General features: G+C 42.6%; 6 protein-coding genes, 1 long non-coding RNA gene, 1 other non-coding gene and 2 pseudogenes across 12 annotated transcripts; 8 read left to right on the forward strand and 2 right to left on the reverse strand.

Annotated features, from left to right (window-relative positions):
• Nucleotides 1–7715, forward strand: part of LOC121551274 — a 17679-nt pseudogene extending 9964 nt beyond the window's left edge.
• Nucleotides 7716–24323: 16608 nt separating this feature from the next.
• Nucleotides 24324–35971, forward strand: LOC123486545. The gene is made up of 2 exons (XR_006659409.1): nucleotides 24324–24631; nucleotides 35889–35971. It is a non-coding gene; the product is annotated as an uncharacterized LOC123486545 (long non-coding RNA).
• Nucleotides 35972–36841: 870 nt separating this feature from the next.
• LOC123486546 (transcription factor 20-like) lies at nucleotides 36842–38830 on the forward strand. The gene has a single exon (XM_045217869.1). The coding sequence runs from the start codon at nucleotides 37019–37021 to the stop codon at nucleotides 38828–38830; it is 1812 nt and encodes a 603-aa protein (XP_045073804.1). The 5' UTR covers nucleotides 36842–37018.
• Nucleotides 38831–40742: 1912 nt separating this feature from the next.
• LOC123486543 (transcription factor 20-like) lies at nucleotides 40743–42389 on the forward strand. Its single transcript, XM_045217866.1, has one exon. The coding sequence runs from the start codon at nucleotides 40743–40745 to the stop codon at nucleotides 42387–42389; it is 1647 nt and encodes a 548-aa protein (XP_045073801.1).
• A 294-nt stretch (nucleotides 42390–42683) lies between these two features.
• LOC123486544 lies at nucleotides 42684–46037 on the forward strand (annotated as a pseudogene).
• Nucleotides 46038–51680: 5643 nt separating this feature from the next.
• LOC121551760 (germ cell-specific gene 1-like protein) lies at nucleotides 51681–56178 on the forward strand. The gene is made up of 4 exons (XM_045217868.1): nucleotides 51681–51978; nucleotides 54629–54790; nucleotides 55208–55319; nucleotides 55698–56178. Exons 1-4 carry the CDS (start codon nucleotides 51681–51683, stop codon nucleotides 56176–56178), a joined length of 1053 nt encoding a protein of 350 aa, XP_045073803.1.
• A 598-nt stretch (nucleotides 56179–56776) lies between these two features.
• LOC121550999 (epithelial membrane protein 2) lies at nucleotides 56777–62542 on the reverse strand. Its single transcript, XM_041863493.2, has 5 exons — nucleotides 62273–62542; nucleotides 59676–59758; nucleotides 59040–59142; nucleotides 58065–58205; nucleotides 56777–57972 (listed from the first exon to the last, which is right to left on the reverse strand). Exons 2-5 carry the CDS (start codon nucleotides 59751–59753, stop codon nucleotides 57809–57811), a joined length of 486 nt encoding a protein of 161 aa, XP_041719427.1. The 5' UTR covers nucleotides 59754–59758; nucleotides 62273–62542; the 3' UTR covers nucleotides 56777–57808.
• An 8255-nt stretch (nucleotides 62543–70797) lies between these two features.
• LOC121552002 lies at nucleotides 70798–70853 on the forward strand. The gene has a single exon (XR_005997137.1). It is a non-coding gene; the product is annotated as a U7 small nuclear RNA (small nuclear RNA).
• A 718-nt stretch (nucleotides 70854–71571) lies between these two features.
• Nucleotides 71572–79539, forward strand: LOC121550962. Of its 2 annotated transcripts, XM_041863430.2 has the most exons (14): nucleotides 71572–72190; nucleotides 72315–72458; nucleotides 73548–73669; nucleotides 73856–74021; nucleotides 74215–74333; nucleotides 75031–77125; nucleotides 77374–77466; nucleotides 77736–77896; nucleotides 78028–78122; nucleotides 78291–78418; nucleotides 78559–78745; nucleotides 78990–79119; nucleotides 79221–79290; nucleotides 79490–79539. In XM_041863430.2, exons 1-14 carry the CDS (start codon nucleotides 71575–71577, stop codon nucleotides 79507–79509), a joined length of 4146 nt encoding a protein of 1381 aa, XP_041719364.2. In that variant the 5' UTR covers nucleotides 71572–71574; the 3' UTR covers nucleotides 79510–79539. The 2 variants fall into 2 exon arrangements, with proteins under 2 accessions (XP_041719364.2, XP_041719365.2); XM_041863431.2 differs by lacking the exons at nucleotides 78559–78745; nucleotides 78990–79119; nucleotides 79221–79290; nucleotides 79490–79539 and having other exon boundaries at nucleotides 77707–77896; nucleotides 78291–78378.
• On the reverse strand, nucleotides 79447–89199 carry LOC121550963 (CD9 antigen-like). Of its 4 annotated transcripts, XM_045217863.1 has the most exons (10): nucleotides 89071–89199; nucleotides 88709–88830; nucleotides 86422–86524; nucleotides 86043–86140; nucleotides 84954–85028; nucleotides 84703–84804; nucleotides 84444–84533; nucleotides 81601–81684; nucleotides 81103–81269; nucleotides 79447–80754 (listed from the first exon to the last, which is right to left on the reverse strand). In XM_045217863.1, the coding sequence occupies exons 2-10, from the start codon at nucleotides 88772–88774 to the stop codon at nucleotides 80721–80723; spliced, it is 819 nt and encodes a 272-aa protein (XP_045073798.1). In that variant the 5' UTR covers nucleotides 88775–88830; nucleotides 89071–89199; the 3' UTR covers nucleotides 79447–80720. The 4 variants fall into 4 exon arrangements, with proteins under 4 accessions (XP_045073798.1, XP_045073800.1, XP_041719367.1 ...); XM_045217865.1 differs by lacking the exon at nucleotides 81601–81684; XM_041863433.2 differs by lacking the exon at nucleotides 81103–81269.
• Between the last annotated feature and the right edge of the window lie 54980 nt (nucleotides 89200–144179).

Consider the following 144179-nt stretch of genomic DNA (forward strand, 5'->3'; position numbering starts at 1 on the left):
CTCTTCCTGTCCCCACTCTTCCTTGACTCCTCCCTCCATCCTGTCCCTCTCTCCAGGTGACATGGAGGAGCTAGAGGCCATGTGGCTAACGGGGATCTGCCACCATGAGAAGAACGAGGTGATGAGCAGCCAGCTGGATGTGGACAACATGGCCGGCGTCTTCTACATGCTGGGGGCGGCCATGGCTCTGTCGCTCATCACCTTCATCGCCGAGCATGCCTTCTACTGGCAACTGCGCTTCTGCTTCATGGGCTACTGCACGGGCAAGCCAGGCTTCGTCTTCTCCATCAGCAGGGTGAGCCAGGCCACCTCAGACACCCATAGTAACTGTCTACACACACTCATACATGGCTGTTCTTCACTAAGGCTTTCTTCCTGTGGTGATGTGATCTGCATCAGCACCCTTTGGCATCATTTTAGAGTTATGACCTTCACCATCAACCTCACATCATCAACTTTACTGTCTCTAATACCCAGTAAATGAGAGCGCTTTATTCCTGGAAAAGGTAGTCCATAAGGAAACCTGGTCAAGTAGAAGGCTTATAGGCACTGTTGGCAGAAATACGTGTGTAGTTTATGTCCCCAGTGGCCAACCAATGCCAAACTCTGAGTTTAGTTTGAACACAGACAGCTTTCTTATTTTGTTTTGATGCTAATGCCTGTTTCACATCCGGGGTAAATATATACAAAATGTTGAGCCAAAATCAATTGTTCACTCGGCCCAGAGAAATGAGGGTAGATTACTGGTTCTATTTGGGAGCAAAGTCACCCCGAGGTATTTGATTTGCGTTCCAATTGTTTTGACATGGCTCCAGTGTAATTCACCAAGGTGAAACGCTTGGGGCTAACCACTTGGCTCATTTACTACAGTGCCACACACACCATTGCTCTTTTCATTTGAAAACCAGGACAGAGGAAAAGAGTAGTCTTTGTTCTAATATTCTGCCTCAGTTGATAGTTTTTTGTTTAGTGTTATAGTGTCAATGTTAGTCTGTGTTTGTTTGTGTGTTGTTTGGGTGTGTGTCCATGACAGTTGGTTAGTAATTGTTGATGATTATACCATTAGCATTTGTATGAGGACGAGAGTGAGGAAAATGACTGTATGCATTTGTGTGAGGTTCCATTATGACATGTATTCATGATATTATTTCCTAGTTGTTGTGACTGTAAATATCTGGATGTGACCCTTGAATACAGTTCACTCTTAGAAAGAACTGTTCCAGAAAGGTTATTTGGCCATCCCCATAGGAGAACCCTTTTTAGTTCCAGGTAGAACTCTCTTGGGTTCTATGTAGAACTCTCTATGGAAATGGTTCTACATGGAACTCAAAAAGGTTCTAGCTGGAACCAAGAAGGGTTCTTCAAAGGGTTATCCTATGGGGACAGCCGAAGAATCCTTTTAGGTTCTATATAGCACCTTTTTTTCTAAGAGTGTAGAAAGGATTCAGTGCTCCAAAATATTCAGAGGAAACAACCTACAATATGTTTGTTTAGTAGTATTCATCGCCACACACCAGATTTTCAAGGGATAATTAAACAACAATGAGGGAAATTATAGTTTATTATCTTTTCACAATCCTGGAGTATGGCTTCACATTGGTTCATTCTCATTTAGTTTTATATTTTCCATTGACGCCCCTTTCCCTGTGCCACTGGATTGATTCTGTTTTTTAATTTCACAGCATAATCCAATAAACTTTATTATTATTACCGCAATTAACATTAAGCTCAGCGCTGTAAGAATGAGAAATCTGTCACGCCTGATCGGAGTCACGTGTCCAAGCCCTTGTTGGTTACAGTTTCCCCCTTTGCGCTGGGAAAAAACAGTAAGCAGGGCTTCATTAGCAAAGGTATTCCTCTTACACCTGCAACACTATAACTAATTCACTAACTAATTAATTACATTGATTTAAGAAACCGTCTAATGACTTTAGCTAGGAGTTTAGATGAGTACTGTACATGTATTAAGCTTAATCGCTGTGTCTTCAAATGATCACATTGTAGTATTATTTGCATAAATACACATATAGGCTACTCAAGGACAGGGCAGCTAGCGAATCTTTTTGAAACCACATGTACACTGTAATCAGTTATAGATTTTAGGTGCCTCCATGACTTTACATTTCTAACCCTCAGGCCAGAGCTATTACCATTCACACATCCCTGCCCAAATAATCCCAGAGACAGTCTGTGAATGTTTACTTTACGTGGGCATGTGGAGTATCTCAGTTGAATATGAAGCACCATAAAACGATGCTAAGGCATTCTGTTGTTTTGTTTATTCTTCTCTGCAAACAGCTCAAATGGAGCACACATGATATGTCATCTAACATTGCCAAGGGTTGAGGGTTGAGTAAACACAAGGACAGCATGTCACAGAGAATATGGGAGAATCAGTAGGGGTGCGTGGGTAAAATCACTGTGGAAGCCAAGCCAGGAAAAGAAAGCCATATTACAACCTATGTGTTGTGATAATTGCATTGTTTGCTCTATAACCTGTTAGTTCATATGCCTTGACACCTTGATATATAGGCCTATGGCAGAGACAATAAGAAGACACAGTGGCAGCATAAATTCAACCACACCTTTGTTTCATCACAAAACCGGAGAGCAACCTCTGTCCGGTAAAGTCCACAAAGCATATTGCATGTAACAAACAGTTACATGACCTACAGCATGGTCAAGCAAGTTAATATTTCCGACATTTTTGGACTACTAAACAACTGTTGATTTAGAACCACGTAGAGTTACCACAAGTCACAATGAAAACAGGAGCTGCCTCCACTATTACAGCACCATTTCAACTTCAACATTTCAACATCATCAAATCACCTATGCTTAGTCTAATACAGTGACAACTAAAATATAACAAAAACAATTTAGTCAATGGTTCTGATGTGTGTGTGCGTGCGTTTGTTCGTGCAAGTAGAAAAAACATGTTGACTCGCCCTACTTGTAGAAAAACCCCAATGCCATCCTCCTCTCTTTCATGTTGACGAAACAGTCTATGACTTGTCATACAGTACACGCTTTTATGCTTGCTCGCTAGCCTAACTTCCTTTCATGGGCAACGTTAGCTAGTTAACATTAGCCTTCTACATCTAGCTACATATTGAACTTCCATCCTCTCATTTCAGGGGCACAATGTATGAATGTATGATTGGATCAGAATCGCTGTTATAATCATTGGCCAGTACGGAGAATTAAGTAAAACCACAAGTCCAAATTCCTATCTCCATCCATAGCTAATTTAGGAAAGGGACAATTTTAGCTAGCTAGCTGGCTTCCCTTGACACTTTTTTTTTGGTGCGCCAGGACCATTCACAGTTGAGCTCACTCAGTTTAGCTCAACGCTGATTGGCTATTATTCTATACGTTTTTTTTTATCAAGGGAGGCAAAATGCTCGCTGGCTTCCCTTGCATTCAGTGCTAAGGGCGGCAACAATGTCATACTCTTTATGACCAGACAGCATCAAATGCTGTAGATGGCCTACACATACAGAGACAGAGGGGTGCTGTTTCGCTTGCTCAGATGCTCTGATGAGATATATTCAGCCTCTTGCGAATTGAAGGACAATTATGAAAACACAGAGAGACAAAAAAGTAATTATTTTATCTTTTTTTCTTGGTAAATTATTTGGGGAAGCCTGGCTTCCCTTGGCATCAATGATTACACGCCACTGGGGAGAATAGTGGTATGGCAGGCTCATGGCCTCATCAAGATGGAGCAATGGAGGGCACATTGATGAAACAAAGAGGCAGAAGGAGGAGTAAGAGAGATACAGTACCACAGAGACAACCAATGAATAACAGTTAAAAGGGGGAGATGTCAAACGTGATGAAAGAGTTGACAAGGAACAAGGTTGGCATCATGGTTGTTATGGCATCAAGGCTGAGAGAGAGGACAGATTACATGAAAATTACCCTGTTAAGGAATCTGACCCCAGCAGTAGCCATTGACCAGGACACCTTTGACCTTTAATGGTGGCCAAAGGGTCCTATTACCTCTGCTGTCATTTCCCAGACAAAAAAAAAATAAAAAATCATTGGGTCAGATTGATTTGATCCCACTCATCCATCTGTCACACCGTGTTTAGCCAACTCTCCATCCATTTGTATTTGAATATCGTATTATACATCACAGGATGCAAATAGCACGGTTTGTCTTTCTGTCATCGTTATGCCAGTGTTTCCTGGCCTCATCCTCTCTCTGGAGTTTTATGTTATTGCTTGGCGGTCCACAGTCAATGCCGGGGGTATTTATTAACTGCCAGGGTATTGTTCAGCTGAATTCTAATCACATTGATTGAAGGTATTGACCGCTGAGACCCACAGGGCTTTACTGCATCTCTGTCATTATCAATCATCTCCCCATCCTCTCCTCTCTCCTACTTTCTCATGCTCTCCTGTCTCATATACCCACATACATAATAAATATGTTAGATATATTACATTCAGTCCATGTGAATCTATATTTATCATTTTATCACTTAATGGAGAAACAACAAACAAGGAGTCAAATCCAGAGGTACTAGAAGTGAACACTTCTTTACTTATTTCTGTTTAGTTATTATGTGTAGTGTATGTTCAACAGTTGCATAGGCTATGTACATGGCTTTTGTTATTTAACAATCTCTGTTTACCTCTCATTCTCCTCAGTCTACTCTTAGCAGCCCTATTTTTTGTTCTCCTTTATTCTGCCTCTGACTCTCCCTTACCCTCTCTAATGCTGCTTAACGACCCTCTTCACTCACAGGGCATCTACAGCTGCATCCACGGGGTTCAGATCGAGGAGAAGAGCGGCTCAGCTCTCGACTCTCCATCGGTCACCATGAACAACACCCAATCCAACATCCTGCGTCTGCTCCGAACCGCTAAGAACATGGCCTCCCTGTCCGGGGTCAACGGCTCGCCTCACAGCGCCCTGGACTTTATCCGTCGTGAGTCGTCCGTCTACGACATCTCTGAGCACCGCCGCAGCCTGGCAGGTCACTCGGACTGCAAGCCTCCGTACATGCCGGAGGATAACATGTTCAGCGACTACATCAACGAGGTGGAGAGGACTTTCGGGAACCTCCACCTGAAGGACAGCAACCTGTACCAGGACCACTACCTGCACCACCACGGAGGCTCTGCCCTGGGGCTCAGCGGCCCGCCCCTTAACAGACCCCACAGCCTGGGAAGCAACAGCTCTCTGGAAGGGGGCATGTTTGACTGTGACAGTCTAGGGGGAGGAGTGGCACCCATCTTCACCACCCAGCCACGCTCTGCCCTGACCCACAGGAACATGAGTAAGTTTGACCTGATTGCCAGTCAGAGCCCGCCCTCCGGGCCAGGTTTCAAATCAGGACTGTCAGACCTGTACGGAAAGTTCTCCTTCAAGGGAGGGGCCTCCAGCTCAGGTTACATCCCCGGGCATGACAGGTACTGTGGGGGAGGGGGCAGAGAAGATGACGGAAACATCCGTTCAGACGTTTCAGACATCTCCACTCACACTGTCACCTACGGGAATCTGGAGGGCAATGCTAAGAAGCGTAAGCAGTATCGAGACAGCCTGAAAAAGAGGCCCGCCTCGGCCAAGTCGAGACGAGAGCTGGATGAGATTGAGCTGGGCTACCGGAGAAAGCCTTACCACACAGGCTACCACCACTACCACGGCCATCGCTCCTCCTCCCCGCCCCTACTGCCCTCCGAACGCAAGAGAGGAGGAGGGGGAAACGCAGGGAGCACATCCTACCTGTTCCGTGACAAAGAGAGTGTGAGGGATTTCTATTTGGACCAGTTTCGCCCCAAAGATGGTGTCCCCCAATGGGAACATGTGGATCTGACAGATGGTCCTGGAGGGGGGGGTGGAGGGGGCGGGGGGAACTGCACCAGTTTGGTGTCAGTGGATGACTTCCTGAAACAAAGTAAACCCAAGAAATCAGAGTCTAAGAGTGGGGGAGGCACATCTGGGGTGGGGTTGGCAGGCGGCGACTGGGAGTGTCGGAACTGCCGTGCCAGCGGAGGAGGGGGCAAGCAGATGTCGATGCATGGCAGCGGGGCAGGGGAGAGGGTAGGCGGGTACGGTGGAGGGGTTAGTTGTGGATCCTCAGGGGGTGGAGGGAACAGCCGTCCAAGCTCTGCCACCTGCATGCGCTGCGAGGGCTGCAAAAAGACAGGCAACCTGTACGACATCAGCGAGGACAACAACCACCTCTTGGAACAGATGGGGGGTGGGAAAGGCGGAGGCATGGGGGCTGTGGGGTTAGGTGGAGGCGCCCAGCCTCAAACTCAAGCCCAGCGTAGGAAGTCTGCCGGCTTTGGCAAGCCCCTCCGACGGCAACACTCGTACGATACCTTCGTAGACCTACAGAAAGAGGAGGCAGTCGGAGTCAGTGGGATCATGGGGGATCTAGGAGGGGGCGACGGGGGCATGGGTGGTGCAGGAATGGGCGGGATGTTGCCTCCTCCCAGAAGTGTTAGTTTAAAAGAGAAGGAGCGCTACGTGGAGGGTGCTAGCCCTTTTGCCCACATATTTGAGAGGCATGGAGGCTCGGAGAGGGAGCGAGACAGAGACCCCCTGTGCTACGGTGGTGAGAGGGCCAAAGAAGCAGGGTCGCCGTTCGGCTTGTTCCGAGGTGGCGAGGGCCTTCACCGTCGCTCAGTGGGGGAGAGGGACATGAGGGACAGAGAAAGAGCCATGATGGAGGGCGGTGGAGGAGGAACCTACTCCTTATCCAAATCTCTCTACCCAGATAGGGTCAACCAAAACCCCTTTATCCCAACCTTCGGAGATGACCAGTGTCTATTGCATGGCGCCAAACAATACTACATCAAAAAGCAACAGCAGCAGCAGCAGATGCCCCCCAAAAACAGCCGAAGTGACTTCCGGGGCTCCATGGGCGTGACGTCCTTCTTGCCAGCGACTGCCACTGCTGGGGTCATGTCCAATGTGGACCCCAGGTTCCCTATGGAGCTGTGTCTGGGAGGGAACCTCCACGGCTCCACGCTGGGTGTGGGGCCAACACACCGCGCGTTCAATGGCAGCAACGGGCACGTGTACGAGAAACTCTCCAGTATAGAGTCAGACGTGTGAGAGAGGAGACTGGGTGGGGAGGCAGGAGGGAGGGAGGCATGGCATGGCATTAGTGCTGGGAAGTCAGGGATGATGAGGCTCCACTGTCCACATTGCAACCGCAACACTTTTAACAAGGAAGGAGAACAGTCAGGGAAGAGAAGATGAATGACAGAATGGTGAAAAGGTTAAATGGAAAAGAGCAGGGTGAGTTAGAAGGAAAGATGGGGACATTCATGCCCTGTTATTTTGTTACAAAACAATAAATTCAAGAGGTGACACGTGGGTAGGGTTATGTTAACCCTAGTACTTATTTGGCTGTTGCCATCAACACACTCTCAAAAAGAACACAAAAGTGACACCTCTGAATGTGATATTGCAAGTTTGAGCCAAATGGCTTACAGAGTCACACCTACAGAGTGATTATGAAAAGGGAATGTGAGTGAGTAGTGAAGTGTCCATCTGGTCAAGTGTTATTAGAGAAAGGAGATGTTGTCATGACTCATATTTATGATAGCTCTGACACCGAAAATGAGTTTGGTGGAAGACGATGGCCGTGTTTAACCCTGCACTAACTCTCCCGCTCTTTGCCTCTACACTTAGAAAAAAAGTTTCCAAAAGGGTTATTTGGCTGTTCCCATAGGAGAACCCTTTTTGCTTCCAGGTAGAACCCTTTTTGGTTCCAGGTAGAACCCTTTTGGGTTCCATTTAGAACCCTCTGTAGAAAGGGTTCTACATGGAACCCCAAAGGGTTCTACCTGGAACCAAAAGGGTTCTACCTGCAACCAAAAATGATTCTTCAAAGGGTTATTTTATGGGGACAGCCGAAGAACCCTTTAAGGTTATAGATAGCACCTTTTTTTCTAAGTTAATTCTTCTGCTCCCTTACACCCAAACAACCATCTTTGACTCTTGTTTGCTATGATAATTAAATCATAAATGAAAATACGATATTCTTACTGAAATAACAGGGTAAAACAACAATAATGTTATTAACATTGTGATTAACAAAAGTGATATTAGTATTAAGTATAATAATACTGCTTATGACATTAAGTTTGTTTTATGTTCCTTTGATATTTCAATACTGTTTAATATTTGTTGTTATTTCTTTGTCTGCCCCACGGTGGCAGGAAGCTTGTTATCTAATTCAACTAACAAGCCTGAAGGACTGAGTGAAAAGTCATTAGGTCTCTTGTTTTTGTTTTAATGATATACAGTTCATGCTAATTCATTAATTTGCTGTTTTTAAAATTGTTACGGAAGGATCTGGAAGACATAATTTGCACAGTACTGAAAGGTTCTTCTTGAGTTTCAAGAGATTTCACACCCTGTTTCTGAACTTTTGTTGGTCAACAACTGTGAAAGACATGTCTTGTCATAAAGCAGATGGCTGAAGATACTGACTGAAGGACGTGCCTTAAAGGACTCCAAATGATGTGTACCCCAGAGAGCTGAGCAAGGTGTGGTGTAACGGCATGATACATAATGAACAAGGTGTTAAGATGTGTACAAATCCGCTTGTCTTGAAGGGAAAACCTTCTACTCTGAAACCAAGTCATTATTTACAGATGTGAGACTGAGATACTGTGGTGTGTTTCAAGACAATAACATGTTTGATAACTTACACTTAATTAATGTGGACATTATTACACAGACATTACAATACCATCAGAAGTGCTTCATAAACCTGTCACACATCCATACTAAAGAACACCACACATACTGTCAAACTGCTGTGCCTCATCTAACAAGCATTTGATCACCCTTTTGGATTCAGGTTCTTAGAAAACAGCCAGCAGCCTCCAAGGCTCACTTTTTACCACACCCCTTATCTAGTAAAACCCGTTGCGTTCACTCTCTGAAGTTAGGAAGGTCTATACAGGCTTATGAGACACATTGAAGAAGCATTGTGAATGCAGTTTGACTTCACGTCAGTCAGAGTGTTTAATGCGTATTAAAGGCGTATGCTCTGTATTTCTAAATTTAACTCAAATCCTCTTAAAAGATGTTGTTGCCCAATGAAGATGGTAATGGTATTGATTAAAGCCTGAACGTAAGTCGTGAGGATGTCTCTAAAAGGGACATTCCTCCTCAGACTGAGGCAGTTAGATGGAGGATATCTTGAGAATGCTCACGCTGTATGCTTTGACAGATGTTGACAGTACTTTTAGCCCAAGTCCTCTATATTGCACCCCTCCCGGGTTCAGACTTTAGAAATACATGCCTTATCATATGAAACTGACTGATGATACAAGCTATTGTACAGCATACGAGCCTATCAGTTATTTAAAGGTTTGTCTTCAATTAGTATGAAGTGTCATGAGTTCAAGGGCTGCAGGAAATTGTGTTTCAGTGTTGAATGGAGATTGAAGGTGCTGAGGGAGTAGATTGCACAGAGTCATTCCTACTTCCAATATGATCAAACTGCACCTCTGTAATATGGAGGTGGAAGATGGAAGGGAAATGATTGAGTGATAACAGCTGTTTTCCCTAGACCTGCTGATAATCTATTCATTTATTCAGGACACACTTCTCTCTCCATAACATTAAGATGAAACCCATCAAGTTAGCCTTAAATCAAACTGATTCAACACCCCCCATGAATTACTTCATAAATGGATGGGTATCTTTGGACTTTTAAATGCACATGTTTTGGATGGTCGGCCAATATCAGAACGTTTGAAGAAGCAATGGAAAAGAGGAGGAAGAAATAAGAGAGCGAGAGTGAGAAAGAAAGAAAATTGAGTTATTATCAATCAATGTCAGCATTAGTATGTTATCTTTTTTCCCCTGTAAATATATTTAAAAACTATTTTCCCTTTGTACAGTAGGCAGACAGTCAGGATGTAACTTTCAATATGTTTTACAACAATTTAAGAAATAAACAAAATGGTAATAAAAACATAAAAATACAAAATACAAAACAAAAATATGCAAAATATAGTTAAGACATATATTACTAATAATGATAAATGATATGATTGAACCTTTTATTTGCTTTAAATCTCATGTTTACTTAATTATGATAGTTCACCAATAAATATTATTATTATTTTAAGGATATGCTTTTGCTTATTTTCACTAAAGTGTTGGAAATTGAGGATAATTTACTCTAGGTGTAGACGTTTGGTGATAAGGGGGAAAGTTTAGTTTACGAGTCTTTGCTAAGTTTCCCTTGAATTGTGTTAGATTCTCTTTTAAGATAGTCTACTCTTCATGCTTTACGGGAAACCCACAATTATCTCTACATTTATGTAATACAGTATTACATGTATACATACCAGTAGATGGCTTTTGCATATAGAGACAGTATATTGTGATCCTTCATTTAAGCAATCCTCATTAATTAAGTAATTGACTACAAGATAATTTGTGTTATGTTGCCCTTTATTCAACTGGGATCTGATGCCGATTGCACTGGTGTTGATGGAGAATACACCACGCAGGACTGGCTCCTCCTCCTCATTCTGTGTATCTCTAATAAGGATAATACTGATATCTTCAGTGATACGTGTCAGTAGCACTGGGCACAACACAATGGACATTTCCCAGTGTTGCTCTCATAACAGAGGATGTGGGTGCAGATGTGGGCAAAATGAAGTGGTTAGCTTCATCACATTAAAGAATCCATCTGAAATGGAAATGCATTTTTGCAACCTCTTATAGAAATGTTTCTAATCCATGTCACCTAAACATCATGTGCAGATGGTTAGAAATTAAGGGTGAATCAAGTAATTCAAGGCAATGAGTTGATATCATTATGTTAATTTGGGTTCTTGTCAGATAAAAAATGATATACTTTGTGATTTATTTATCCTTGATCAAATCTCCACTGTGTGTCAAACTTTTTGGTATGCATGTGTGAGAAGATATATATGTTGTCTATGCCATTTTTGATTTATCTGCTATTTTTTGTCCAAGCATTATTGCTTTCAATAACTTTCAATCAGTTTATTTTCCAACTTTTGGGGAGAAATCATTTTAGCTTGAAATGTATCATTCAAATGCATTAATGTCTAGAGGGTTTTTTCTGAAAATTGAAATCATGAAAAATGTTTTCACTGCACTCTGTTTGGGTCTGCATATTTTTTATGGAACTCTTCATATTGATTTTACTCATCGCAATAAACTGCATGATCCTTGGAGTACTTGTGTTGGAATCTACTGATGTGTGTTGATTAGTCTTGAATGGAAGAATCCCTTTAAATGTAGACCTACATTGTGATAAGGATGGCCAGGAACTCTTCTTGAAAATGGCACACTGGTCTTAACTGGTTTTAGCACTGATTGGACAGGAGAGAACACATTGATACTGCTTTAAACAGGCTGTCATACCCTTTACCACAGCTACTCTATGGCCAGCAAGTGCAGTAAGTGAGAAACAGCAAGCAGTGTTTATTTTCCCAAGGCCTTTTGGTCCCAGTCACACTCTGTGCACAAGCATGTCAGTACACATACACATTTGTTTAAATGCAATGACACATCAGCCAAAGCAAGGAAATGCTCTGCCATGGTTGTGGACTGTAAAACAGCCCAATACTGTTTGGTGGATACTTCAGCTTGAACACGTTGTTCTAATATGATAACATCGCTACATCTACAGCCATGGTTTATTCCTGCATTTCAAAGTGGAATAAACAACACTGGTTTTATTGTGTTTTTACCATTATATTTTACCTATTGATGAAAAGGACTTACAGTTTTTTAACTATTTAATTTGTATAACAATATAAACTTTGATAGTAATAGTATTGCAATTATTACATTGATAACACATTGATTGGTTACAGACCTATTCTCACTTGTGTGTTTTGGACAAATTAAAGAAAAAGTATACCTTATGAATATTGATGGTTTTTTTGCGAGGATTAACATTGCAACTTTATGCATTGTTTGTTGTGCTCTCATTTATTGTAGATCGAATGAAAGTGGTGCACTGATTGTGCTTTTGATGCACTGAGTATGCTTGAATGGTTGATCGGTTGTGGGCACGTGTTTATTTGAGCATTAACATGTTCAACGGTTAGATTTTCTTTTGTCTTCATGATTAAGATACATAACATGAGAAATGTTATAGTAATGTGGGTAACATTGGTTAAGGGGTTATTGCAAAATGTATTTTATAAAAAATATTCATTGCTCACTATTGAGAGTGTGTACAGACAGCCTGCGTTTTAGGGCAAGGTTTGTGATCTTTCTTTACCTAAACTGCATATCCTGATTGAATTGAAATGTAACATGAATAGTATCAACTGTATACATATTATTGTAGGCCATTATTTTCTTATTTTGTGGCCCTTTCTTTAAAATGTTACACCACTTTTACACCATTATACAAACAGAAAATTATATAAAAATAAAGAATTGTACAGATTGTGTAAATATGAATATTGGAGAAAACATTTAAACTCATTCCTTCATTTTTTTAAAAATGGAAATGATTAAATTAACCACAATAAAGTCATTGGAAATTTGCACAAAAAAATCATCATGGTACCTCTAATAAGGATAATACTGATATCTTCAATGATAAGTGCTAAAATATGACTTATTTCTCTTTGTACATGATGAACAAAAATTACGTGTTGAGTATTAATTAAAAAAATGCCAAGTCTCACAAATTTGGGGATGAGTCTTCCTTTCTCTGTCCTTGTGTGCTCTGTATCCCTCACGCTCTTTCTTTCTCTCCCTCCTGTCATTTTGAAGATTTGTCATCTCCCCTGAACCCCTCAATCTTTCGTTTTCCATTTCCCTGATATATTTATGTTCCAGTAAAGTTCCCCCTTGCTTCCTGCTTGTGTATGTCTCTCACGTTCAATCGCTTTTACTGGCAAGACATACTGAGTCTGTCTGCCCACTCTACTGGACAGGGCAGCAGTCTCCCTGTCTCCCTTACACTCCATCTCTCACTGTCTCCTCCTCCTCCCTCTCCTCTTCTTCTCCCTCTCTCTCTCTGTCTGGGAGCTCAGCTTGGCAGGGGTGGAGGGAGCTAGGACCGTGGGTGAGAGGTGGCGGCCCAGGAAGCAGGGCCATATGGTACCTTGAGTGGCAGGGCGGCTGGGTTTCCACAGAGGCCCACTGCTGGCCCTCCACAGCACCTTACAGACCACATCACCACAGTCCAGGTCCAGGGCTCCGGTCACTCCTGTGCTCCCCCAGATCTAGTAGTCTGTGACCGGGTCTGGTACCCTGCGCTCCTCCATTTGAATACATTTAAATACCACATGGTGCCCTTACTTTCTGCAAGAGTCAAACAGTCCTCCATGGTGTGAGCCCAGAGAATCTATAGCTAGGTTACCGTGCTCAATTCACATGAGGGAGATTGTCTCCCATGCTTTAACCTCAAGATGTCATTTTGCCCGGGCCCAGTAGGACCAATGGAGTAAACCTAAACAGTCTGTCAGGGACATTATTCTATTATACTATGGTTAGGAAATAGTTGTGGGAATGAACATGGGAGACCTACACTCTTAGAAAAAAAGGTGCTGTCTAGAACCTAAAAGGTTTCTTCGACTGTCCCCATAGGAGAACCCTTTGAAGAACCCTTTTGGTTCCAGGTAGAACCATTTTAGTTCCAGGTAGAACCTTTTTGAGTTCCATGTAGAACCCTTTCTACATAGAACCCAAAAGAGTTCTAGCTGGAACCAAAAAAGGTTATCTTATGGGGACAGCCGAATAACTCTTGGAACCCTTTTTTCTAAGAGTGTAGCATACTGGCAAAGCAAAAGCAAAAGCACATGCCTGTGAATGTACACCTTACTCATGGTTCTCAGCATCTCTGTCCCTCTGTCTGTCAGTTTACACATCCCTCCATATTTGATCAGACCTCCAACCACCATGACACTCATCTTCCCATGTATCATCTTCCTCTAGCATGTCTCTCTCTCCCCTCTTAGAAATCTTTCAGTCAAGTTGGAAAGCAAGACTTATAAAATGATTGATAGCGGGGGCGAGGCATGAGAAAAAAAGGCGCAAGAGAATAGCAGGACTTTGAAGCACGCAGATGTCTGGGAAGCAGAGGTGACGGGAGAAAGGTAGAGGGGAGGAGAGTGAGGGGGAGAGTTTAGAGAGAGAGGTTAATATAGGAGAGGGAACACAGAGGTAGACAGGCTGGGAGGCCAGGGCAGATGCCAATGATCCAGTCAGAGCAAATCCCCATTCAGGGCTTGTTTGAAGGCCAAGCTTTCAGGGACTCTAATTTAACCCCATTTAACTGGCAAAGCTCTCTCTTCCCCTCTCTCTTTTTCTTTATCGCTCTTTCCCTCTCTCTCTCTCGCTCCTTATCGCTCTTTCCCTCTCTCTCTCTCTCTCTCTCTCTCTCTCTCTCTCTCCAAGGCCCCCATATATTGTGTGTCATCTTGAGTTATTAGGATGGAGAGAGAGGGGGGGGGGGAGGTAATACAATGGAGGGAGACCTGTGAGTGATGGATGAGAGTCCACTGGATATGGAGAATGAGAGGAGCGCGAGAAAGGGTAAGAGAAAAAAGAAATGGGAAGAGAGGTCAGGAGGACAGATGACAGCAACTCCATAATGCAGGCTGCTTTTTCAATGTCAACTCTTAGCTTATCCTGTAAACACATGTCGGTCTCAGACTCTCTTTATTAATATAGAATATGCCTTTTTTTCTTCCTCCCCCAATACGTGTTGCCCTATTTTCTCTGTCTCTCAATGCCTGTCCTCGCTTCCGCTACATCTCACCCCCACAATCCCAGAATGCACTACAATACAAGTACCTACTTTTTAACAATTAACTGTTACCTAGCAACAGTGTGAGTGAAAGAGGTACAGGGAGGAAGGTTTTAGGCAGTGAAGAGAAGTAATGCTTTATATTACTGTTAAAACCATTTTCTCATACAGTAAAATATAAAACATACATGTATTATATGAATTAAGAGAACGTGAATTTGCTCAATTTAGTACATGAGCATTGGGCAAAATGGCAGATGTTTTGAGGTTGCTTACATCACACATACTGTATACTATATACACCCACACAAGCACTTAACACTGGATAGGAACTGGGAGAGAATTTGGCTGGATGATGCTCCAGGACAGGTGATGCAGTGTCTATACATAGTGTGTACCTCCTAAGATAGTGAAGACTGCGGACTAGGCATTGAGGAGCTGTCCCCAGCGCTGTGAGGGCCAAAAGGCATCCAGACACAACTGCAGAGACAGCAGCACACAGCTGATACACAGCAGCCCAACATACATGAGCTCCATCGACACTGACAACCACAACATTCCTGCAGGGAGAGAGAGGATCGATACACACACACATACACACCACTAAATGCAGACACACATACATAGAGAAAGGAGTCAGACAAAGATAACAGTTGGGTGTGTAAAATACTGTTACAGACGTCTGTTTTACTGGTAATAAAGAGAGAAGAATGAAACAAATTCACGCCTAAGAAGTTATGGCTGTTGCTATGACAGTTAATCCTTTACAACATATTTGTTGATATTTGCAAAACAGTTGTCTGCTCAGAGCAGAGGGCGAGTCAAGGTGGGATATACAGTAGATAGCAGTAGATGCATGTAGACGTAATAGATTTGATGATAGATTAGGTATAGGCTGTCATAACAGTTTATGGTTATGATAACATGAGTAAATAGGGTTGAAGATTTAGTATTGTGGTGAGAGAGCGGGATGGGATGTGGAGAGCGCGTAACAGATGGAGTGAAAGGACATTAACAAGTGATAGAACACTGGGAGGGTGAAAGACAGAAGGTGAAAGGAAGCGCTTGGGAAAAAGGGTTAAGGAGGAGAGGGGAATTAAATGGTTGCCGCGGCAACGAGCCAGCGTTTCCATTGCTGACCTTAAAGGTTTTGATGGTGGAGATGATAGAGTGCCATCGTGTGTCACAAGGGGTTAAAAGGTACATGCTCTACGTCAGGTTTGGGAAGCACACTATAACGACTACTGTATCTTAACTAATCAAATAAATCAGGAGTGTTTCAATTAAATACATGCTCCGGAACATTGGCAACTGGTAAGTATTTTTTAAACCTCTTCCTTTGGGCTGGATGTGTCAATGTGTAGTTCATACATGCATAATCTATGAGCAGAATTAACGTCTGACCTCAATTAGCCACGAAATCCCTAGTTTCAAAGCGACTGTTTACTGGAAACAGATTGTTTCCTGTTTCATCTTTACTGGCACCCTTTTCCCTACATTTTCTCTCACGTGGGCCAACCCCCTAGCAATTTGAGCTAGCGAGAGAGCAATGACGTGGTGCACATATCTGCACGTATGTTACGTTGTACGCAATTTTCGGGAATTACTGGTTTACAAAAGTATACAAAAGAACCGGAGAATCTCTTTAACTTGATGATTAAATTGAATAGAATTGATATGGATTGACCTCCTAGCCCTGGTAGATGTGTTATCATTACAGAGCATGTCCTTTCTTAATAAGAACCACTGACAACATCTCACATCTACATGATTAACATTACATAACCTTAATGAAGAGAAACCTGCATTACATCATCATGAGATTATTTCATAAAACCCTAATTAGTGCAGAGGCGGTACATAATCCTTTGTTTGGTTTTATACAATACTGCAGTAAATATAGTCTCACCTTCCTCTCTTTCTAAATAGCCTCTGCACCCACCAAGGTAATACAAGCAGGGTGGTATGGAACCAAACGCTGTCAACCTTGTGGCTTAGTGACACTTCCCTGACAACCACAGGAGGGATGTATGATAGGGTGTAAGGTCACGGTGATGTCACAGCAGGGGATCGAAGGTAGAAACCATACATCATGAGAAAGGATGCCTCAGACCCCCCGGAAGAGAGAAGTAATAAAGCAGTCACAGGGACAGCACCGAGATGATGGCACCATCAAATGTAATGGCTGCTGAGTGGGGGAGGGGTGCGGGATCTAGCGAGGGTAACCAAAGGGTACCCATAAGACAAACCTGCTTAATTGGGGTAATCACTCTCCTCATTTCTCATTCTGTAGTATCACTGATTTTGAAATATGTCCTTCAGACTTCTCTGGTCCCCTTAGCCCCTGTTCCCTGGCCCGTGTAAACCCTCACCAAAACACATTAACCAGCACCCAGCCTTTCACTGCTGCTGGAGCATACCATTCCTTCCTCTAAGTATGGAGGTACAGGCCTTGCTGGGATGCCGATGCCTGCCTGCCTGGCCCCTCCTCCCCTTCCCCCTCCTCCTTCCCTCCCGGTAGCCGTAGTGATTGAGGCAGGGTTCTGCGGTTGCTAGGAAATATGGAGAGTGTGGCAGTCGGCCTCAGCGAGAGAGAGAACCTGCCATGAGGATGTTGTGTGGGACTTTAGGAGAGGATGCACCCTGCTGGATACACATAGTCACTCTCTCTATTAGTCATGATGCAGTTATCTTACAACATCTCTATTATTCTGCTCTGATAAAGGACATCTCCTTAGGGTAAAGCGTTTAATATGCTAAGGATTCTCTGAATTAAATGACAGATATTTGCAGTGAAATTAAATTGTCTAGGATACATCTTTAGACTGCCAATGGACGCGCTGTGTTTGCTGCCTCCATTAATCTAAAGTGCCTCCTCTCTTTTGTCAAGGACAGGAGGAAAGGAAAGATGGAGGGACGAACGCAGCCAAAGCTACTCAAGATGCTGTGCTAGACTATGACATTTGTTTTCCATAGAAAGGTATCAGATATATCCATTCTATTGATTCAATGTCTATTATGATTGCACCAATTGTAATATTGTAGGACATAGATGCTACACCAGTAAAGAGCAAAGGCATGTAAACTGTAGATATATGTAGAACTGTAGATGCATGGCATACAAGCACACACGTCAAAGGCCTTGTTGGATTAGTATTAAAAAGTGTTAAGACTTTTGCAAATTACTCATATTTTGCATGCTGCTGTGATGATCTAATGTGTTTTGATTAGCATGTTAAATTTTTCTGGTATAACTCTGACTCTATGTGGTCATCATAGAAATTGCACATGTTCACTGCCATGCATGCTGTGCACTGGTCGTTGGTTGCCACATCATTTGGATGTCATCAGACAAGATGTAAGGTGGTGTCTTACATGTCTCTTTTGATGCATTCCTTTAAACTACTTCATTTTGAAGATAAACATCTGCAAGGTTAGATGTAAAGAAACCAAAGTATGTCTTAGGGAAGCAGAGAGGTGGTACTGTGAACCACCGGATGTTGGTGTCACCTTAATTGGGGAGGACAGGCACGTGGTAATGGCTGGAACAGAATAGGTGGAATGGTATCAACAACATCAAACACATGGTTTCCATGGTTTCCATGTGTTTGATGCCATTCCATTTCCTCCATTCCATTATTATGAGCCGTCCTCCTCTCAGCAGCCTCCACTGCTGTGAACTGCACCCACATGCCTACAGCATTTCTATAAAGAGAGATAATTCTACTGGACAGTGACAACCTTTGACCAGACTACAATATGCTTACAGATAAAGTACAAAAAGCAGAAGTCAATAGTGAAAAGTTTGGAGCCCTACAGGTATAAAAAAAATTATCCTGTGTTTTACCTTAATGAAGGCTCTATGCTGAAACACATAGGTGTTTTCTATATGCCATATGCCCAGTATAGAAAGGCTTTCGTAACTTTTACATTTGCCTGAGTGCCTGGACCTTTCACTCTTTTGTGGGATTTGAGTTTTCAGTTTTTCTTATCAAAAGTAAGTAGTGCTTTATAGTTGATGATGTAATTATACATTTGAATACATTTGGAAATGTGATGGTTAAAAGAGGTCTATTGGAATTTGTAGGCTACAGTAAAAAGAAAGGCATCCAGTACAGGTACTTAGCCAGTGTTCCTCCCTGCATGTGTGCAGGGTTAAGAACTGTGCTCCAACTGGGTTGTTAATTGCTCATTCAGTGATTTGATTGGCATCCCGAACACTTGCTTTTCATATATTAGACCTTTTCTACAAAACCATCACAGGTCGGTCCAGTGCATGCCGTGTCTTTGCTGTTACTAGAGCAATTAAAGTGTTACTACACAGGTATAGGAGCAACTTAATGTATTAAAGTGCTATCTTAGTTTTTCTTGAGATTATGCATATTGTTGACCCCTCCTCACTTTGATAATCTGAAGATTAGCTAAATCTAAAGACTATGTTTAGATCACTGTTTTGTTAAAAGGGGCAATCTGCAGTTGCTACATACATTTTTGGACTTACAAATCAATGATATGTACCCATTGATTCTTGAAGAATATAACTTATAAATGCCTCATGACCTTAGTTCAACTGTCGTGCCCCATCACAACCCAAAATATAAGGTTGTTTTAATCCAATGTTTGTAAACAATGTAAATGTAAACAAACACTGTATAGCCTCAAAACATGGCTAAAACTATCATTTTAATATCATGGATGGTCAGTCCTTACATCCATAGCTCTGTCTATGAATTTGAGAGTGGTTAGATTTCTCCAGCCCCATCCCTCAGCTTTTTACCCGAAACAGTGGTGGGGACTTAACTTTGTTATTGTTTCAACTGCGGATTGCCCCTTTAAGGTGGATATTGAGTTCCTTCTCCAAGCAACATTGTCAGCTTTGTGCTCACTAAGGTATATGACATATCAGGTGAGGGTTAATTCACTCAGACTGAAGGGGTAAATCATTACAATTCAAATTATTTTATGACCTCGCCTGGTATAATGTCCCTATAAAGATAATATATTTCTTTATAGATAATGGAATACTTTATTGACAACAAAATATTCATATTTTTGCCATGGCCTAGGCAGAGAACTCCTCTAAATGTGTAAATATTTTAATGATTTAATGTTTTTTTATTGTATTTTTTATAAACTTTTTATTTTGTTAACTTATCAATTCAACATTGTCTTAAGACCGACAAGTCAGTTCGTTTTTGTCAAGATAACCCAGAGGCTTTTGTTTTATCTGAAACTGGAGATGGCACAAACTAGGACATCACACAGAGGCTTGTAGTTCTCTCACTCCAAGGTGGACTATCCCAATAGTTTATCTGTAGATCCGGACCTGTCTTACTGACTTGAATCTGGGTTTGGCGGATGCCAGGATGCCAGGAGAACGCTACCTGCCCGAATGCATAGAGCCAACTGTAAAGTTTGGTGGAGGAGGAATAATGGTCTGGGGCTGGTTTCATGGTTCGGGCTAGGCCCCTTAGTTCCAGTAAAGGAAAATCTTAACGCTACAGCATACAGTGACATTCTAGACGATTCTGTGCTTCCAACTTTGTGGCAACAGTTTGGGGAAGGCCCTTTCCTGTTTCAGCATGACAATGCCCACGTGCACAAAGCGAGGTTCATACAGAAATGGTTTGTCAAGATCGGTGTGGAAGAACTTGACTGGCCTGCACAGAGTCCTGACATCAACTCCATCAAACACCTTTGGGATGAATTGGAACGTCGACTGCGAGGCAGGCCTAATCACCCAACTACAGTACCCGACCTCACTAATGCTCTTGTGGCTGAATGGAAGCAAGTCCCTGCAGCAATGTTCCAACATCTAGTGGAAAGCCTTCCCAGAAGAGTGGAGGCTGTTATAGCAGCAAAGAGGGGACCAACTCCATATTAATGCCCATGATTTTGGAATGAGATGTTCGACGAGCAGGTGTCCACATACCTTTGGCCATGTAGCTACAGTCGTGGTCAAAAGTTTTGAGAATGACACAAATATGAATTTTCACAAAGTCTGCTGCCTCAGTTTTTATGATGGCAATTTGCATATACTCCAGAATGTTATGAAGAGTGATCAGATGAATTGCAATTAATTGCAAAGTCCCTCTTTGCCATGAAAATGAACTTAATCTAACCCTGCCACAAAAGGACCAGCTGACATCATGTCAGTGATTCTCTCGTTAACACAGGTGAGAGTGTTGACGAGGACAAGGCTGGAGATCACTCTGTCATGCTGATTGAGTTAGAATAACAGACTGGAAGCTTTAAAAGGAGGGTGGTGCTTGAAATCATTGTTCTTCCTCTGTTAACCATGGTTACCTGCAAGGAAACATGTGCCGTCATCATTGCTTTGCACAAAAAGGGCTTCACAGGCAAGGATATTGCTGCTAGGAAGATTGCACCTAAATCAACCATTTATCGGATCATCAAGAACTTCAAGGAGAGAGGTTCAATTGTTGTGAAGAAGGCTTCAGGGCGTCCAAGAAAGTCCAATAAGCGCCAGGACCGTCTCCTAAAGTTGATTCAGCTGCGGGATCGGGGCACCACCAGTGCAGAGCTTGCTCAGGAATGGCAGCAGGCAGGTGTGAGTGTATCTGCATGCACAGTGAGGCGAAGACTTTTGGAGGATGGCCTGGTGTCAAGAAGGGCAGCGAGGAAGCCACTTCTCTCCAGGAAAAACATCAGGGACAGACTGATATTCTGCAAAGGGTACAGGGATTGGACTGCTGAGGACTGGGGTAAAGTCATTTTCTCTGATGAATCCCCTTTCCGATTGTTTGGGGCATCCGGAAAAAAGCTTGTCCGGAGAAGACAAGGTGAGCGCTACCATCAGTCCTGTGTCATGCCAACAGTAAAGCATCCTGAGACCATTCATGTGTGGGGTTGCTTCTCAGCCAAGGGAGTGGGCTCACTCACAATTTTGCCTAAGAACACAGCCATGAATAAAGAATGGTACCAACACATCCTCCGAGAGCAAGTTCTCCCAACCATCCAAATAGTTTGGTGACGAACAATGCCTTTTCCAGCATGGTGGAGCACCTTGCCATAAGGAAAAAGTAATAACTAAGTGGCTCGGGGAACAAAACATCGACATTTTGGGTCCATGGCCAGGAAACTCCCCAGACCTTAATCCCATTGAGAATTTGTGGTCAATCCTCAAGAGGCGGGTGGACAAACAAAAACCGACAAATTCTGAGAAACTCCAAGCATTGATTATGCAAGAATGGGCTGCCATCAGTCAGGATGTGGCCCAGAAGTTAATTGACAGCATGCCAGGGCAGATTGCAGAGGTCTTGAAAAAGAAGGTCAACACCGCAAATATTGACTCTTTGCATAAACTTAATGTAATTGTCAATAAAAGCCTCTGACAAAAATATCTAAAAACACTGAAGCAGCAAACTTTGTGAAGACCAATACTTGTGTCATTCTCAAAACTTTTGACCACGACTGTATATATATATATATATATATATATATATATATTTAGAATTCAAGGCACACTTAACCAGCATGGCTACCACAGCATTCTGCAGCGATACGCCATCCCATCTGGTTTGTGCTTAGTGGGACTATCATTTGTTTTTCAACAGGGCAATGACCCAAAATACACCTCCAGGCTGTGTAATGGCTATTTGACCAAGAAGGAGAGTGATGGAGTGCTGCATCAGATGACCTGGCCTCCACAATTAACCCACCTCAACCCAATTAAGATGGTTTGGGATGAGTTGGACCGCAGAGTGAAGGAAAAGCAGCACACAAGTGCTCAGCATATGTGGGAACTCCTTCAAGACTGTTGGAAAACATTCCAGGGGAAGCTGGTTGAGAGAATGCCAAGAGTGTGCAAAGCTGTCATCAAGGCAAAGGGTGGCTACTTTGAAGAATCTAAAATCTATTTTGAATTCTTTAACACTTTTTTGGTTACTACATGATTCTATATGTGTTCTTTCGTAGTTTTGATGTCTTCACTATTATTCTACAATGTGGAAAATAGTAAAAATAAAGAAAAACCCTTGAATGAGTAGGTGTGCTCAAAACTTTTGACTGGTACTGTATTACTGTATATCAGCAATGGATTAATAGTAATTTGTTTTAGAGTCAACAATGTTACAGAGAATGGACAAAGACAGCACAGTCGAACAGGGACACAACAGTAACATTGCCTGTGATACATTATCTTACACTTATATCAGTGCCTATGTTTCTTGTATCTATATTGTATGGATATCTGTCCTTGTTGATGCCCCTCTTTTTACCTCTAAATTCTTTCAATGTGACTAAGCATAGAACATGTTTGACTACTACGCTGCTTGTATGCATGTCAGGCCTACTGCTACTGTATTTGTGAGTGTGTGCATGTTCATACTGTGTAGTGTAGGTATGTATAGGCCTACATTTACTGGTAAGTGTGTGCATGCGCACATGTGTAACCGTCATAGACAAATTATCCACAGTTAGGGTTCTGTGATGCAGTTGCTATGGTAACCATGATAGAAATAGACTGGTATCTGTATGGGAACGAAATAATTGAACTGTGTTGTTAAGAAATAGAGACAGAAAATAAAAGATTGGTGAATGAGTGTGTGCACACTGCAGTACATTAAAAGTGCAGCAGAGTGGATGGGGGCCATAGGCCAGGCCATTATGAGCAGGAGAGAGTGAGTGAGTCTGCACTGCATTCACTGCCTGTGCTTGAGAGGAGATTAGCACTCAGTGACAACACAAATTAAATAGGGAAACGATATTGTTTAAAACCTCTATTATTGTACATGATAACATGGTTTCCTAATCACAATGTAATACATCTGCTTTAATTTCAGTGCATTGTAGTCCTTGCAGTAGGGTTTTTTAATGAGACATTTCGTAAGTCAGGAGTCAATTGAGAAGGGCTCTATGTTTTGTGTTGGGTTTCAGTGTGCTGTAGCTAAGGTAAGCTACAGTTACTGAATGACAGGCTTTTATCCCTAAACATCAGTGATTTTAAAGACCAGGCAAATAACCACATCAACCAGTATACTGTCTGTATCTTTATTAAACCCATTTTCTTAACACCATTCAACCACTGTCACGTCTCTTTATGGGTTCCTTTGTAGTGAATTCAGGAATCATGCACTTGGATGAAATAAGAACAAAGAGACTGATTGAAAGACTCAATCCCAGAGCAAAGATAGAAAAATGCAGTGATTTAAAACAAATATTTTGCTCTTTAATGTTTTAAAATATATATATATATATATATATATATATATATATATATATATATATATACGTATATAAATACAAAAATCATTAAGTAGAAAAGATTGGGAAAGGGAGGGGAGATGGAGGGATGTGATGGGAAGAGATGAGGGAGGGGGTGCAGGAATATGAGTGTATGCATTTTCAAGGCGGTCTTTCAGTAGCAAAAAAAAACAGTAACAGGAAAACGAATAGGTCTACGGATAGATGCATGCTTTTATACGATATACGTATCATGGAAATAGGCATTTGAGATTTATAGATATTAGTTGTATAGTTAGTGCGGTGGCGGTGGCACTGCGTTTAATTTGAGCTCGATCTAGGTGGCTTCGCACCTAAACAGTGTGTGAAAGAGGGAAAGGAGAGGGAACAAGAGGGGAGGGGGTGTATGGACCTCACTGGTTACGGGACCTACAGGCACCCCAATTGTGCTCTCATAATTTCTGGAGGTGAGGACAAAAGAAAAGGAACATTGGAGGAAAGGCCCGGGATTTGATTGTGAAGGGGCCCCCGACTCGCCGCCGCTGGTCGGGGTTGTCAAGACTACAGAGGGTGAGGGAAAAGCGGCGGAGCAGTCGACTCAAGACCGGGGTTTCCTGCCAGAGCAGCGGGATTGTCACAAAACAACCCTTTACTCTTCGATGGGCCTTAAGCGTTCCCAGGTAACGTATGCATTGAAAAAGTGTATCTGTCTTGTTTTTCTCTGCGTTTAATAAGGTAAAATTACATGTTGGGGGGAAGATTGTCTGCAGCAGCATCTGCTTTATTCAGCGTTATATATGCTTACCCACTTACAACAGCTGTATTTCTAACATCTGCACCTAATCACCCTCTTTTTGTAAACTGCTTGCCTCCCTGTCCTAGTATGATTATTGGACAGACCCGGTAGCTGACATTGCTAGTTAGCTAGCTAATTGTGTTCGTCGTGCACAAATCGATTTCAACAGGGTAGCTAAATTGCAGCAAAATAACTCAAACACAATTTGCAATGACACAGATGGGTTTCTATAGCACAGCCTAGTTAGTCAAGCAGCACCCACTAATTGTGATGCATGAAGCTAACGTTAAACGTGCTAGCTAGCTAATATTAGCTACAACGAACGTCAACATGAAAGTACTATCTAGAAGCTGCTCGCGCATAGTTTGGTCTGCAACTAACTAACTAACTAAATACAATACAGCGCGTGCTCAAATGGCTGTCTTTGCGTAGCTAGCTGATATTAAACATTTAGCGTCCTATTCAATTATTCACCATCCACTGTTTTTTGTAGCTAGCTAGTTCATCATATCTAGCTATGTGCCATGGAATTGGTTTAGTAGAGGAGATGGTTCATCAACCTACTTCTGTCCTGACCTATAACTCTACAGACAACTTGTTTACAGTGCGTGAGGCCAGTGGTTACGTTTAACACCTGGTGTGACCCTTACTGTGGACGTGTGACAGCACTGTGGTGTCAATAAAAGCTTTAATTGTGTCTAAACGAATAGGCTGTTGTTTCTTCATAAACTGTCATGTTGTAGCTAGCATTCAATTAATGACAACATTTTATACCATAATGTATTTATGATCACGTCAACACCATCAACATTTGAATTACAGTCAGTAAAACAGAGTAACATTGGTCCAAAAGTATTCAACCCCAAACTATTAGGCTACTGGATGTAGTAAACTGAATGACTGACTTGGAAAACGAAACTGACACAATTTCTAACTGATATCTCTTGTTTCACTATCAAGATTGAAACCTGCCAATTATTGGTCAAGGAAACAGATTTGCAGACGGGGTGGCAGGTAGCTTAGTGGTTAAGAGCGTTCTGCCAGTAATCGAAAGGTCGCTGGTTCTAATCCCCGAGCCGACTAGGTGAAAAAATCTGTCGATGTGCCCCTTGAGCAAGGCACTTAACCATAATTTGCTCCTATAAATCGCTCTGGATAAGAGCGTCTGCTAAATGACTCAACTGTAAAAATGTTATTGCAGGTGCAGAGAAATCCAACAGTGCAGTAAAAATAAAATAAAAATACACACAATCCAGAAAAACACAACAAATTAAGAAATATCAGAAGGAGCAATGTCAGCGAATGGAATATAAATATACACTACCAGTCAAAAGTTTGGACATACCTACTCATTCAAGGGATATTTCTTTTATTTTTACTATTTTCTACATTGTAGAATAATAGTGAAGACATCAAAACTATGAAATAACACATATGGAATCATGTAGTGAACAAAAAAGTGTTAAACAAATCAAAATATATGTTATATTTGAGATTCTTCCAAATAGCCACCCTTTGCCTCGATGACAGCTTTGCACACTCTTGGCATTCTCTCAACCAGCTTCACCTGGAATGCTTTTCCAACAGTCTTGAAGGAGTTCCCACATATGCTGAGCACTTGTTGGCTGCTTTTCCTTCACTCCGTGGTCCGACTCATCCCAAAACATCTCAATTGGGTTGAGGTCGGGTCATCTGATGCAGCACTCCATCACTCCTTCTTGGTAAAATAGCCCTTACACAGCCTGGCGGTGTGTTGGGTCATTGTCCTGTTGAAAAACAAATGATAGTCCCCACAAAAGCCCAAACCAGATGGGATGGCGTATCGCTGCAGAATGCTGTGGTAGCCATGCTGGTTAAGTGTGCCTTGAATTCTAAATAAATCACAGACAGTGTCACCAGCAAAGCACCCCCACACCATAACACCACCCCCTCCATGCTTTACGGTGGGAAATACACATGCGTAGATAATCCATTCACCCACACTGCGTCTCACAAAGCCATGGCAGTTGGAACCAAAAATCTCAAATTTGGACTCAAAAGACACATTTCCACCGGTCCAATGTCCATTGCTCGTGTTTCTTGGCCGAAGCAGGTCTCTTCTTATTATTGGTGTCCTTTAGTAGTGGTTTCTTTGCAGCAATTGACCAGGAAGGCCTGATTCACACAGTCCCCCTCTGAACAGTTGATGTTGAGATGTGTCTGTTACTTGAACTCTGTGAAGCATTTATTTGGACTGCAATTTCTGAGGCTGGTAACTCTAATGAACTTATCCTCTGCAGCAGAGGTAAGAGTCTTCCATTCCTGTGGCGGTCCTCATGAGAACAGTTTCATCATAGTGCTTTATGGTTTTTTGTGACTGCACTTGAAGAAACTTTCAAAGTTCTTGAAATTTTCGATTGACTGACCTTCATGTCTTAAAGTAATGATGGACTGTCGTTTCTCTTTACTTATTTGAGCTATTCTTGCCATAATATGGACTTGGTCTTTACCAAATAGGGATATCTTCTGTAAAACCCCCCTTCCTAAGCTATTTGCTGCTCTGGCACCCCAATGGTGGAACAAGCTCCTCACGACGCCAGGACAGCGGAGTCACTGACCACCTTCCAGAGACACTTGAAACCCTACCCCTCTTTAAGGAATACCTGGAATAGTATAAAGTAATCATTCTACCCCCCCTCCCCCCATAAAAAAGAAGAAAAAAGTGGCTGACCGACTGGCCTATCATAAGTTGAATGCACCAATTTGTAAGTGCCGCTCTGGATAAGAGCGTCTGCTAAATGATGTAAATGTAAATGTAAATACCTTGTCACAACACTACTGATTGGCTCAAACGCATTAAGAAGGAAAGAAATTCCACAAATTAACTTTTTAAGAAGGCACACCTGTTAATTGAAATGCATTCCAGGTGTGACTACCTCATAAAGCTGGTTGAGAGTATGCCAAGAGTGTGCAAAGCAGTCATCAATGCAAAGGGTGCCTATTTGAAGTATCTCAAAGAAAAAATATATTTTGATTTGTTTAACACTTTTTTGGTTACTATATGATTCCATATGTGTTATTTCATAGTTTTGATGTCTTCACTATTATTCTACAATGTAGAAAATAGTAAAAATTAAAGAAAACCCTGGAATGAGTAGGTGTGTCAACTTTTGACTGATACTGTTTATACATATAATGTACACTACCATTCAAAAGTTTGGGGTCACTTAGAAATGTCCTTTTTTTCGAAAGAAAAGCAATTTTTTTTGTCCATTAAAATAACATCAAATTGATCAGAAATACAGTGTAGACATTGTTAATGTTGTAAATGACAATTGTAGCTGGAAACGGCTGATTTTAATGGAATATCTACATAGGCCCATATATCAGCAACCATCAGTCCTGTGTTCCAATGGCATGTTGTGTTTGCTAATCCAAGTTTATCATTTTAAAAGGCTAATTGATCATTAGAAAATCATTTGCAATTATGTTAGCACAGCTGAAAACTGTTGTGCTGATTAAAGAAGCAATAAAACTGGCCTTGAGACTAGTTGAGTATCTGGAGCATCAGCAATTGTTGGGTTCGATTACAGGATCAAAATGGCCAGAAACAAATAACTTTCTTCTGAAACTTCGTCAGGCTATACTTGTTCTGAGAAATGAAGGCTATTCCATGCGAGAAATTGCCAAGAAACTGAAGATCTTGTACAACGCTGTGTACTACTCCCTCCTCACAGAACAGCGCAAACTGGCTCTAACCAGAATAGAAAGAGGAGTGGGGAGGCCCCGTGAACAGAACTGAGCAAGAGGACCAAAACATTAGTGTCTAGTTTGAGAAACAGACGCCTCACAGGTCCTCAACTGGCAGCTTCATTAAATAGTACAAAACACCAGTCTCAACGTCAACAGTGAAGAGGCGACTACGGGATGCTGACCTTCTAGGCAGAGTTGCAAGGAAAAGCCATATCTCAGAGTGGCCAATAAAAAGAAAAAGATTAAGATGGGCAAAAGAACACACACTGGACTTTTTCTTTGCAACTCTGCCTAGGTCAGCATCCCGGCATCGCCTCTGCACTGTTGACGTTGAGATACAATAGCCATTTATAACATTAACAATGTCTACACTGTATTTCTGATCAATTTGATGTTATTTTAATGGACAAAAATAACAACAAAAAAATCCAGAAAAACGCATGTCAAAAATGTTATAAATTGATTTGCATTTTAATGAGGGAAATAAGTATTTGACCCCTCTGCAAAACATGACTTAGTACTTGGTGACAAAACCCTTGTTGGCAATCAGAGGTCAGACGTTTCTTGTAGTTGGCCACCAGGTTTGCACACATCTCAGGAGGGATTTTGTCCCACTCCTCTTTGCAGATCTTCTCCAAGTCATTAAGGTTTCGAGGCTGACGTTTGGCAACTCAAACCTTCAGCTCCCCCTCCACAGATTTTCCATGGGATTAAGGTCTGGAGACTGGCTAGGCCACTCCAGGACCTTAATGTGTTTCTTCTTGAGCCACTCCTATGTTGCCTTGGCCGTGTGTTTTGGGTCATTGTCATGCTGGAATACCCATCCACGACCCCATTTTCAATGCCCTGGCTGAGGGAAGGAGGATCTCACCCAATATTTGACGGTACATGGCCGCGTCCATCGTCCCTTTGATGCAGTGAAGTTGTCCTGTCCCCTTAGCAGAAAAAACACTCCAAAATGTTTCCACCTCCATGTTTGACGGTAGGGATGGTGTTCTTGGGGTCATAGGCAGCATTCCTCCTCCTCCAAACACGGCGAAGTTGAGTTGATACCAAAGAGCTCCATTTTGGTCTCATCTGACCACAACACTTTCACCCAGTTCTCCGCTGAATCATTCAGATGTTCATTGGCAAACTTCAGACGGGCATGTATATGTGTTTTCTTGAGCAGGGGGGACATTGCGGGCGCTGCAGGATTTCAGTCCTTCACGGCGTAGTGTGTTACCAATTGTTTTCTTGGTGACTATGGTCCCAGCTGCCTTGAGATCATTGACAATATCCTCCCGTGTAGTTATGGGCTGATTCCTCACCATTCTCATGAACATTGCAATCCACGAGGTGAGATCTTTAATGGAGCCCCAGGCCGAGGGAGATTGACAGTTATTTTGTGTTTCTTCCATTTTGCGAATAATCACACCAACTGTTGTCACATTCTCACCAAGCTGCTTGGCGATGGTCTTGTAGCCCATTCCAGCCTTGTGTAGGTCTACAATCTTGTCCCTGACATCCTTGGAGAGCTCTTTGGTCTTGGCCATGGTGGAGAGTTTGGAATCTGATTGATTGATTGCTTCTGTGGACAGGTTTCTTTTATACAGCCTAACAAACTGAGATTAGGAGCACTCCTTTAAGAGTGTGCTCCTAATCTCAGCTCGTTACCTGTATAAAAGACACCTGGGAGCCAGAAATCTTTCTGATTGAGAGGGGGTGAAATACTTATTTCCCTCATTAAAATGCTAATCAATTTATAACATTTTTGATATGTGTTTTTCTGGAATTTTTTGTTGTTATTCTGTCTCTCACTGTTCAAATAAACCTACCATTAAAATTATAGACTGATCATGTCTTTGTCAGTGGGCAAACATACAAAATCAGCAGGGGATCAAATACTTTTTTCCCTCACTGTATATATATATATATACAGTGGGGAAAAAAAGGATTTAGTCAGCCACCAATTGTGCAAGTTCTCCCACTTAAAAAGATGTGAGAGGCCTGTAATTTTCATCATAGGTACACGTCAACTATGACAGACAAATTGAGAATTTTTTTCCAGAAAATCACATTGAATTTATTTGCAAATTATGGTGGAAAATAAGTATTCGGTCACCTACAAACAAGCAAGATTTCTGGCTCTCACAGAACCTGTAACTTCTTATTTAAGAGGCTCCTCTGTCCTCCACTCGTTACCTGTATTAATGGCACCTGTTTGAACTTGTTATCAGTATAAAAGACACCTGTCCACAACCTCAAACAGTCACACTCCAAACTCCACTATGGCCAAGACCAAAGAGCTGTCAAAGGACACCAGAAACAAAATTGTAGACCTGCACCAGGCTGGGAAGACTGAATCTGCAATAGGTAAGCAGCTTGGTTTGAAGAAATCAACTGTGGGAGCAATTATTAGGAAATGGAAGACATACAAGACCACTGATAATCTCCCTCGATCTGGGGCTCCACGTTAAGATCTCACCCCGTGGGGTCAAAATGATCACAAGAACGGTGAGCAAAAATCCCAGAACCACACGGGGGGACCTAGTGAATGACCTGCAGAGAGCTGGGACCAAAGTAACAAAGCCTACCATCAGTAACACACTACGCCGCCAGGGACTCAAATCCTGCAGTGCCAGACGTGTCCCCGTACTTAAGCCAGTACATGTCCAGGCCCGTCTGGAGTTTGCTAGAGTGCATTTGGATGATCCAGAAGAGGATTGGGAGAATGTCAGATGAAACCAAAATATAACTTTTTGGTAAAAACTCAACTCGTCGTGTTTGGAGGACAAAGAATGCTGAGTTGCATCCAAAGAACACCATACCTACTGTGAAGCATGGGGGGGTGGAAACATCATGCTTTTGGGGCAGTTTTTCTGCAAAGGGACCAGGACGACTGATCCGTGTAAAGGAAAGAATGAATGGGGCCATGTATCGTGAGATTTTGAGTGAAAACCTCCTTCCATCAGCAAGGGCATTGAAGATTAAACGTGGCTGGGTCTTTCCAGCATGACAATGATCCCAAACACACCGCCCGGGCAACGAAGGAGTGGCTTCGTAAGAAGCATTTCAAGGTCCTGGAGTGGCCTAGCCAGTCTCCAGATCTCAACCCCATAGAATATCTTTGGAGGGAGTTGAAAGTCCGTGTTGCCTAGCGACAGCCCCCAAAACATCACTGCTCTAGAGGAGATCTGCATGGAGGAATGGGCCAAAATACCAGCAACAGTGTGTGAAAACTCTTGCGAAGACTTACAGAAAACGTTTGACCTGTGTCATTGCCAACAAAAGGGTATATAACAAAGTATTGAGAAACTTTTGTTATTGACCAAATACTTATTTTCCACCATAATTTGCAAATAAATTCATAAAAAAATCCTACAATGTGATTTTTCCTGGATTTTTTTTTCTCATTTTGTCTGTCATAGTTGACGTGTACCTATGATGAAAATTACATGCCTCTCTCATATTTTTAAGTGGGAGAACTTGCACAATTGGTGGCTGACTAAATTCTTTTTTTCCCCACTGTACATATTTGCCCATTGTAGAAGTGCTCAGAAAGTGACTTTTTTGACCTGAATCCCAAAACATTCAAGAGATAAAGGTGGTCAAAGTTGACCTATTTTGCATTCACTGGAAACAATAAACCTTTGAGATTTATATTTAAAAGCTTGCAAACAGGGTTGTCAAACTGTTTTATAATTTTATTTTTTTTCTTAAAATGCCAATTATCTCAAATTATTCTATAAAAACTCTTATCTAATTATCATCTGAGGTTTTGGTGTTGTGCCACCATCGGTTGAGACACAACATGTTCTTGAATACAGGGTGGATGTTTTGGCTGATAAATGTACTAAAATGGGAACAAAATAGACATTTCGACTTTCAAATGGTCCACACATCAGAGAATGTTGACTTGAATGGTAATATCAGATGGTTTAAATAACACTGTCAATCCTCCGTAGGAAACCTATTGAAATCATAGAAATATAGATAATAGAATAGACATGACCATTTAAGTTGACACTTGACGGTGGGTGGACCGGCGGCCATCTTTGTGGTAGTAATTAGAAGTACAAATTTCATTTCAATTTCAATGGTGTACCAGTTAAATTGCAGTGGTCTGAATTCAATTTCTATTATTTAAATGACGCCCACCCTGTATTCAAGAGCATGTTGTGTCTCAACCGATGGCGGGCACAACACAAAAAACTCAGATTATGTAAAGTAGGGTCTAAGCAACAACAAATAATAATTTATTTAGATTATTTTTCTCAAGAAATTATAAAATAGACAACCCTGCTTTTAAGTGATATCAACCTCAACCGTTTATCATTTCCAGTGATAAAGACATGGATGTCTCATAGGGCAGGGACGAAACCAATATCGCAAAACTCTTTGGTCCTTTAAAAACCTGTTGTATGTAACATATTGTGTGCTAAAGCTTGGAAAATAAATACATGTGAATCTGGATGACAACATAATGATGTTTGTTTCCAACATTAGGGCTGTTTTCCTAAATAAGTTAAATCCTCTTTGTGTTTCCCTTTGCTTGATACTAACAAGTATCGCGATACTGGTATCGTCCCTAACCTAATGTCTCTTGTTGTGGTGGGGTATGCGGAATGGATCAACTTTGAGCACCTCTGTCTCCTGAATGTTTTGGCATTCAGGTCCAAAAAGTCACTTTTTGACCACTTATTCCAGGGGCAAAATGTATGGAAAGTTTTGTTTTTAATCAAAAGGGATGCCTGTCAAAAAGTAATTGAATTCATATGGATTTACCCTTTACTCTCTAGTGCCTTTCGTTTTTGTGCAATTCCATGGATGTTTGAGTTACATGCATTATCAGGAATTGAACATACACAGCAGTGGCAGTTGACACATTACAAATACGGTATATTGTCGCCGTTTGGACAAATGTTGCCCTTCAAAATCATATACCGTATTTTCCACACTATAAGGCGCACTTAAAAGCCTTTAATTTTCTCAAAACGACAGTGCGCCTTATAATCCGGAGCGCCTTATATATGGATCAATTGGTTAATTGGTTGATCCATACTGGTTGTACACGCTCAAGGCGCTCTGTCAAAATGTTTCAGTATGAAAAACCAATAAAAACAATTTAATAATAATGAAATGTTTCAGTACGACTGGTAAACCACAAAGCCGCACCGCTTGCAGCATTACGGCTACCGTGAGTCAGTAAACACCGGTACTGTGCTTACTCACAGTCCCACACCACTTGTGTGTGTTAATAAAGACCCCAAAATGGCACCTTTCAAGAGACACGCTTACGACGCAGAGTTCAGCTCAAGGCTGTCGGTCACGCAGTAGAATATGGGAATAGAGCAGCAGCGAGAGAATTCAACATGAATGAATCAATGGTACGGAAGTGGAGGAAGCAAGAAGATGACCTGCGCCAAGTAAAGAAGACTAAACAGAGTTTCCGAGGGAACAAAGCGAGATGGCCACAGTTAGAGGACAAACTCGAACAGTGGGTTGTTGAACAGAGAGCAGCAAGTAGAAGCGTCTCTACATTCACTATTCGAATGAAGGCAACAGGCTAGCACGGGACATGATCATCGATGAATTTCGAGAGCGGTCCTTCTTGGTGCTTTCGTTTTATGAAAAGACATAATCTCTCTCCATCCGCACACGAACTACCGTCTCGCAGCAACTGCCAAAAGATTACCAAGAAAGAAGCTGGTCACTTTCCGGCATACTGCAAAAAGAAGATCACTGAAAAGAAGATCCGGCCAGAGCACATCACCAACATGGACGAGGTTCCACTCACCTTTGATATTCCCCGTGAACCGCACTGTGGAGAAAACGGGGACCAGTACGGTGTCTGTACGCACCACAGGGAATGAGAAGTCATCCTTCACTGTAGTTCTCGCCTGCCAGGCTAATGGCCAGAAACTTCCACCCATGGTTATTTTCAAGAGGAAGACCTTGCCAAAAGAAGAACGTTCAAAGTGGGCGTCGTCATCAAAGCTAGCCCGAAGGGATGGATGGATGAGGAAAAGATGAGAGTGAGTGGCTGAGAGAAATTTACGTCAAGAGACCGGGTGGATTTTTCCACACAGCTCCGTCCCTATTGATCTACGACTCAATGCGCGCCCATATCACCGATGCTGTCAAAAAACAAGTGAAGCAAACTAATTCGGAGCTTGCCGTCATTCCGGGTGGATTAACTAAAGAACTCCAGCCGCTAGATATTGGTGTCAACAGGCCGTTCAAAGTTAGACTGCGAGCTGCGTGGGAGCAGTGGATGACAGAAGGCGAACACACGTTCACCAAGACGGGGAGACAGCGCCAGGCGACTTACGCCACTATCTGCCAATGGATCGTGGATGCCTGGGCTGATATATCCGTCTCAACTGTGGTCAAAGCTTTCACGAAGGCAGGAATAATCTCTGAACTGCCAGGCAACAGCAGCGACACTGACTCGGATAATGACGAGAGGGAGCCGGGCAGGTTGGATGCCGTAGTCGCCCAACTGTTCAATTCGGACACTGAAGAAGAAGAATTCGAGGGATTCGTGGACGGGGAATGAACTGAAAAAGTGAGCTTTACGTGTTATACGTAACTGAACAATGTTGAGTTATGCACTAACGTTTGATTTAGTGGTATCAGACTGTTTCTTTTGCTACGTGTTTACTGAATCAGGGAAAAGTTCCCTCCACGTTTGGGAGAAGAGTGAGCAAGGCTGGGAGATATTGTTAATATGCACATTAACGGTTTGAACAACGTTACCATGGGAGTGAACGGAGTTGTCAGAACGCTTAATAAAGTTTGACTTTATCTGACTGTTTTGTTGACATTCCCTTTAGCACAGCTCCATCTAGTGGATGCATAACGCAACCCCAGTCAAACGTTTGACTGCAGTATCTTCTATTCTATCGCGCCTTATAATCCGGTGCGCCCTATATATGAAAACAGTTCTAAAATAGGCCATTCATTGAAGGTGCGCCTTATAATCCGGTGTGCCTTATAGTGCGGAAAATACGGTAGTTGTGATTTTGAACATTTTAGTTTGATACCACTTTACAACAAGTGCCCTAATACCTGTGTATTTATTTATATAGTAATTACATGGGCAGGTGGGCCTATAGTGTAATTACAGTATGATGTTATAAAGTTGGACACGTTGACACCTGATTCATTGTATTGCAGATGATATGTGACTATTTCTACAGTAAGAGCTACAGTTAGTACAATACTTTAGGAAAATAGACCATGTGGCATATGTTAAGGAACACAGTGAGAAAGAGTCATGGGTTGTGCAATGGATAACAACAAACCCACTGTAGTTACTTTGTCTACAAAAACCCACACAGCATTTTTGGATGTAAAAGCGTATAGGCTATGTGGTCATTGTGGCACACAGACAGTTATTTTTGTTTCTTCTTCTGTTCTTTCAGATTTCCACAGGGCTCCTATAAACAACTGAAGAGAGATGGACTCACATGGATGGAAATACTGGAGAGAAACTGCAAAAGAAAAACAAGAACAAGCTGATTAAATGGACATTGGTATGGGAGATGGTCAATTTGAATAATGATTGAAAGAAAAAGAAAATAAGGTAAGACAGAAAAGTGTGGGAGATATAAAAGTGCAGCAAGATAAACACTGAACAAATATAAGGTGAAGAAGAACTACAGTTGGGGGAAACTGGGGACCAAAGACTTTTCTACAATCCAACTACATATGTCAAAAAATCTAAAGGAATTACAAAAAAATGAGACAATTTCAGAAAGTATTCATTTCAACAAGAACACACGAATGTCAGTGTATTTTTTTTCCTTTTGGACATTTATTGGATAAAAGTATTGGCTAGCATTTCTGAGGATGTTTCTACACAGGTGCTAGCCAAATACATGCAAACCTACGTGAGGGAAGCGTTATTGTTTCACATAGGCTACTCCTGCCAGAGCTGAAGAATTTCTGTAATGACAGTCCAGCAGTCTAAAAGGCAGTGACTCAGTTACTCTTGACAAGTTTTTGCACATGGGACACCATTGAATCCCACTGCAATTTTAACTTAACTGTTTTTGCCTGTGCTCTTATTACAGTGGAAAGGACTTTAAGGCCTATTATTTCAGGTGCTGTTGTCTCTCCTGCACTTGATATTTTCACATTTAGTGCCAAACTGCAACATCTGTATCATATCCTTTTAACATTGAAATCGCTTACTACATTTGCTACACCAAAACTGATATTTTGTTGTAATTTGGACTCAGTTCTCCAACTATTACAACTATAAAGGAGTTACTCTACATCATCAGCAGATTTCAGAAGTTCTTTGGAGTTGCATCTAATAGAAAATTACTGCTCATTTTCTGCTCAAGCTTCAGTATTTGCTTCTCATCTTCAATTGCTGCTACAAGTGTGATAAAACATTTGTGATAAAGTCACTTGCTTCAACTCTGCTGGACTTTGTTGGACTCTCCACCATCATTTAACTGCAAGCCTACGAAGTCAACTGACACAGTAACTGCCATTACAGAACAAAAAACATTCCCTCAAAGAATTCATAAAAATCCATCAAAACATGCAGAATTTCCCCAACAGTCCAGCACCTCCAGCTCTTCCTCCTGGATTTACTAGTAGGGGTGGAGGTGGCTCCGCTTACCCACCACAGTCAACAGACCCCCAGATATCCCCAAGGATGACAGATGACTACACTGGGATGCAACAGCAAACACCCCTAAACCCACAAAGTCACAGTCGACACCTACTCCATCGAGGGCACCACCACCCTAGTCAGGCTGGTCATATGCTTGCTTATGATGCAAGAAACAGAGCTGGGGAATCATCACACAGTAATATTCACAGTGGCAGTAGTAGCAACCCTTACCGAAAGGAAACAATGGATTATTATTTTGCAATGGGTGGAAAGGACAGACATAGAAGAGGAGGTATGGCATATGGGGCAGGTTTTGGGTACTCAAATATGGATGGACATATACCTCAGCAGTACAGACAAGCTGGAACTAGCTCCGGATCGTCCTCCGGGATAATGTCTCCCTATCCTTCGGACTATGGTTCTACAGCTGGCTCAGGTGGTGGTAGTAGCAGTGGCAGCAGTGGTGCTGGAGCATTTTCCCCCTCCCATCAGTACAAAATGGGTCAGAACCCTGCAATGAAGCCAGCATCAGGGCCTCAGATGCAGCACCGCCAACATGGGCAGAATTACCCCGCCCATCAAGCTCTGCAACATGGACAGCAGCATAGGACTTATCCCATCTCTGGACACAGAATGCCTCCACAGTTCTCACACTACTCCCCACAGGGTAGTGCATCCACAGGGTCATCAGGAATGTACAGCTCCCCACCACAGGGATATCATGATGGGGCCAGCAGTGGTGGTGGATTTGAACCTAAAGTCAACAACTCTCCTAATATGAACTCTAATTCAAACTCAATTTCAAGTTCAGCTAAAACAAACAGTGTTGGATCACTGGAGAATGTTGCACAGAGTTACCACTCTTCAAGTTATCCCTCATACTCCCCACAAACTCATTCACTCCACAAACAAGCCACCCTCCATCACCGCAATTCTCAGCACAATTTAGGAATAGGTTACGACAACTCTCTCAAAATGCAGCATCATGCCCCTCCACCAGGTTCTGTATACTCTAAACATCACCAATCCGCCAATCCCGGAATGCCTCATCAAGCGTGTCAAGAAGTCGCCAAATCACCAATGCGCTCTCAACCCCAACAGGGCCAGATTAACCAAAACTTCAGCCCTATATCTAACCCCTCTCCAGCTGCCTCTGCAGTGCAGTCTCCCAGTTGTAGCTCCTCACCTTCCCCGTTGATGGGTGTCTCAGAAGGTCATGGAAACCCTTCATGTCCCCTATCACATGTTCCATCACATCCTCCTCCCCCAAACCCTCGTAGCAGCCATAGTCGGTTACTGCAGGCTATGCCTCAGTTGAGTCCCACACCCAACTCTAACAGCAGCATCAGTAGTTGTGGCAGCAGTGGCAGTAACAAAGCTGCTGGTCTGAATACAAGTGCTGGAGGTGGTCACTCAGTCTCAAACCGAAGCAGAATGGGTGCAGGTACAGGAAAAGGATCACGTGAAGAAGGGTCATCCTCGTCTGTCTATTCATCTTCTCCTCTTGACAAACTCATGCAAGACCCTGGCCTGAACAGTCTAAATGCGTTGACATCACAGGTAGCAAATTTACCCAACACAGTGCAACATATGCTTCTCACTGACACATTGATGTCACATAGAAGGGGGGAAAGATGGACAAAGTCAAATGCAGCAGGCATTACAAGCCATGCCCTCTACTCAACCAAGGAGTCGAAGTGTCAGTGCTGCCTCAAGCAGTGGGATAGGTGGTGGTGAAGGTGCTAGCTCTGAGGCTGGAGGTGATGAAGATTCCTTTCTGGTGTCTGAAAGAGTATCATCAAGGGCCAAAGAGGAACGAGATGAGCAGTTTTCTGAGGGGGAACAATCTAGAATGCGGCAGATGAGTGGAGCAAGCAGTGGATCGGAACCAACTGGCTACTATCCTCCCTCTATCTCAGAGTCAAATGTCCATGGGTTCAAGTCAAAATCAATCCCATACTGGAAAGAGTGATCAGGGTTCACAAGGGAAGATGATGTTCACGGAATCTTCTACAAAACAATCTCTGAATCGATCAGATGTTTCTGAAAGAAAGACAGCTGAAACATGGACACCTTCATCGTCATCTCCCTCTACTCCTCAATCTGCTGAGCCTGGTCCAAGTGTACATTCTCGCCCTCCTGTTTCCTCTACTCCCTCATGCCCCATTCCCTATCCTGCTCCTCAGTTCCACTCAAACTGTGTTTCTGAGCCTGGTGCCACTGATGTTAATACAAAAATGGCCTTAGGAAAACAAGGGAAATGAAATATGAAGGAATTAAAGATGAAAGTGAAGGGGTGATTGAAAAAAATGAAAAAAGCACCCATGGAGAGGGAGGTAGAGAGCAGACCCGAGAGGGACACATAAGACAAGATGGGCAGGACAAAGAAAATAAATTGGATCCGCTCTTCCTTGCGCAACAAAAAGGGTGATGAGAAGGATGGAAAACGATGTAAGACACGAGATTTGGACAACTCCAATCAAGATCTAAATATTGAGGAACAGCAAAATGCTGGTGGAGTGGGTGTTATTGTGTCAACTCGTTGTGAGGTAAAAAATCCAGAAAAAGCTACACATACACAAGCCAACTGCTTAGAGGAGAAACATTCAGACAGCTTCTTTAGAGAGTCTAGTAGTCATAATGGGGAGGAAGGAATGGATTTGAGTGTATATTCCTCTCATCATGAAGTTCCCCAGAAATCTAACTTTGGGACGTCTGTCCCTCAAAATCATCCCCCCTCAGGTCCTCAGAAATATGGTTACCAAGAGTCACCACATGGTACTGCCATGGGTTTGAAGAACAGCAGGAGACCTAGTCCAGGGAGTGTAATGGGATCAAATTCAAGGTATCAAGGCTTCCATCAGCCAAAGCCCAATTATGGCCCTGAACACACCAAGGATGTCGCGGGTACTACGGTTGAGGGATCAGTGAGTAGAGGGGAAGGATCAGGAGCAAGAGGACATGATGATAATTCTCAACTCCAACAGCCAATTCCAAGCCTCTTGCAGGAGGTTCTACAGGGTTATCACTTAGACCGGCGCTATGGGCGATCTGAACAGGCACCAACTGCCCATCTCCAGGCTCAAAATATGACTCGGCAAGAGTACCAAACCAGGCATCCGTATGGCATGGCTGAAAGTATGAGAGCCCAAACTGGAGTTGGAGAGATCACTTCCCACCCCTCCCGAATGACCAGCCCTGGAAAGCCTCTTCAACTAAATCAGCGCCAGGGCCTGGATCTAATTTAGTACCAGAATCACCTCATTCCTCTTTGAGGTCTGAAGTAGTAAAGTACTAAGGGATCTCACAGTGCTTCTTCAGAGAAAATAAAATGGCAACACCTCAGCGTCACCCCACCCATATGCCACAGTCTACAGAGTTTCTGTCTGGACCTCCACCAAAGCACATCAATTTAGCCGACTACTCGTTACCTCACAGGAAACCCCTTCAGGTCTGCCCAGCTCATCATCAGCTGTGCAAGAACTCCCTATTGCAGGAAACAGAGCCGCTAGCGGGCAGTGTTGGAACCATAGGTCAAATTGAGTCTCAAATGTCGACGGCCTCCCTTTTACCTCCATCTAAGAGCGCCGCTCTGTTATATGTGATGTTTGTCCAAATCGCCGCAGTACACCAGAAAGGGATAGGGAACATGAAAGAGAGCGGGAAAAAGTCAATTGGTGCCTCTGTGATCCAACAGCCATCAACAAATGATATAGGGAACAGCAAGGAGATGGGAGATAAAAGAGCAGTTGGAATGAAGGTAGCATCAACGGAGACTGCAGAGGCTGTCCATCATAGTGGTCTTACAACCAAGGAAACTGATATTGAGCATCATAACAAGGCTCTACACCCATCTGTGGTTATGAATTCCGAGCCTTTTAGAAGAGGTAAGATTGATTTGACCACCACCATGCCCTCTCGACATCCGCAGCAAGCCTCTCACTATCCCTCTTCCACCAACCCTCTGTCTTCACCATCAAGACGTCAGTCATACCCACATGGGGTAGATTTATCTACAGGGCATGCCAGTGGCTTTCCTGGTTATAGGTTTGGTGATACAAGAGAGGGCAATATGATGCCACGTAACCCTCATTTTCACTCCCACAATCCCTACCACTCACCCCAAACTCAACTACAAAACCCACAATCCACAAACAAATTACAAATGTATACTCACCCCCATGCTCATGACTTGGATGACAGACTTGATTGGGCAGCTACCATTAATAGACCCACCAAGGATATGATGCAGTCCAGTACTTCTCCAGGTAGACATAAACTCAGTCATTCAGAGCAGAGACAAAGGATGCAGTCTCCAACTGACATTTTGCACAATCGCCAACCGTTCACTAACCAGCAAGTTCCTCATCAGAACACTTACTATGACATGAAAATGTGGGAGTTAACACACTCTGGTAGAGAGAGTGTAGGGATGTTGGAGGGGGACCCTTACCAGAGAAGTCAACAGCCACCTCCTGCTTCCCCCCAATTGGTTCCAACAGCTCCACCAGTCTCCAACATTCTTGAATCAGCTGTCTCCCGAGTGGTTACAGAAGAAATCTTTAAATCACTCCATCCAACACCTACACCCAATTCCATGAAAACAGCTGGTCACAGTATTGGTGGCAATGTCAATTCAGTGATGCCACAGAGCCATCGACCAAATAAAACTGGTGGTTCTGGGGACACTAATCCGTTAATGTTGAGGAGGAGAGTTCGATCTTTCATTTCCCCTATCCCTGCCAAGAGGCAGCATCAGGATGTATCCCAGCAAAGGAGTGCCCCTAGTTCATATCACTCACCTTTGGCCTACTCTGAATCCAGCCTCCAAAATGAAGATGACTCATCCAGTTCAGATATAACTACACTTGGTTCACCTAATACTCCTTGTCCCACACCTGGACAAAACACTTATTCACAATCCTCCTCACCTGTTCAGGGTAAAAAGAGTCTGCCTCCAAGAAAAGGGAGAGGTTTGAAACTGGAGGCTATTGTTCAGAAAATTACACCAAATGTGAAGAAATCTACTAACAGCAGCCATGCCGATGTTGACTCAAATTATTTTGCTGGATTTTCTCACACTGAAATGTCACAGTTTACTGACACACAGGACGAAGAGGAATGCTTACCTTATCTAGATGAAAGTATCTCATTAAGTGACATTATGCCCTACAGAGGGGTTGATGAGACTGGACCGTTACCTCCCACCGCATACCCCTGTGATCCTCACCAGACATCACAAGTTCTTAAACGTGGACAACAGGAGCTGTTACAAAATCTTTGCAGCAGACTTTGACTTTGGGTTAGGGACTGCAGCATCTAGTACTGGTGATAGAGATAAAGAGATACCCGCTGACTTCACCTTGTTAGGCCCCTTAACCCCCACCTCCACCACTACCTTGTCCAGTACAGGGCTCCCCCCACCTTCTTCATCTGCCTTGTCTGATATTCAACATTTCACTAATACTTACCAGCAACTTGAGACTAAGAGGTGAACAATCTGCTGCTAACCTTCTGAGACAGAAACTTGAAGAAACTGGGATGGGATTTGATGATTACAGTAGCAGTGACTATTATGGAACCACCCACCACACCACAGTCAGGCTCAAGGGCACTTGCTAAGACAGCCACATCAAACTTCTCCAAGGGCATGTTTGGCAATGACAGGGTCACCACAAGATTCCAAACAATCAGACAATTCTGTACCTAAAGGCTATTTCCCATCAGGCAAGAAGAAGGGAAGGCCTGTTGGAAGTGTGAATAAGCAGAAACGTGCTCAAGCCACACAGGCACAGAATGCGAGCCCAAGTGCTCTGTCTGGCCCACCCACCCAATCTCCTGCAACTGTTACCCCACAGGTAGCCCCAAGCCCCAGCACTACAGCCTCTGCCCCATCAGTCACTCCTCAGACTGATCAGAAAATGACTCTTCCTGAGATTCCACCAGTCTTGACCCAAGCAGTTAAAGTGGATGCTGAAAGTGAGGACACTCAGCCAGAAACGGAGGTGAAATCAGTCCGCCAGAAACAAAGGGGGGTGAAAGACGAGAGTGAGGGAGTGGGATCAAGAGGTAGGCAGAGGAGGAGGAGAAGAGGAGTAGCAGCAGCGGCGGCCAAAGATGACCTGGAAGCGGCTACAAGAGGAGGAGAACATTTTGATAACAGCAGAGTTTTTCCTGATAATAGCAAGTGTGCCTTTGCTCCGTACATACATGTGGAGAGGAAAGTAGCTGAGATAGGAGCCGTGTGCACAATTGTGAATGGTGAAGAGGAAAAGATGAAGGGAGAGCGTAGTGCAGTTGGAGGGAAAGCAACCAGTAGTGGTATTGAAGCTCTTTTGACCTCAGCTCTTTTGTCTCAACTGCCTAGGAGAGACCGAGAAATTGAGAGGGTCAAAGAGAAGAGGGAGCTGGAGGAAGTAGACTCTGCCCTCCAGACAGGAAAGGCTCTACCTTCATCTGAGTACCTTCTACCAGGCCCTGTGATTACTGAATCAGTTCATTCTGGCCGTCTTCTCTGCTGCCTGTGCCAGAAATGGGCCAATTACAAAAACCTTGGGGATCTCTATGGACCTTACTACCCTCCTGAATATGCTACAAGGCTTCCCAAGAATCAACCCCAGATTCGACAGAGTCTTGTAACTACTGGAATGAGTAGAAATGTGCTAAATCTAGACACCATTTCAACCCAGGGCCCTCAACTGCAAGATGTGCCAACTATCAAGTCCTCAACTTATAGTGATTGCATGTTCAGCCAGCGACAAATACAACTTCCCCTGCCACTGCTGTTGGCACTGCCTCTCCAGCAGGTGGAGGGGAGATGCTTTATCTGGCCAACAAACTTGCTAAAACCACCACCAACAAGACAACAATTCTTAATTGGGACAGCTGCCTCCAGAGTTAAAACCAATTACTGAGCTAAGGAAACAACCTGAACCTCAGAATGAGCCCACTTACAGTCAGCAAAACCAACCATGCCAGCAACAGCAGACAGAAGACGCTCAACAAAGGCCACAACACAGAAAGCTGACATCGCACCCGAGATTTAAAAGGAGACAGAAATCCAGTGAGGATTCCCCAAGAATGGTGCCATCCAACAGCAAAGCCTCATTGCCATTCCAGCCTCCTCCCCAACCTTAGACTCCCTTGGGCCTTTGGCACAGCTGGCCCAACTTTCCTCAGATGCCTATGGACCCAGAGGAGCTGTGGGTGCATGAGGCATGCATGGTCTGGGCCAGTGGGGTTTACCTGGTCAATGGAAGACTGTATGGCCTACAGGAGGCACTAGATGGTGCCAGAGACACAGTGAGTAATCTTTTTTCTCAGTATACAATGTAATGATATTGGTTACTATATATAGATTTTTTTTTTCAGCTCAATATGCCTAAAGCGGTTCTCAGAAGTCCCCCAGTTTTAAGTAAAATCAATTTAACTTAAAACTTGATTTAACTTTTTGCACTCTCTCTTCTGTTATTCTCTATGTTATGTCTGTCTGTCTTCAGGTCTGCTCATATTGTGAAATGGTTGGCTCAACCCTCGGCTGTTACAGCAAAGGCTGCACATTGAGATATCACTACCCGTGTGCCATGGATGCAGGTAAGAGCAGCAAAACATTTCCTTAATACCGAATATGTTATATCTCATTGACTCGTATGCTGTGCCTAAACCTTACCTCCCACTGCCTACGGTAACTATAACAATAGTACCCAATTATGAAAGTTTGAGTGTTTATAATTTTATGAGTTGATAGTTATGTTACGTCATTTGTATCACTTTTCCTTCTCCTCTCCTCAGACTGCTCTCTGAATGAAGATAACTTTTCACTACGATGTCCGAAGCACAAGGTAAAGAGGAGAGGTTGGTTATTATATAATTCCTAGGGAAACCAAATATTTGTGACTCTTCATTGTGTTAATATATTTTAAAGTCCTTTATCTCATGTGCCACTATAGTTATTAAGGAAACTAAATTCTGCTACTATAGTTATTACCACTTTAATGATCTTCTCTCCTTTGCCCCCCCTCTTATATTCTGCAGTTTCCCCAGAGCAGTCAGCCAGCTAAGTCTGTGTACCTTGAGCAGTCTGAGAGAGGCTGAGAGAGACACTGAGGAGGAAGAGACGCAGGAGTATAGGATCGGGTCGTTTAAAAGGCAGTGGTGCGACTGTGCGAGAGGGCACCGAAATTAATGTTACAACGCCTTAAGGATTTGAAAATACTAATATTTGATTGGTATACGACTGAGCACCCTGTTCTATTTTTTTTGTGTTCATATCCCCCAAATTATCCTCAAATTAGCAAATTGTTAAACCCAAAAATTGTCTGTCAAAGATAAAGCCAAATATTTATTAGCCCAGGGCTGATTATTATTTTGTTTATATCGTAACGCTTCAAGGTAACATCAAGTTACAAAAATTTATTCTGCTCATCATAGATTTGGAAATGCCCACTGTTTCGACCACACACAGGGTTGTGTAATCCCTGGTGTCAATACACACTTGCTTTTTGTATCCTTTCCTAGGTATGCTTGGACGATGAGGATTGTCAGTGAAACAAACAGCCCTAAACAGGATGGGACATGCATCTATTGACAGATGGACTATGATGACAGAGAAAAAAGAGGATTGTAACATTTCTGAACAGGAATTAACTTTAAAACATTTTAAGAAAAATAAAAACTCCTTACTTTAAAAAGAAAAACCGATCAAAGCAACGCTGAGGAAGACTAAAAAGGAAGACCAAGGTGGGACAGAATGAGACATTGCGAGTGACAGAACAGAAAGGAACTTCCTCTTAAAAGAAGACAAGAAACAAGCAGCCTCTCTAGGCAAACTTAGAATTTCTGGAAATACCCTCAAACTCTTCTTTCCATCATGGCTCTGCGTCATTTTATCTATCATGTTTTTTTGTCCAAATGTTATGAATCAGAGTATTGGGAGCAATCCCTCCAGAGGACTGTAAGAAGCGTTGGGGGTGAAAAGTTGACATTATAGTTGGAAGGAAAGGAGCGGCAATGTATGTAGTATTTTATCATAACCTTCATAATCATTATTTTAGTTATCATTATTATTTTGTATCTGCATCAGTATTTACTGAAATGGATTTATCTCCATTTATATTTTGTCAACATATCATTTATCAAACATTTGATATTTTATCATTCCTGGAGAGGGAGGTGCCAGAATGACATTATTGCCTTGGAGAATGGACATTTGTTGCCTTTCAAAGTGTGTATGTATAAGAGTGAATGTGTGTGAAAATGTGGATTTGATTGTCCATTTTTGGTCCTTTGAAAAGTGTTCTTATTTTTCATCCTTGGGGTTTTTACGGTACAGATAGTATTCATGAAAATTTAATGGACATTATCTTATTTTTCAAACAAAATATTCATAATGTGCTGAGAGAACAATTGAACCCTGACAGGAGGAGATCACAATATTCACTAATGCATGCCTGCCATGTTTGACCATGTTGATTGGGAGAAGATGTCAAGTGACAGGTGAACCAAGTGTTGACGTTGTGGTGGACCTTGTTCAGTATATGGGTGGAGTTTTATGTGAAAAGAAAGTCACATTTGGCTGACAAAAAGCTAGCAAAGCATTACCAAAACCTTTTGGAATCTAGAGGGTTTTTGGAATGACTGGGACTGGGAGTCCTCACCTTTACTTCATTTCTCAATGACACTTAAGATATGGATGAAGAGATGCTAAATGCATCCAAAAGAAGCGTTGCCATAAACTAAACAAGTGAGTTGTACGTGGTGTTGTCTTATCATTTTTTATTATTGTTCTTGTATGATATTGAAAACATGCTGTATTAGAAACCTGTCAATATGTATATGAACTATGAATACACTTACTAAATGCTTCAAAGAATGCTGTCCTTTTGAATATTTCACATTGTGCTGTTTAAGCCATTCATTTTTTATTTCCAATTTAATTTAGGTTTTTATTGTATGTAAATGGATTCTTTCAGCCCAATAGTCTCTCCTTTCATTCTAGCACTCCTTTTCTTCTCAGTCTCTCTCAAACACACACACCCTTCTCGCTCCTGCTGTGTCTTAAATTGTCTACTGCTGACAGTGAGGCTCAGGTTCACTGCATATATTTACATTTTAGTCATTTAGCAGACACTCTTATCCAGAGTGACTTACAGTTAGTGAATGCATGTTTATATATATTTTTTTCATACTGGCCCCCCGTGGGAAACGAACCCACATCCCTGCCGGCCAAACCCTACCTTGGACCAATTGTGCGCCGCCGATGGGTCTCCCGGTCGCGGCCAGCTGCAACAGAGCCTGGACTCGAACCAGGATCTCTAGTGGCACAGCTAGCACTGCAATGCAGTGCCTTAGACCACTGCGCCACTCGGGAGTGGATTAAATCTGGTCCCACATATCAGAGCAACAGTTATAAGACCCAAGTGAGAGCGATGCGTTCAGTCACAAATGCGCTGAAGATCCGCGCTACAGCGTGATTGAAATTTAAAGGCAATGTTCCCGTGTTCACAGAGACTGCATTCACGGTAAACGCTGCATGTGTCAGTTCAAACAGAAATTACCTTTTTAAAGGCCCAATGCAGCAGTTTTTATATCAATATCAAATCATTTCTTGGTAACAATTAAAGTACCTTTACTGTAATAGAGTTCCATTAAAATGGGCAAAAGTACCTTTCTAGCAGAAAAACTATTTCTCAAGCAAGAATTTTGCTAGGATTGGGGAGGGGAAAACTAAAAACTAGTTGTTATTGGCAGAGAGGTTTGTAACTTTGTTATTGGACTATTAACCAATTTACAGCATGGTGATGTCGCCATGGAAAGCCGAAACTCTCGCCCATGCAAACCTGCTGATTAGAAGTTCCTTAGTAGATTGTATACTGAACAAAAATATAAACACAACATGTAAAGTGTTGGTCCCATGTTTCATGAGCTGAAATAAGAGGCCAGAAAATTTCCATACACACAAAAAGCTTATTTCTCTAAAATGTTTGGCACAAATGTGTTTACATCCCTGTTAGTTAGCATTTCTCCTTTGCCAAGATATTCCATCCACCTGACAGGTGTGGCATATCAAGAAGCTGATTAAACAGCATGATCATTACACAGGTGCACCTTGTGCTGGGGACAATAAAAGGCTACTCTAAAATGTGCAGTTTTGTCACACAACACAATGCCACAGATGTTTTGAGGGAGCGTGCAATTGGTATGCTGACTGCAGGAATGTCCACCAGAGCTGTTGCCATATAATTTAGTGTTCATTTCTCTACCATAAGCTGCCTCCAAAGTCATTTTAGAGAATTTGGCAGTACGCCCAACTGGCCTCACAACCACAGACCACGTGTAACCACGCCAGCCCAGGACCTCCACATCTTGCTTCACCTGTGGGATCGTCTGAGACCAGCCACCCAGACAGCTGATGAAACTGTGGGCTTGCACAACCAAGGAATTTCTGCCCAAATTGTCAGAAACCGTCCCAGGGAAGCTCATCTGCGTGCTCGTCGTCCTCACCAAGGTCTTGACTGCAGTTCTGCATCGTAACTGACTTCAGTGGGCAAATGCTCACCTTCGATGGCCACTGGCACACTGGAGAAGTGTGCTCTTCACGAATGAATCCCGGTTTCAACTCTACCGGGCAGATGGCGTGTATGGCGTCATGTGGGCGAGCAGTTTTCTGATGTCAACGTTGTGAACAGAGTGCCCCATGGTGGCGGTGGGGTTATGGTAAGGGCAGGCATAAGCTACGGACAACGAACACAATTGCATTTTATCGATGGCAATTTGAATGCACAGAGATACCGTGACGAGATACTGAGGCCCATTGTCGTGCCATTCATCCGCTGCCATCACCTCATGTTTCAGCATGATAATGCACGGCCCCATGTCGCAAGGATCTGTACACAATTCCTAGAAGCTGAAAATGTCCCAGTTCTTCCATGGCCTGCATACTCACCAGACATGTCACCCATTGAACATGTTTGGGATGCACAGGATTGACATGTATGACAGTTCCAGTTCCCACCAATATCCTGCAACTTCGCACAGCCATTGAAGAGGAGTGGGACAACATTCCACAGGCCACAATCAACAGCCTGATCAACTCTATGTGAAGGAGATGTCGCGTTGCATAAGGCAAATGGTGGTCACACCAGACACTGACTGGTTTTCTGATCCATATTCCAGCCATGTGAAAGCCATAGATTAGGGCATAATTTATTTATTTCAATTGACTGATTTCCTTATATGAACTGTAACTCAGCAAAATCTTTGAAATTGTTGCATGTTGTGTTTATATTTTTGTTCAGTGTTATTTTCAACCAGCAACTATCAGGATGTATCACAGATCACATTTTTTAAAATTTTTACAGCTGTTGTACAGTATGATATAAGACACAGGAAAAACAGCATTTTGACTGCACTGGGCCTTTACATTTCAATTGTGCTACAGCGCGGATCTTCAGCACTACAGATTGAATCAAGAAATAACATTGTAAATAGATGCTATTTATTCAGGATGTTCTGAGGAAAAACAGATGGGAGATTTACCATTCTGGTAAAGTTCTATGGAAAGTCTCTCAGAGACTAACTACCAGAAATGTGTCTTTGTGGGAATAGAATTTGTCCAGGAGTTTCTTATTTGTAATATTAAATACACCATACTGTGTAATCAATGTTAAATTCAAGTGACATGAAGTCATACATTTTACTTTGAAAGTCGCTAGATTGGAGTTCAGGCTGTGGTGCTAGTACACTATATCTGGTGCACTATATTCAAACTGGTAGTGTTAGGGTAGTGAGGCCAGTTAGAGAGAAAGTGGGAAGACAGAAGGGGTAAAATAGTAGATGAAAATGAGAACAGATTGAATGGATTTGTCCACTGTGGATTTAGAGTTGTATCAATAGATTAAAGAAGAGGGGAGCTTAAGACTTGGTTGAGCATACTGACTTACTGACCAAGCGGTATCATGAAGAGTGACAACCACACACTCCACAGAGGTTACTGTGAGGGTCAACACCCTGAATCACTGACATGCTATCTGATGGAGAGGAAGAGAAGAAAGAGAGGAGATGGGTAGAAGAATAGGAGTACATTAAATACTACCACAATCCACACTCACTCCATGAAGAACTAAAGAGGAAATAAGACGGTTGAAGGTGGGTCCTTTTTTCTCTTTCAAATTATCCTTGCTGTCTGAGCGTCAATGCTTCTGAACATTTTAGCCATTATTTGTTCTAAAGGATTCACAGATAAGCTATTTTCTCCTGTAATTGCTGCCATTTTCTACTCCTGCTGGTCTTCCTACCATTTCCATTTTGTGTTCTCCCATTCTTTGTCATTCAGCTATATAATTAGGGATATAATCACTCCGTCTTAAACCACACCTGCCCTCTAGCACAGGGGTATTTAACCAGGGGTCCTAGGGTCCGTGAAAATATAAATAAATAAAAAGTGGAACATTGTTTTTCTGAATATCGCTAGCAACAACATAATAAACACATTTTGAATTACATCCCTACAGTAGAAAAGAGGAGAATATCTTCTTTCTAATGATGTAAACTTTATTTCTCAACTCGTAATATTGAGCAAATTACACAGTTTCTACTGTCTTTGGTATTACACTTATTGAAGTGTGTGACAGGCTTTGAAAAGCACCTGCGAATAGGCTAACAGTGCGGAAAGTGCCGCTGGCTGCTGGTAAGCTTTCTTGAATTGGACATAAATGTTTGCCAACACAGGGCTAACCTTTGTTTAACCAGCTAAACAGCTGCTCTTAGCGAAAATGTGTTTGGAGTTACCTTTCTAGCTAATAGACTATGTTAGAGTTTACACTTCCCATTCCAATTATAAGATGGAGAGGTCAAAATAATGAAAAACGATTTACCAAATCTATTAATTTTAAAATGTGTATTACTTCTCCTTGCCATGATCATTCACCTTATGATAAGACAAGACGTGATTTTTTTTTTTTGCTAACGTAAAATGCGGGTCGCCGGTTTGCCCTGGGCCCTGGGAAAGAAAATGTTGAAGACCCCTGCTCGTGCAGATTGGATCCCCTCTGCTCACAATACTGAGCCTGGTTTCATTGTGGTTGAGTGCAACCTGCGAGTACTTTTCAGAGTGCAAGGTTAGATTGTGTGCACCCATGCAAAGTCACAAACTTCTTAGTGTGTGTCCAAGAAAGGAAAGACGTTGGGGGATTAGATTGTTTTCTTTCAGTTGGGTTGTCAATTCCTCTGAATACTTTATCTTTCCTTTTCCATATGCTCTCTTTCAACCCTCTCTCAACTCTCTCTCAACCCTCTCTCAACTCTCTCTCAACTCTCTCAACTCTCTTAATACTGTTTAAAAGAGAGCTGGAGCCGAGCTTCACAGTGCAGCCTTTGTCAACGTCCAAATCTGATTCCTGTCACTCATGTTTAGCCCTGTGACAGAGTCTCTGTGTCTGAAGTGGCTCCGTCTCCCTTTATCATTATATAGTATAGACAGAGGAAGTGTTTGACCAGCTATTAAAAATACAACTTCTCTCTTTCTTCCTCTCTCCTCCCCCTTTCCAACACCTCCCCCCACCCCAGGTTCCCTCTCTCTCCCTTCATCATGTCGTTTCTGTCCAGAGTGCGGTCCCCCAAGCTCACCTTCTTCCAGACACTGGTGTCTCTGGTCCTGGGGGCAATGGCCCTTTTGTCCTCCTACTGGTGTGAGGGCAGTCAGAAAGTCCCCAAGCCCCTCTGCTCGGCCAACAAACTGACCAAATGCATCCCTGTGCCCGGGGTCTCGCATAACTCCACCTCCATCCAGTTCTCCTGGGAGACGGGGGACGACCGCTTCGCCTTCCCTGCCTTCCATGCAGGCATGTGGATGAGCTGTGAGGAGAACATCTACACCGACGCCTGGGGTGAGACTTTGGGGGGTGAAAATGGATGGTTGGAACTTTAATACCTGTAGGTTTGTGCACAAGAGTGGCATATAGTAGGTTCAAAGTGGGGGAGTTACAGTCACACAGTAATGTAACTATGAGAAGCGAGGAGCAAAATGGGTAAGAAAGGGGAAAATCACTGGTGAGATGAAACGCAATTAGAGTCTAGGTACGGTGGAGTGTGTGTGTGTGTGAGCTCTTGCACTCTCTAAAGAGGATTATTATCGGTGCTCTGTTCAGGGAGATTTAGATTCTAACAACATGACTCAATTATGGATTATGACCAGATAGAGAGAAAGGTTCATATTATTCCAACCCCCGGCTTGACTGGACTCAACACCCTAAAGCTGTGGCTGGAGAAGACTTGATAGAGCTGTGGGATTTCTACTGACAATTAAGGATTTGTGGATATCTTGTCTGGTGGGTGAGAAGTATTAAAAGGACATACTGTTCTCATACATTACTACCCACTGGGCACAAACTGGTTGAATCCATGTCATTTGTCAACATATTGTGATGTGGAATCTATGTGGAAAATACATTGGATTGTAAAAAAGTCATCAAAGTTAACTGTTGTTTTGAGGGTGAAATTTAAACCACAGGATTATGTCATCATGGTAACCAAATTTCAACATCGACAAACCTTGTATAAAATATGTTGAATTTGTACCTTTGAAACAACGTCAGACATTCAACGTTATATCCACTATCAGAAAAAAAACAGCACCTCCTACTGGAGAATTGACCTAGCTACAGCAACCTCTGGTCTCCCATACAGGGTGTTAACCAAGCCCAGCCCTGCTTAGCTACGATATTTGTCACAGACTATTACCAAGGTGCTATTGTGAGAGTGATTGTTGAGAAATCTCCACTTAGAACCTAAAAAGATTCACTGTTGCTATCGAAGCCATTCCAAAGGGAAGCAAATAAAACATGACCATACTTTAACACTCATATATCATCAATGATGCTATTTAAAGCTGCAATATGTTACTTTTTGGGCGACCAGACAAAATTCACATAGATATGTGTGTTATAGCTATGTCATTCTTATTGAAAGCAAGTCTAAGAAGCGGTGGATCTGTTCTATGTGCGCTATTTCTATGCTTCCCGTTCTTAAGTTTCGTTTTTTGCGTCTTTTACTTTCGGTTTTGTACACCATCTTCAAACAGCTGAAATTACTATATTTTTGTTTATGGAAAATATATTTCACTGCAGTTTAGATGGTACAATGATTCTCTACACTATACCTGCTTGTTTTGTCACATAAACTGAAATTAGGCGAACTATTAGAATTTTAGCAACCAGGAAATGGCGGAGCGATTTCTGCATTGTGCATCTTTAAGGCCTATATAATATTTGCAAAGTCATCAACAGCTATTGTTTAAATTCAACCTAGAATTCAACTAAAAATAGACAATACACTAGGCCTAGGATTTCAAATGTAATGATATTTAGTGATATTGAATGCGTTTGGATTTCAATCAAATCAAACTTTATTTAAAGTGCATTTCAAGTTTTAGTTGATTTAGTCCTATTCTTTAACGTTGTTGTTTTTGGTTGCGCTGGAGACGTGAATCCAACATATCAATTATTAATCTGTAGACAAACTGGAAGTAAAGCCAGACTAAGTCAGTGGCACAGATGGAACTGTCAAGCATAAGACACATCTCCTTCAAATGTAGATATTTGCTTGCGTTGACAACCAAACACAATTCACTATCCAATTTGTCTCCAAATTAATAAATTATATGTTGGATTCAAGTCTCCATCTAAACCAAAAATCAAATAAAAAAAGAGGACTAAATCTAATTGAATCAAACTTTAAATGCACTTATTTAGTAATATTCTTTAACTTAGATTTTTGGTTTAGATGGAGACATGAATACAACATGTTAATGATTAACTTGAAGATTACATTTCAAATCAACCAAAGCTTGAAGCCCTAGGCCTCTACTGTATGTATTGTCAATTTTTTTGTTGAACCCTGGGTTGCAAATGCTATACAGGCCTAAATAGTATCATTGATGATATATGACTTATAAAGTATGGTTACATTTATTTTTCTCTGTTAAACCTACCTTTTAATGTAATCGTAACTGCAGTCCAGGTCATTTGGTTCTGCTGTCAGATGAAACACAGTGATAACACAATAATCTGTTGTATAAATAAACCAAAAATCAGATATTGTTTTTCCATTGGAATTTGGTTGTGCTTTTAGATGGTTGAAAGCATAGTGATAACACATTGGAAAAACCCTTGGCTGTCTTTTTGAGTTGGTGAATATAGGTTGTAATCTCATTGATTAACGTCTCAACCAAATATGACCCAATTATCCACTTTGAAATGACATGATGTGCCCAGTGGGTAGAAAGGTTTCCTCAAGGACAGCTATTCCTGATACTATGTATTTAATCTGTCCCACACAGAAATTAACCTTATCTGATATAAAATAATTATCATCGTAATATCTGTCTTTTGTTTTTTAGAGGAACAGTGTCGCAGTTTTCTTTCTTTAACTCCAGGAGGTGAAAAAGGTAAATTATTCTGCAGTGTCAAGAGTGTATGTTGGTACACATTGCACAGTCATGACATAGTTGTACTGTAATCGTCCTCTCTCTCCCTGCAGGAATGTTGTGGTTGTCAGTGTCGATGGAGCTCATGTATGTTGGGCTGCTGTGTATCAGCTGTGTGCTGCTGTCTCTGCAGTTGTGTCTGGATGCCTTTTGGCCCTCACAGCGCTGGGGACAGCTCCTCAATGCCTACTCCGCAGTCTTCACTATATTAGGAGGTACACATTTTACATTAGATTATCTTTTTTTGATCATTTAGCTCATAGTTTCCCAAACTCAGTTCTGGGACCCCCCTGGGTGCACATTTTGTTTTTTGCCCTAGCACTACACAGCTGATTCAAATAACCAATTCATCATCAAGCTTTAATTATTTGAGTCCACTGTGTAGTGCTAGGGCAAAGTTTGGGAAACCCTGGTTTAGCAGACGCTATTATGCAGAGCAACTTACAGTCAGTGCGTAGGTAAGACAACCACACATCACAGTCATTGCAAGTAAAACTTTCCTCAATAAAGCTATTAGCGAAATCAGTGCTGTATGAATCATTGATTGTATGAAAAAAACGAATAGTCTCTCTGATCGAATCCACATAAATGCTTTCAATGTCTGCCATTGAATCTCTGTTTTATTCTCTTAGGGTTACTGGGAATGGTGGCTCACATGATGTTCATGCAGGTGTTTCAGACTACTGCCTCTATGGGTCCAGAGGACTTCAAACCACACAGCTACAGCTACTCCTGGGCCTTTTAGTGAGTCTGCACGCACACACACACACACACACTGTTTACTAAAGTACCACTACTCATTCTCTGATCTTCAGTGTGCTCTGCTCCCTTATTCTTTTGTCTCCAAGAGCAAGTGTGCTTAAGTGCTTACATTTTCCCCCTTTAAATAAGAGAGACACCCAATAATTTACCTCAAGGACTCTCAGGAGACCTGGGCTCCTGTTAAAGACCTCTGTCCAACTCAAATAGATTATTGCAATATCGCATATGCCTTGTAGCAATTGTGTTTTAGTAAGATAAGGGTATGAAATATGTTTGCAACAGTAGGCTTGCACACATGGATTCAGATGAACACTATCCACCTTGCTGCTCCTTTCTCTCTACTCTGTTTCTCTCTCTCAGTGTGGCATGGCTGGCCTTTACCTGCTGCATGTTGTCAGGAGTCTCCACCCTCAACAACTACACCAAGAAGGCTGTAATGGAGCGGAGGCGTAAAGCCCGCCTGTACCCCCCTCGATTCCCTGACATAAAGCCCCTGCTACCCCCGGCCTCCTGCTACTGCCCTCTGCCACCACACCCCTGCATGTCCCCACCATCCCCAGAACTCTCACCCCTGTCGCCCTACTATGACCCCCCTTCGCCACCCCCACCCTCATCAACCCATCCACTCACCCACTCCCTATCCCTCCCCTACCCTGAATACTTACCACCTCCCCCGTCCCACCCTGCTCCCCTGTCCCCCTATCACCGCCACTCCCTCCCCTCTATCTCTCTGCCCCTCTCCGTCCACAGTTACACACCCCAGTACTACTCAGAGGACAGGGGCAGAGATATGGAGGAAGAGGGGAGGGAGTACTCAGATGAGGAGTACAGCCCACTTTGACTGTAGGTGTGTGATACTTACCTATGAGCCAACATGCATTTTGATTTTGACAGAGCAAAACTGTGTGAAGTAGTCTGTTGAAGCTCTCTGTCCAAACTTGTATGCATGCTGTCAATAAAGCTTAGTGAAAATGTGCAAAATGCTTTCATGCAGAAATTAGTATGCCTTCTGTCAGTTTCACTGTGGTGCCCCTCTACCAGTGACTACATTTATGTCATTTAGCAGACGCTCTTATCCAGAGCGACTTACAGTTAGTGAATACATATATATATTATTTTTTTATACTGGCCCCCCGTGGGAATCAAACCCACAACCCTGGTGTTGCAAACGCCATGCTCTATCAACTGAGCTACATCCCTGCCGGCCATTCCCTCCCCTACCCTGGACGACGCTGGGCCAATTGTGCGCCGCCCATGAGTCTCCCGGTCGCGGCCGGCTGCGACAGAGCCTGGATTCGAACCAGGATCTCTAATGGCACAGTTAGCACTGCGATGCAGTGCCTTAGACCACTGCACCACTCAGGACTAGGTATTCATTCAATCTGTCCTCCTTCACCGATTATGATTCATATAAAATAGTCTAGCAATGACAGGAGAAATTTGATTTAAATCAGGTTTTAATACAAATTATTATCATTATCATACTGATAAGAAATAGTAACAAAAATAACATTGCATTAGACATACAAAGCATAATGTGCAACCAAACATGTTCATATTTACACATATATCTCAATGTGCAGCGAGCAAACGTGCTCTGTTAGATTTCAAGGTACTCTATCTATCTGTTGGTTTGTCTGGGGGATAGGTTGATTCAGACAAACGGAAGTTAACCTACACAATAAGACTAATGGTACACAGCATAAAATAATTACATACTAAAAAGGGGAGTGGTCTAGTTAGCAGTGAGGTTAGTACTAATGTTCCATTCCATGTATGGACATTGGCAAATACATGATATTCTTTGTCTTATTCTGCACACTGTAAGTCAAACGGGGTAATGATCGCTGACAGTTTCCGAAATTGGACTCTGTTTGCTGCACTCTAGTGAGGCGTCAATTCCTTCTTCTATTTGGTTTTGAGTGTTTTGGCCTTGTTTTATTCTGAGCCTAATTGAGAAATAAATTAAAATGTAAGCAAGAATATTTCAGGACTATGATTCTGAAATAATAAGATTCTGCAGGGCTATACTCTTTCACTCTCTGACTCCCCTATACATTCTCCAACGAATATATGAGCGCTGTACAATTTGGTCCCACTTTATATTAAAAAAACTAAACATGGACTTGGTAATATGTGGACAGGTAAGTTATTACTATGTGGGCAGGACAGGTAAGTTATTACTATGTGGGCAGGACAGGTAAGTTATTACTATGTGGGCAGGACAGGTAAGTTATTACTATGTGGGCAGGACAGGTAAGTTATTACTATGTAAATCCATATATTTATACACACTTCATATAAGGTGGGAACCAAAAGAGATACATGAATCAAAATTCAAGCCAGAAAATTTGTGGATAACAACTCTCCCCTTTGGTATCACACACTCATATCCATACCTAATTGTACAAAAAACGATCAGATCGTAAGATATTGAGCCTGTCTCTTGGGTTTGGGATAGTCTTCTGCTTCTAGTTTGCTGTCTTCTTTCGCAGGACAAAGTAGATGATACTGGAGATGAAGGTGAACGCAAAGGAGATCCAGGCCAGAATGAAGGAGTGGCCATACCAACCATCCGATTCACCCTTGTGAAAGATATCTGTGTAGATGGAGGCAGCGATCATGATGCACAGGCCTGGAGGGAGGGAGGGACAGACAAAGGTCAAGCAAAGACAGAACTAATTGTTTAACAGGTTGAAGATTTAAAGTGTTTAGGGCAATACTTACAGGCTAGGAGCTGGAAGATGCCAGAGAAGGTGAATCTCTGTCCCTTTGACAGAGTGAAGAGCTGTCCCACAAACACAAACAGGCCAAGGGAGGAGAATATGCAGGCCAGAATGGAGCTAGCCTGCACTGCATGGAGGTAGTCTGTAGAGGGAGACAGAGACAGACACAGAGTAAGGACTATTTACAGAACAGAAACACCCAGAAATCAACACCGTATTAACGAAACAGTGTTGTGTCACGCTCTGGAATGCAGAGGTGAAAGGGGCAGTTCTGTCAAAACAAGTGGGAGGAGATTTTTAAAACACAATGAAAGTATTTTAATCTGGAAAATTGTGTGCTAAGGAATATTTATAAGAGGATTTAAGACGAGTTCATTTCATTAGGTTGTAAAAGGGTTTCTCAGCCATCAAATAAAACACTTTATGAGAGATACAACATTGCTACATATATACTTGACCACACATTCACTAAAGGTCTAAACACAGACTCACTGTATTTGTAATACACTTTCAGTGTATGTATTCAAGCAAATCTGAACCTCCTCACCCGCCCCAACCCTGTCCCTGATCCTGCCACACCCTCTGTTCAGTTTCCTCTATGAGAACATGGCATTGTTCTCCCTCATTGGCCAATAGAGTACTTACTGATCAATCATGCTAGACACTGACAGACACACAGAGACAGGTTAGATGGCAGGCTTAGTCTGATAGTTGTTACGGAGCTCTACCCTGAATTCAATCAAACCTACACCGCAGTAAACCCACATCCTGGAGAAACAACACTGTTCCTGTTTCTGTGCTGCAAAAATTTATATATTGGGGTGACTTGAGACAGAAAAAAAAACATTTTAATTCCCGTGTAGGTTGATATTTACATATATATCCAGGAGCAATGCTAATTTCCTGCAGTGCTGTTTCCCCACAGAGAATGTTTGATTACATTTTAGCCCAGCGGTCCAGTATGGCCCAGGCTTACCTTGAGGGTAGTGGCTGGGGAGATCATTTGAGCTCCAGGTTCCATTGGTCAGTATCCACCTGGCCCACACATCAGTGGACACGGTTTTTGTCATCCACCAGGCCTGGACAGGACAGAGAGGAGAGATAGTCAATGAACATCCACAGGTAACATGCATTTGGATGTCCAGGCACAGGGACAATAGTCAATGGGTGGAATGTACATCTGTAGAATGTAGCAGCATTCCACAGCAGCCAGGTATGCACCTCTCACTATGACAGACAGGCCTTTTAACACTCACTGGAATCCCACACACGAACAAGAGCATGTATATGCAGCCACATTGTTGACGATAACGCGCAGGCGCACGTGCACACACACACACACACACTCACACACACACACACACAGAGTGATGAAACACTGGCCAAACTGTTTGTCTCCTGTCTTCTCTCAGGTGTGAGAGTGAGCTCAGAAATGTAGTCCAGAAAACAAAAGTGGAACACTGACAGAACAGCACCAAAGGTCTGAGCCGATGAGGGCTAACATAGCATGCTATCCTCTTTTGATTCAACACCCCACAGACATTGTGAAAGAAGGGCTATGTCAACATGAAGAGAAAACTAAGTGGAGGAGGTGCAGTGGGGGATTACTTACATTGTCGATAGTTGCCACTAGGAGGAGGATGATGCTGGTGAGGTGAAGGAGGAAGATTCCGGCTAGAAGAACCAACATGATGACTGAGAGAAAGACAGAACAAGAGAGAACATTTATATATTGTATGTTAAAAGCTGGTCAAACACTTCCTCGTCTATAACATATCAAATAAAGGAAGACGGGGCCACTTCAAACACAGAGACACTGTCACAGGGCTTAACATGAGTGACAGGAATCAGACATTCTATTGTTTTATTCTTGTTTTGTACTCTCTTGCTGTACAGTGTCCTTGTGTTTCTTGAAAGGTGCTTTAAATCCAATGTATTATTATTAAATATTATTAGATATGGACGTTGACAAAGCATGCACTGGGTTGCTTGGCTCCAGCACTTTGAAACAGGCAGTCATTAATGATGGAAGTCCTGAGTCTGGCACCCCCTCAGGGTGCGGCTTCATCACTCTAAATTACCATGGGTCATAGACACACACTATCACACACACACACACTAACAGAAATGGAGGGAGGCTTGATAAAAAATGAATTCAGAGGAAGAGAGTTGAGATAGCACATAGTGATCGGTCAGGCAATGTAGTGTTAGCCCTGGGAAACAGAGAGACAGAAAATCAGAGGGATAAAGGGGGAAGTGTTGGCAGGAGATGAGTTGTAACTTGTTTGCAGCTTGCAACAAACCGCCACTCCTTAAAATAACTGCACAAAATACCTACTACCCTGCCTGCCCCACCTCCCCCAAATAAACACATACATACACCTTAACCAGGGGTTCTCAAACGTTATGGGGCCGGGACCCCTTTTGTGATAGTAAATTAATCATGGACCCCCTCATAATCAGAACACAGCTCGAGTTAGATAAAAAATAGCATACAAGGAGTATTACCATAACTTTGGCAGTGCATGGTGAGACAAACCAAGTTTCGGGCCCTAGGAAGGAACATTTTAAAGGCTCGTCTCTTGGCATCGGAGAGAAAATGTTGCCGTTTACAAGCTAATTTCATGCAATTCTACAGATTTTGTCATGTGGCAGAGAGATGTTTTTGTTGTTGCAACTTTAAAGCTAATATCCTGCAATTCTATAAAAAAAATTATGAGGCAGAGAGAAAACTTTGCAGTTTTAATTCTTAAATTACACTGCATTTATGTAAAAGTATTGTGGATCCCAATATCCCTGTGAGCTTCCCAGACCCATGTTGCCCCAGGGTTAAGAACATAAATTGTAGATTAATAATATCACATTGTATTGTGTTACAACCTCTTAACTTATTCCTCGGATCCCTTGGCCATTAAAAAAATGATCTGTTGTTGTTAGTAATATTCATAAAATATATATATACATTTTTATATATATATTTTGAGATCTGGCCACGAACCCCCTGCAAGCCATTGTTAGTGGCTTTGAATGACCCCACTTTGAGAACTCCTGCCTATGAACTAGGCAGTTCAACTCAAAATATTGATAAACGATCTCAATTCACCAATTACAATTGCCATTATTTGATTTATTTATTCAGTAAACACCATAACCAATACAAAATAAGCTGAATTACTGTTTGAATGGCCATTGTCAGTAGAGAGAAGGCAAGATTGTTTGATGCTTGTTTTTCTTAAATACAATCATATTGTGAGAACAACTCACGGATACATGCTAGAGTTCCTTCCCACCCCTACTACTGGCAATAGGGCGGCTTAGGATCTGGTGGATGTGGAGAGAGCGAGGCGAGAGCCTATCTGGAATGCAGAGGACCTCTCTGGGATAAAGGGCTGGTCTGGGTTGGGTCCAGACATGTGATCTACATCAACACTGATCCAGCCCAAGGTGTTTCCCGCCCATGTACACTTCAAAATTACTGTAATTGGGAACGAGTACTTCTTAGTTAGCTCAACTGTGTGTAAATATTTGAGTACACAAAAGGTGGTCTGTGTAATTTCTCATATGAGAGCTTCTCATCTCAGTGCTGAAGGGACAAATAAAGAGGGAACTTGAGCTAGTCTTAGACAATTAAACCTCTGACTGTCTGAGCTGACAGCAGCTGAGGGAAGTTTAACCCTGTTCTGCTCTGTGAAGGAAATACAAAGTACACCCTATCCAACCTCAGCAGTTTGCCCGAGTCACAGAGAGTAAACACTGAATGCATGACAAACTCCCTGCCTTCTAGGATGGAGCATAGTTCCATCACGCACTCAGCTACCTACCAGAAATTACAGGATAGGTTTCATGGGCTAAAGCGTGTGCATTATAAACTTTAACTAAATGTATACTTAAAGTTTCAGAATTTCAGTGCATTTGGATTTTCACCTTGTAATGTTTGTTTCAGAACCAGCTATCTGATTAATTACCTGAACACACCCACACTGAACTTACCTGGCAAAGGAATAAACTACCAGTATCACTTGCATTACAAAAGACGTGCTAGCTACAATTCTAAAATATTCACGCCCCTACTGACTGTGTGCAATTGTATTAGCCTTGAGAGTAATACAATAGAAGGCATGCATATAGGCTATTATCATTTCAAAAAACACATGAAGAGCATGTCAAAGAGTTGAGAGTTCTGTAAGAGAACAAAAATTTTCAACTTACTTTTTGATGGTAGCCTTTCTGTTGAAGCCCAATTCCTTCTGCTCTCTACGTTCCAAATGTCAGACTCAGCCCTCCCCGCTAAGGAACGCACAAACACTCACAACTACACCTCCACCCACTTCTTACCCCTCCCTCTTTTCCTCGAGTCCACACCCCCCACACAAATCTATCTCACTCTCCTTTTGTCTATCTATCTATCTCTCTCCCTCCCTTGCTCTCTCTCTTTCTCGCTCTGTCTCTGTCTCACATACATGCAATTACCCAAAAGCCACTATTTCAACAACTCTGTGGTGGAGTATTTGTTTTTCATGTTCTAGCTATGTCTTTGTCACTGTCTATTTTGGCCATTATATCCATGAGTACTCAGAGGAAGCACACTGACTCACCCACAGATGTTTGGGGAACTCCCAAAATATTGTCATGAGTTCAAATCCGTTGCCATGGAGACTCAGTAGTAGCCAGAGCGACCACGTTGTTGCTGTTGTATCTCCACACACAGACGTGGTGGGTGTAGTTTTTCTGCCTGATCCCCACCCACTCTCTCCATTCCCCCTCCAAAGCTCTCTCTCCGGGAGGATAGTCAGGATGAAGGAATGTAGTTGGTTGGGAGGGAGAGGAGGAGGTAACAAGTGCAAGTCATTATATTTACATTTACATTTTAGTCATTTAGCAGACGCTCTTATCCAGAGCGATTTACAGTTAGTGAATACATATATATATATTTTTTATACTGGCCCCCCGTGGGAATTGAACCCACAACCCTGGCGTTGCAAACGCCATGCTATATCAACTATCAACTGAGCTACATTCCTGCCGGCCATTCCCTCCCCTACCCTGGACGACACTGGGCCAATTGTGCGCCACCCATGAGTCTCCCGGTCGCGGCCGGCTGCGACAGAGCCTGGATTCGAACCAGGATCTCTAGTGGCACAGTTAGCACTGCGATGCGGCGCCTTAGACCACTGCGCCACTCAGGAGACAAAGCCTGAGAGTGAGAGAGAGAGCGAGAGATATTGTGTTTGCGTGAGAACGAGTGAGAGAAACCTGTTTCACACAAGTACAACTCATATTCACACTTGATTGATAGATATAATGCACTATCTAGGACAATAGTCTGACAATATAAGTAGAGGGACAGAAACCTACTTCTGATGACCTCTGCTGAGGTAATGTGCTACACAGAGAGTGCTTCAGCAACCTCAGGTGATGTCACAGGATAATGATAGTGTTTCAGACAGTGGCCAAGTGACTCTCAGACCTCAAAGTATTATCCACTGGGCACGTCACATACTGGGTTATTGGTGGATACTGTTCCACAAACAGCATACCTCACTTGGGTCAAAGTCAGGGAATGCGGAGTAACCTCTAAAGATTTACTGTGGACTCTCCACACCCAACACTGAGGCTGTGACTGTCACAAAGCCAATAGGATACACCCTAGCGGGACAGGCAACTCAAATATTGAGCCTCAAATATAGAAAAAGGCAGAGAGGGAATTTAGAAATGTTGTCTAGCCTGCCTCTTCCCAGGCTGTATCGACCCCACCTACCTGCCAGGTGAGGTAAGCTAGCTTGGGTACAGTGTGGCCTAAATCCCTGCTGCCTCAGTCTGCCTATGGAGGCTGGTCCCGAGCTGGGCGGGGCCCCAGTGAAATTAACAGATAACATGCCCGTGTAGCTTTTGAGAGGACCAATGGGATCATCTCATCAACAATCAGCCCTTCGTTTCCCTTCCTTAATCAAAACTGGAAAAAACCAGAGCCCATAAAGCAGGGGTATCAAACTCATTCCATGGAGGGCCAAGTTTCTGCGGGTTTAGTTTTTTCTTTTCAATTAAGAACTAGACAACCAGGTGAGGGGAGTTCCTTACTAATCAGTGACCTTAATTCATCAATCAAGTACAATGGAGGAGCAACACATGTGCAATAAAGGAAGACTGGAACAGTTCTGATATAGTTTGAATTGAAGTGTTGTATGTACAGTATTAATAACGTGTTTGCTCCTTTATATTCAAGGCAAGGCTGATCAAAGGTGGTTCTATTGCGTGGCAGTGGCTCACCTTGTGTGGGATGACAAGTTAGAATGTGTGGGTTAATTCTTTGAGTGTTGAGAAAGAACACGCTGCTTGTGACTCAACGCTAAGGAGCTCCCAGGGAGGCTCACTGACAGAGTATTTCCACATGGCTGTGTGATACAATTCCAGTGTCCAGTGTCCACATGCCAAGGGGAGTAAGCGTGACCATAAGCACGTTGCTTTACAATGGCAAAATGTGTCTGTCTGTGGTTAACTGTGTCATTCTCCCCGGTCTCTGCCTGTCTGAGTCAATCTACCTGCAAGATGACTGTCCTGGATGTCTGATTGCTAGGTTTAAATTTAGAAATACAGCAATGATATGTATGGGATTTTCTGGGTAATTTCAAGAAAACTGGTTAAGTGTAATGTTTAATGAGTCAGAACAGATAATAGCCTGTATCAAAAACAGTGTGTTGAAACGCTCACCTTACCCAGTGTTGACTTATTGGGATAAGGCTACTATCTCACTTATCCCTCCACTCCCACTTGTCGCTTGACTGGTTTCCTATATAGGTACAGTACACACTGACGTCATGGTGCAGTTGTAACACACACATGATCACACACTTCTGACCCTCAGATTAATGTCATAGCCACACACATTCTGGTGAAAACACACAAAACACACACACACACACACACACACACACACACACACACACACACAGTGGAAGGTGAAAGGATCTCCCTATCCTACAGGGAATACTACCTGGATCAAAGGAGCAAATGGACCATCAGATTCTAGGACTGCCAGTCAATGTTCCCTCTTAATTGTTTTCATCACTGAGCAAGTTTCAGGTCTGCAGAATGCAAACTTGAATGTTGTGAAAATTCTGTGCAACTTCCGGCGTGCGTTTACTATGAACACTGAGGCTGTACCCGCTTTAAGTTAGTTTTAACAGTAGTCAAGTAGGCTACTGTGTCTATTTTATCATAATGTAGGCTTACCAGAGTGGCCTACCATCAAATACAATGGAGAAAATGCATCCCATAACATTTTAACATGAAAATAGCTGTTTTATCATTCAGCCTACAGCATTCCATGAGACATTCCAAAATTCCATGAGACTTTTGTAAAAATGTAAATGTAAAAACTTTTGAAAATAATATGCAGGGCTTCATATTAACCTGTGCATCCACTTGTCCTTTAGACAAGGAGGTGACTGATAATGTTGTTGTGTTGTTTGATGCAAGAAACCACTTTACAAAATAAAATGCATAATTATTCCCATACCATTATTACAGAGAATCAGACAAATTATGCTACCCTTCGCCTATTGGCTACTTGGCTTATACAAGCCTGTCTCAAAATACAACACTGCCCCTTTAAGACAAAAAAATGCTTTTTACATTAATCACTTTTCAAAGATGTCTAGAAATGCACACGTTTTGTGCTCTTGTAGGAAGCAATCCCTCCCCCATTGCTGACTACAAATGATCTATAACTGGGCTAATAACTCAGTAACTAGCAAAGGATATGAACAAACATACACGTGGCTACATGCAGCTCTCGCTTTGATCTCAAAACAAGGGCATCTGCTCACAACCACTCATGCTGTAAAAACAGTCCAGTTCAAAGTGAATGGCACAGATCCATATATGGCAATGGTCTATTTGCATATAGGCCTACTGCAGCTCTGATTGGTTATGGCACACTGGTCTGTGTAGAGTAGGGGCCTGAGTTGTGCATGTCAATGCAATAGAATCCTACTCCTACAACAAAATATCTTGCATAGTTCGTTTTGTTTCGGTATGTTGCATTGAAAGTGGCTAAAATCATGTTGTTTTGATCACAATTGCCACAGTAAAGGGAAACAGTTAACTAAGGGGGAAAACTCTAAAAAGTTGAGTTAAATTCAATCTTGTGCTTCTCTGCACGCTGATATGTCTTCTGCATGGCAGTCCCGGGGAGCTGCACGCCCGTACATAATGCGAACATTGCTGCCAGTTGAAGGATACTACTCCCATGATCTCCATGTTGTGGCATGCTCCTTCCACATACATTATTCTCTGTAATGCACAAATAATTTACAAGCAAGATCAAGCCCCTTGAAACAGCCCAGGTGCAGCTAATCTGGTCACTCCCTCCATTAGAGATCCCAGGACACATTTCTTGCAGACAGATTCAAGAGGAAAGTGTAAAGTAGTAGCGGTGCTGTGGTTATGTGGTGAACCTGGTAAGCCACTGGACAGCCAGCCAAAGTAAGAGACGTATGAGCCTAATTAAGTGGGTCTAGGGTGACCTTACCTGTCACCCTAGACCCACTTCAATTTGCTTACCGCCCCAATAGGTCCACAGACGATGCAATCGCCATCACACTGCCCTATCCCATCTGAACAAGAGGAATACCTATGTAAGAATGCTGTTCATTGACTATAGCTCAGCATTCAACACCATAGTACCCTCCAAGCTCATCATTAAGCTTGAGGCCCTGGGTCTCAACCCCGCCCTGTGCAATTGGGTCCTGGACTTCCTGACGGGCCGCCCCCAGGTGGTGACGGTAGGAAACAACATTTCCACTTCGCTGATCCTCAACACTGGGGCCCCACAAGGGTGTGTGCTCAGCCCCCTCCTGTACTCCCTGTTCACCCATGACTGCATAGCCATGCACACCTCCAACTCAATCATCAAGTTTGCAGACGACACAACAGTAGTAGGCTTGATTACCAACAACGGTGAGACAGCCTACTGGAAGGAGCTGAGGGCTCTCGGAGTGTGGTGTCAGGAAAATAACCTCTCACTCAACGTCAACATAACAAAGGAGATGATCGTGCACTTCAGGAAACAGCAGTAGAGAAGGTGGAAAGTTCCTCGGCGTAAATATCACTGACAAACTGAAATGGTCCACCCACATAGATAGTGTGGTGAAGAAGGCGCAACAGCGTCTCTTCAACCTCAGGAGGCTGAAGAAATTTGGCCTGTCACCTAAAACCCTCACAAACTTTTACAGATGCACAATTGAGAGCATCCAGTCGGGCTGTATCCCCGCCTGGTACGGCAACTGCACCGCCCACAACCGAAGGGCTCTCCAGAGGGTGGTGCAGTCTGCACAACGCATCACCGGGGGCAAACAGGAAGGCCAAAAAGATAATCAAGGACAACTACCAACCGAGCCACTGCCTGTTCACCCCGCTATCATCCAGAAGGCGAGGTCAGTACAGATGCATCAAAGCTGGGACCGAGAGACTGAAAAACAGCTTCTATCTCAAGGCCATCAGACTGTTAAACAGCCACCACTAGCACAGAGAGGCTGCTGCCTACATACAGACTTGAAAATCACTGGGCACTTTAATAAATGGAACACTAGTCACTTTAATAATGCCACTTTAATAATGTTTACATATCTTGCATTACCCATCTCATATGTATATACTGTATTCTATACTATCTATTGCATCTTAGCCTATCCCACTCTGATAATGACATTGCTCATCCATATATTTATATATTCTTATTCCATTCCTTTACTTAGGTTTGTGTGTATTAGGTTTTTGTTGTGGAACTGTTAGATATTACTTGCTAGATATTGCTGCACTGTCGGAACTAGAAGCACAAGCATTTCGCTACACTTGCAATAACATCTGCTAACCATGTGTATGTGACCAATACATTTGATTTGATTTGACTTGAAGGTGGAGCAACATTCAGGTCAGCCAGGTGTCATCATAGGTCAGACAGAAACAGGTAGAGTTGGACTAGGTCCTAGGACATACATTAATGGGATTTTATGTAAGCCTCGAAACTAAATGATATCATTATGCACAGAGTACATGGACATCCTGTGATTTGTGTTACCCTTTACGTGACCAGAATTAGAATGACATTTGAATTGTTCTGTCATTATCATTTTGGTTTCAGGTGATTATATCTACTTTTGCATAACACTCTGACTTCCCTGGGGATGATGATCAGTTGAGGCCTGTAACGGCAGGACTATGATGTGGCTGCTTCGCGTGATGTATTGTTGTCTCTACCTTCTTGCCCTTTGTGCTGTTGTCCGTGCCCAATAATGTTTGTACCATGTCTTGTGCTGCTACCACGTTGTGCTGCTGCCATGTTGTGTTCCTACCATGTTGTTTTCATGTTGGGTTGCTATCTTGCTGTGTTGTCGTGTGTTGCTGCCATGCTATGTTGTTGTCTTAGGTCTCTCTTTATGTAGTGTTGTGGCGTCTCTCTTGTTGTGATGTGTGTTTGGTCCTATATTTATATATATAATATTTTTTTATCCCAGCCCCCGTCCCAGCAGGAGGCCTTTTGCCTTTTGGTAGGCCGTCATTGTCAATAAGAATTTGTTCTTAACTGACTTGCCTAGTTAAATAAAGGTTAAATAAAATAATAAAATAAAATAAACAACGGCAGAACTATGGTTCCTTTAGATTCGTCTGGGGTTTCTTAATGCTCCCCACGTTAAAAAAATATTACAGTTTACTATAGAATACTACAGTACTTACTATAGAATGATATAGTAAACTGTAGTGGACTGTAGAATACTATACTACAGACTGTAGTATCCCTCAATCATGTGTAGTACTTAATATATCATGTTGTAGTATACTGTAGAATACTATAGTAAATGCTCAATATTATCCACACAAAAAAAACTCTGTAGGAAATATTACAGTAATGCCAAGTATAGACCACATACAGTATTGTGTTCCCTACAGGTTATAGAAAATAGTAGAAGCTCTGGGCTATCCGTTCAGACCCCATTCCTATTAATCTAAAGAAAATTTGCTATTTTAATATTGTCTAAGATAATAAAATAAAAACACTGTAGTAGGCTAAATACTACAGTAATGTCCGCAAAAACACTACAGTAAATACTACAGTATACTACAGTCTGCAAAAACACTACAGTACATACTACAGTATAGTACAATCAGCAAAAGCACTACATAAATTACTATAGTTATAGTACCGTTTTCTTTTACTACAATATTTATACTATAGTTAACTGTAAATACTACAGTGCACTACAGTAAATACTGCAAAAACACTACAGTGAATACTACAGTAAAGTCTGCAAAAAAACTACAGTGAATACTATAGTATTCATACCATAGTATACTATAGTATTTTTCCATGTGGGTCCCTGCATGGGGAATTCCAACAGGTCTTGAAGCAGTCTGTTGTTGCTTTTTTAAGAAGAAGAAGAAAAAAAAGTAAACTGTCAGGGATAGCTTTCAGGGACATGTAATCCAATGTAGTAACAGAAAACAGATAAGAAATGTAGCCACTACTTGTTTTGGTTGTTCCAGCAACTGTTTACATTGTTTACAAACAATTATTCCTGATATTTAGTGGAGCTGCCCGTTTCCATGGTGACTGGTCAGGGTTTTATTCTTGATCCACTCCCTCTCTGTCACTTATACCCTGTGGCTCTTTTTTTTAGATCTCACATTATTGCTACATTTTACTTAGTTTGCACATGATCTACCCTCCTCCTCCTTCTCCGACTGTTTTGTCCCTCCTTTTCCTGCTCAGCCCTCGTTTACCACCCCCTCTCACTCTTTTCTCTCAATGAAATCCAGACATACATATTTTCAGCTTTGAAATGTTGAAAAGAAAACAACTCCTGACTGTTAGTAGCTAGGCAACTCACAATATGAGTCATCACCCTGCCGCGCCCATCAACCCCCTCTCCCCTCCCCTGTACACTCTCTTCATGTAACCTATTGAAGAGTGTAGTTCAGTTAGACAGTGTCATTATGTTCAGTTTCAATTAAATCCCTCTATTACTTACTGGTCCTTCTTGAATATTACAGTAGTTAGTATGCAGATGTCTGACAAAAGAGGGAAGTACAGTGGAATTTGTTTTTGTTTTTCACTGTCACTCTTAGGCCTACCACTGTCCGTACAATTCATGCCACTGTACTATTCGGCTGATAATTATCAACATTGATGTTGCCATGTGGTGGCAAAGTGTCACTATGACAATAATAGCAATGGTTATAGTGATGTTATTCCAAAGGAAACACTAAATAAAATCCCTATGATGCCCCAAGTTGATTTCAGGGCAATTCCAACACCAAGAATACTACAGTTTACTATACTTACTATAGAATTATGTAGTAAACTGTAGTATACTATAGAATACTATACTCCACACTGTAGTATCCCTCAATCGTGTAGTGCTTACTATAGAATGTTGTAGTATACTGTAGAATACTATAGTAAATACTACGGTATTACCCCCCAAAAAAAACACTGTAGTAAATACTACAGTAATGTCCGCAAAAGCACTACAGTGTCTGCAAAAACACTACAGTTTAACTACAGTATTTAATTTGCATATACCCCACACATTCCCCTTCCCCATATCCCAACTTGTGCCACCCATGAGTGAGAAACCTACATGGCAAGTATAGGCCATATGTTGTGTTCCCTACAGGTTATAGAAAAGAGCAGAAGCGCTCAACTATCTGTTCAGACTCCCTACCTACAAGTTATGGAACATTTGCTCTTTTAGTATTTGTCCAGCAGGTTTCCTCAAGGAGAAAGACCCCACTTCTATGTCAGAGATAATAAAACTAAAACACTACAGTAAATACTACAGTAATAGTACACTAAAGTCTGCTAGTATGCTATAGTATGTTTTCATGTGGATTGGTACAAAAGCAGGTTACCTAACCCCTACATTCAAAGGTGAAACTTGATTGGGGTCAGGCTTCACCTCTCAGCAATTGCTGATGTTCTTGTGCTACAGCAGATTACCATAATAACAAAGCAAAGTTATAGGAACTGTGTAAGGGTACTTGGCCATACCAGGGTGAGGGTGGAATGTATGCACTCACTAACTGTAAGTCGCTCTGGATAAGAGCGTCTGCTAATGACTAAAATGTAAATGTCATGAATGGTCAGATGCTCCTCAGGGGCAGAGTGGAGAATTCAATGTATGCTTTGACTTGTATGACAATGCCACCCTCTTGTGGAGAGAAAAGAGAGCTTGTCATCAAATCACCATATTAACAATATGGTATTTATCTCTAACGTATTATGGTGGTTAAGTTTAAACTTTACTTTTATTATGGTAAATTATATAGCAAGCCTGTAATTATATATCCCTGTAGAACTGACAAGCATATTTGGAATTGGCATGCCATTGTTGAGACTAATTGCCAATTAAGCCTAATTGAGGTTGAATCAGTGAACACGTGGTGCATGCGGCAGCCTACAAAATATACCTTTCCCTTTTGCCTAGTCCCAGTGTTTTGGTGTACGTTGAGAAATGATCATATTGGCAATGTATGTTAAACAAAATGGATACCGTATTCTCATACTTTACATTCTAACAATCACTCGGTGTCTGCGAGGTCAGGCTCACGATTCGACTGGTAAAATAATAATTCACACACCTGTTGCGTTCACAGAATCCACACAAAATCATCTTTCAAGTGGCAGTATCTCCCGTAATGATAAACTGACTCAGGACATCCCGACTACAAAGACCAACGTCCGTCAAACAAACCCGTCAAGAATCAGCGTAGATAAGCCAGCGCGAAGACAGTTCCACGAGACCAAGCCAGGTGAAATTGGTGAATCATACGAAAACGCGCGAAAATATAAATTATCTCAGGACTTTGAAGAAGTGAACAGATCACGACTTTCGGGTAGAAAACGGATGCGTTTTCAATCTAGAATGGTGTTATTCAATGATAGAAACGGCAAGTACCATGCCAAACAACACGAGGAGAAGCATTCGGAAGATTCGCCATCAAAATCCTACAGTAATATCGATTGCAATCAAGGAAAAATTCAGAATCTACATCGTGGCAAGTTTTCCATCACAGGAAACGATGAGAACCACTCACAAATGGCCTACCAATCAGATTCAGCAACTCCAGGTAAGTTATAGGTGGGCTCTGTTTATCATGTAGCCTATTCTATCATTCAACTTGTTTAGTTTGACTAGCCACGTATTTTTTTGCTCAAAATATGCATAATAGGCTAATGTTATGTCTGTTTTAGGAGTGCGTGCAGGAAAGGTTCGAGGTGAGATAGCAAAAGCAGAGGAGAGTTGGCTGAGAATGGAGCCAGTTGTGGAGTGTGGAGATGAGACTATGACCCTCACTGTCAGAGGGAGAAGAGCCATACATCTGCTAGTAGACAGAGGTAAGTATGACGGTGACCTATCCCTTTGATCATGACTCTCAGTTCCATTACACATTAGTCATTGGATGAAGGTGTCTTCTGTACAGGGGATTTTTTTTTTTAGAGCCCTGAAGCTCGGTATGAACATTAACACACCGCTTGGGGTAGGGTTTTGGAAGCATAAGGACCATCCTTATCTTTCATATCAGCATGACATAATTTTATAAACGAAAAGTTTAATTGATACACACCTTTTATAGAGTTAGGGTTCCCCAGCCTGGTCTCATAGACTAGATGTAACATAGTAAATGTAAATCCGTGGCACTCAAATTAGTATGGTATGTTTGGTATGGTTACATAAGACAGAAGGTTACTTAAGGCAAAAACACAAGGAGGGTGGCTGGTTATGGTGTATGGATGGTGGACGTATAACCCGAATGTCTAGCAACCCAAAGGTTGCGTGTTCGAATCTCATCATGGACAACTTTAGCATTTTAGCTAATTAGCAACTTTCCAACTACTTAGCATGTTAGCTAACCCTTAACCCCTAGCCTAGCTAACGTTAGCCACCTAGCTAACGTTAGACACAACAAATTAGAATTTGTAACATATCATCCGAATTGTAATACAAATGAATACATACGAAACGTAACATCATACTAAATGGAGTATCTTGGATTTACATACAGAATAATACAGAAGACAGTGGACTCCTGTGCTAATTGGCTATCGGCATCGCCAAACACCTTTGTGTAAATGGAAGACAGATGCCACAAACTTGACAGTTGTCACTCAAAAATACTATCGGCTGCAACTGTGTTAAAACAGTGTACAGTATTTTCATTTGAAATTATTTTGATGTGATATGAAAGTAGATGGATTTATGTTTCTAGAACCGTACCGCAATTGAGAATCGATTCACGTTTAGATAGAGTATTTGGCTATTTTGGCTTCCAGAGCCAATTGGCCTTTAAACAGAACATGTAAGGTCCTTGGACTATAAGGAGTAAAGTTAGGCTCCGTTAGTCCATTAAGTCTGACCACAAGGTGTGTGGATGTGAATGATGCATAGCTGTAGGCTATTGTATTCATTTGTCCTCTTGCCTTTAGCGAATGCCTCTGCTGTCCCCCTGGCCCAACTACCCTCTCAATGTGGCTACTCTGTCGAGTCGACATGGCGAGACCTGATGTTTGTGGTACCTTATGATGCCTGTCACGTCAAGCAAGAAGAGGTAAAGTAGCTCTCCCCTGCTAAAAAGTAACTCAATGGCCATAGTCACACTCCATTCTCCAAACTTGTCAGACTGGCAGGTTAAAACTGTTCTGTGACTGTCATTCTGTCAACATAAAAGCTTTTAAAATTGTTAATCACACACCATTATTCACTCCTTTCCTGTGGCCTGCGGTGCTGCTGACAGGATGGTAGTTATGTGTTGCCTCTGGTCTGGAGAGGGACCCCTGTGAAGATGTCCTGCCCAGTGTCCCAGGCTCAGGCCCTGGCCCCCTCCTCCCTCTGCTGCTCGTCTCAGGGAATGACTGTCAGATTGCAAGGACATGGAGCCAAAGAGGAGCTCAGAGTCAAGGGTAAGTGTGGAGTTACATTGTATAATGTATCACAATTGTACATAGCCTGCACACTATGGCTGCTGAACAGACAGATTTAGAGGCATAATTTGGACTGAATCCAATGTTTCTGTAACTATATTTCTGCTGCTATCATGAGTTTGCGGGGTTACTGTCAGGTCTGTATGTGAGATGTGTTGGTTTCCCCCTGCAGTGAGAGGTGGATGGATGCCACTGCTTTCGCTGGCCCTGCAGTGTGGCTACATTATGGACAGGCAACATGGAGAGCTGCTCATATCTGCACCCTTCACTGCCTGTGGGATCACATCAAAGGTGAGCCATGGCACTCATATTGCATGTGGGATGGAAGTTATGACTCAGGGCTACTTGACTGTCCTTTTTGCTTTTACATGGAATTTGCGGAACCAATTTCTTTGCTTAAGAATGTAGCATTTTACACTGAGTGAACAAAACATTAGGAACACCGGCTCTTTCCATGAGACTGACCAGGTGAATCTAGGTGAAAGCTATGATCCCTTATTGATGTCACTTATTAAATCCGCTTCAATCAGTGTAGATAAAGGGGAGGAGATGGGTGAAATATAGATTTTTAAGCCTTGAGACATGGATTTTGTATGTGTGCCATTCAGAGGGTTGAATGGGCACGACAAAATATTTAAGTGCCTTTGAACGGGGTATGGTAGTAGGTGCCAGGTGCACCGGTTTGTGTCAAGAACTGCAACGCTGCTTGGTTTTTCATGCTCAAGTTTCCCGTGTGTATCAAGAATGGTCCACCACCCAAAGGACATCCAGCCAACTTGACACAACTGTTGGAAGCATTGGAGTCAACATGGGACAGCATCCCTGTGGAATGCTTTCGACACCTTATAGTCATGCCCCAACGAATTGAGGCTGTTCTGAGGGCAAAAGGGGTTGCAACTCAATATTAGGAAGGTGTTCCTAATATGTTGTACACTCAGTGACATGATCATTTCCCCACCTAACTTAAATAATGTCAATTTTCTTCCAGGATGGAAAATACACTCTCTCTCTTCAAATAGGAGAGAACGCAATCACACTGGCCTGTCCTTCTGCTCTACCTGACCAAGTAATACAACCCCTCCGACCTGCAGTAGATTTCCTCCATTATGCAACTAAGGGCCCAACAAACTCAGTTTCCACAACCCTGCTGTCAAACCCTACTTCCATAACCATGTCTAACCCGGTGCCTCACCCATTCTTCCCATTCAATCCCCAGCCCACATTGCCCCCTGATCATCCTCACCAGCCTCCCAGCCCTGGTAGCCATGTTACTTCTCGCTCAACTACAGGCCCCTCTGACCATCCTCCCCTGGCCCCGCGTCTTCAGGCCTACCCATTCTATCAGTATTACCACCTCCACACGATGCCCCTCAGTGAGTCATACCAGTCACCCCTCTCCTCTAGTCCCCCCTCTCAACTCCCAACTACAGGACCCTCAGGAGATCCCACTGAGTCGAAGCCATGCCACACTCCCACAACTCCTGTCCCAAGCCACCCCAACTACTATGACCCCCATGTTACTCAGTATTCTTCCACTATAGCTGGTCATCCAGTTCACTCTGAAGCCCCCACTCTCCAAACCCCTGCGTATACTCTCCACCCATACTACCACAACTACCATCACCCCAAAATCCCTATCCTTGAGCCACCTCAATGGCCCAGTCCTGGTGACAAGACGGGTACTTCCACCAATGGTCCTCAGGTTGAACCACCTGCCCCTCACACCCCTAACCCAATCTTCCCTGTGTTTCCACACTACTACCTCTACCACCCCAAAGTGCCTCCCTATAACCCACCCCAACTCCCTCAGCCTGTTACCCCTGCCTCTCACTCCTCTACTCTCCCTGTTAGCAGTTCACAAACACTCCGTATACTTCCTGCTTCTGATATGCCTCACCTTCCACCCTATCCTCACTACTACACCCCACAAACACCTGGTGAAGTCAAGAGATCCCATCACCCTGATGATGACCCTTTTATTCATCTTCAAACTTTGAAACCTATCATTTCCCCTAACTCATCTCCCACCTTAACAGAGCTCCCATTCTACCAATACACTCTTAATTTTCCCTACAAGCCTACACCGAACCAGAAACATAGAAATGGTCTCCAGACCAACAATCCCTCTAGACCCATGGACGAACATCCTCCAGTTGTCCCATCTCCCCCTTTGTCTCCTCCTGATCAAAGTGGAAAGTCACACCCTCATGGTCACCTGAAATGGCCTCCACAACAACAACCCTCCAATTCACACACAGTTACTAGTTCCACAGTTCAGAGCCGGTCTACTAGTTCTACCTCTGTTGCCCATGCTGCAACCCAACCTCTTCTCTTTCCAAACTTCCCCCCGTTGTACTACCCTCATCTCAAATCACCCATCAGCAACCCTCAACAAGAACCAAACCCTGTTACTCTCCTTCCCACTGCTCTGCCTGCACCCTCGTCAACCCCTACTCCAGCATCTACCCCTGGCCCTCCAGTTTACCCACACTACTACTATCACCCCTACTATTACTACTCAATACCTTATGATCCATACAGATTACCCCAACCTGTCGATCATGCATCTTCTGCCCCATCTAAAGGAGCTCAGACTCCTCCATCTCAGACCTCTGCTCCTCACACTATGGAAACTTCTCACCAACCAGCCCTCCCATATGACTACGCCCAGGCCAAAATGCCTATCCAGATTACTCCTCCTGCTACTAACAGTCTTCAAACCCCCACTCCAACCCCAGAATCTACAACTCCTGAAATCCCACCTTTTCCCTTTGACCCTTACTACTACTACTTCTACTACCATCCTGGAATGTCCATCTACGACCAGGACCAAAGCTATGAACCCAGTACACACGCCGAAAAGACATCAGGAGCTCAAGCTCCCATAGATTCTGACCATTATAGAAGAGGCAGCTTTGCCCATACTCATGTGGAGAGTCCAACCCATGCACCCCATCCTACCACCAACCCCATTCATAACCCCTCACACCATCATATCATTCATCCACAACCTTCAACCATTCCTTCCCCTCATCGTCCCCACACAGGGCCCACTGGAAATATGTCAGACACCTTGATGAAAGGTAAGTCGTCATCTTGAATATTTCTACTGTGTGAACTGCACCACTATTGAAAGGCTATTTGGTTGTCTAATATCAGTGCATGCTCTATAAAGAGCCACATGAGGGCACTCCACCTCTACTAGGTGATCCTGGGGACTGCTATGTCATTTGTTTCACTTCAGCATCAAATATCCACATTTCTTTGTAAGAAGTTCTTTAAAAAAGTGGAGGTTTGTCACACCAGTACCATTTCCCTTTTCTCCATACAGACCCTGGTTTCAAGGCAGATACACACACACCCTGTGGCTTGTCCCACCATGACTGTGCGGGCTTCTTAGGTTGCTGCTCTTACCCTGTGAATGGTTAGTCTCTCGATCTCAAGCTACTGGTCTTGTCGTTGCTATGGAGAGGCCATAACAGTTGGCTATTTGGTGTTTCGCCGACATCAAAACACTTCCCAGGGGAATGTCTGAGATGGGAGGAATGGAAATGGTCTTCCAGCGTGTCCAAGGCCAATGGCACATGCTTGGTATTTTGGGAATGTCAGTTTTCGAACTGCTCTGCTACTCTTTAGTTTCCACAATGTGCTGATTGTGTCTTAGGTCCTCAGGGTGTGTGTGTCATCCCTCAGAGTGTACATCGGGGCGTCAATTTGTCTTTGCGGTCCCTGGCTCTCTGGTGGACCCCACGGTCACCCCTCTGCCTGCGGACAGTCACGTGTCCTGCACCCCCCAGAGGATCACCTCTGACCTGTACAGTGTGCCCCTGGATGGCTGTGGAGTGCACAGATACGTAAGTTACTGTAGACTTGCTACTCCACCTCCTTTATAAAACTGTTCAACTCATTATCTGTGTATGCTTATTTTGTATGATATAGTTTGATGCTCCTTCTTTTGACCTGTTGCACATGTCTGTTTGGTTAGGAGGCTGGTCAGGCCGTGGTCCACTTGTTGGAGTTCAACGCTCTACTTTCCACACAACATGAACACAGCACCACATTGGAAGACTCACCTGTCAGGTAAAGCCATTACTACGAGAACAAATGGTTCAAGTCCCTAGCAAATGTATTCCCAAAAGTTACCATCTGATTGCAAATGCTGTCAAACCATGATATCCTTTAGTACAGATGGGATGAGATTACAAGTCAGTGTAGAATTAGTGTAACATGAGCTTGTCTTGTGTGTAGGTTGATGGTGGCGTGCAGGTCTTCTCCTGGTTCTCCAGGGAGGGTGAGGTACCATGTGATGAGCACCACCCCTACCCCCCCTGTCCCCACTCAGGGCTCATTGGCTGTCCGTCTACGAATCGCTACAGGTAGGACTGTAGAAGTAATGAGAAATTCAGGAGTAGCAGCAGTCATAATAGAGCTATGTAGGACTCTGCGGAGTGAGTTTTATCATACTGTATCTGTCAACTAACCACTTTAACATCCCCATGTTTACCTCTGCCTGTAGATGAGCACTACAGCAGCTTCTACCCAGAGAAACATCGACCAATCAGTCTACTTCAGGGGCAACCTCTGCACCTGGAGGTGGGTCTGCTGAGCCCCCCAGACCTGGACCCTGGCCTGGTTCTCCTGGTGCACTACTGTCTGGCCTACTCAGACACACCACTGGCCCGCTGGCTGCTCATCTATGATGGGTAGGTTGTTCCACTATATAGTTTGTTTGTTTATATGCAACAGCAGAGAAAGCACTGCATAGATGCATGAATCTCTACACCACGTGAATGATGTGACAGTGAAATTGCTGATTAGATTGAAATATGGATATTCTTTAGGTTTTTCCACAGCACCTGCTGCTCAGCTCCACTAAATAACTGTCCCGTATAGTGAACAGGCAGTTATTTTGTCTGAAAACCTCCACGTTGTCTTCTCGTTTTTCAGCTGTCCCAGCCGTGGTGACTCCCAGGCCCCTCCCCCACCACCTGCCCAACCCCGTCACACCCGGAGGCTCACAATCACCACCTTCCAGTCTTTACCCACAGGAAGTCCCTCCCACCTGGAGGACCAGGAGGTCAGTCTCAGCCAATGGTGTCATATTATAGACTCAGCATTTGATACAGTACTGTGTGGTCAGTGCATTTGAATGTGTTCTCCTGTCCTCATCCACAACAGATCTACTTCATGTGCTCCACGGAGGTGTGCTCCCCAGCAGACGGGGACTGTATTGAGGGCTGCTTCAGAGGTGAGTTGAATTAACACTCCTACAATGGTTTGGACAATTTTGAACACAAGGTGGGAGTATAAACCATTAATTTCTTGAAGTTACTCAAATGTACTGTATTAATACTGTAGTGCTCAAATGTACTTGTTTCTTACAGTATTCAACATGACACTCAAATGTATTTGCGGTCTTTGTTACATTAACTGTTATTCATTTGTAGGACCAAAGCTGGACGACTGAACAAATTAATAAATATACATTTACTCAGAATTGGTCAATGATGTGTTATTCTCAAGGACTTATTCAGTCATGCAGTAAGCACAATGACATCAAAGGGGAAAAAACACATATTTAACAAAAAGCTCCACATTTGGTGCCATGTTACAGTCAGTAGTATTAGCTTGCAACAGAACATAAGCGGTTCTCACAGTGCAAAACAAGCATTGGAAATAGACATTCTCATTAAGACCTATAAAATAAGACTTCCTACAAGACACTTGGTTAGGTACACCATTTGGCCCACTCCTGCCTGACACGGCCTGCATTTACAGGGCAACACTTTGGCTAGAGTACCAAGGCACTCCATATGAAGTGCTTATTCTATCACACTCCGAAGCCTCCATTACAACTGCTGCCTGACGGGGCATTCAGGGAGATATGATTCCCATGAGCAATAAGGTTGTAGGTTACACATGCGCTGCGATTGGAGTGACTCAAAATTACAAGGAAATGTATCCCTGTTGAATACATTACAGTTCGCTTATAAAAATCAGTTGTTCACATGGTAGAAATGGCATCAAATAATAGATTAAGAAGTCAAACAAATGGAATGTTCCATAGCCATATTTAAGGATCCCTGACTCAACTTTGCATATGATACCATCCAACATCAACATCCAAACATGGAATGATGAAATCCGATGTTTCATGTCACCTCAGGGCAGTAGGGGGATTGTAATTGTGTAGATAGATTAAAGATGTTATTAACAAACTACATTGTTAATGTACTCAATTTGGCATAGAGAACCAATTACGGATTAATCCAGTTGACAGTTAAATCCTCAAATTATAACCTTAAGAAATGAAATATGAAGATTAAGGATTACAGTGGGAAGACTGGCAGAACAAACAGCTGCTACTGAGCAACAGTGTCGTCTGCCCTGTTCATATGTCATCTAAATGGATGGCGTGGTCTCATTCTGAGCCCTGCTAATGGCATGTCCAGATGATCTAGAGTCCTGTCCAGCTACGCAAATGAATGAAAGCTAATTAGGACATCCATTTTTATTGGGCACCTCACCAGAAGTATTAAGTGAAAGGACGGGGTGATGGTCACTGAATGACAACCATCTGGTTTGGTCTCCTAGCGGAGAAAAATGTGTTCCTGTCCCCTCAGTACACGGCCTAGGAGTAGTTCACAGGGGCAGAGAGACGACTCATCTTGATCTGTTTCATGAGGATGCTGCAGCACACCTGGGCTGTGATCTAGGAGCAACAGGAGGTGGTGATGCAGGGAGGAAAGGGTGAAGCAGAATGGAATCAGAAAGACAGCAGAGTGAGCAATCGCCCCCATCACCTTCAGGATTAGACCAGATGCTGTAACAGGATGTGATTCATGAGTGCAAATCCCCACCTAAATTATTGCCTCGGAGACAAGCAAATGTACCAAAAGAGTGGGTGAATTGAAGACATGAAACACTAATTCCAGACATTTAACGGTAGAAGATGGATAGCTTGCAGTGAGACTAGACATTGACATTACTGAGCAGTGAAAAGAGGAGAAAGGATCATAGATCATTGGTGTAAATAAAGATGGGAGGAGTAAGGAGTTACAGTGCATCAGCCACAGGTATTACGACGGGAAGCGGGGTGAAGAACACAGGGTCCTGGTTAGGGGAGGAGAGGACTGTAGTTGAGGAGAGGAGGACGTAGGGGGGAGGAGAGGACTGGGAGCGCTGGATCTCTTTGCTGAGGAGGGCGCTGCACATCAGGGCCAAGATCTGAAAGGATGGACGCAGGGAGAGTGCATGGAAGGGGGAGAGGAGTGATTTGAAGGGAGGGATGGTATAGGATGGGAGAAACAGAAGAAGGTATGGGTTATTACAAAGGAGAAGCAGAGGGGTTGAAAAATGAGAACAGTAGTTAAGTCTTGGTTTGCTTCAACTCTCCTCTCACAATCAGTTTCATCATCACATTCCACACGGGAACAATGTGTAACAACACCCGTCTGTTGCTCTCTCTTCTAACCGGTGCATTTCCAACCATGCAGCAATAGATCTACCCTGGTTAACAAATTTGTGCACTGAACTGTGTGTATATAGTATTGTCTACCAGCATAGCAGCAGTCCCAAGGAAGAGGCCCGTTACCAGAGGCGCATTGGACTCAAAGATGTTGATGATCACTGTGGGGCAGGCCTGCAGGGGGGGGGACAGAGAGACCAGAGGGGGACTGGTTAGGGCCTTGGGCTCAGTACAGCCCAGAGTTATGGAAATCTAGGCCAGCCTCCTCGGTGGCTCCATAGTGGAATAAACATAAGGTAACAAATGTAATTTGTCAGTCTTGACGGATTATTTTACATATGTTTTTATTATAGTCAGTTATACAGTCAATATGAAAACCGACTGAATCCTATGCACCTGTACAGGGCTGGTCATGGCTGTTCTGCCGCCCTAGGCCAGAGAAACAAATTGCCACCCCGCAAAACTACAATAGTCCCAGTAAGCAAAATGATGTTGAAAAGCTGTCTAAAATATGTATTTTCCAGATGTTGAATTTAGGTTCTGAATGAAAGGTGAAAATATGAATTTTTCAGGACGTTGAATTTTCGGTTCTGAATGATAGTTGAAAAGACGTCATTTATAGATGTCTATGTTCGGACCAAATCAATGCCGGTCCACACCAGACAATCTGATTTGGTTTGGACTGGACCAAAAATCAGTGTCCGTGGACGTTGAAATCAAGGCCGGACCGGAGCGCACCAAATCTGAACCAAACAATTTAGCCCACAGGGTGAAACTCCTAAACAGCAGTTGTCAGTAGCCTGATTGTCCATTCCATATTGTCCATTTTACTTTGACCTGTCCTGTTTTTAGGATATGTTAACATGTCAGCGCATTTTTATTTGATTGGGCACCATTTTAGGTTTGGCTCTTTGATCGGAGAAACCTGCATGTTGTAAAAGTGTCCATCTCATTACATTGTCATAGATTTTATCTCCAGCCTGGAGGCTACAGAAAAGGCCACATACTCTTTCTACCATATCCTGTATCTGCTACATGATTTACAGTACCAGTCAAAGGTTTGGACACACCTACTCATTCAAGGGTTTTTCTTTCTTTTTAATATTTTCTACATTGTAGAATAATAGTGAAGACATCAAAAACTATGAAATAACACATATGGAATCTCTCAACCAGCTTCATGACATAGTCACCTGGAATGCATTTCAATTAATAGGTGTGCCTTGTTAAAAGTTAATTTGTGGAATTTATTTCCTTAATGCGTTTGAGCCAATCAGTTGTGTTGTGACAAGGTAGGGGTGCTATACAGAAGATAGCCCTATTTGGTAAAAGACCAAGTCCATATTATGGCAAGAACAGCTCAAATAAGCAAAGCGAAATGACAGTCCATTACTTTAAGACATGAAGGTCAGTCAATACGGAACATTTCAAGAACTTTTAAAGTTTCTTCAAGTGCAGTCGCAAAAACCATCAAGCGCTATGATGAAACTAGCTCTCATGAGGACCGCCACAGGAAAGGAAGACCCAGAGTTCTCTGCTGCAGAGGATAAATTCATTAGAGTTAAATGCACCTCAGATTGCAGCCCAAATAAATCCTTCACAGAGTTCAAGTAACAGACATCTCAACATCAACTGTTCAGAGGAGACGGCGTGAAGTCAGGCCTTCATGGTCGAATTGCTGCAAAGAAACCACTACTAAAGGACACCAATAAGAAGAAGAGACTTGCTTGGGCCAAGAAACACGAGCAATGGACATTAGACCAGTGGAAATCTGTCCTCTGGTCTGATGAGTCCAAATTTGAGATTTTTAGTTCCAATCGCCGTGTCTTTGCGAGACACAGAGTAGGTGAACGGATGATCTCCGCATGTGTGGTTCCCACCGTGAAGCGTGGAGGAGGAGGTGTGATGGTGTGGGGGTGCTTTGCTGGTGACACTGTCAGTGATCTATTTAGAATTCAAGGCACACTTAACCAGCATGGCTACCACAGCATTCTGCAGCGATTCGCCATCCCATCTGGTTTGCACTTAGTGGGAATATCATTTGTTTTTCAACAGGACAATGACCCAAAACACAACTCCAGGCTGTGTAAGGTCTATTTTACCAAGAAGGAGAGTGATGAGTGCTGCATCAGATGACCTGGCCTCTACAATCACCCGACCTCAACCCAATTGAGATGGTTTGGGATGAGTTGGACCGCAGAATGAAGGAAAAACAGCCAACAAGTGCTCAGCATATGTGGGAACTCCTTCAAGTCTGTTGGAAAAGCATTCCTCATGAAGCTGGTTGAGAGAATGTAAAGAGTGTGCAAAGCTATCATCAAGGCAAAGGGTGGCTACTTTGAAGAATCTAAAATATATTATGATTTGTTTAACAGTTTTTTGGTACTACATGATTCCATGTGTTATTTCATAGTTTGATAGTACAATGTAGAAAATAGCACAAATAAAGAAAAACCCTTGAATGAGTAGGTGTGTCCAAATTTGACTGGTACCGTACGTTAGATTATTTTTTTGATGAAACGTTGGTGGAGTGCCGCAGCAATGCGTCTCCAACAGCACCCTGGAGAGGCACGCTGGGAATGGACAAGCGAAACATTTTGCGCCTTTGAGAAAGTGGGCACAGGGCGGCATCGGTGCTCACCTAAAAAGCCAGTTTGCCATTTGTTGAGTAAATTTGTCATTGTTTTGGGGCAGAATTATGTGAGGTTTTATGCGTTGTTGGAGGTGCGTCTTGTTCAGCTTGGCTTAGAAAATGCCGCCCTCGTCAATCTGCCGCCATAGGCGTCTGCCTAATGAGCGGGCCGGCCCTGCACCTGTAACTTACATTTACTTGCAAATATCCATTGGATGGACAGCAATGCATGAAATACATTGAAGTTCAAGTTGCACATGTTTCTCAAGTTTATAGGATTTGGCCTATAATGAATACTCACAGGGAGAGTGAAAGTCTCAAAAATGCCGGTTTCGGGACATGTTTTTTGGACCAAGGGGTCCAAGGCACCAATGAGTCCACAGCAGTGCAACTAGAAGAAAAAGAGAGAAGGCAAGTGCCATTTAGAATGTTTACATAATTGTTTACAATAGTTGTACAATTGTTATAGAGCTATGGATTGAATTAGCTATGATGGAGTGAAATGTGCCTAACTAAAGCTGTGATGCTATTAAAAGTTTGGGTATAGGTTTTGTCTTTACCGCATTGTGGAACATGGACAGGGTAACAGCCAAGCCAGGGTCTCTTTTGTCCACATACTGAGCGTACACAGACGTATAGAATTTTGCCAGCTGCTCCCCCACCTGCACAGCACAAAGACGACAACAACAACAACACAGGTAGAGTTACACTATTGACTACTACCATTTAATGAAATTGCACAGGGTTTGGTGATCTGTGTGAAAGAGAAGCCTTTGCTTCAAGTTGTTTATCATTCATCATTTTCTCTCACCTCATCGCTTCTCCTGTAGGCGAACACACCGGCTCCAATCTCTACCACAGCCAGGATAGCCAGCAGGCAGGAAAACTGGGAGGGCAGGTTAACAAATCAGGTAAACAGCAGAACAACACACATACTGTATGAATTACCACACATAAAAACACAGTATCACTGTATATGTATAAACTGTCCTTTAAATTGACTTATTTCTTATTTGTGGTGTGACGTTAAATGTATGCACAATAAATAAAGTTGAATTTGAAGTTGCAACAATGAGAAAAGTCCATGACCTTTGAGAAACTGTGTGAAGGTTGGGAACTATACTATGTGCCTCTAAAGTAAATCACTGGCTATCTGCTTCACAAGCTACTCAAGCATAGAAGTGCTAACATTCCTCGACCTGAGTGCTGATTTTAATGTGAGCGAGATCACATACTGTATGACACGCTCACAGTAATGCATTCAATAATAAACCACACAGAGAAAAAGCAACCGCTGCCTCAAAATGGCAACAGGAAGCTCTGGGCAAGATAAATAATGAACTGGTTGATTTCTACCTTGAATCAGGGAATGGCCAGCAGGGATGTAGCTCAGTTGGTAGAGCATGGCGTTTGCAACGCCAGGATTGTGGGTTCGATTCCCACGGGGGGCCAGTATGAAAAATTAAAATGTATGCACTCACTAACTGTAAGTTGCGCTGGATAAGAGCGTCTGCTAAATGACAAAAATGTAAATGTAAATATTGGGCTGAACAAGTTTCGATACGTTCTAGTGAGGAACTCTTATTAGGAAGTTAAACTAATATGTATGTTCTTAGACACTAATGTTCCCTGCGGTAGAAGGGAATCTGTGTGGTTCGTCACTAGAAAGGGGTGGATATCCATGCCTGGTTTCTGAAAGCATGTCTGGTCTCTGTCTTGGTCTCATGTTTCAGTATTTTGATCTCCCTTGACTTGTTTAAGGACAATTGAATTAGCAAAGGTTACCTACCACTGCCCAATCAAGCCTCTAAATCAGGGCTGTCAAATACTTTGTGCCCCCACTTCAGTGTAGTGTAACTAATGGAAAATGGATGCAGTTTTTCTTTTCCTTGTAGCTTACCACTCCCAAAGCAGTCCTATTCTCATTGCACACTCCATAGTCTCCGAAAGCAGCCACGAGCAATATCACTGCTCCTAACACAATCAACACTGACACTCCTACAGTATGAGAGAGAGATAGATGCCCATTTGTCAATGTTTGCTATTCAGCACTAATGGTGATTAGAATAATTTTTCAGTAACACATAAAAGGTATACTTTATAAATGGTTTTCAAATGTTTATAAGTAATTAATAAAGTAATTATTAGTTTATAAACCTGTAATAAAATAAATACTAAACAACTGACCTAAAGTTGTATAGTCTGTCTATCCATGGCTGCAAAAGGTTTTCCAACCAATTTTGGCCTGAAATTAGTAGAGCAGAGTTGTCTGAGCTCACCGATGACAAACTGTTGCGTGTTGAGGTCTATGTTGAAAAATCCTCTGGTCTCAGAGCTGAACCTCAGCCACAAGCCCAACCCCAACATCGCAAAACCCACCAGCTGTCAGAAGAAACCACAAAAACTGTGCATGAAACAGGTTGTAAAAGCATACCTAAAGATCAGTCTCACACAAGATGTTACAAATATACTGTAGAAGATGCACTAGTATTAAAAGGATACTTCTGGATTTTGGCAATGAAGCCCTTAATCTAAAAATGTTATGTCTCTGCATCCAGTATGAACAGTGCTTGACTTGGACTGAAATAGGTGCCGTTACTGTTTATATTTAGGTGCAGGAGCTCCACAATATTTTTGAGCTAATATTCAATAAGAGGAACAGGAGCTCAAGCAGCACAAAAATTGAGGTGGAGGTACTCCGCTCCGGTGAGTTTCTGCCCAAGTCAAGCACTGAGTATGAAGGAAGTTAAAAGTAGTTTTGCGAACCAATGCTAACTAGCATGCTGGCAGTTACCATAGACTTCCAGTCATTGTGCTAATGCTAGTTAGCAATTGCGCTAAGCTAGTTAGCAACTTCCTTCAAACTGCACGCAGACATAAAAATGGTATCCATTAGTTCATCTTACTCTGGGGAAGTAGATAAAGGGCGTTATTGCCAAAATCCCAAAGTATCCCTTTCAATGTAACTATGAAATCTACAATGTTCAATTAATCGGATGAAAACCTTGCAACTTTTTTTATTTTATTTTTTATATGTATTGAAAGCAGTAATTCCCCTCAATTTCATGACTCTAGGAACAATAAATGTATTCAAAATAGCTTCTGAAGTTTCATAATTGTGTGTTTGTTCATGGGAACATTTCCTGAAAAGTTTCTGTTTTGGAGATGAGGTTTTCATCCGACAACGATGATTGGTAACATGATGAGAGTAATGTCATCATGTAATGTCAGGTGCAGCACTGATTTGCAAAAAAGGACTACAAATTAATATAGTCTAGTTTGGGAAAGCTAGATAAACAAGACAAAGAAAGAATGTTCCACAAGAGGCATTCCTTTCAAAGCACAGAATAGCAACAGAATAAATACTGAACAGAATAGCTTCCTCAACCAGGGGCCAGGACTAGCCTAGTTCAACGAATCAAACAGCACACCTGTGTGATTCTACTCTGCTATTTAACTTTGGTTTTGGTTTGGTTTCTTTTGATTCATTAATATGGAATTCCCCTGCTTGGATTATCAGTTTGCTGGTAAAGTGAACTAACCACACCCCAATGATACAGTAAGTCTGTGGTTTTGCATCTGTCGGCTCATATTTCACATACTATTACCTGTTCAATGATTTAGGCATGCTTTTCAGCAGCAAGGTAAATGTTGTTTTGTTGCTTCTTTTGTATTCTTATTACATTCATTGGATATAAAAGCCTGACCAGAAGGGTCACCTAAGCGGTTGTCTGAATGAACGCCAACATTTTGAAACTTAACATGAGAAACTAAACTTCTCGTTCATTTCCATTAATGAAGGAGAAGTTAATTAATGGAATGAGCTTCTGTATATGCGTACACTACGCATACCGACACAACACAAACACACATGCACATTACAAACACACACACACTTTTACACATCATTTGCTACTTTATTTGACTCTTATTATTATCTATCCTGATGCCTAGTCACCTTACCCTGCCTTCATGTACATATCTACCTCAAATACCTCGTACCTCTGCACATTGATCTGGTACTGGTACTCCCTGTCTGTAGCTCCATCCTGTGTTTTATTTTATTCCTTGTTACTATTTTATTTGTATTGTTCTTTTAAAACTCTGCATCATTGGGAAGGGCTCATAACAAGCATTTCATGGTAAAGTCTACACCAGTTATATTCGGCGCATGTGACATCCGATTTGATGTGGACAACTGTGAGCAATAGACATGAGCTGGTACTTTGACGGGAAAGGGGTTTAATCAGTCACACAGACGATACATGCAGCCTTTTAATAACAGCAATGGAAATGTCTTTCCCATACAGAGATGGTAGCAAGGGTCTGGACAACATTTTAATAAGAGATTTAGCTATTTGACTTTAAGCAACGCTTATTTCCAAATCAGCAAATGGCAAATGCTGCCTATGTTGATCAAAGATAAATAGACAATTCCCTTTGAACTATTCACCTACCACAATGAGTTTACATTTTACACCAGCCCCCTTCTCTTTCTCATACACACCAGATACCAATTTGTTACCACTAGGTCTACAGAGTTACAGTGAGATTATGGATACTTACGCCAAAAATGATGTTGAAAAGGATGAGGACACACTTACACAGCTGGCCACATCCGTCCAGTGCCATGATCAACGGTTTGCTAACACGCTACAATCAGGAAATCAGAAATACAGTCTGGTGTCCTGGATAAAGAATTGAAGATGTTCAAACATCTAAATGTTTACAATATGTGTGAAAAAAGAGCAGTGATAGGTAATAGACCGTGTCGAGGGTTGGTGGAAGTATTTAGTTAACTATACAGTATCATAGCCAGGGTTGAATTATTGCAAGGTGAATCTTCAATTAGAAACATGTTGTGTTTAATCTTCTAGCTCGAGCTACAGTGAGGGAAATGTAACGCAAGCCTGAACAAATAAACCTACCTGGATTCTTTGCATGCAGATCAGTCTCTTCACACTGCAGAATGGAACTGAGACACCAAACCGTTCTTAAATTTCAGACGATGTGCGTGAAGACAATTTTATTGTGGGATTTCGTCTGGATTAAGTCCAACCCCCCCAGTCCGACTGAATCATTTCATTGGATTAGGTTGTTGAGTGACGGGGGTCAGTACACCTCGGAAGATCAGAGGATGTAGGCGTGGCAATGGAGAAATGAAACTTACATTTGGCCAGTTCTGGGAAAATACTTTCATTAAGCATGTGTGTTGTGCAAGAAATAATGAGATTATAATAATGAGTGAAAAAGGAGTAAGCAGATAACAGTGTACTGTACAGTTATAGCCACATACAGTATATCATATAGGCCTTTCATGATGATATGATGTTTTTATGGTATAATAATGTCATGCCATAGTGTTGTGAGGACAGAGGAAGAGTTAAGAGATGAGTGGTTTGGTGCCAGGTAGTCTACATTCCATTATGTCAAAGTAGATAAGTGATGGTTAGGGTAATGTGAGTGATGGACAGGATGTAGTGACCTGAGGGAAAAGGTTAATAAGAACAGAGACAGGGAGGCCTATGATATTTATCAGATGTATGTGAAAGGAATGAGAACCAAAAGGCTATATAAGATAGAGGATCTTCTTTGTTAACTTAGTTCAACTGATGAAGGGCAGAGCCATGTCCGTTTGTTAGATGAACCCACGAGCTCGTGATTCAATAAATACTTGGTATGAAATCTCCACAGAATGCTTGCATCCTTGATTCTTTGATACCTGAGAAACTCATCATAACACATGATAAAATCAAATCGATTTATAAAGCCCTTTTTACCAGATGTCACAAAGTGCTTATATGGGAAACCAGCCTAAAACCCCAAACAGCAAGCAATGCAGATGTAGAAGCACAGTGGCTAGTAAAAAATCCCTAGAAAAGCAGGAACCTAGGAAGAAACCTAGAGAGGAATCAGGCTCTGAGGGGCAGCCAGTCCTCCTCTGGCTGTGCAGGGTTCTTCAAGATGTTCAAACGTTCATGGATGACCATCAGGGTCACATTTTTCCAACAATTGTTTACAGACTGATTATTTCACTGTATCACAATTCCAGTGGGTCAGAAGTTTACATACATTAAGTTGACTGTGACTTTAAACAGCTTGGAATATTCCAGAAAATGATGTCATGGCTTTAGAAGCTTCTGATAGGTTAATTGACATCATTTGAATCAATTGGGAGGTGTACCTGTGGATGTATTTCAAGGGCTACCTTCAAACTCAGTGCCTTGTTTACTTGACATCATGGGAATATCAAAAGAAATCAGCCAAGACCTCAGAAAATAATTGTAGACCTCAACAAGTCTGGTTCATCCTTGGGAGCAATTTCCAAACGCCTGAAGGTACCACGTTCATCTGTACAAACAATAGTACGCAAGTATAAACACCATGGGACCACGCATCCTTCATAACGCTCATGAAGGAGACGCGTTCTGTCTCCTAGAGATGAGCGTACTTTGGTGCGAAAAGTGCAAATCAATCCCAGAACAACAGCAAAGGACCTTGTGAAGATGCTGGAGGAAACCGGTACAAAAGTATCTATATCCACAGTAAAACTAGTCCTATATCGACATAACCTGAAAGGCCGCTCAGCAAGGAAGAAGCCACTGCTCCAAAACCGCCATAAAAAAGCCAGACTACGGTTGGCAACTGCACATGGGGACAAAGATTGTACTTTTTGGAGAAATGTCCTCTGGTCTGATGAAACAAAAATAGAACCGTTTGGCCATAATGATAATCATGTTTGGAGGAAAGAGGGGGTTGCTTGCAAGCCGAAGAACACCATCCCAACCGTGAAGCACAGGGGTGACAGCATCATGCTGTGGGGTGCTTTGCTGCAGGAGGGACTGGTGCACTTCACAAAATAGATGGCATCATGAGGAAGGAAAATTATGTGGACATGTTGAAGCAACATCTCAAGACATCATTCAGGAAGTTAAAGCTTGGTCACAAATGGGTCTTCCAAATGGACAATGACTCCAAGCATACTTCCAAATTTGTTTCAAAATGGCTTAAGGACAACAAAGTCAAGGTATTGGAGTGGCCATCACAAAGCACTGACCTCAATCCTATAGAACATTTGTGGGCAGAACTGAAAAAGCGGGTGCGAGCAAGGAGGCCTACAAACCTGACTCAGTTACACCAGCTCTGTCAGGAGGAATGGGACAAAATTCACCCAACTTATTGTGGGAAGCTTGTGGAAGGCTACCCGAAACGTTTGACCCAAGTTAAACAATTTAAAGGCAACGCTACCAAATACTAATTGAGTGTATGTAAACTTCTGACCCACTGGGAATGTGATTAAATAAATAAAAGCTTAAATAAATAATTCTCTCTACTATTATTCTGACATTTCATATTCTTAAAAGAAAGTGGTGATCTTATCTGACCTAAGACAGGGAGGTTTTACTAGGATTAAATGTCAGGAATTGTGAAAAACTGAGTTTAAATGTATTTGGCTAAGGTGTATGTAAACTTCCGACTTCAACTGTATATATACAGTCCCAGTCAAAAGTTTGGACACACCTACTCATTCCAAGGTTTTTCTTTATTTTTACTATTTTCTACATTGTAGAATAATAGTGAAGACATCAAAACTATGAAAGAACACATATGGAATCATGTAGTAACCAAAGAAGTGTTAAACAAATCAAAATATATTTTATATTTGAGATTCCTCAAATAGCCACCCTTTGCCTTGATGACAGCTTTGCACACTCTTGGCATTCTCTCAACCAGCTTCACCTGGAATGCTTTTCCAACAGTCTTGAAGGAGTTCCCACATATGCTGAGCACTTGTTGGCTGCTTTTCCTTCACTCTGCGGTCCAAACCATCTCAATTGGGTTGAGGTAGGGGGATTGTGGAGGCCAGGTCATCTGATGCAGCACTCCATCACTCTCCTTCTTGGTAAAATAGCCCTTACACAGCCTGGAGGTGTGTTGAGTCATTGTCTTGTTGAAAAACAAATGATATTCCCACTAAGCCCAAACCAGATGGGATGGCGCATCGCTGCAGAATGCTGTGGTAGCCATGCCGATTAAGTGTGCCTTGAATTCTAAATAAATCACAGACAGTGTCACCAGCAAAGCACCCCCACACCATAACACCTCCTCCTCTATGCTTTATGGTGGGAAATACAAATGCGGAGATCATCCGTTCACCCACACCGCGTCTCACAAAGCCACGGCTGTTGGAACCAAAAATTTCCAATTTGGACTCCTGACCAAAGGACAAATCTCCACCGGTCTAATGTCCATTGCTCGTGTTTCTTGGCCCAAGCAAGTCTCTTCTTCTTATTGGTGTCCTTTAGTAGTAGTTTCTTTGCAGCAATTCGACCATGAAGGCCTGATTCACACAGTCTCATCTGAACAGTTGATGTTGAGATGTGTCTGTTACTTAAACTCTGTGAAGCATTTATTTGGGCTGCAATTTCTGAGGCTGGTAACTTTCAAAGTTCTTGAAATTTTCCGTATTGACTGACCTTCATGTCTTAAAGTAATGACGGACTGTTGTTTCTCTTTGCTTATTTGCGCTGTTCTTGCCATAATATGGACTTGGCCTTTTACCAAATAGGGCTACCTTCTGTATACTCCCCTTACATTGTCACAACACAACTGATTGTCTCAAACGCATTAGGAAGGAAAGAAATTCCACAAATTAACTTTTAAGAAGGCACTCCTGTTAATTGAAATGCTTTCCAGGTGACTAAAGGGTGGCTATTTGAAGAGTCTCAAATATAAAATATAGTTTGATTTGTTTAACACTTTTTTGGTTACTACATGATTCCATATGTGTTATTTCATAGTTTTGATGTCTTCACTAGTTTTCTACTATGTAAAAAATAGTAAAAATTAAGAAGAACCCTTGAATGAGTAGGTGTGTCCAAACTTTTGACTGGTAGTGTACAGGGGCGGTGTGTTCAATAGGGCGATATGGGCGACGCACTGCCAAACGGGAAAAGGAAGGGATTTTTTTTCTAATCAATTATATCACGGCAACAGTAGTTATCAGTGTTGTAATCTAGACGTCTGATCTGCCACAGTGCCACACTGCCACTAAATGTCCAATCAGGCTAAAGTCGTGCTTCAAATGGCCCCCCCCCCCTTTTGGGGCGATTTCAGTCAGGTTGAAAATCGCCCAGAAGTCTGTCATAGACTCCCATGTAAAATCTATTATTTTCAAATTTCAGAGCTTTCAATACAATCTCTATGGGTTTCTGAGGGCTTGCACTTACGCGCTTTCGTCATACGTAACGTAACCATGAATGTAACTAAGAAAAGAGCGGGTAGCAGCATCAATCAATTCACGTACTACTATCAAGATGGCTATAGCGTTCAGTGCAACTCGATTGTCTCTTTGAAAGAAGTTCACATCAAAGAGACAACCACAAAGTGCAGGAGCGCTTTTTTGAGTTCCTTCCCATCTCGGAATCAACCTGTCTCAATCGCCAGTGTGCTTTTGGAGAGACTGAACGGTCTTTTTGCCGACGACGTGAAAGTCAAACTCATTGCGCAAAGCTTACGATGGAGCCAGTGTGATGAGGCGAGAGAAGGCAAAAGGTGCGTGAGCATTTCAAGAAAGGCCATTACGTGCATTGCTATGCGCATCAGCTGAATTTGATCATGCAGCAAGCTAAAAAGTAACTAGTAAACTAGTCCTCAGCATGCCTGATTTCAATGAGAAAGTCATTGACTGCTTTGCTGCATTGAAAGAGAGAAGAGAACAGTTTCAGTACAAGTAATGTAGCCTCTCTCTCTCTTTGTCCCTCCCTGTCTGTCTCTTTAACACACACACGCCCAAATCAGTTCACAGTTGATGTTGTTTAAAATAGTTATTTTTCATTTTTTTTAAAGTAAACAATTTTTTTTACAAATCTATACAATTGGCCAGAATATGGTTGTTCATATTTACAAAGCCATACAGATAGCTGTGTTTACCTTTTCTAGAAATTATTTTCAAATTCTGTTTTCAGGCAAAATGTCTATCACTGTTCATTTTCACAAATCTATACAAGAGGGCAGAATATGGAAGTCTATAAAAATTTCTTATTACCAATAACTTGCATCAATGTTTTCAGTAGCCTCTATCAAAAGCTCCTGCTTGCTCAGGTGCACATATTTCCAATTCAACCATGAGGCCTTTTTGAAGCAAGTAATGTGTATATCAGTATTGACTTATATGCTGCCCCTGTCTTCATGTTGTTGCTGGACATATCTTTTTTAAAATGTGTGTAGGTCACCTAAATCATCAGAAAAATTGCCCCCCCTGAGAATTTTTTCAGGAGCCGCCACTGGTAGTGTATATATACACACATCATAGGAGGCTGGTGGGAGGAGCTATATGAGGACAGGCTCATTGTAATGGCTGGAATAGAATAAATGGAACGGAGTCAAACCATATGTTTGATGTGTTTAATACCGTTCCATTTATCCCATTCCAGCCATTACAATGAGCCCATCCTCCTACAGCTCCTCCCACCAGCCTCCTCTTATATATATATACACTACATGACTGTCACGAGAATTTCTATCTCTAATACTAAAGCTTTGTATAGTTCCCAGAGGGTGTAAGGCTCTGGTTTAATAATGAATTAAACAAATTCTCCAGTCTGCAAGAGATCAGCATTTTTATTCATGAGAGCGCTCTGGCGCTAAAAACACACACAACCTTTTTATATGCGTCCACACAAAGGACTTTGCTCCGCCATCTTTAGGCGCCCTGTAAATTTCCACAGTATAGAATGGTTAAGTTTGACAGTTTCTAGGTTTCCTTTCTCCTGGAATGTTTGTCTCAGCAGTTTCTAACCCCCTTCTCTGTTAGTGGGTTCATTGTCTTATAACTCTAACACAGTTTACACATTTATACAGTATTGGGGTGGAATCTTTTTAGTCATTATAATAAACATACAAATTCATCTATCAATCCACCCTTTGACAAAATGTTTACACCCTCAGGATAAATGTATTTACAAGCATGATTCACCTCAGAGATTAGTTATATTAACTACTTTCCAATCATAGGTCTTTTTTAGATTTTCCCTATGACCTTCACACGTCAGAACCAATAAAAGTTTTATCTAATTGCAGGTTATCAGGGTCAAAGTCCTCGTTATCCACAAAGCCTGGAGGATCGTTTTTCACATTCCACTGGTTAGAATCCGGAGTCAGTCCATATCTCATCTGTTGAGACACTGCATTCTCCAATGCCTTACTCACCAACCCTCGGACACAGGGAATAAGACAACAACCACATAATACAAGTATACCCATACATGTGTTGGCAGGCCCCAAGATGGTGGCTGCTATGGTTTTCCATTGACCAAACATTTCATCAAACCACTGTGATGTCACGAGAGGCTGTGTCCTGGAGGGATGTTACATCCCCCTGAGGTGGCTGCAAACCCAGACAGCTATGGCTCCATCTGCTGGTATGGTCGGGAACTCCACCCCTCTATGGCCAATCTTCCCACGCAGCTGAAACAAATGAGGAGCTGATGAGCTGAAGGTTTGGGAAGGGAAGAGACACAGTCTCCAAGCTGGGCTCTCTGGAGGACAAGAGTGCTGCACGTCCACTTCCATGAGGAATATAAGGATTTGGAGATACTTACCTTTGGGAAATACTCACCTTTGGATATATGCACCTGTGGAAATACGTGTGGGACATTTGGAAGGACGTTTTGCTGGGTTGGCCACTAGCTGCAACGTGGAATACAGTAAGACTGGGGAAAAGTTATTTGAGCGAGGGAGAGTTATGATTTTGGATGTGGAAGAGACATCCCTGAACTGTTAACCCTTAAAGAGCCACCAGAGAACAAAATTGTGTTATACTTTCGTTAGTTTCCCAAGACCTTTAATAAAATCCTTGTTTTGGTTGAACCTGGTCTCCTTGCACTACTTGAGCAATCCCGCTGAAAGCTGTGTAGCCTCTCGTGACGTCACACCACCCTATCAAAGATGTATTAACTCCTGAGTTCTCAGCCCATTCTTCACTTAGAGCAGTCAATCCTGCAAGAGCTCTGCACCGCCCTTTTCTGCCAGCAACATATCTAGAGCCAACCTATTTTGCCAAGTCATGAGCGAGGTGGCGGATAATTGATCTGAGATTCCTCTCACTGCATCTCTAGTCTGGTTCACAAATCGTTGTTGGCTGTAATATATGTAATTAATCCAATCCACATTTTTACTGGTTGTTACCCACCAATAGAATGTTGGAGTAAATCCTTCCCCATCTTGATTCATAGCTTTGTATTCATCCGGTAACCCCCTTGGTATCCCAATTGTATCCATCCAAATAGGGCTATTCTCCCTTCTGGTCAAAACTCCTCCTACGTCTGTTTAACCCTTTCCTTGGTTTCTGGTGACTAATTCTAACTGGCTGAACCAGTAGAACCGGGGAGCAGGTACATACCCACCCTTTTGGCATTGTCTGCCTTATACGGTCTTTACTGGTACACGCCCACCACACATCGGTTACAGGGGCTGTAAGGTTCAGAATTCTGTCCTGTGCTTTCGAACCTAAGTCGGTCACATTACTACTATTTCCAATTGACAATTCATGATGTCTTTGTTTCTCTTTAACCCCCATCTGGATATCCAGTCCCGGCCGGTCTCATATCCCCGTCCCCAAGTGTGTTTAAATACTTGAGTCCAGGAACAATCCGCCGTGGGGCCCGAACACAAATATGATGGGGTATGGTTCCATTCTGTTGCTGGTTGACATGTACCCCACCCGTTGGCTACATCCCTAACCCTTATTTTGAATCCTACAGTCTGCCCTTCTCTGACTCCTATTTTGTAGGTCACTCGTCCTTGACGGTTGGTATGTCGGGTCGCTTCTCTTTTACTTCTTAACAATGGTAAGGGCATAGCGTAATTGGTGCGGGGTGGTGGTGGATCTTGACATACAGTGAGGGAAAAAAGTAATTGATCCCCTGCTGATTTTGTATGTTTGCCCACTGACAAATAAATTATCAGTCTATAATTTTAATGGTAGGTTTATTTGAACAGTGAGAGACAGAATAACAACAAAAAAATCCAGAAAAACGCATGTCAAAAATGTTATAAATTGATTTGCATTTTAATGAGGGAAATAAGTATTTGACCCCCTCTCAAGCAGAAAGATTTCTGGCTCCCAGGTGTCTTTTGTACAGGTAACGAGCTGAGATTAGGAGCACACTCTTAAAGGGAGTGCTCCTAATCTCAGTTTGTTACCTGTATAAAAGACACCTGTCCACAGAAGCAATCAATCAATCAGATTCCAAACTCTCCACCATGGCCAAGACCAAAGAGTTCTCCAAGGATGTCAGGGACAAGATTGTAGACCTACACAAGGCTGGAATGGGCTACAAGACCATCGCCAAGCAGCTTGGTGAGAAGGTGACAACAGTTGGTGCGGTTATTTGCAAATGGAAGAAACACAAAAGAACTGTCAATCTCCCTCGGCCTGGGGCTCCATGCAAGATCTCACCTCGTGAAGTTGCAATGATCATGAGAACGGTGAGGAATCAGCCCAGAACTACACGGGAGGATCTTGTCAATTATCTCAAGGCAGCTGGGACCATAGTCACCAAGAAAACAATTGGTAACACACTACGTCGTGAAGGACTGAAATCCTGCAGCACCCGCAAGGTCCCCCTGCTCAAGAAAGCACATATACAGGCCCGTCTGAAGTTTGCCGATGAACATCTGAATGATTCAGAGGAGAACTGGGTGAAAGTGTTGTGGTCAAATGAGACCAAAATCGAGCTCTTTGCCATCAACTCAACTCGCCGTGTTTGGAGGAGGAGGAATGCTGCCTATGACCCCAAGAACACCATCCCCACCGTCAAACATGGTTTTTCTGCTAAGGGAACAGGACAACTTCACCGCATCAAAGGGACGATGGACGGGGCCATGTACCGTCAAATCTTGGGTGAGAACCTCCTTCCCTCAGCCAGGGCATTGAAAATGGGTCGTGGATGGGTATTCCAGCATGACAATGACCCAAAACACACGGCCAAGGCAACAAAGGAGTGGCTCAAGAAGAAGCACATTAAGGTCCTGGAGTGGTCTAGCCAGTCTCCAGAACATAATCCCATAGAAAATCTGTGGAGGGAGCTGAAGGTTCGAGTTTCCAAACATCAGCCTCGAAACCTTAATGACTTGGAGAAGATCTGCAAAGAGGAGTGGGACAAAATTCCTCCTGAGATGTGTGCAAACCTGGTGGCCAACTACAAGAAACGTCTGACCTCTGTGATTGCCAACAAGGGTTTTGCCACCAAGTACTAAGTCATGTTTTGCAGAGGGGTCAAATACTTATTTCCCTCATTAAAATGCAAATCAATTTATAACATTTTTGACATGCATTTTTCTGGATTTTTTCGTTGCTATTCTGTCTCTCACTGTTCAAATAAACCTACCATTAAAATTATAGACTGACCATGTCTTTGTCAGTGGGCAAATGTACAAAATCAGCAGGGGATCAAATACTTTTTTCCCTCACTGTAGATAGTTTTTATAATGCTTACTCTTATTTCTATCACATGATTGAAAACATGTATGCACTCACTAACTGTAAGTCGCTCTGGATAAGAGAGTCTGCTAAATGACTAAAATGTCAATGATTTATGTACTGTCTCCCACCCCCCCTCCGTACGTCTACGTGTTTGGGCGCACAAGCCAGCACATATCACTTTACTACCTAGATCCCTCCCCTCAGTCATAGAATCTCCCAGAATCCTATAGACTGGTCACTATTTACGGTTCTTACACTATTCTATGCCAGGCAGTGTTGTACACCCCCCAATATATCATTATCTCAACAGCTTATTCTCCAAACTTCCGATAACCTTATTCTCATTTTCACACGACTCTCATATCACATTCACACACCGCTATTTCCCAACACACAATCAATATTCGTATAACCTACAGGAATATTTTCTTCTATAAAAGTACCCAGATTTGGAATGTTCACCCTAGCACGTTCTGATATCTCACTATGGTCAATTTTCCCATAATCCTATGTTACTTCTAAATTTCCCAAATGTAATAACATAATATGATTAACCCCGTACACGTGACCTGTTCCTCCAACAGGATTTCTCATACCCCTCCTGATAACGACTCCGTTAGTAAATGAATGTCCACATACTATTAATTATCCTCCTCCTAATGCAAGATTGGGCTTGCCCTTTCTCCATTTGGGTACTCCATATACCTCTCATCCCCGGTTAATTCCAGGACCTCCTTTGAGGATTTACTTCCCATGGTAGCTAAACTCTTCTGTTATTCTCTACTGAGTATTTTGTACAATTATTTTATGCCTATTAACAAATTACTAGGTCTCCCACGTATTCAAATTATAACTTTTACTTAGAATCTTGAATAATTATTTTATCACTTTTAATTACTTATTAGGTGTCAAATGATTTTACGACTTTTAATGAATTATTAGGTGTCAAATTAGTTGATGACTTTAATGTCTTATACGTTTTATCGTATATTCCTTCCTTGAAATAATTAATTTTTGCGATTTTCGATGGATCATTAGGTCTCACACGTATACAACCTTATGATTATTAGTTAACACTATCGGTAACCCGGAGTTTGTAAGGCTCCAGTTTCATGAAATGGATAGAGTTACAGCAAATCTACAGTTGTTTATGACTTTTGACTACACCCGGCTCATGGTTTTCACTAGCGAAAAACAGTTTACTGGATGACAATCCCTTTTTGGATTATCGACGGATTACTACCCTCACTACAGCAGATTTAAACTGTTATTTTTTTCCTACTGCAGTTTCAAAATATATATCCCCCTAAACCCATGAATAAAAAGTACTGATCTTATCCTTGCAGCTGGGATATACATCTCACATTTGGTGATCTCGTCACCGTTTCTGTCGTCTACCAGTTTTGCCACCGGCCTGTATTGAACCCCCATATCAGAGGCCAGGTCTTTGTCTATACGGATGTATCATCCGCACGTGCACGGTTTTCGGTGTCCCCCGGAATGACAGAAAACGGATATTGAGATCCGTCTCGAAGGGCCAATTGTCACGAGAATTTCTATCTCTAATACTCAAGCTTTGTATAATTCCCAGAGGGTGTAAGGCTCTGGTTTAATAATGAATTAAACAAATTCTCCAGTCTGCAAGAGATCAGCATTTTTATTCATGAGAGCGCTCTGGCGGTAAAAACACACACAGCCTTTTTATATGCTCCGCCCACCTTTAGGCGGCATGTACATTTCCCCAGTATGGAATGGTTAAGTTTGACAGTTTCTAGGTTTCCTTTCTCCTGGAATGTTTGTCTCAGCAGTTTCTAACCCCCTTCTCTGTTAGTGGGTTCATTGTCTTATAACTCTAACACGGTTTACACATTTATACAGTATTGGGGTGGAATCTTTTTTTTCATGGGCATTAATATGAAGTTGGTCCCCCTTTTGCTGTTATAACAGCCTCCACTCTTCTGGGAGGGTTTTCCACTAGATATTGGAACATTGCTGCGTGGACTTGCTTCCATTCAGCCACAAGAACATTAGTGAGGTCGGGCACTGATGTTGGGCGATTAGGTCTGACTCGCAGTCGCCGTTCCAATTCATCCCAAAGGTGTTTGATGGGGTTTGGGTCAGGGCTCTGTGCAGGCCAGTCAAGTTCTTCCACACCGATCTCGACAAACCATTGCTGTATGGACCTCACTTTGTGCATGGGGGCATTGTCATGCTGAAACAGGAAAGGGCCTTCCCCAAACCGTTGCCACAAAGTTGGAAGCACAGAATCGTCTAGAATGTAATTGTATGCTATATCGTTAAGATTTCCCTTCAATGGAACAAAGGGGCCTAGACCGAACCATGAAAAACAGCCCCAGACCATTATTCCTCCTCCACCAAACATTACAGTTGGCACTATGCATTGGGGAAGGTAGCATTCTCCTGGCATCCGCCAAACCCAGATTCGTCCATCGGACAGCCAGATGGTGAAGCGTGATTAATCACTCCAGAGAACGCGTTTCCACTGCTCCAGAGTCCAATGGCAGTGAGCTTTACACCACTCCAGCCGACGCTTGGCATTGCGCATGGTGATCTTAGGCTTGTGTGCGGCTACTTGGCCATGGAAGCTCATTTCATAAAGCTTCCAACAAACAGTACTTGTGCTGACATTGCTTCCAGAGGCAGTTTTGAACTCGGTGGTGAGTGTAGCAACCGAGGACAGACCATTTTTTACACGCTTCAGCACTTGGCGGTCCCGTTCTGTGAGCTTGTGTGGCATACCACTTTTCGGCTGAGCCGTTGTTGCTCCTAGACGTTTCCACTTCACAATAACAGCACTTACAGTTGACCGGGGCAGCTCTAGCAGGGCAGAAATTTGACGAACTGACTTGTTGAAAAGGTGGCATTCTATGACGGTGCCATGTTGAAAGTCACTGAGCTCTTCAGTAAGGCCATTCTACTACCAATGTTTGTCTATTGCATGGCTGTGTGCTCGGTTTTATACACCTGTCAGCAGCGGGTGTGGCTGAAATAGCCAAATCCACTAATTTGAAGGGGTGTCCACATACTTTTGTATATATATATATATATTCACAGTACCAGTCAAAAGTTTGGACACACCTACTCATTCCAGGGTTTTTCTTTATTTTTACTATTTTCTACATTGTAGAACAATAGTGAAGATATCAAAACTATGAAATATATTTGAGATTCTTCAAAGTAGCCACCCTTTGCCTTGACAGCTTTGCACACTCTTGGCATTCTCTCAAACAGCTTCATGAGGTACATTTTTACATTTTACATTTTAGTCGACGCTCTTATCCAGAGCGACTTACAGTTAGCGCATATATTATTTTATCGAACCCACAACCCTGGCGTTGCAAACGCCATACTCTACCAACTGAGCTACATCCCCTGCCGGCCATTCCCTCCCCTACCCTGGGCCAATTGTGCGCCGCCCCATGGGTCTCCCGGTCGCGGCCGGCTACGACAGAGCCTGGATTCGAACCAGGATCTCTAGTGGCACAGCTAGCACTGCGATGCAGTACCTTAGACCACTGCGCCACTCGGGAGAGACTAGGTACTCACCTGGAATGCATTTCAATTAACAGGTGTGCCTTGTTAAAAGTTAATTTGTGGAATTTCTTTCCTTAATGCATTTGAGCCAATCAGTTGTGTTGTGACAAGGTAGGGGTGGTATACAGAAGATATCGCTATTTGGTAAAAGACCAAGTCCATATTATGGCAAGAACAGCTCAAATAAGCAAAGAGAAATGACAGTCCATCATTACTTTGAGACATGAAGGTCAGTCAATACGGAACATTTCAAGAACTTTGAAAGTTTCTTCAAGTGCAGTCGCAAAAACCATCAAGCGCTATGATGAAACTGGCTCTCATGAGGACCGCCACAGGAAAGGAAGACCCAGAGTTACCTCTGCTGCAGAGGATAAGTTCATTAGAGTTGCACCTCAGATTGCAGCCCAAATAAATGCTTCACAGAGTTCAAGTAACAGACACATCTCAACATCAACTGTTCAGAGGAGACTGCGTGAAGTCAGGCCTTCATGGTCGAATTGCTACAAAGAAACCACTACTAAAGGACACCAATAATAAGAAGAGACTTGCTTGGGCCAAGAAACACGAGCAATGGGCATTAGACCAATGGAAATCTGTCCTTTGGGCTGATGAGTCCAAATGTGACATTTTTGGTTCCAACCGCTGTGTCTTTGTGAGACGCAGAGTAGGTGAACGGATGATCTCCACATGTGTGGTTCCCACCGTGAAGCATGGAGGAGGAGGTGTGATGGTGTGGGGGTGCTTGGCTGGTGACACTGTCTGTGATTTATTTAGAATTCAAGGCACCCTTAACCAGCATGGCTACCACAGCATTCTGCAGCGATACGCCATCCCATCTGGTTTGCGCTTAGTGGGACTATCGTTTGTTTTTCAACAGGACAATGACCCAACACACCTCCAGGCTGTGTAAGGGCTATTTGACCAAGAAGGAGAGTGATGGAGTGCTGCATCAGATGACCTGGCCTCCTCAATCACCCGACCTCAACCCAATTGAGATGGTTTGGAATGAGTTGGACCGCAGAGTGAAGGAAAAGCAGCCAACAAGTGCTCAGCATATGTGGGAACTCCTTCAAGATTGTTGGAAAAGCATTCCTCATGAAGCTGGTTGAGAGAATGCCAAGAGTGTGCAAAGCTGTCATCAAGGCAAAGGGTGGCTACTTCGAAGAATCTAAAATGTAAAATATATTTTGATTTGTTTAACACTTTTTTGGTTACTACATGATTCCATATGTGTTCTTTCATAGTTTTGATGTCTTCACTATTATTATACAATGAAGAAAATAGTAAAAAATAAAGAAAAACCCTTGAATGAGTAGGTGTGTACAAACCTTTGACTGGTACTGTATATATATAGTGCCTTGCAAAAGTATTCTACTCAAAATACTTTGGAATGTCGAAGTGGAAGAAAAATTCACAAAAAAATTAAGATGAATACAAATTAAATAACTAAAATATAGTCGTGGCATAAGTATTCAGCCCCTTAATATATTCCGGAGTCTGACATTGCTCGTTCGGATATTTCTTAATTTCTTTATTTTTACCTTTGGATTATGTGCTTTGTATTGCTAGGTATTATTACTGCACTGTTGGAGCTAGAAACACAAGCATTTCACTGCACCTGTGACAACATCTGCAAATCTGTGTACGCGACCAATAGACTTTGATTTGGTTTTGATTTGATGGGAGCCACAAAAAACTGAAATCATCATCAGGGGCCGCAGTGGCTCGCAGGTCTGCGTACCCACATCCAGCTAATTTCCTGCAATTGTACACATTCTGCCATAGGGTGGAGAGAAATGTTTGCGGTTTTTTATATGACATCTGAGTGACAGTGACTAACAAAATCAATGGGGACCCTGCGGTCGGTAATTCAACCATGTTTACTTACCAAAAAAACGATGTTAGCTGACATGGGCTAATTGAGTGACTGCCAGTGACTTACAGTGGGGAAAAAAAAGTATTTAGTCAGCCACCAATTGTGCAAGTTCTCCCACTTAAAAAGATGAGAGAGGCCTGTAATTTTCATCATAGGTACACGTCAACTATGACAGACAAAATGAGGAAAAAAAATCCTGAAAATCACATTGTAGGATTTTTAATGAATTTATTTGCAAATTATGGTGGAAAATAAGTGTTTGGTCAATAACAAAAGTTTCTCAATACTTTGTTATATACCATTTGTTGGCAATGACACAGGTCAAACGTTTTCTGTAAGTCTTCACAAGGTTTTCACACACTGTTGCTGGTACTTTGGCCCATTCCTCCATGCAGATCTCCTCTAGAGCAGTGATGTTTTGGGGCTGTCGCTGGGCAACACAGACTTTCAACTCCCTCCAAAGATTTTCTATGGGGTTGAGATCTGGAGACTGGCTAGGCCACTCCAGGACCTTGAAATGCTTCTTACGAAGCCACTCCTTCGTTGCCCGGGCGGTGTGTTTGGGATCATTGTCATGCTGAAAGACCCAGCCACGTTTAATCTTCAATGCCCTTGCTGATGGAAGGAGGTTTTCACTCAAAATCTCACGATACATGGCCCCATTCATTCTTTCCTTTACACGGATCAGTCATCCTGGTCCCTTTGCCGAAAAACAGCCCCAAAGCATGATGTTTCCACCCCCATGCTTCACAGTAGGTATGGTGTTCTTTGGATGCAACTCAGCATTCTTTGTCCTCCAAACACGACGAGTTGAGTTTTTACCAAAAAGTTATATTTTGGTTTCATCTGACCATATGACATTCTCCCAATCCTCTTCTGGATCATCCAAATGCACTCTAGCAAACTTCAGACGGGCCTGGACATGTACTGGCTTAAGCAGGGGGACACGTCTGGCACTGCAGGATTTGAGTCCCTGGCGGCGTAGTGTGTTACTGATGGTAGGCTTTGTTACTTTGGTCCCAGCTCTCTGCAGGTCATTCACTAGGTCCCCCCGTGTGGTTCTGGGATTTCTGCTCACCGTTCTTGTGATCATTTTGACCCCACGGGGTGAGATCTTGCGTGGAGCCCCAGATCGAGGGAGATTATCAGTGGTCTTGTATGTCTTCCATTTCCTAATAATTGCTCCCACAGATTTCTTCAAACCAAGCTGCTTACCTGTTGCAGATTCAGTCTTCCCAGCCTGGTGCAGGTCTACAATTTTGTTTCTGGTGTCCTTTGACAGCTCTTTGGTCTTGGCCATAGTAGAGTTTGGAGTGTGACTGTTTGAGGTTGTGGACAAGTGTCTTTTATACTGATAACAAGTTCAAACAGGTGCCATTAATACAGGTAACGAGTGGAGGACAGAGGAGCCTCTTAAAGAAGAAGTTACAGGTCTGTGAGAGCCAGAAATCTTGCTTGTTTGTAGATGACCAAATACTTATTTTCCACCATAATTTGCAAATAAATTCATTAGAAATCCTACAATGTGATTTTCTGGACATTTTTTTCTCAGTTTGTCTGTCATAGTTGACGTGTACATATGATGAAAATTACAGGCCTCTCTCATCTTTTTAAGTGGGAGCACTTGCACAATTGGTGGCTGACTAAATACTTTTTTCCCCACTGTACATAACAAGAGGAAAACTGCTAATGCACAACCAAATTTCAAAATTGCAACTTGTGTATTCTACTATTCTAACTCTCAATAATAAGTTGAGACCCCGACTGGGATGTGACTAGATGGAGTACAGCTAACCGGAAGTTACTTTTCGTAGCATGTTAGGAGAGCATTTTAGCTAACCCTTTTCTAAACCGAATTCTCCTAACCTGCTACAAAAAAGTCACTTCCGGTCGTAGCTGTATCCCACCTAGACAAACCCCATCAACTGAGTTCCCTAAAAAAAAATACACAAACACAACCATTTGGTTTGGTCGGGGGCCACCTAGCGGTCGGGGGCCCTAAGAACCTACAGTAAAAGCCAACTGACCTACGTTTGATGTATAGTATACTCTACCTGAGCAGAGAAATAACACTCATAAATGCAGGATCAAGAAAACTTTCTCTCACTGACACACACCTTCCAAGTATCGCTACAACTCCCCTAGCCAATAGTCACTCCCTCAACCCACTGGCTCTGGCTCCACCAATGGTACGGGAATTAATTTCTGAGGCCAGACCTACCCTTAGCACAGCCATCACGCACATCACAGGAGGTTGGTGGCGGTTGGTGGGACTTTAATTGTGGAGTCGTGCTTGTGGTAATGGCTGGAGTGCCATTCCATTTGCTCCGTTCCAGACATTATTATGAGCCGTCCTCCCCTCAGCAGTCTCCACTGACACACACAGGTGTACATTGAACATGAACAACTAGCATATTGCAACTAGCATATTGCATTTGATCGGTGGACACAAAAGGCTTTTGCTTTATGGTAATATTTTATGTATCATTAAGGCAAATGTTGGGAAATGTCAAAAGTAAAATATAGTAAACATGATTGACATTCTATAATTCAGATGTATGTTTAAATAAGGAATATAGCCAATACAGTGTGTAACCATGCCTTAATGTATGTATGTGTATTATTTTTGAGAAAGGGTCTGCCACCAATATAATGAGATAAGAGGAAGAGGTCATATGGAAAAGCGCCCATGGCCTTTTGGAGTAAGCCACATGTGACATCTGGACATTGAAAGATAAAGGTAGAGTGGCACTAAAATATGTTAATCATTTATCTTAAGGGGAGTAGCTTTGTATGCTATGTAGACATGACTATGCATTTGTGTGTGTATAAAATAGATTTCTGAGCCAGAGAGAGACAGTTGCTCCATGGAGCAAGCTCGGCTTTATTACGCAATAAAGTCTAATTCTTGGATTCACAAGCTCCAGTTTCTTGAGAGATATTTTTGAGTTAACTACATTTGAGTCAAATATTTATACGACATAATTGGCAAGCTTTTCCAGGAGTTGAAAAACAGGGACCAGAGATGGTATACATCTGCAGTTGTGAAACGGCTTGGACGGACCATACAAACAAAAGCGGCCGCTTTTAAAAGGTAAGCCAAGTTCTTACTTATATAGTATAACGTTTGTGTGGTTCGATCCAGGGCACGACCTCAGCTGCAGAAATGACAAGTAGGTCTCTCCAAATTTAAGAACCAGAAAATTAGAGACTGGGAGCTTTTGGATTTCAAATACATGCTAAATGATGAAAAGCCTCGAGGGTTGCAATAAGTAGAAAATAGTATAAGTAGATTTGCTCGGTAGGTGGATGGTCTGCTTGGGTTGGTGTGAGTCAGTCGTTGTGGTTGAGTGGGTGGGTTATCTGTCTCGTTTGAGTTGATCATTTGGTCAGTATGAATGCATCTGTTTGACTAAACCGACGGTTTGACGCGTCTTGTACTCGTCGATGACACTCGGTTGTTCGTCTGAACCGTTTGTTCAAAACATTTGATTCAATTGTTCGTCCTGCTGGTAATTCTGTTTAATCCATTGTGATTTGATTGGTTGTGGTCAAGTTGGATGATTCATCTGTCTCATTCAGGTTGCTAATCTGGACAGTCTGATCGATCTGTTTGATTCGATTGCTCAATTCGTGCGTTCAATCATCGGGGTCACTCGGTTGCTCATCTGATGCGTCTGTTCGATTCGGTCGATTCATTTGATTCATTTTGCTGATCACTGTCTGGGTCATTTCGGCACGGGCGGCTGTCCATGTGGTTGAGCGATCAGATAATAACATGTTACAAAGTCCTGCGAATACCGCTTTAAAACGTGTCGAGGAAGTGAATCGTTTTTTAGGACTGCTTAGGTAGGCGAAATCCTGTAGAAATATTGTTTTTTCTCTGTGGAAGTGAATCAGAGAAAGAGAGCAGAATTTACAGGTCGCTTACCAAAGCGTAGTAGAAGTCCGGGTGTGTCAAGGAAGTGTATCACCTAGGGGGCTAGATAAATAGAAATCCTGTTTAAAACTGTTTTCTTGTGTTGAGGAAGTGTATCAAGAAGGGGTTAAGTTTACAGGTAACTTAGACAAGTGCGTGAAAGAGTGAGAGTGCAAGTGAGTATGAAAATCTCTGTCCTTGGTGGGGAAAGGTTGACGCACCTTTTCTGGACCGTTACTTAAGTGTAACCTGGTAGGAAGGACGCACCCGGTCTCACACCAGGAGAGAAAGAGTGAATGGTGTGTGGATGCTCGTAGGGGTAGGAACACACATATAGCTGAGTGATTTAAAGCTAAGATAAAACACTAGCAAGGGAAAGATTTATGAGGTGTCCACACAAAGGAAAAGTGGACATCAGGAGAAATTATTTTATTATTACATAAAGAATAGAGCTGAGTGATTTAAAGCTAAGATAAAACACTAGCAAGGGTAAGATTCATGAGGTGTCCACACAAAGGAAAAGTGGACATCAGGAAATATTATTATGATATAAAGAGACTGTCAAATGCCCATTAATAATAAATAAGTTCTAACCAAACAATAATCAAAGAAGCACAAATAGTTTAACAATAAAAGCAAATACTAATATAAAAAATAAATAAATAGGAGGAATACTAAAATAGATTAAAAAGGAAGTTAAAAATATAGGCCATAAATATGAATAAAACGGCAGTAGAAATACTGAGTGCTAGGTATCCCTTAGGCAAGGAAGAAATAGCGAAAACATCTGAAAAATGGGAGAAACGCACCAGGAAAATGGGCACCAAATGACCTGAAGGAGGAACATTTGATGTCTCGGTGTGTGAGGAAATGGAAACACTGATAAAGAACCATAAAGCAAAAAACACAGGAAAGAAGAGAAGCGCCAAAAAAGAAAGAGAAAAAGAAGTACTCATCATGTTCAAAATGGAAGGAGAAGGATTGCTAAAGAACATGCGAGAAGCCAGAAACATGTTGAAAAAAGAGGATGAGAAAACAAACAAAAAGAAAGCAGATTGGTCTGTGGGACCCCCACCATATGTTGGTGGACAATATCCCCAGGTGTCCTGAGTAATATCAATAAAAGGAGAAATAGAAATGGAAGAAGAAAGACCTTTGTTTACATCCTCCCAAAGGATGGAAAAAGACTCAAATAAAACAGAAGGAATCAAGCGAAGGGCAGAAATCAAGCCAAATAGATTGGACTGCTATGGAGAGCTGAGGGAAGCATTGGGAAGAATGAAAATGACGAAGAGAGATGATGGAGAAGTCTCAGATGAAGAAATGGCAGATATTGAAGCAACAAACGAACTAATAGAGAGAGAAATGGACAGGATGAGGAGAATGTTGAGAGAAAAGGAAGAAAAAGAGAGGGAGCAAAGTGAGGTAAGACAGCGTACAGGCAGAGAGCTAGAGGAGGAAGAAGGAGCAGCAGCTGAAATATGGGGAGATTGCAATCAAGGCATAAGGGAAGAAAGATTGCGCAATTGGAGAACATTGAGAAGACCTGAAAAATACAAGGGACAATATCCAATTCTAATAAAAGGTACCCAGGCTCACTATGTTCCGTGGGGATCACAGGACCTGGAAGGATTGGTTGCCCGTCTGCCAGATTTGCATGATGGGGCAGGAAAATGGATTAGGATTTTTGAGGAACAAACCATGGGGAAACTGCTGGCTGTGGGGGATCTGAAGGCACTGTTGGCAAGGGTGGTTGGAAAGGCAAAAATGGAGGATATACTGGGGAACAGTGACCTGAGTAGAGAAGTGAGTGACCCACAAGGAGATGGGATGGACTTTGATTCACACCGCCCCGAAGTCTGGGAAGCACTAAGACTGGAATACACGGCGAGAATTGACCCCAAGTCACTGAAAGGGGGGACACTGGGAGAAACTGAGAATCCAGCTGCCTATCTACATGAACAGATGAAACGATGGAGACTGGAAACAGAATGAGATCCAGAAGGGGACCCACTGATGACAACTCTATTCCGAAACTCCATAATAGAGGCAATGCCTCAATCAGTGAGAAGCAGGCTGGAAGATGTGGTGGGACTAACCTCAAAGACACACAAAGAATTATGTGACCATGTGATACATGCAGTAGAAAAACACAGAAAGGATGAACAGAGACTTATGGAGCAGGGGAGAGACATTCAGAGGAAACTGACTCAACTCCAATTGGAAGAACTGACAGAGGGAAGAAGAAAATCCAGGCCCCAGTAACAGCACCTGCAAATGAAACAGGAATAATGGCTGCAGTCAATCCAGGAGGGCCATATCTGCCTCCCGCACCACAGGCCCAAGTACAACCCACAGTACCAGTAGTGAATGTGTATGCACAACAACCCCGACAATGGAATAATAACAATAAACAACAAAAATGTCAGCAAAATAATCAAAAAGGAGGAAATCGGGGCCCACAAGGGCCACCTGGAATTTGCTGGGGATGCCAGCAGCAAGGGCATACCATACGAAACTGCCCCACAAACCCCTGGCAACAACAGGGGAACAAAAACCAAAATAATTGGAAGCAACCTGACGGCTGGCAACAAAATCAGCAACAAATCCAAGGTCCTGTGAATCCATGGGCAGGGCCCAATCAGGGGTATTAGGGGTGCCTAGAGAATCCTACCGGGGAGGGTCAGTTTACAGTACTAACTACACGAGCTGATCAATAACCTATACTGCAGGTTCAAATAGAGAACAGAGGCACACCCATGATGGTTGACACTGGAGCCACTTACACCTGTGTAAGTCCAAATTATGCCTCTCACCTCCCCATGTCTGGCAAATATGCCAAAACTATAGGATTCTCGGGACAAACGCAGTTAATTCCAATGACAGCTCCAGTTCGCCTGACAGCGGATGGCAAATCCGCAACCCTCCCTATACTTGTATCAGAACACACCCCTGTCAATCTATTGGGAAGAGATGCCCTATGCAAAATGGGTATACAAATTCGATGTTCCTCTGAAGGGGTAATTATAGACAGGGCAGGGTTAAACTTACAAATGGTAATGAAACAGGATACAGCAAATGTCTATTGGTTAGGGGATATTGAGACAGAAGTAGATAGGGTAGTAAAGAAATGGGGTCGGTTTATTCAGGCTCAGATACCAGAAGCAGAAAGAGGAAAGTCAGAATTTCACTGCACCATGCAATATGATCCCTATCGTGATGATCTTTTAGAGCAACTGTGGTTGTTAAATGCAAATGGGAAATCAGTACCTATAATGTCTCAGTACATAATTATAGGAAAAAAAGGAGCAGCAATGGAGGTGACGGACATGGATGGCTCAGACTTTGTGGCAAAATGGTATAATGTTTCTCAAGCTGCCCCACACATTACCTTGCTGGTGAACAAGGGAATGGAGGCCAAGGATTTGGGCCCCATGATGAAGTGAGCAAAAACAATTCAATGGAACAAGACAAAAAATCCACTGATTTATCACTCAAAAGATAAAGCCTTAATCAAGATACACCATACTACAATAATGACTGGTGACCCAAGGGAAGTGGAAGTTACATCCCAACAGCTAACACAGCTAGGGGAAGCAACAGCATTTGAGGACCAGCAAAAACAGGAAATGGAGAAAAACATACCTCATGAGGTATGGTCACAACATGATACAGATGTTGGATTGGTAAAATCAGCATGTCCTGTGTTTGTCAAAATAAAGCCAGATGTTAAGCCCCCTTGGAGGGCTCAATACCATATGAAACCTGAAGCAGTAGAGGGCATCAGTGCCACAATTGAGGGACTGATAAAAGCAGGAGTATTGATAGAAACGCAAAGTTGTTGTAACACACCTTTGTTGCCGGTCCTTAAAGCAGATGGGAAAAAGTGGAGGCTGGTACATGACTTAAGGGCCATAAATGACATAGTACAAGATTGGCCTGCTGATGTTCCAAACCCTCATACGCTACTCACCAATGTTCCCCCAGAAGCCAAGTACTTCACAGTGATTGACCTATGTGGAGCATTTTTTAGTGTGCCCCTGGCAGAAGAGTGCAGACACTTGTTTGCATTTACCTACAAAGGTAAGCAATACACATATACTCGGACTCCACAGGGATTTAAGCATTCTCCTCATGTGTTCAATCAGGTGTTAAGAGCAGATCTAGAATATCTAATACTTGAAGGAACATTGATCCAGTATGTGGATGATCTGTTGATCGGCGCTGCCTCCTTAGCACAATGCCATGCTGATTCTATGAAGGTTTTAAAGCGACTGGCAGAAGGAGGACACAAGGTGTCAAAAAAGAAACTTCAGTCCTGCCAATCTCAAGTTGAATATCTAGGAAGAACAATTGCACATGGAACAAAGGCGATAGCACCAGGACAATTGGAAGGAATCAGCAAGGCACCACTTCCTCAAACAGTTGCTCAGATGATGACGTTCTTAGGGATGACTGGATTCAGCTCAGACTGGATAGAGGAGTATGCGGTTAAAACTGCTCCTCTGTGAGAAATCATGAAAGAAGCAGGACAACTAGACCTTAGAGCAAGCCTGGAATGGAACAGTGACGCATTGACTGCGTTCGAAACAATAAAGAAGGAAATGCAGTCAGCTCCGGCTCTAGCAGCCCCAGATTACACAAAACCATTCTTGTTGTATGTGGCAAATAGATGTGATAGGTATGCAACAGCGGTACTTATGCAAGAGACATGCAGTGGAAGAAGAAAACAACCTATTGCGTATTATAGTTCTAAACTAGATTCTGTTGCCCAGGGATATCCAACCTGTTATCAAGGTCTAGCTGCATTACAATATGCATATGACAAAGCGTCCACAATTACTATGGGATACCCGGTAATAATATATACACATCATAAAATAGTGGAACTAATAGAACAAGGGAAGTTTGTCCTTACCAATGTTAGAACTTTGGAATACATGACTCTATTGACCTATCCAGATGTTTCCATTAAACGATGCAGTACAGTAAACCCAGCTGAAATAATCCCCTTAGAGTTTGAGGGGCAAGCACATGACTGTGTAGCAGATTCATTGACATTTACTCGACTAAGGCCAGACTTAGAGTCAACCCCGTTGTCCAGCCTGGGGGAAGAGTGCATAGAAGAGTATTTTGTTGATGGATCCTGTTATAAAGATCATGTGGGAAATCATGCAGGCTATTCAGTAGTGCAAAAACAAGGAGAAGATTTCAAAGAGGTGATAGCAGAATACTGTCCACAGCCATGCTCAGCCCAGTTGGCTGAACTAAAAGCACTCACTGCAGCTTGCATCCTAGGAAAACGAAAAACTGTTAATATCTATACTGATTCAGCATATGCACATGGGGTGTGTCATTTGTTTGGGGCAGTCTGGAAGCAGCGAGGGTTCAAGAAAAGCGATGGTACACCCATACAACACCACGAGCAGATTGTGGAATTAATGATGGTGTTAATGTATCCCACTAAATTGGCGATAGTGAAATGTCAGGCGCATAGGAAAGGAAAGGGATTTATAACCAAAGGAAACAATGCAGCTGATGAAGCTGCAAAGAAGGCATCTAGATGCACCGTCCCAGTGTTAACAGCACCAATGGTCATTATTGAATCCATACCACAGCCAGATGATATAATAAGGATGCAGGAAAGAGCAGGACCATATGAACAGACTATGTGGCACCAAAGAGGGGCCACCAAAGATGTGAAGGGATTATGGAGGTCTCATGAAGGAATCATAGTAGCACCCATTGTGTTGCTCAACTTACTGATAACTGATGCGCATGGTTTTGACCATTGCGCAAGGGGGGAAATAGTAAGGAAAATTAAAAAACAAGGATACTGGTCTCCATACCTACAGGCAACAATAGATGAGGCATTAGCAAGATGTGAGGTGTGTGCACAAAACAATGTAAGGAAAGGAATAACAATGCCTATAGGGCACATACCAGTTCCTGAAGGACCATTTCGACACTTAGTCATGGACTATGTAGATATGATAAAAAAGGTGAATGGCAAAAGGTACATGCTAGTGATCATAGATAGATTCAGTAGATGGGTAGAAGCGGTACCCTCAGCAGATCTAGGATCAGGAACAGTAATCAAATTTCTAACCAGAGAAGTAATACCCAGATTTGGAATACCAATAGAAATCAGTTCAGACAATGGATCAGCGTTTATTCAGAAAACAGTGAAGCAAGTATTACAGCAGCTAAGGATTAAGCAAAGACTAGGGTGTGTGTTTCGGCCACAATCTCAGGGGATGGTTGAGAGAATTAATGGCACCCTTAAGGCTAAACTGAATAAAATCTGTGCTAGTGCAAAGCTCAATTGGGTGGATGCACTACCACTAGCGTTGATGAGTTATCGCATGCAAACTAACAGAAATACGCATCTAACCCCGCATGAAATGCTTACGGGTCGACCCATGCCAGTGCCAGGTCTAAGAGGGCCCTACAAAGGACCCTCATTGGAACAATTAGAGATGGAACTTAAAGCATATGTAAGACAACTAACTGCTATACATAAAGTGATCTATCTCCAGGAAAAAGGGCGAGAACTGGAACCTGGACCAGAGCAGCCAGGGCCGGTGATTCCAGGAGATCGAGTCTACATCCGAGTGTTTCGCAGGAAGTGGAACGAGCCCAGGAGAGAAGGACCATATACGGTGATCCGAGCGACGCCCACAGCAGTACAGGTGGAAGGAAGCACGACGTGGTACCATCTAAACCACTGCACCAGGGTCCCGAAGAGAACCGGTCTGCCATCGGCGAGCCATGGGGAAGAGGAGGATGTCGAGGCACCAGATGGAGTCCAAGAAGAAGAAGCATGCACGAGTCCAAGTGCCAACGTCGAAGGACAACAGGCACTCCCTCCTGAAAATCCGGAGAGTCGGGAGGTGGGGCCTGATGATGTGGGGAATACTGCTGATAGGATACCTGCCATGGCAGATCCCCCAAACACAAGCAGAGACCCAGGGAATGGAGGGACAACAGGTGATGGAGGAGGAAGCGATCTTTCTACCATTGAAGGAAGAGACTCCTCTGCTGTTGAGGAAAGGGACATTCCCACAATTGACTTCTCTGCCCTCACATGATCTCCGACAATTTAAGAACTGTCGAATTGCTCTAACGGTAATAGCAGTTAACCTAGGAGAGATGGTGGTGAGTCTGCCTACAACTATACAATATTCTAGAGATAGTCTTACTGAGCCAGGAAGAATTGTTGTTGTAAATAAAGAACAAGTATCGTACACAGGATGGCCTAGATTGGGGAAATGTCAGATTGAAGGATATGCAATGTTTAGAATAAAATGCTTAAAAAATAATTCTGTAGAAGTTGAGATAAAAGGGAATGGACATGGAAAAATAATGGAAATAAAACAAGCCAAACATCTCATGATTTCGTCAGTACTTAAGAAATTGGTTCCTGAAGCTAAAATAAGAAATAGAATAAAAAAGCATGTACCTTTGGAAATAGCTCGAATCAGTATTTATATTCCAGCCCAAGTACTGACAGCTATGGAAACTCAAAAATCATTTTCAATACGTAGGATAAAACCTCTGCCAGAAAAATCACTTTGTGGGTGGGCTAATCATCAAACAAGAGGAGAAGCAACCTGGGATGAATATGGTTGCCAAATAGAAGTTAACAAAGGAGACACTAGTTGGGAAATGACCTTTAAGGAATTGACTCAAGATAATAATGCAAAGTACATATTGGAAATAGTTAGTGTTAAAGGGTTAGAAGGGAATTGTATAATAACAATGGATATTGATCCTATTTCCAAACACCAATCTAGACAGGAAGAAGAACCTGAAATAGTTAATGTAACTATGACCACTACCCAAGGACCACTAAGTACTATAGCGGTTGAACCAACAAAGACAGGATTAGAAAAAATAGGAACAACTGGGTTTTTTCAAAATGTATGGGATTCTTTAACTAATTGGGGAAGTCAGGAAAATAGACAATCTACTTCAGCCCCAACAGTAACACCGAAAGTAATGATAGCATCAACAAAAATAGAAAGGCTATGGGAGGGAGCCATGCAAAATGATTGGTACAAATGGGCACAATATTCAGCTAAATTAATTAATAGAAAAACGAATTGTTTAGTATGTGCTCCTTCTCCATTAAAATAATTGATAGTAATACCAAGTCCACACAGTTACAAGGACTGTGCTAATGTAGTGTATTGACAATATGATGGTGTTAAATGTTGTTTAAATGGAACTGAAAGAAGGTTGATTTTTGGTATCAAGAAGGAAGGTTTTAGCGTGACGCCACATATGACAGACAGGAAGTGGGTTGTAAGATACGGGGATTGGACAGTAGAGGGAGCTATTCAACTCTTGGAAGGCTATATAAAGGGGAGACTGGTGATTGGCCAGAGGAGGGAGTTTCATTGTTTATAAATAAGGGGGTTAGGCGAGGAAGACGGCAGAACGGCCATAGCAATCTGGGGAGCCGTTCTCCGGACATCGCGAGTCTGTACCTATGCTGTAAACTCGTGATCTTAATAAAAACCTCTCACACGATGCAGCATAACGGACTCTGTGTTGACGGCAATAATTGCCACCACTCATCATATACGACATAATGGCGCCCAACGTGGGGCTGGGTTTGCGTCTCTTCCTTGTTTCAGTCAACCGCCGGCCTAACTCTCTCTGAAGCATGGCCGAAAAAAAAGGGTGAGTGTTCTTACCGCTCGGAGTTTGTTAGATTGGATATGACTTGTGTACACTGAAGAGATGTTCCATTTCGACCTGGCCTCGGTGGCGTTGTTGCTGGTCGACTGGAGTCTGCTAAAATGTTATTTCATTGGTAACTATAGACAATGATAATTTAGAGTGATAAGTTTATATTTCATTGGTAACGGATGGCAATGAGGGGATTTAGAGCATAAATTTATATTTCATTGGTAACTATGGGCAATGACAAATTTAGGAAAACGGTAGGAGACATTTATATTTCATTGGTAACTATGGGCAATGATAAGGTTATATTTCATTGGTAACTATGGGCAATGATAAGGTTATATTTCATTGGTAACGGGTGACAATGGTTGGTAAATTCAGATATGCGCATTCTTTAGGGCATTGCAGGTTTAGATAAGCCCTCGTGACGAACGGGGCGACCACCAGGGTGGGCCAAAATCCTGGACATGCATTAGGAGTGTTCAGGTTCAGTCTGGGACTGGGGGTTGGTGGGACATTTCTTGGGGATGGCTTACTCAACTTCTGTTCGACGGGATAGTTGCATTGGGGGGGATCGCTCACTGAAATAGCCATACCCACGGCAGAATAAATTTAGGACAAACGAAACAGTACTCAATTAAAGACGCAATGCGGGTTTGTTACATGTTGTAGGCCGCAGTTGGCTAAAGGCTAATGCTAACGGCTAATTGCTAAATGCTAGATGTGTGTTGTCACAGTGTACCTAATGCTAAAGGCTAATTGCTAAATGCTAATTGCTAAATGCTAATTGTGTTGCGTGCTACATGATAACTTCAACCTTAGAGGTCCACTGCGATGGATTCAAGCCTCTTAAACTTGTTTGTATGTGGTGGAACTGAAAGTTCTACGCTAATGTGAGCTCTGTTATGTGTAATTGTGTGAGTATAAGGTATAAAATAGTGACGCTGTAGCGTGATGCTATCGTTCTGTTGTGTGGTAAGCATGGGCTTGAATGGTTGTGCGCATTCGTTTAATTTTGCGATACTACCCTACAGAAAGGGGGAGTTTATGACACGAGATTAGGACACGTGTTGATTTTACAGGGCTAAAACTACGACATGTGGCCGTGCTGAGCCTACAAAACAAAATGGTGGCTTTGGAGTTTCCTTACAGGGGTTTAATAGCTACAGATAAAGAGAAGATGGTCACGAATCTTTTAAATAGTTAAAGTAACTGTTATTCGAACGTTAAACTAGTTGTTGAGATGTAGTAAATTTATACATTAAATATATGTTGGCGAAGTATAATTAATTGAATTAAATGACGGATTAAAATAAAATAAAAATGTTGTTGAGCGATCTATTTAGTTCTGAGTTTAGTCTTAGAGTGAATAATGTAGAACGAACGAATATTGAATGGTTGGAAATACTCAGTGATTGCATTAACTGCTGAAATCTTGTGTGTTTCTATGTTTTTTTGAAATATGAGAGGAACATGGAACGATAAGAGAGAGAGAGAAGGGGCTGACGTGTGCGTCACGTGACAAGGTGTGACGAGGCAGACGAGAGGATCAGATCAGGCTAGTACACAAAATCATCCTAACAAGATATGTGATGTTATGACAATTTTACATAGGCTTGGCAAATACTATTTCATTAAAAATTGCATTTTGGAAGCTCTGTATCACTGGGGTTTGATTACAGATGTGTTGGGAATCAAGGATGGATTGAGGATTCTTCTGTAAATTTATGATAATTAGGGGTTAGAGCAAGGGGTTAAAGGCTTTGTTTATGGGTATTTTAGTCTGAAGTTTACTAACTTCATTTACTTGCATTTGATGGGTTGTGGTAAGATAGCCAACACTAATTGATAAATTGGTGATATAGGAATAAAGAATTGGTTTTAAATTATTCATAATTTTTAATTGAGTTTGTAAGTGGTTTTTTATTTTTAATTAAATGGTTTTTGAATAAGGCATTTAATTGAATTTTTTAATATTCATATTTTATTTTATTTTATTTTTGGGGAGGGAAAAAAAAAAAAAAAAAAATTTTTTTTTTGGGGTTGTTAGGGTTATATTAATAATTTAAGGGGGGAAGCCAGAGGCTATACAGTCTAAAATAACATAGTTCACAATAAAGGAATTTAAAAGGGTTGATATAGGGGAAAATTGACTAAAATAGTAATTATTTAACTAAGGTAGTGTTAGGAGAGACTAATGGCAGAAGTTAGTACACCTTTCTCACATATGGATTCAGCAGAAAGACACCCACCTTATGAGAAGGAAGCTTTGAGTGATCATCCAGCAGGGTGATTATGGCATCAGAGATGAAGACGAATACAAGCAGAAACGACGATAAAGATGAATCCAAAACTCCAGAAGGAAGAAAAACCGAGATGTCTGGGAACTTAAGGAGATGAGGATGATGAAGATGAGAGTGATTGAGAGAGGTCATGGGTGGATATGACTCTGTGATCAGAAGGAAGTTGGCAAGAGAGAAACGAAGAAGGATACACGAGATTTAATCTCTGATGAAAGTTGAACGAAGAAGGGGACAAGAGATTCGAGTTCTGATGAAGAGGATCCCAAGAATTGGAGAAGAAGAAACTCTGAAAACTCAATCATACAACGGGTGGAGAAGATAAGTTTTGGTTATGAAGAATCAGAGTGAACCAAATCAACAATCACTGTTACAGCTTTAACTGAACAATATCCAATGCAATTGTACCAGCCAAGGGGGTACCAGTTGATTCATATCCAAAGCCAGTTTCTGGACAGACACATAATGGCACCTGTTAGTGTCTAGAAGATCCGGAAGGGGGGTGTCCGCTGAGAGAATCGATTAGAGAAGAAGAGAAAATAGCCAACAATTGAAGTAAAAACAACCGACCAGAGGACTATGAGAAATAATGGTGAATAGTGTAAAAACTTATCTGTGTTCAGCCTAAAGAGGTTAAACATCTCCCTAATTGATAACTAATTAGGATAGGGATTTGAGGTAGTAAAACAGTTACTTACTCTTAAGGTACTAATATTAGAAGATGCTGTTATGGCAGTGTTGGGAAGAGATGCATGGTTTGAATTGAATTGTACAATAAAATGTACACTAGACGACTGTCAGACAGTCTGTCTGAAAAGTTAAAAGGGGTGACTGTTTATTCTGGGTTACATTCTTACACTAAGAGATTTCAGGCTAGGCTAAAAGGTGTTTAGTCGTTTTGCCAAGTCTGTGTGTAATGAGTCAGAAGCAGGTGGGGAACTTTCCCAATCACATATTCTACAAATTTGGTGGTAAGGGATTTTGTGAAAATCAGGGGAAAAGTTGTAAATGTTATGAGAGAAAAGATTAGATTAAAATAAGTTAGGAGTAGATTGGGGTTGAAGGAACTCTGAGACAGTAAGTTAAGTTTTAAGGTTAGTAGTAAGAGAGAGAGAACAGTAATGAATGACACTGTAGAGTAGGGAGATCAAGGTAATTATGGGTGTATTTTGTGTAATCAAAGGTTTGAAAGTCAGGGATTTAGAGAAAGGACTGAGATTTGGGGAAAAAGTGACACTAGTGGGGATAGATGGAAGTACAAGTAAAGAGTTCAAAGTCTTAGGGGAAAACTGGGGGAAAACTAGGAGTAACTAAGGACATTAACACTTCAGTTTATTAGAACAACAGGGAGAAGCAATTTAACTCTTTCAACATTGATAGTTATTAAAGTCATAAATATATTGCATTTGATTATAAGGGAATCAATACAGCACCAATGTTAGGGAAAAAATACTTATTAGGGTTTAGGATGGGGACGTTCCTCCCATATGGAGAGATAATTATGGAGAATAAGTATTGTTATCAGAACCAGGAGTAGAAGCTGTTGCACCTAGTCAAAGGAGGGATAGTTTGTACAATGGTATAGTTTGGAAGAGGTTAGGAGTGACTGTTCACTTATTTGGCGTAATGTTACAGAGAAAGGTCAGGGAGAATATATGTGTACTTATCTAGTGCAAGCATTAGAAGTTGTTCCGGTTAGGAATTATTGGTTAAAGGGCTATGTAATTCATAAAGTGATGCCTATAATGGAAGATTTGAAATTTGTTGAAGCTTCCGCAGTCACCGAGGGAGTTCAGGAGTAGATTACAGTAGCCACTCCAACAGTAGATAATACACAGAGGATATCAGTAGCTTTCCTACTAGAAGTAATTAAGGTTAATACATCAGCTAAATCAACTACTTTAATGGTAACTTTGGAAGGGATTAGTGATACGATGGCAATAGCAAAAGAGGGAGTATGACATCGACAACAACTTTTCTGAAATTAAATGGGGAATTTTAGACTCATGGGTTATGTTACGGATGGAGAGTGCTATCAATGATAGTACGAATAGGGTTAAAATAGGAGAACAGAGAGTAGTAGAGAGAATATAGATTCATCTTGAAAGGACAGGATGAGGTCTTTGATTTTGATGACAGACAGGGAGAGGTATCTGATCAGTGCCGCTCGTTCTTCTGTTGTGGAAATTAGAGATAGATTAACTCATTCTGTAAGATCAGTGAGGAATCTTGAGGGTCCATGTCTGTTGAGAATTCCAGCCCAGACGTGTTAGACGGTTGCGCAGCCTCTATCAGGTATGGGTCAGTCTTATGCTTTGTCATGACTGTGGTATTAGCAACAGTCATTGACAGATAAAATAATGTCGTTGTCAGAACAGTGATTTAAGCTTAGGCTTAATTGTTCTTGGTTAAATGAATTACCCTATGGGAATTGTTAAATGGGAAAGGAAAATCAGGTAACAACGGAACCCTGAAGTATTCAGGTGAAACATTGAGGGCTAAAAGTTGTTTTATAAAATATAGGATATAAGGGTATGTTTATGGGAATATCAGATTGGGATGTTATATGATAACTTTGGATTAGCATGAACATAAGGTTAGAGATGACAAATATAATGTAACTTTTTATGTACCAGGTAGTAGAAAAGCAGGACTTTGATGGTTAAACGATTAGCTTTTGACTGACAATGTGACTATGGGGAATTTTAGAGGTATTTAGGGGTTTGGGGGTGATAAAGCATATATATATACTTATATTAGGGATGGACAGGATTTGGTTACATGTCAACGTTGAAGCTTCCATATGAGGCTTTTACTATTAAAAGAGGAGTAGCACCGAACACAGATCGATCTGAAATTAGAGTTCAAAATAGGATGAAAAGGGACATGTCATAGGCTTCAAGCCTATCATTGAAGGATAAGTCTAAGGGAGAAGGGGGGACTTTATTCATGGTATGGTGTAACATTTGGGAAGATCATATTGATAAATATTAGTTATACTTTGAGTCCAGATAGTTCAGATAAGATCACTGGGGTTATAGATGCATTATAAGGGATGTGTTTGGGAGATCTGAGAAGATTTGGTTGCAAGATCAATTAGGCCAGTAGGGGCAGTGATGGGTCAGATTTTAGTTTCAGCTTTGATAACACTGTGATGTTTGTAATTTGTTACTGATCTTTGAGAAAGTTATGATATTGAGATAGGTTGGAGAGTGATTCCTGGAGACAACACTCAGATGCCGGTGTTGACTGTTCCGGATCTGGAGGAAGATGGATGGACTACTGATGGATAAATATCATTTTGATGATTTTTCAATTTTTTTCAATATTGGGGTGATGTTGGTATGATTTATGAATCAAAGGGGGGAATAGGTTTATGTGATTCATACATCATTTATATATCATTTTTTAAATTCTTAGGTGAAATTGAGGTTTAATTTGAAAGGGTTGTTTTGCAAAGGATACTGTTTGGTCGTTTCTTTTCTTTTCATTCCAGAAGCATGTGGGAGAACATATGGAGATTGAAATACTCAAACAAAGACAATATGAAGGGACAATATGACTGGAGGAGATGAAACAAGGAGGGTGTGGCTGATTCCATCATCAACAGTCCATTGGAAGAGAAGACTACGGGGAGATGAAGTGTAGTGGACTACATTCCAGTGTCGGCAATGAAATATAGACATGTGTAATACATAATTGTGTAATAGCCTCAGGGATTAATTTTTGTAGAATGATGTTTGATGTAATTGGATACATGGGAGGATCTTAGATGTTTTTGTTTATTTCGTGAATGTTTAGGGACAGAGAGGCTAGGAAGGGAGAGTTTCATTGTACGGTCCTATGGGTTGACCAGCCGTACAATGGATGTTTATGGATAGGATTTTGTTTGCAGGGGCTTACATGTGTATTTAATTGCATCATAGTTTCAAATGCATTTACATGAGTTATGAGGTTATCTGGAGTACCGACGGTGGTTGCCTGGGGCAGAGGGACCGTGAGAGAATTTTACTGTCTTGATTGATATGGATGGATGGCTGCCAGACAGTTTTTCGCTCTTACACTCCATAGAGATTTCTTCATATGCCATAGTAATGTATTCCCACTTCATAAACAGTTATTGCATAGAAAGGAATTTACGCTCTAGAGAAGAATGTTTTGGTTTAATGTTAAAGATACTCAATGAGATAAATTGTTACTTGTTATAATCTTATTCTGTTTGGTTTCGAGACGTTTAGGTTGTCTCGAAAGGGGGGAATGTAGTGTATTGACAATATGATGGTGTTAAATGTTGTTTAAATGGAACTGAAAGAAGGTTGATTTTTGGTATCAAGAAGGAAGGTTTTAGCGTGACGCCACATATGACAGACAGGAAGTGGGTTGTAAGATACGGGGATTGGACAGTAGAGGGAGCTATTCAACTCTTGGAAGGCTATATAAAGGGGAGACTGGTGATTGGCCAGAGGAGGGAGTTTCATTGTTTATAAATAAGGGGGTTAGGCGAGGAAGACGGCAGAACGGCCATAGCAATCTGGGGAGCCGTTCTCCGGACATCGCGAGTCTGTACCTATGCTGTAAACTCGTGATCTTAATAAAAACCTCTCACACGATGCAGCATAACGGACTCTGTGTTGACGGCAATAATTGCCACCACTCATCATATACGACACTAACTTTAAACGAAGCTACTGTCATCTTAAAAGAGGAGAAAGGCCCTACTGTCCTGCAGAATGTTTATCATTTTTGGGAAATCCCTATCATTACAGATTCTATAATCAAGTAGGATAGGGAGAGTGGTGTAAAAAATTTGATACCAGAATAGAGCCCAGAAAAATGGAAGCACCGGAAAAATACAGTTTAGACTATAATCAAAATTATGAATGCTACAATAAAACAGATGGGGAGCACGATTTGGGAAAATTTAAGGGAAAGTGTGAGATCACATGGCACCTAAATAATGATATGTCCTGGAATGCAGATACCCCCCACAGAGCAGTTTATCAGGCAGCAGGATCAAGTACTGGGGTAATAGCTACAAATGGAGGGCCGGGTGACCCTGGGGAATGTGAGAAGCAAACACTGGCAATGCCATTGATTTCTCCTTATGAGGATCAATCGGTGGCAGTGGCAGATTTATTTTGGGTATGTGGAGAACAAAAGATTACAGCTACTTTGCCTAAAGGATGGAAGGGAGTATGTGCTAGAGTACAAATGCTTCAGGAGGTGGTTATATCAGAGTGGGAGGTAGATCAAACGACAAATAGGGATGCACAGAATAATAATAAAAGGGTAAAAAGAGCGTATGAACATGACCCCAATGTATATTTCAATGCAATAGGTCAACCCAGAGGAATTCCAAATGAATATAAGGCAAGAGATGAAATTAAAGCAGGATTTGAATCAATATTTGTCTGGATTTCAACCAACAAAAACCTAGAATGGATCAATTATATTTATTATAATCAACAAAGGTTTATTAATTACACAGACTCTGCATTATCAGCTTTAGGAGAGCAAGTACAGGCTACCAGTAGAATGGCATGGCAGAATAGGCAGGCTCTAAACTGGCTATTAGCGGAAAAAGGTGGAGTTTGTGTTATGTTTGGAGATGAATGTTGTACTTTTATCCCCAATAATACTGCCCCGGATGGTTCTTTCACTGAAGCAATGACTAAGCTCAAAGGACTACGAAAAGAGGTTAAGGATAATGCTGGGTATGATGCTCATGTTTGGGACTGGATGGACTTAACTTTGTGAAAATGGGGTGCAATGTTTACAAAAATGGCAATAATGATAGGAATATCACTTGTAGTGGTGGGAGTAGTGTTTTGTTGTATACTACCTCTGTTAAAATCACTTTTGATTCAAACCACAGTAAAACAAATGACTGTACAGACAATTGTTACTAGTTCAGCCAAAGAAATACACCCAGTTCAGGGAGCTCCAGGACAGTATGTTAATGAATATGGGAAACCTTGTTAAAGGAGGACCAATGGACTGTCCATTTGGGAATCCTGAATGTTTGTATGAAGTTGTTCCTGGGGGTGGATGGGCCTGCCATGGTTACAAAGCCCAACAGGAACATTTGGAGGTTAATATAGAGGAAAACCTTGCAGACTTGTATCCAATACCTGACTGGGCTATGGGTCCTCATCAGGATGGGTCAAGTAATGAGGAAGATATATTGGTTTAAATATATGCGCGTAAAATGAAACCACATATGGCAAGGCTAAGAATAAGTAAATGCGCATGCTTACATTCATTTTAAAATTAATCTTTGTATTATTTGGGACATTGTTGGAATGTCCCAAAGGGGGGATTATATGGTCATATTTTATGTATCATTAAGGCAAATGTTGGGAAATGTCAAAAGTAAATATATAGTAAACATGATTGACATTCTATAATTCAGATGTATGTTTAAATAAGGAATATAGCCAATACAGTGTGTAACCATGCCTTAATGTGTGTATGTGTATTATTTTTGAGAAAGGGTCTGCCACCAATATAATGAGATAAGAGGAAGAGGTCATATGGAAAAGCGCCCATGGCCTTTTGGAGTAAGCCACATGTGACATCTGGACGTTGAAAGATAAGGGTAGAGTGGCACTAAAATATGTTAATCATGTATCTTAAGGGGAGTAGCTTTGTATGCTATGTAAACATGACTGTGCATTTGTGTGTGTATAAAATAGATTTCTGAGCCAGAGAGAGACAGTTGCTCCATGGAGCAAGCTCGGCTTTATTACAAAATAAAGTATAATTCTTGGATTCACAAGCTCCAGTTTCTTGAGAGATATTTTTGAGTTAACTACATTTGAGTCAAGTATTTCTATGACAGCTTCACCTTTGGTGTGTTAACTGTTATATGGACAATATCTTCCACAGGAACCAGATCCAACTGGTTTGGCTCTGTTCCATGATCAATAAAGTCCATGGCTCTAAGAGATTCCATGATATTACAGGACATAATTATGGCTTGCCTGCCCTCCCTGGGCCAAAGCAGACAATGGAATGACCAGTGGCTGCCGAAGAGAGGGCTGTGATAGCACTGATGGACACCCATCTCAAAGTGGCTGCAATAATATTTTCTGAAGTAGTGATGCTGAAGGGATTGTGGAGGAGCAATGACAAAGGTAAGTTAAATTCATCTTTTACTTTTTTTTTTGCTGTGATGTTCTTGCTTTCAATAAAAATGTGAGTGTTATCACAGACACAGAAATTGATACAGCGATTTTGGTGACCCTTAGAAATCACCACTAAAATAATATAACTTAGTGGATTCGCCACTATGGGTGAAAATCCAGCACTTGCAGAAAGAAGAAATTAGGAATATACTTTATGTATAATTATTTAACTACATGTAACATACATGTGAGCGAAAATAGCTGTAAGTAGAAGTAGAAGTATTGCTGTCCGTTAGTTTACTCCAATCAGGGTAGGAATGGTAGGGTTGGGGTGGGGGGAGTATAATTTTTTTAAATATTACAAACCTGTGTGATTTTCTATCAGTGTCAATAATTACTTGTGATTTAAATTGTATGCACTTTATGGATTACTGAAACTGCTGTTGAATGTATTGGCCTGTTATATCACATGCTTCCTCTCCTTTCCATTTTAGTCATTAAGCAGACGCTCTTATCCAGAGTTAGTGAGTGCATACACATTTTTCATACTGGCCCCCCGTGGGAATCGAACCCACAACCCTGGCGTTGCAAACGCCATGCTCTACTAACTGAGCTACATCCCTGCCGGCCATTCCCTCCCCTACCCTGGACCAATTGTGCGCCGCCCCATGGGTCTCCCGGTCGCAGCCGGCTACGACAGAGCCTGGATTCGAACCAGGATCTCTAATGGCACAGCCTTAGACCAATGCGCCACTCGGGAGTTAACACTTCTACATTAATGTGGCTGCTACCATGATTGCGGATAATCCTGAATGAATCGTGAATAATGATGAGTGAGAAAGTTACAGAGGCATAACTATAATACCCCCCCAAAAAACGCTAACCTCCCCTGTTATTGTAATTGTGAGAGGTTAGCATGTCTTGGGGATATATTTGTACGTCTGTAACTTTCTCACTCATCATTATTCACGATTCATTCAGGATTATCTGTAATCTAGGTAGCATCCACATTAATGTAGAAGAGTTTAGAAACATATTCTATTCTTTTTTACAATAAAAGTGACTCCAAAATGACACAATACATTATTTACCATTGATTTCTATTGGGCACAAAATAATCTGAAACACAACCAAAACAAACAGAAAATGCATCCAACAAGTTTTTATAGTCACAAGCTTAATGTAGTCATTGCGTGCTAGGAATAAGGGACCACATACTTAACATTTTACTACTTTAATACACATATAAGTGAATTTGTCCCAATACTTTTGGTCCCCTAAAATGGGGGGTGCTATGTATAAAAAGTGCTGTAATTTCTGAACAGTTCACCCGATATGGAAGAAAATACCCTCAAATTAAAGCTGACAGTCTGCACTTTAACCTCATAGTCCTTGTATCATTTCAAATCCAAAGTGCTGGAGTAGAGCTAAAACAACAACAAAATTGTCACTGTCCCAATACTTTTGGAGCTCACTGTTAGGATTACTCGCATGCATTTACTTTCCCCCAGTTGTTGTTGGGGTGAGATTATTTTACACCTGCTACATTAGGTTAGAGTGAGAGAATTTTCAACCTCTCCTTGTCCCAGTCTGTAACCCCCACGTTTAAGATGACCACCATCATTCCTGTTCCCAAGAACTCTAAGACTTCATGCCACAATGACTACCGCACTGTAGCACTCACATCTGTAAACATGAACATGCTTTGAAAGGTTGGTTATGGCATACATAAACTCCATCATCCCAGACACCCTAGACAGACTCCAATTTGCATATCGCCCCAAAAGATCCATAGACAACGCCATTGTCCCCTCCAAGCTCGTCACCAAGCTTAGGACACTGGGACTGAACACCTCCCTCTACAACTGGATCCTGGACTTCCTGGCGGGCCGACCCCAGGAGGTGAAGGTAGGCAACATCAACCCCGCCACGCTGACCCTCAACACGGAGGCCCCACAGCAGTGTGTGCTTAGTCCCCTCCTGTACTCCCTGTTCACCCACGACTGCATGGCCACGCACGACTCCAACACTATTATCAAGTTGACCACACGACGGTGGTAGGCCTGATCTCCGGCGACGATGAGACAGCCTACAGGGAGGAGGTCAGTGACCTGGCAGTGTAGTGCCGGAACAACAACCTCTCCCTCAACGTCAGTAAGAACAAGGAGCTGATCGTGGACTATAGGAAACAGGGGGACGAGCACGCCCCATACACATCGATGGGGCTGCAGTGGAGCGGGTCGAGAGCTTCAAGTTCCTTGGTGTCCAAATCACTAAGGACGTAAAATGGTCCACACACATGCGCGAAGAAGGCACGACAGCGCCTCTTAATAATATGCCATTTAGCAGACGCTTTTATCCAAAGCGACTTACAGTCATGTGCGCATACATTTTTACGTATGGGTGGTCCCGGGGATCGAACCCACTACGCTGGCGTTACAAGCGCCATGCTCTACCAATTGAGCTACAGAGGACCACCTCCTCAGGAGGTTGAAAAGGTTTGGCATGGGCCCTCAAATCCTCAAAAAGTACTACAGCTGTACCATTGAGAGCATCTTGACTGGCTGCATCACTGCTTGGTATGGCAATAGCACTGCGCTCGATTGCATGGCGCTACAGAGGGTGGTGCAGACAGCCCAGTACATCACTGGGGCTGAGCTCCCTTCCATCCAGGACCTCTATATCCGGCGGTGTGAAAGGAAGACCCGGAAAATCGTTAAAGACTCCAGCCACCCAAGCCACAGACTGTTCTCTCTGCCTCCACATGGCAAGCGGTGCTGGTGCATCAAGTCTGACACCAACAGGCTCCTGAACAGTTTCTATGCCCAAGCCATAAGACTGCTAAATAGCTAAGAAAATGGCTACATGGACTATCTGAGTTGACCTTTGTATTTTATTTTTGCACTGTCTCTATGCACACTCACAGGGCCCTACTCACGCACACTGACACTCCAACACACACACAAACACTCACTCCATAATTTGCTCACACACACATATCATGCACATAAAGTTGAAGTCGGAAGTTTACATACACCTTAGCCAAATACATTTAAACTCAATTTTTCACAATTCCTGACATTTAATCCTACTAAAAATTCCCTGTTTTAGGTCAGTTAGGATCACAACTTTATTTTAAGAATGTGAAATGTCAGAATAATAGTAGAGAGAATTATTTATTTAAGCTTTTATTTCTTTCATCACATTCCCAGTGGGTCAGAAGTTTACATACACTCATTTAGTATTTGGTAGCATTGCCTTTAAATTGTTTAACTTGGGTCAAACGTTTCGGGTAGCCATCCACAAGCTTCCCACAATAAGTTGGGTGAATTTAGTCACATTCCTCCTGACAGAGCTGGTGTAACTGAGTCAGGTTTGTAGGCCTCTTTTTTCAGTTCTGCCCACAAATGTTCTATAGGATTGAGGTCAGGGCTTTGTGATACCTTGACTTTGTTGTCCTTAAGCCATTTTGCCACAAATTTGGAAGTATGCTTGGGGTCATTGTCCATTTGGAAGACCCATTTGCGACCAAGCTTTACCTTCCTGACTGATGTCTTGAGATGTTGCTTCAATATATCCACATAATTTTCCTTCCTCATGATGCCATCTATTTTGTGAAGTGCACCAGTCCCTCCTGCAGCAAAGCACCCCCACATCATGATGCTGCCACCCCCGTGCTTCACGGTTGGGATGGTGTTCTTCGGCTTGCAAGCCTACCCCTTTTTCCTCCAAACATAACGATGGTCATTATGGCCAAACAGTTCTATTTTTGTTTCATCAGACCAGAGGACATTTCTCCAAAATGTACGATCTTTGTCCCCATGTGCAGTTGCAAACCGTAGTCTGGCTTTTTTATGGCGGTTTTGGAGCAGTGGCTTCTTCCTTGCTGAGCGGCCTTTCAGGTTATGTCGATATAGGACTCGTTTTACTGTGGATATAGATACTTTGTACCTGTTTCCTCCAGCATCTTCACAAGGTCCTTTGCTGTTGTTCTGGGATTGATTTGCACCAAAGTACGTTCATCTCTAGGAGACAGAACGCGTCTCCTTCCTGAGCGGTATGACAGCTGTGTGGTCCCATGGTGTTTATCTTGCGTACTATTGTTTGTACAGGTGAACGTGGTACTTTCAGGCGTTTGGAAATTGCTCCCAAGGATGAACCAGATTTGTGGAGGTCTACAATTTTTTTTCTGAGGTCTTGGCTGATTTATTTTGATTTTCACATGATGTCAAGCAAAGAGGCACTGAGTTTGAAGGTAGCCCTTGAAATACATCCACAGGTACACCTCCAATTGACTCAAATTATGTCAATTAGCCTATCAGAAGCTTCTAAAGCCATGACATCATTTTCTGGAATTTTCCAAGCTGTTTAAAGTCACAGTCAACTTAGTGTATGTAAACTTCTGACCCACTGGAATTGTGATACAGTGAATTATAAGTGAAATAATCTGTCTGTAAACAATTGTTGGAAAGATGACTTGTGTCATGCACAAAGTAGATGTCCTAACCGACTTGCCAAAACTATAGTTTGTTAACAATACATTTGTGGTGTTGAAAAACGAGTTTTAATGACTCCAACCTAAGTGTATGTAAACTTCCGACTTCAACTGTACATTTATACTGACTCTACACACCCGCACACCCACTCACATACAATCATCATATATGCTGCTGCTGCTACTCTGTTTATCATATATCCTGATGCCTAGTCACCCCTATCCATATCTACCAACGGAGGTTGGTGTCACCTTAATTGGGGAGGACGGGCTTGTGATAATGTCTCGAGCAGAATAGGTGGAATGGTATCAAACACATGGTTTCTATGTGTTTGATGCCATTTCATTTGCGCCGTTCCAGCCATTATTATGAGCCGTCCTCCCTTCAGCAGCTTCCACTGATATCTACCTCTATCACTCCAGTATCCCTGCACATTGTAAATATCGTACTAGAACTGAATGACCCTGCATATAGTATGCTTACTTACTTTCTCATGTGCTTCTTATTTCTTATTTTTTATTTCTCGTGTGTTTTTGTTCTACCTTATGTTAGTTTTTGTTATTACATTGTTGTTGAATACAGTTTTGTGACTTGTTACTTGCATGTCCATTGATGAAGTTGTTTGATATCCACCAGGCGTCGCACTATCATAAAAAAACATGCTTTCAGATCAATCCTGTAAAATAATTAGCCTTTGAAGTTGCCTAGGTTTGAGTGGTTTAAAATGGATCACATTTAACATGTGTGTAGCCAGGCCTACACTACCCTGTGTCTTTTCTCACACATATTTATTCTACATTGTTAAATAGCTAGTTGTGTGTTATTTTAGGTCTACCCCATCTATTCCCTCTTTATTTATAACCCCTCCCCCTCCATTTCATTAGCTATATCACCGCCATTTGACTCTAGTGAAAGTCAATTAAAGCGTTCGGGGGGAACTGTTTATACTCGATTCCTTGTTCTATTCCTTGATTTGAGACACTCGCTCATGCGTGGAAGCTGCATGAGTCGTTTAAAAAAAATCAGAAAGACAAATGTTTCGCAATAAATCGTGGCAAGCGATCATAAAAATCATATTTACAAGCAAACAATCCCCTAAAAATAAACATACCAACTTACACGTTTAAATGTTTACGAAATTTGATTATTTTAATGTAGTCTATCGGTAATGACAAAAGTCGTAAAAATGCATTTGTGGAAGGCTACTCTAAATGAAATGCCACTGTGTATATTATGGTTTAAAAAAAGAGGAGGTAGGTGCAGGAGAGAATACGACAGAGAGGAAAAGGAGGGGAATAGAGAGAGTGCAGATCTAGGACCCGTCTAAATTGTTTACCCCTATCGTAATCTTAGCACATGGAAAATAACAAACTGACACCAGATCAGCGAACTCTCTGCGGCCCGTTCCACACCACACCAATCTGGACGTACACGATAGAGAGGAAATCGTGTTCCTCGCCACTCCGTACACACGCCACTAGAATTCACTGAACATACTGCAAGAAAAAGAACGGTGATAAAAAGAAGGCTAGGAGAAAGAGAAGGTGGAAGCAAACGAAGGGCTTAAAAATATATTTGGTTGGGAGCGGAGGACGCATTGGCTTCGCAAGGAGAAGATTAGTGATTCAAATCATTTCCCAACATTTTCTATATTCGGCGGAAAAATAAGTATCGTTAGCTAGCTAGCTACTGTTACGAGGTAGCGGAATGTGTAGCTAGTTAATTAGCAAGGCATTTTGATTTTTGTGTTTACTAGGTTTACGTGTTCTATTGTGACACTATTTTTCTAAAGCTAGTAATCGTGTGAAATGTGCACGAGCCACACATGGTCATGGTGTTCTGTATTGATTAGACAATAACAATCTAGCTAGCGGTACAATACATTTGGCCAAGAAGACCAGCTATAATCAGCTATTTGCACATTCAACGAATAGCATTCCTTATCCCAGAATAGGGAAGAAGTCAAAGGTTTTAAAAAAATAGCTAGACTTGCAAGTGTAGACTAGCTGCCGTCCAATGTTAATGTCGACCGACGTCGCATCCATAATGTTACCCGTTACTCGGGGAATGATGGACCGGGAAAGGGACATTGATACAGCAACCGGACCCCACGCGAACACGACCGGGGGTACAGCAGCAGTAGTCCGGGGAATGAAACGAGGGGATCCTGAGCCCGACGCTCAAACAGCTGCAACTTTGACCGAATTAGCAGCAGCAGAGTGCAAACGGCCAAGGATAGACGGGACGGTGGGTGTTGGTGACATTGGACAGGTAAGGAGTAGAACATCAACAAATGAAGCCAAATTGCTGTTTGTTTCCGTTCCATGTGTTGTTTACGTTGAATGTGTGCTACATTGTAACCCATACATTAAACGATTTCCTTTCAGTAGCACGCTACGTCTATTGTTTCAAGAACATCAGTGGGTCATGATGATGATGCTGCTGACAGGCAGGCCCACTCATCAAAAGCATGCCTCGTCGCAGCAACTGCAGTAACGAGCGTGCCGTAGAATTACAATCTAGGTACAAAACGTGTCTTGAACATTGTTCTGTGCTCGTGGCAGCTAAGGTAACACCATGATTATGGGCGAGACAAAGGTAATATGATAGCCCACAGCTTCTCGGCAATGACAGTTAAGCTACAGCAAAGATCCAACGATACATAAGGGCCTTTCATGCATTTACGTACACACTGATATTCCCATCTTTACCATGATGGTCTGTCTTTGTCATCGGGCATCACATCAAAGCCTCCGATACAGGAGGGTACCCGCATGGGAACAGTCATTTGTGCCAGTCCCCCTCGTCTGTGATTGGAGCTAGGTGCTAAAAAGAGGAGAGAGACAGGGGGGTTGGGGGAGGGGTCATTACAGGAGAGACAAAGAACAGACCCCTTTTTGTGAATAAGGGAGTAGGAAGGAAGGGGCTTTAGGATACCTTGCCTCTAGCTATGGGCCTCTCCATGACTTGACTGCTGATACAGCATAGCAACAGTGCTTTGCTCTTCGGCTAACCAGTGATATTACACACGCACACACAGTATCCGTAATCCAACAGAGCAGAGCATCATTGAAAGTAGCTGACATACAGTGTTTTTGACTAAGGCAGCAGTCAAACATGGTTCCGGGTCAGCTGTGGATAATTGAATCCTGGGGATTGGGAAAATGCTTCAATTGGTACTGCTGCTAACCTATTGCAATGACAAATGGGCAGGCCATGTGCCTCACACCATATAATGGATGGATGGTGATGACAAAAGGTTATGTGTAGATGGTGTGGCAATGAGAGGTGCAACATTAGGATCTCCCTGCCAATCACTTATATTGATCGCCTGCCACTGTGGGTCAGGCTGGAAATACGCCCACGGGAGAGAGGGAGGAAACAGGAGGATAGAAGGCAGTATTTACTGTATGAAAGAGAACATTTAGCACAAGAGAAGGAGAAAGATGTAGAAAAATCCTCTATGTAGCTTAGTTGAGGTTTGACGATAACTAAGGGTAAACATTAGGAAATGACATTGGTGGTGCTTAATGTTATTAGACAGGATTACATCATCCAGTCCTGTAGGTGACACCATATTCAGTGCTGAGAAGATGAGTTTACTAAATATTTTTGGTGCGGCGATGGATAGCTATTTGATACTCATTGCTACCCAGAGGACAGGATGGGTAACAGCCTAAATCATGGCTGAAATATTAAATGAGAGAGGAGTGTCCTGTCATCTCCATCCTCTTATTTTGTTCCTGTCATCCTCCCCCTAAGGCATATTTCCAGACTGCTAATTGACTCATGGTCCATAGAATTTGAGTGTGCACTGCTAGTGAGACAAACCTCCCCACCCCCGCTCACTGTCTCTAGCGTCCAATCACTCCATCTCTCTCTCTCTCTCTCTCTCTCTCTGTTTCCTTCTATGCAGTATTGATGTGCCCTAGCCTAGTCCAGCCTGATAGTGTACAGTATGCTGTATATGCCTCCCTCCGGCACCCTGAGAGCAGATTTGTCCTATCGTTGGCAGTAAAGAGGCTTTGTGTCGCGCTAACGAGATCAAAGCTCATTTAAGAGAGGGCATTAACCAGACTGATCGCTTCAAGGGGAGGAGAGTAAAGGGGGAGTGGGTGGGCGAAGCTACGATATAAACAAACCATTAAGATTATACAGTTTTGCACAGGTAAGCTCAAAAGGTGCAGTATTCTTTGAAACTATTAGGCTACCAGGGAATGCTGACTAGTAATAGCGGGAGCATTGTGTGTCATTAAAATGATAAAGTAGGAGATATAATGTGCAGCAGACTATAGTGGACACCCCCTCCCCTTACTTTCTCTGCAGCGTCTGTTTAATGATTGTCACTGAACTTTGAGCGCAATGCAGCGGTGTCACCCTTGACCTTTCACCCCTTGAGAGAAGCTCAAAGTTATCTTCAAGATGTTGCTCAACACAATAGTGCTCAAACTCCCCCCCATTTTTTTTTTTACAGTCCCCCACTCATTTATTCAGATGCAGGGCCTGCCACTTAAACTCACACGTTAACTCTGGACACTGGTTGTTGTTGTCATGTTGTTGTCACCCCCCTTCTCTACTCCCCCCCTCCCGCTGCTCCCAAACTGTCATATGTACTTCCATCTCCGCCCCCGAATGTCTCCCTGTCGGTAACGTTGATTCATCCTGTCTTGCTCCTTCTTTTGGTCCCCTCAGCTCCTCCCTCCATCCTCAGCGTATCACCCTCTTTCCGACCCCTCTATCCCTTCTTCCCCATCCCCCTCCTCCCTCACCATCTGTTGACCTCATGCCATTTTACCCTCCTCCCTCCACTGCTCTCTTTTTCTGCCCATTTGCTCCAACTCTCAACTTCTTTACTTTTCCTAAAATAGAAAGTGGGGGAGAGAAAAAACGAACAGAGTGACGCCCTTTAGTTGAGCGTACAGAGAGAAAGTCACTGTATGTGTTTGTACATTTCTGATCTGTACAGTCTGTAGGTCCTGGCTCTCAGAGCAGCCACACCTCATAACTACCCCTCTACTGTAAATGTGTGTAATTAATACCAAAGTGGATGGTACCCTGTTAAATTGCAGTTTGTATCTGCATGAAAGAGGGTGTCATGATTTTTGTTGAGCATAATAAAAGCTTGAAAAACTTTACAGACTCAAAGCAGACCTGAAATGCATACTTGGCCAAAGCACCATATGCCTGCAGAAGAAAGTGTGTGTGTGTTTTAACAATGAGTATCAAGTTCAGACCCCCCTCCCCCACCCTTTAAGGAAATATGAGTCACATGACATTCTTGGGGTATGAGTCATTGTCTCCATTTCTTGGTTTCTTCTTTTTGCTGTATTTTTCACTTCGTCTTTGTCTTTCTTAATCCCCACATTCTTCCACCCCTGTCTTTCTCTCCTAATTTCCATCTCACTCTCTTGTTCTTTCTCTTCTCTTCATCCCCCATTCGTCTCCCTCCCCCTTTCCTCCAGACAGATTGATTCCAGATGTTACCAAATTCTTCTCCTCTCCCTCCCCCTGTTCTAACCTAAACTCCTCCCTCTTCATCCTGCCTTTCTACTAGAACAAATATGTTTTTTACTGCAACTTTGTTATGTATTGAAACGTGTGGGGTAGTTCTGTGTTCCAAGTGATGCGCTACATTGTGTTTTCACTTACGGTGCCTTGTCAGAGTTACACTCACTCTTTCAAATGTTCAGTGTGTCGCATCTTCATCAGTCCTCCACTGTCCAGCCTTTGAAGACTACCAGTGTTTTTACCATGTGTGTTGCTGAATACAGCCCTGTCCGTTCGGCGGCTCTCCCGCTTTAATGCGGCGCGCTGAGGAGTGTGTTCCCCCAGAGGACGAGGCACGAGGGGGAAATTGGTTCCAGATGAAACAGGAAGTGGAGAGGGGGAGACAAAGAGAGGGCTGTTTTATGCTGGAGAGGGAGCCTGGACACTGTTGGGCTGAATAACATACATCTCACTCCTCTGGCATGAGTCATGTATGCTATAGTCTGTACTGTCCAGACAGCATCACACATCAGTCTGTCACTCACTTCTGCTGCTCACTACTTAAACGCTCTCTGTGCCCCGTCAAATGTTGTCCCTCTCTCTACTTATTTGATTGACGTCATTCCTTTTTCCCCTCCCTGTTTTGTCCACTCCCTCCCTCCACCACTGCCATGTCTCATTTTGGTGTGTCTGTGGAGTCCCATTCAGGGTTAGTGCAGTAAGCACAGCCAGCACAGCTAGCTTTCTGAGAGGGCATCTCTACCGTGCTGTCGCCATGGCATCCTGAGTCGGGCCTTTCCCGCGATAGGTTGAAAAAATTATAGTAGGGAGGGACCAATTCCCCCAGGAAGCAGATCGGGGGCAGAAGCAGGAGGTTACTCTGTCTGTTTACAATGAAGAGGCCAGGACCACCTTTTTACTACATTACACCAGCCCTGGCTGCTCACTGAATGGAAGCTAATGGAGATAGTGTATGAATTTAAAATTAGTTGCTGACTGTCGTCTTTTAGCACAAGCACAATGGAAACATATTCACCCTTTTAACACGTGTGCAGTGTCCTTCCCCTGAGCATGATTGAAAAGGCCGTAGCCTCGTTACTCTGCCTGTTTTCCCTGCACAGTGTACCGCTAGCATGCCAGACAGGATCGCTGGAATCCTCTCTCCTTACTGTTGTGAAAATATCATCGTTTTGTTGAACTTTTCCCCTGTTGTTCTATCCCGCCCCCTCTCCCCCGTTCTTTTCCCTCCTCTTACATTGCCATGAACAATGGCTCTTCTGCCGGGGGGAAATGGCTCTTCTGCCGGGGGGAAATGGCTCTTCTGCCGGGGGGAAATGGCTCTTCTGCCGGGGGGAAATGGCTCTTCTGCCGGGGGGAAATGGCTCTTCTGCTGGGGGGAAATGGCTCTTCTGCTGGGGGGAAATGGCTCTTCTGCTGGGGGGAAATGGCTCTTCTGCTGGGGGGAAATGAGAGGGAAGAGCGACATAAATAATCTAATTAGAAGTAATTACAGATTAATTAACCACAACACTAGATTCTGGGGCATGGTCGGGGGAAGGGTGCGCTCTTTTTTTGTTGCGGAGTGCGTTTTGTTTTGTCTGCTGAATAAGGAACTGGCCTGGCTGCAGAATGATTCACCAGCTGCTCTACATGGTTGAGGCAGCGCTCAGGGTCCAAACCAAAAGGGTCATCATGTTAACTGTTAACTTGCACAATCCTTTGCCTTTGTGAAATGTGCCCCCTTAAGTTCCCTGCTTCTTTCCTGCACCATACGTATTTTCATAAATGTGTTGGTCTGTAGGGTATACCGTAACAGCTAGGGCTGGGAATTGCCAGGGACTTCATGAAACGATGTTATCACGATACTTAGCTGCCGATACGATATGTATTGCGATTCTCACGATTCGATATGTATTGCGATTCGACACTGTGATTTTGTGATTCGGTGTTCCAAACATGTTGCTCACCATAAGTCTGCTGCAGAGGGACAACAGAGAGCCATGAGAAAACGAGTTTTGATAAAACTGCTGAAAACAAGATGGAGAACAAGCTATGAAGGAAAAAGACTGGAGTTTTGGTGCAGATACAGCACACTAGCACAAACATGATATTGTCAAAATGATGCGATATATCAGCAAAAATTATATTCTGATATGTTTAAGAAAAAAGTATGAGAAAAAAACAAATGTATGCACTCATTAACTGTAAGTTGCTCTGCATAACAGTGTCTGCTAAATTACTAAAATGTAAATGTAATGTTACTATATACATTTTTTCCCCCATTACTAGTAACAGCTGGGCTGTTTCTCCTCGCAGAGGCATATTACTTTGTTAGGGGTGAAGATGGGAGATGAAAAAGTGACTTCATGTTAAATCACATCACATTTTTCAAACCCTTACCTCTCTCTCTCTCTTTTTACTTTTTTTTTTTTAGAACAACGACCCTTTAACCCCAGGTTTCCTTGGATACCCACCTCACAGCCAGGTAAGAGAGAATACCATCTTACTGAATTCTCCTTTAATTTTGGTATAATTGATGGATGTGTCATGGAGTTTCATGAAACAGGTTAAAGTACCGTTGATCATCTCTTATGAAAGCCCAACACGAACATAGCCTACAGAAACTGTGATGACATTTTCCACTCTGAATCATTTTGATCTGCCTGGCTGCTGTGCACACTTTTCCCACAATCCACATTCCCCTGCTCTCTTTCCCCTCCTCTCTCTAATTTCTAGTGCTCTCCCTCCGTATTGGTTCCAGTAATGAGTACCTTATGTGCACCAGACAGGGCTGTTTCTGACAGTCTCTTATCTGCCTGGGAGCAGCAGCACAGTGCTGTGTCGTCTGTCTGTTGTCATGGCTGAGATGTGAGTGCAGGTCTCTGGCAGAGCCACAGGAGGGGGGTGTTGGTCTGCCTGCCCTCCCTCTCCTCTCAACAAGATGGATCTCCACAGCTTTATCTCCATTATGTGTTTTTTCCTCCTGTGTGCGTTCCTCTACCCCTGCCATCTCCTTTCTTGGGAATGCAGCTCGCTCGCTGCCTGTGCTGGAGAGACGGGGAGGGGGGGGTGGATGGAAAGCACAAGAGGCAGGAGAGAGGGAAAGCGAGAGGAGGGGAAGATGGAGCAAGTGAGCCACCATATTGAAGTTAACCTTTCTGTGGTGAGGTAATATATAGGCTAGACCAGTGGTATTCAAAGTCGGGGTCGCGACCCGAAGTGGGGGCACAGGGGAACTGCAGTGGGGTCGCCAAAATATAAAAACAAAAATATTGAGTAAATATATATATATATATATATTTGAATGAATTGAAGATTATTTGTTGATGCAAAAATCTAAATTTTACCGATGTTAAGGTTGTTAGATTTGGCAAGAAATTCCTGCAGAAAAAATGGGGGCGCTGAAATTCTTGCGGGAAAAAATTGGGTCCCCACTGAAAAAATTTGAAAACCATTGGGCTAGACACGTCTGAAATAACATGCATTTGGTAAGGTTGTTATATAGTTATAATCCAAACAAACACATGGGAACCTAACTTACTTATTTGTGTGGTCCTCTGTAGCTCAGCTGGTAGAGCACAGCGCTTGTAACGCCAAGGTAGTGAGTTCGATCCCCGGGACCACCCATACACAAAAATGTATGCACGCATGACTGTAAGTCGCTTTGGATAAAGCGTCTGCTAAATGGCATATTTATATATTATTATTATATATTATTATATTATATTATTATTATTATTATTATTATTTGATTCAAGACTAGTCAAACGTACAACAAATGTTTTAAATTATTTAATGCTAGCTAGTTCTTAGTGATATAATCGGCCTCAGAGTACACATAGGAGTTGAGCCGGTTGTCATGCAAAGGGTTGGAGGAGTTAGTCTAGCCTACCTACATTCTAGCTGGAGTTCCTATGGGCTGTTGTGCGTTGGTTGATCTACCTGTAGGTTTGGCTGTGTCAATAGGGACAATGTTTATGCATGGTGGCTTAGCCAAAACCCTACGTATGTGGGTCTGTCTGGAGGTTAGTGCCCCTCCTCATCACGTTTAGGCTACAGAAGCCATGATGGTTATGATGGTCCTAGTCAGTCAGTATACAGTGACCACACAGTCCTGTATCTGCCTCTGATGATATAGAAGAGAACACGTTTGACTGTGGGGTCAGTAGTACTGGTATTCCATGCAAGTGTGTTTTGCTGCAGTAAATGCGCAATTACATTTTACACATCCATACCTGAGGACCACGATGAAAATAAGCCTTTGGGCTTTATTGTGTTTTATCCTTGAATTTTGATGTATGTATTTTTGTCTCAAATCTAATTGTATTTGTCTCACACAACACGTGTGGACTAACAGTGAAATGCTTACTGAGGGGCCCTTCATAACAATACAGAGAGAAAGAAAATTGAGAAATAAAAGATAAGTAAAACACGTAATAATAGATACAAAATGAGTAATGATAACTTGGCTATATACAAGGGGTGCCAATACTGAGTCGATGTGCAGGGGTACGAGGTAATTGAGGTAGATATGTACATATAACTAGGAATAAAGTGCCAGATAGTAAACAGTAGCAGCAGCGTATGTGATGAGTCAAAGAAGTTAGTGCAAAAAGGGTCAATGCCGATAGTCCGGCTAGCTGTTTGGTTAACTATTTAACTAACTATTTAGCGGTCTTATGGCTTGGGGCTAGAAGCTGTTCAGGGTCCTGTTGGTTCCAGACATGGTACATCGGTACCGCTTGCCATGCAGTACCAGAACTTTTTGAGGATCTGAGGGCCCATTCCAAATCTTTTCAGCCTCACGAGGTTGAAGAGGCATGGTCGTGCCCTCTTCACGACTGTGTTGGTGTGTTTGATAGATCCTTAGTGATGTGGACACCGAGGAACTCAAAGCTTTCGACCCGCTCCACTACAGCCCAGTCGATGTGAATGAGGGCGTGCTCGGCCCTCCGTATCCTGTAGTCCACGATCAGCTCTTTTGTTTCATCGTCGTCGGTGATCAAATCAAATTGTATTGGCCACATGTGCCGAATACAACAGGTGTAGACATTACAGTGAAATGCTTACTTACAGCCCTTAACCAACAATGCATTTATTTTCTAATAAAAAAGTAAAATAAAACAACCACAAAAAAGTGTTGAGAAAAAAAGAGCAGAAGTAAAATAAAATAACAGTAGGGAGGCTATATATACGGAGGCTATATATACAGGGGGGTACCGGTGCAGAGTCAATGTGCGGGGGCACCGGCTAGTTGAGGTAATATGTACATGTGGGTAGAGTTAAAGTGACTATGCATAAATAATGAACAGAGTAGCAGCAGCGTAAAAAGATGGGGTGGGGGTGGGGGGGCAGTGCAAATAGTCCGGGTAGCCATGATTAGCTGTTCAGGAGTCTTATGGCTTGGGGGTAGAAGCTGTTGAGAAGTCTTTTGGACCTAGACTTGGCACTCCGGTACCGCTTGCCGTGCGGTAGCAGAGAGAACAGTCTATGACTAGGGTGCCTGGAGTCTTTGACAATTTTGAGGGCCTTCCTCTGACACCGCCTGGTATAGAGGTCCTGGATGGCAGGAAGCTTGGCCCCAGTGATGTACTGGGCCGTACGCACTACCCTCTGTAGTGCCTTGCGGTCGGAGGCCGAGCAGTTGCCATACCAGGCGGTGATGCAACCAGTCAGGATGCTCTCAATGGTGCAGCTGTTGAATTATTTGAGGATCTGAGGACCCATGCCAAATCTTTTCAGTCTCCTGAGGGGGAATAGGCTTTGTCGTGCCCTCTTTACGACTGTCTTGGTGTGTTTGGACCATGATAGTTCGTTGGTGATGTGGACACCAAGGAACTTGAAGCTCTCAACCTGTTCCACTACAGCCCCGTCGATGAGAATGGGGGCGTGCTCAGTCCTCTTTTTTTTCCTGTAGTCCACAATCATCTCCTTTGTCTTGGTCACGTTGAGGGAGAGGTTGTTATCCTGGCACCACACGGCCAGGTCTCTGACCTCCTCCCTATAGGCTGTCTCATCGTTGTCGGTGATCAGGCCTACCACTGTTGTGTCGTCGGCAAACTTAATGATGGTGTTGGAATCGTGCCTGGCCAAGCAGTCATGGTTGAACAGGGAGTACAGGAGGGGACTGAGCACGCACCCCTGAGGGGCCCCCGTGTTGAGGATCAGTGTGGCAGATGTGTTGTTACCTACCCTTACCACCTGGGGGCGGCCCGTCAGAAAGTCCAGGATCCAGTTGCAGAGGGAGGTGTTTAGTCCCAGGATCCTTAGCTTAGTGATGAGCTTTGAGGGCACTATGGTGTTGAATGCTGAGCTGTAGTCAAGGAATAGCATTCTCACGTAGGTGTTCCTCATGTCCAGGTGGGAAAGGGCAGTGTGGAGTGCAATAGAGATTGCATCATCTGTGGATCTGTTGGGGCGGTATGCAAATTGGAGTGGGTCTAGGGTTTCTGGGATAATGGTGTTGATGTGAGCCATGACCAGCCTTTCAAAGCACTTCATGGCTACAGACGTCAGTGCTACGGGTCGGTAGTCATTTAGGCAGGTTATCTTAGTGTCCTTGAGCATGGGGACTATGGTGGTCTGCTTGAAACATGTTGGTATTACAGACTCAGTCAGGGACATGTTGAAAATGTCAGTGAAGACACTTGCCAGTTGGTCAGCACATGCTCGGAGTACATGTCCTGGTAATCCGTCTGGCCCTGCGGCCTTGTGAATGTTGACCTGCTTAAAAGTCTTACTCACATTGGCTACGGAGAGCGTGATCACATAGTCATCCGGAACAGCTGGTGCTCTCATGCATGCTTCAGTGTTGCTTGCCTCGAAGTGAGCATAGAAGTGGTTTAGCTCGTCTGGAAGTCTTGTCTCACTGGGCAGCTCGCGGCTGTGCTTCCCTTTGTAGTCTGTAATAGTTTTCAAGCCCTGCCACATCCGACGAGTGTCAGAACTGGTGTAGTACGATTCAATCTTAGTCCTGTACTGACTCTTTGCCTGTTTGATGGTTCGGCGGAGGGCATAGCGGGATTTCTTATAAGCGTCCGGGTTAGAGTCCCGCTCCTTGAAAGCGGCAGCTCTACCCTTTAGCTCAGTGCGGATGTTGCCTGTAATCCATGGCTTCTGGTTGGGGTATGTACGTACGGTCACTGTGGGGATGACGTCATCGATGCACTTATTGATGAAGCCAGTGACTGATGTGGTGTACTCCTCAATGCTATCTGAAGAATCCCAGAACATGTTCCAGTCTGTGCTAGCAAAACAGTCCTGTAGCTTAGCATCTGCGTCATCTGAGCACTTTCTTATTAACCACAGGTGCTTCCTGCTTTAGTTTTTGCTTATAAGCAGGAATCAGAAGGATAGAGTTATGGTCAGATTTGCCAAATGGAGGGCGAGGGAGAGCTTTGTATGCGTCTCTGTGTGTGGAGTAAAGGTGGTCTAGAGTTTTCTTCCTCTGGTTGCACATTTAACATGCTGGTAGAACTTAGGTAGAACTGATTTAAGTTTCCCTGCATTAAAGTCCCCGGCCACTAGGAGCGCCGCCTCTGGATGAGCGTTTTCCTGTTCACTTATGGCCTTATACAGCTCATTAAGTGCAATCTTAATCCCAGCATCGGTTTGTTGTGGTAAATAGACAGCTATGAAAAATATAGATGAAAACTCTTGGTAAATGGTGTGGTCTACAGCTTATCATAAGATACTCTACCTCAGGCGAGCAAATCCTCGAGACTTCCTTAGTATTTGATTTTGTGCACCAGCTGTTGTTTACAAATATACACAGAACGCCACCCCTTGTCTTACCGGAGTCAGCCGTTCTATCCTGCCGATGTAGCGTATAGCCCGCTAGCTGTATGTCCATGTCGTCGTTCAGCCACGACTCTGTGAAACATAATATATTACAGTTTTTAATGTCCCGTTGGTAGGATAACCGTAATCTTAGGTCATCTAATTTATTCTCAAATGATTGAACATTGGCTAATAGGATTGATGGAAGAGGCTGTTTACTCGCTCGCCGTCAGATCCTTACAAGGCACCCCGACCTACGTCCACGATATCTCTGTCTCTTTCTCATGCGAATGACAGGGATTTGGGCCTTGTCGGG

Source organism: Coregonus clupeaformis, unplaced genomic scaffold (genome assembly GCF_020615455.1).
Source record: "Coregonus clupeaformis isolate EN_2021a unplaced genomic scaffold, ASM2061545v1 scaf1260, whole genome shotgun sequence".
Taxonomy (NCBI): domain Eukaryota; kingdom Metazoa; phylum Chordata; class Actinopteri; order Salmoniformes; family Salmonidae; genus Coregonus; species Coregonus clupeaformis.

Bases quoted from the DNA above. Each gene is read 5' to 3' on its own strand.
- LOC121550963 (XM_045217863.1), bottom strand. From the start codon at position 88,774: ATGGCACTGGACGGATGTGGCCAGCTGTGTAAGTGTGTCCTCATCCTT. The intron at 86,525-88,708 runs GTAAGTATCCAT...TTCTTCTGACAG, and splicing joins TTTTCAACATCATTTTTGGC to CTGGTGGGTTTTGCGATGTT. The intron at 81,685-84,443 runs GTGAGTATTCAT...CCCCCCCTGCAG, and splicing joins TTGAGACTTTCACTCTCCCT to GCCTGCCCCACAGTGATCAT.
- LOC123486543 (XM_045217866.1), top strand. From the start codon at position 40,743: ATGAAAGAGAGCGGGAAAAAGTCAATTGGTGCCTCTGTGATCCAACAG.
- LOC121550999 (XM_041863493.2), bottom strand. From the start codon at position 59,753: ATGTTGGTTCTTCTAGCCGGAATCTTCCTCCTTCACCTCACCAGCATC. The intron at 58,206-59,039 runs GTAAGCCTGGGC...CTCCCTCTACAG, and splicing joins CCCCAGCCACTACCCTCAAG to ACTACCTCCATGCAGTGCAG. The intron at 57,973-58,064 runs GTAAGTATTGCC...CCCTCCCTCCAG, and splicing joins CATCTTCCAGCTCCTAGCCT to GCCTGTGCATCATGATCGCT.
- LOC123486546 (XM_045217869.1), top strand. From the start codon at position 37,019: ATGCAGAATTTCCCCAACAGTCCAGCACCTCCAGCTCTTCCTCCTGGA.
- LOC121550962 (XM_041863430.2), top strand. From the start codon at position 71,575: ATGATCATATTGGCAATGTATGTTAAACAAAATGGATACCGTATTCTC. The intron at 74,334-75,030 runs GTGAGCCATGGC...ATTTTCTTCCAG, and splicing joins CCTGTGGGATCACATCAAAG to GATGGAAAATACACTCTCTC. The intron at 77,897-78,027 runs GTAAGTTACTGT...CTGTTTGGTTAG, and splicing joins GCTGTGGAGTGCACAGATAC to GAGGCTGGTCAGGCCGTGGT.
- LOC121551760 (XM_045217868.1), top strand. From the start codon at position 51,681: ATGTCGTTTCTGTCCAGAGTGCGGTCCCCCAAGCTCACCTTCTTCCAG. The intron at 51,979-54,628 runs GTGAGACTTTGG...CTCTCCCTGCAG, and splicing joins CATCTACACCGACGCCTGGG to GAATGTTGTGGTTGTCAGTG. The intron at 54,791-55,207 runs GTACACATTTTA...TTATTCTCTTAG, and splicing joins AGTCTTCACTATATTAGGAG to GGTTACTGGGAATGGTGGCT.